Source organism: Sorex fumeus, unplaced genomic scaffold (genome assembly GCF_029834395.1).
Source record: "Sorex fumeus unplaced genomic scaffold, SorFum_2.1 ptg000098l, whole genome shotgun sequence".
In the NCBI taxonomy this organism is placed as follows: Eukaryota; Metazoa; Chordata; class Mammalia; order Eulipotyphla; family Soricidae; genus Sorex; species Sorex fumeus.
In genome coordinates this window covers 35,334,513-35,478,691 of record NW_026606155.1, presented here as the reverse complement: position 1 = coordinate 35,478,691, position 144,179 = coordinate 35,334,513, and the positions used below count along the sequence as shown (strand labels likewise).

Sequence of the window (144,179 nt, the reverse complement as noted above, 5' to 3'; positions counted from 1 at the left end):
GGAGTCTGACCAAAGGCACAGCAGCAATTTTGGGGTATCTGAAGGCCTGACAGTGCCATCAGGCTGCTGATGCACTAGCCTCACAGGTACAGATTGACCTGCTGGCCGCACCATACCCTCTGAAACAGTCTTTCTTCAGGGTCTGAAGTATAGAATGGCTGCAGAGCTCAAGGATTGTTTCAGAAGCCAGTGCCATCATGGTGTACTTCCTGCTGCCATTCCCTTTTTTTATGCTCATTGTCATAACACTTCAGTTTGCAATGTGAAGGACCATAGGTAGTGGCTCATGGCAGAGGTTCTGTAATTATTTGTACTGGGTCAGATGCTGCTTCTTTCTCCACTACTTAGGAGTTGTTTATAGAGCAAGTTGCATAACTGGTCTGAGTCTCATTTTCCACTTAAAGGTGGAAAACAAGGGGCTGGAGCGATAGCACAGTGGATAGGGCATTTGCCTTGCACACAGCCGACCGGGGTTCGATTCCCAGCCTCCCATATAGTCTTCCAAGAACCGCCAGGAGTAATTCCTGAGTGCAGAGCCAGGAGTAGCACCTGTACAATGCCGGGTGTGACCCAAAAAGCAAAAAAAAAAAGTGGGAAAATAATAGCACTTACCTAATAGTGTTAGTGTTGGTGATAGGATTAAATAAAATAATACAACTCAAGTGCTATTTCTGAATTCTGAGAAATGCTAAATAAGTGCAGCTGTCATTATTATCACTCCTTCTTTAGACTATCACAGCAGTCAACCAATTGTATCACCCAATTGTATTATCATATCTGTTTTCAATTCCACTGATATACTGTCACTGTCCTCCTGTTGTTCATCGGTTTGCTTGAGCAGGCCCAGTAATGTCTTCATGGTGAGACTTGTTACTGTGTTTGGCATATCAAATATGTCACGGAGAGCTTGCCAGGCTTTGCCATGTGGGCGAGATACTCTCGGAAGCTTGCCGGGCTCTCCGAGAGGGGCAGAGAAATCGAACTCTGGTCGGCCATGTCAGCGGCATGCAAGGCAAGTGCCCTGCCGCTGTGCTATTGCTCCAGCCCACTGATATTCTATTAAACCTAATTTAATAAAGTTTTATAACTTTAAAGTTCTTTTTTTTTTTTTTTGCTTGCGGGCCACATCCGATGATGTTCAGGGCTTACTCCTGGCTCTGCAAGGGATTACTACTGAAGGTGCTCAGAGGACCATATGTGGTAACAGAATCAAACCAGGTTGGCGGTATGTAAGACAAATGCCCTACCTGCTGTACTATCTCTCTGGAACTACACTCTGCACTACACTCTCCACTTTCACAATTATTTATCCTAATGGAGTTCAAGAGCTTCCCACAGAAGGTCAGTGACTCATCATGAGTAAAGCAAGATGGCTCTTCTTCGTAGTGGAAACATACAACTCCACTCTTCAGTCCAGCCCTTGACACTAATCTGAACCTCACACTGCAGATGCCTTCCCTTCTCTATAGCATGCTAAAAGCCTTTCAATGCTGATAGCAGCTGCTATTGCCCTTGGCACTTTCATAATTCATAATAGCCCAAGAGAAATGTCAAAGAAAGACAAAACATTGAGCTCTGACCCATGAGCCTAAAACAAAGAAATGGAAAAGCGTAACCTTAGTCTTCACTTTACTGCTGACCAAACCAAAACTGTGTGGTTTCTTGGTGAGTTTACAAGAGAAGCTGGTGACTGGGTGGAAAGAGAGAGAGAGAGAGAGAGAGAGAGAGAGAGAGAGAGAGAGAGAGAGAGAGAGAGAGAGAGAGGGAGAGGGAGAGGGAGGGAAAGGGAGGGAAGGACAGAAGGAGGGAGGGAAGGAGGAAGGGAGCAAGGGAGGGAAGCAAAGAGAGCAGGATTTTCTATCTTAGCTACTCATTAGAATCACTTGGGCAGCAAAAAAAAAAAAAAATCCTCATGCCCAAGCTGTGTCTCAGACCAATTAAATCAGAATCTCTGGTGGTGGGAGTAGTTTTTAACAACTTCACAGTCATTTCTCTGTGCAGGCAACTTGAAAATCCTCTACTCAAGGGAAAGTTAATGTATTAGTTAGCCCATAGGAATGAACAACCTCCACCCACTGCTATCTCACTATCTGGTGGGTGCCTTGCTGGCTTATGCCAAAGTACTTACCAATAGGAAGGACCAGGGCGAAATTATGACATGGTTGAATCTGAACAGCTTGGTCAGTCTAGGTAAAACATTTCACCAATTAAATCCTAATTCTGTTAGATAATTAGAATTTATAACCAGTGCCCTGAACAGCTGACTCCTTTGTGAAATAAAAAAAAATCTTCTTACATAGAAAATGCATGAATAGCTGTAGGGATTCCCCACTTTGCCTATGTATTTACCCGTGTGTGTGTGTGTGTGTGTGTGTGTGTGTGTGTGTGTGTTTGTGTGTAGGAGGGTGTTTTCATATCTTTTCTTATTTCTTTATTGTTTGTTTTGGTTTGGGAGGGCCACACCCAGCTGTGTTCAGTGACTCCATAGGGGTCTGTGCTCCTGGGTCATGCCTAGAAGTACTCAGGGGACCATGTGTGGTACCAGGGATCAAACTAAGATTGCATTCATGGCCACATGCTAGGCAAGCACCTTAACTACTATACTATTTTTCAGTCCCTCTCTTTTCAAGTGATTTTAACTGAGTTTGGTAGTAAGGAAGACAAGAAAGAAGTGACAGGATAATGCCATATAGACTAACCTTAGTGATTTTTAATGCATTATGTAATTTAGTGATACAGTATCAATAAGCAGTCTATCAATATTATATTGCTCAAATTTAACAACTTTGTGTTGAAAGGTAGTCTCCCAATGTACAAACGAAGAAATTAAAGGGAGTAGAAATTAAGCTTGCCGAAGTTCCTTTGAATTCAAGTGTGGCTTCGAAGGGCAGGTTCTTAGTCATATTACAAAAGCCTCTTAGAGCACTTATATGACCATGTGCTGTAGCCAAATCTTAATAAAATGTGGTTTTCTACTTTAAGAAATATCAAGAATTATATTTACCCACCAGGCAATTATAGTTATGTATATCTAGATTTATAATGGTCAAAGTTTCTAAGGCAGTGTTGGACCGAGATTGGGCAGTTACTAAATGTTTGCTGACAGGATGGACAGAGAAGAGACACAAAAGAAAAAGTGTGGAAAAATCAGCAAATAAATGAGTTATCTAATAACAATCTAGATTGGCCTTCTTATTAGATTATCTGCTCAAGGAGTAGAACTATGTTATGTTCATGAATCCATTCCTAGTCTAGTGCTGTCATCCACCCAATGTTCATGTGGGCACAGGAAGAAGTAGGTACAGGTTTAAATCCAAACTTATTTTGTTGGCAGGATTTGAAGAAAATTAATTCATATGTATTTTTATAGAATGAGAAAAACTGTGTGTTGTGGGACGGAGGGGGCCCAAACTTCTTAGGTTTGGAAAACAGAAGTGTTTTCTTTCTTGCTTCTTTGAGAACCACTTTGATACCATTTTGTATGATCCAATGGTCATAGGAAAACTTCTTGGGATTCCACTCTAGCATCTATAGAATGTTCTGCCTGCATCTTGGAATAAGATTTGCCAATCTTACTCCCACTCACACTGACAAAAGGACCTTGTTTCCAGCCCACCTCTCCATAGGTCTCCTGTCTTTAACATTATGAATGTAAGCATGGAGAAACAGGCCCCAACAATATCCCCATCTCTTAATTCCTTAAACTCCTAATTCTAAAGATCTCTATTTTTGAAGAGTCACCTTCAAAAATGGCCTGTAATGATAGCTCCCTGTTACCCCAGAAAAAGTATCACTTCAAAAATCACTATTTTAGGAGATCAAAGAGATAGTACAGGGTTAAGGCACTTGCCTCATATTTGAACAATCCTGATTTAAATTCTGGCACCCCATATGGTCTCCCAAGTCCTGCCAGGAATGATCCCTGAGCACAGAGCCAGAAGTAAGCCCTGAGAACTGCTGGGTATAACCCAAAACAAACAAATCACTACTTTAGAATATCCCATTTCTTACCCCTAACTACCATCTTCCAGTTTTCCTGCTTGGCTTCACTGAGTTTTTTTGTTTGTTTGAGCCATACCTGGCAGTTCAGAGTTTACTCCTGGCTCTGTGCTCAGGGATTCTTCCTGGCAGTCCTCAAGGGACCGTATGTGGTGCTGTGAACTAAAAACAGGTCACAGCATGCCAGGAAAATGCCTTAGCAGCTGTACTATCTCTTTAGCCCTCATTGAACTTCTTAAACCTCAAATCCTTTCACCTTCTTATTGTTTTTATCATACCTTCTGCCTTTCATTTCTCTATAACAGCTTAGATTTGGGGGGCCCATTATCACAATTGTACTACTGCAAAATGTGGGTCTTATTAGCCTTTTCTTTCACAGCATCTGCCTATAGAACCCCGGTCTCAGATAAATTCCACCATCCATCTCCCCTGAGCTAGTGAATCAACAACAGAATGTTGTAAAAATCATAACATTGATCCAGATTGAGATCAAAATGAAAATATTAATTACAAATTTCAGCAGGTGATCTCCAAGACCCAATAATATTACCCTTGTTTTCTGGGAAGGCTTAAGTCCCCATTCTCTGCACTATTAATTTTTCTGATCCCTTTGGCCCCTCAATCTTAGTAGACTACATCTTATAAGGCAAAGATTTACTGTACTTACAAAATTCTAATATTAGTTCAATAACATGGAATCATGTTGAGCTAAGCCAACAGTTTCTAAACTGCTTTATGTGACCTGTCACAGGAACACAAATATTTTCCAAAAGAAAATGTATGCAGATCCTTAACTATCTTTTGTAAATTTTTTTTTCCTGAACTATCCATCTGAAAATTTCCTACTGGTCCTCTGTTTTCACCACCACTCTTCCCATTATCCTTCATTGACTTTATGGGAAAGAATTAATACTAGTCAAGGCAGGGAGATGGCTCAGATGGCTGGAGACCCCGTTCTGCATATGAGAACTCCGTGTTCAATCCCCAACACCACATGGCTCCCCAAGCACCACTGGGAGTAACCTTCAAACACTATACTATGATTAACCCCAAACATTGCTGTATAATGCATAGCACTGTAACACTGTTGTCCCATGTTTCATCAATTTGCTTGAGTGGGCATCAGTAAGTCTCCATTGTGAGATTGGTTGCTGTGTTTGACATATCAAATATACCACGGGTAGCTTGCCAGGCTCTCCCGTGTGGGCGGGATACTCTCGGTATCTTACAAGACTCTCAGAGAGGGACAGAGGAATCGAACCTGAGTCGGCCGCGTGCAAGGCAAACACTCTCTACATCAAATCATACTTTTAAGATATACTATGGGCTGGAGGGATAGCACAGCGGGTAGGGCGTTCGCCTTACAAGCGGCCAACATGGCCGACCCGAGTTCGATTCCTCCGCCCCTCTCAGAGAGCCCGGCAAGCTACCGAGAGTATTCGATATGCCAGACACAGTAACAACAAAAGTCTCCAATGGAGACGTTACTGGGCCCGCTCGAGCAAATCGACGATCAACGGGAGGGCCTTTACCTTTACCTTTTTTAAGATATACTATATATATATGCATATATATTTACCTGTAAAAAGTACTTAAAAATTATATACAAACAGAAAAGTATTAGGGGAGAGATAGTAGTGGATGTGGTGCTTGCTTTTGTCATGTAACTCAGAAAGAATTAAGAGTTGAATAATAGTATGTGCTAAAATCCCTTCACTACTTATTTGCAAATTTGCATAAGGAAGATTTTTCCCCCAGCATTTTGCATATTTATCCACAGATAACTGACATAATTTTAAATATTATCTTTCATTTTAAAAGTGCACTGTGATACAGTTCCCTATTTATGCTTTAAAAGTTTTTAAATATATATTTTTACTATTTTGGTCTATTATACTGATGATGATTATAATGATAATGCAAGTCAGAAAATGTTTTAACAGTTGTAACCAACCTTTTGAATTCTTAAAATAGTAGAATTTAATGCACACAAGCAATAGTTCTATAAGGACACATGATAAGAGTAGTCAGTATAAGATTTTAAAGCATAAACATCAGGCTAAGTTTCTGTGATAGAACTCAAATAAAAACACAAATTCAGGGGCCCAAGAGATGGTACAATGGATAAAGCTCTTGCCTTGCTTGCACCCAACCTGAGTTTGATTCCTGACACCACATATGGTCCCTCAAGCCTTGAGTGATCCTTGAGCCGAGTGTGGTCCAAAAACAAGCAAACAAAAGAATGAAAACCCCCCGCAAATTCAAAAGAACAATTATCAAGATGTTTAATTGCTAATATAGAGTTTCTTTCATTTTTAATGGCTAACAGTCATTATCAAATTATTACAGTATTTTTGTTTCATTAGACACATTTGTTTATTAGCAACTTCACAATATAAAATAAATTAATTTTAATTAAGCGCTGAAATAGTTAAAATGTTCAGATGTCATCCACTTAAAATATATGGGAATAGGTACTTAATTTTCCAAATTCCCCTAGAGAATAACCAAGCAAAGAGTTTGAATATTAGTCATGTCGATCACCTATTCCTATTTCCATTTGCCAGTGATTGCCTAGAAATAATCCAGTGATGAAGTCATAGCCAGTGAAGCCTAAGAAGAAGTTGGCCCTGTTGTACTTCTGGGAAGTTTCCTTGGATGGGAACTTTTTCCTCTTTTTAAGTCTTAGTGCTTTCTTTTACATACACAACTCTCCAACTTTAGAATGAGTGGTAGAATAAAATGAAGGAAAAAATTGGGTCTTTAATGATGTTGCTGAGCTGCTGAATCATTCCTGAAAAGCTCAGTCCAGACATTACATTAATAGATAAAACTTTATTGGTTAATGTTTCTGTTGCCTACAGCCAAAACATATAAACCAACTTTCCTCTATGTCACCTCTCACAAAGAATATTACATTTATCGACAAAAGCTTCTTATCCTCAAGCTCATACAATTTCCTATAACCGCACAAACTCTGTTTCACCTTTTGTGATACCTGGTCTGCCTTCCATTCATCCATCAGATGGGTGGGGCCTGGTAACTATCCATTTTGTAATTTTACCTTCTCAGCCTCCACCCAATCTTTCCAAACATAAACATAAAGTTCTTTTTTTTTCTTTCTCTTTCAAAAAGTAACAAACAAAAGGAGCTCTTGGCCATGTATTTTTTTCTGCTTGCATTCCCATTGCTTTTTTAAAATCTCTCCTTTACAGCCAAGATTCACAAATATTCTTACACTCACTTTTTCTACTTCCTCTTCTTCTTTCCCTTCCATTTCTATCAATTTCCTCCCTTCCTTTTATACCTATCAAAAAAAGCCCTTGCTGAGATCACTGTGACTTTCCTATTACTAGACCCAAAGACACTTGTCAATCACTTCATAATTAACTTCTTAGTGGCATTTGAACAGTTGACTATTAACCAGTTCTTAAACCATTCTCTTCAATTGTCTGCTATGAGAACATAAACATTCTGGCTTACTACCTGATTCCTCTGTGACTGTAGCTTCTCAGCCTGTGATTCTAAGGACTCTTACTTAAGCTGCTTCCAAATGCCAGGATGCAGATGAATGCTTCTGAATGTCCACTCTAATCCTCTTGTCAAAATTCAGGTTTGCATAGGTAATTGCTAACTTCTCTATCTAAATAGCTCACAGACATTTGGTCTAAGACTTACAAAGCCAAATTCTTAATCCTTACCCATGCTTTGAGCTTTTAAATCAATAAGTGACCTCTTCATCTACTTAGGTGGTCCTGTTAAAATAGTGGGGGCATCATTCTTGACATTTATCTTCTATCACACCTTCTTTCAACCCAACCTCAAATAAACTGTCATCAAGACCTATGGATTTTACCACTAAAATATTCCCTGTATCAGTCTGCTTATTCTTTGTTTCCACTTTAACTATAAGCCAATCTTTTCTAATAGCTTCTTAGCTGGTTTTCTTCCATCCTTTTTCCAATCTATTCTTCACACAAGAGCCAGAACAATGAATGAAAATATAAACCTGGTCATTGCATTTGGATTTAAAAATCCATTTTTAGGACGAGAGAGATAGTACAGAGTTAAGGCATTTGTCTTGCTTACAGCTGCAGATATAACAATGGTTCAAATTCTGGCACCACACACACACACACACACACACTCATACACAAAAATTGGTACCATCCAGAGCACTGAACCAGGAGTAGACCCTGAGCATCACTGTGTCCCTCCCCCAAATCTATCTTCAATACTATCTTCAAGGTATGGTATAATTTACCTCCCTCCTACAATACAATTTGACCACATATCTCTGTTTTAGTTTCTCTATGACCCAACCACATTAACCTCCTTCAGTTTCTTGATAAAACCAAGATATTTACTTTTTTTAAGGCCTGCTCTTTGTATAGTACCCTGTCAGGTCTTGCCTTGCAGTTTAAGTGTCATTTACTCAGAATGTCCTTATCTCATATCCCAATTCAGTAGTAAATAATGTTTACACAATGCTTACTATTGACCATATACATTTTTCTGCTTTTATTTTCTATTTCAAATAGTTCAGCTACGAAAATTTTATATGTAAGTGCAAAGGTTCTTTAAAGGCAGCATTTTATGAACATTGAGTCCCAATTTTCTGGTGGGTAATACTGTTTAATTTTTTAAAAAAGAAAGAAAATAGAAGACAGTAGAATGAAAAACATTAGAGTACATGGCAGGTAACAAATAACTTTGTTTTATGAAGCTTTTAACGGTATGTGTGTGTGTGTGTGTGTGTGTGTGTGTGTATGAATCATAAGGCTAAAATAGATTGATTACTGTAGGTCAAAGTCAATAAAAGGGTGGGAAATCACTAATCCAAGATATATATTAGGGATGGATATCTTGAGTCGTAGAGTTCAATTTTAATTTTAAGCCCAAATATAAAAAACTAATCTATCAGTGAGGAATATGTATCATATATATATAATATATAACATATTATCTTTTTATACTTTGCCCTTTGTTTATTCCTGCTAATTTTCACAAATATTTGTTCATATTAGTAGTGCTTTTTGAAAAAAAAAGGTGAAGAAACTTAGAGTCAAATATCTTACAAAAATTAAGAGGTGAGTTATTTATGTAGAAACCAGTATTGTGTAAGCCCAGGGACCAGTGACAGAAACCAGGAGGTCTGAAGTTTCAGCACGCTTTCTCTTTTCATAACTATCCACATCACCAATTTACATTTTGGCTAGAAATAAATCCTCCATGTTTATTTAAACACTGAAAGTGCAGAACACATTAATTTTATTGTATAAAAACTCAACTGGAAAAATTCTGGCTGCTTGGGCTAGTAATCCCCAATCCATGGACCAAATGCCATCTCCATGTGCTGTTTTCTATTCTCGGTTCCATGTGGTGCTCTGCTGCCCTTTAACCTACCTTTACTGCAGAGCAACAATCTGTAACTGTGCCAGTCCTACCAAGCCAGAGAAGACAGCTGCCTCTGTGCAAGAATGGAAGGAACTGAAGGACAGTTTCCCTGGAAAGATCTCTCCAACCTTCTGACTTCCCACCATTAGAGTGACTTGTTTGGTTTTGGCCAGAAACCCCTCGTTAAAATACAAATACTTTATGTAGGAGGAAGTCAAATGTTTAAAATATTATCCATCAGCTTGTGAGTTGGTTTATTGGATTAGTCTTAAAAGCAGAAGCTGGCCCTTGAATGATCCTGAATGAATGGGATAGAAATAACTTTGATCCTACTTGTGCAGGTTTAAGTGGGAAGCAGCAAAATTTACTTTGGCATCGGGGAGAAAGTTAGTCCCCAGCCAGAGGTGGCAAAGAGGGCCTGTATATAAATATTGTCCCTGATGCTGGCAACACCAGGACCACAGTCGGCATTTCTGTGCTATTTTATTCAACCTCAGTTACTTGCTTCATCTATTGTGGTGTTTCAGGCATTGCCCTTTGTCCCCATTCAAACACTGTTTCTCTGATACCAGTATTTGAAATATACAATCAAACAGGTTTGGACACCCATCCGGTATATGCGTCTTCTTTTATTTCTGCTGTAATTACCTTTGGTATTAACCTGATCCTTCTTTTCAGTCATCTTTGTTTTTTTCCATCAACTCCAAATAGATATTCCACTTGAGTAAAACCAGTACTGCCCTGTCGCCTAAGTCATCGGCAACAACAACAAAAAAAAGAGGAATGTTGAATTTCAACAGAGTCAAAGGAAACAAAACCGGACAGAGAACAGGTCTCTTTCTTGGGACACATCAACCTTACACCATCCTGCTGGAGTCTCTTCACTGAAGATGACAATCATACATCCCTCCATGGCTGAGGTAAGAAAGAAGTCTTTTGGTAAGAAGAACAGTAGAGAGAGTTAACAGCCAGGCTGAGAAGGCTGAGCCAAGATTCATTTGTGCGGGTTGAATTGTGAAGAGCCTTTCTGCCTAAGATGTACAAGACTTGACTTGACTTTGCTCCCAGGGCCTCTGGCTTTGGGAGCAGGCTGGAGACAGACAAAGTGCCTTAACCTCAGGGGCCACAACTTGTAGCCCCCGATCATTCATTCCCTGGCCAAGCTGAGACAGAATCCATTCATAGTGAGGTATAAATGGTCCCCACAGGTGTGGAAGCCAGCAAGGCCAGGGTCAGACTCAGACTCTTCAACTGAATTTAGAAGGCCGGTATCATCTGGTTACAAAACACAGTCTCTCAGCTACTGAGCTGAGTGCCAACTACTCATATTTTCTCTGCAATGACCTTGGAAAGGTCATCATATTATGACATCTTATTATCTCATTCCTACTTGGACAAACTGGCAGGCTATCGAATGTATCCTGCCCACACGGCAGAGTCTGGCAAACTCCCCGTGGCATACCCAATATGCCAAATACCAGTAACAATGATGGGTCTCATTCTCCTAAAGAGCCTTGAATATAATCTCAGGGCTAGGATGAAGGAGACATCACTGGGGTCTGCTTGAGGCAATCGACGACTAACAGGATGATTTGTGATTTGTGATTTTGTGACCTTGGAAAGCTGCAGTTTTTTTTGTTCACTTTTCCCCCTTCCCTTCCTCTGGCCACTGTAGTGGTGGTCAGTGGTACACCAGGGGCCACACACACACACACACACACACACACACACACACACACTTAGTTGCGGTCCTTGCACGTGAAAGTACTAATTCATGTCCCACCCCCTTATAGATGGAGAAATTGAGTTCAGAAAGCCAAGATGACTTGGTCTGCTTAAAAATGAAAAGAGAAGCTCCTTTTTCATTTTGACCCTTAACACACATAATCATAGTTTTTTAAGTAAAAGTAGATTTTATTTGGAAGTTTTGGGGGAAGGACGGAGAGGAAAAGAGAAAGTCATGTGCTCAAGAGAGAACGTGGACTTTTCCAAAGGCAGGGAAAGCCCCAGTACGCATCCCAGCAATAAAATATGAAGGTATGAAAGTAAACATCTCAAGAGGGGAGATGTGGATGGCACATTTGCTCGGGCATCACATGCACTCAGCAGCAACACATGTGCTTGGGCAACATTTGCATCACACATAGTCACATGTTAAGGAGTCAAGAAGCTCCACAGAAAAGGAGCCTGACTAACTGTTTAATCCCAAATGTCCAAACTTGTTTGATCATAGGCTTCTTTTTGTATCCTCAGCATAACAACTTTCTGCAGGACACAAAGCATTGTGAGAAACAGGTTCCTTTAAGTGAGAGGAATGCATCTCTTAGTCACTCATTTTTTGGACAAATAGTTATTGAAGCTCAGTAGGTGGCAGGCACTGGGGAGTAAAACAAACATTTCCACAAAGCCAGCATTATTTAATCAATGTCTGTGCCTGCTGTGTAATTAATAAACACTAATAAAATAATCACAAAAGCAAGGACATTGGGAAGCCAGAGCAATCCTGAAAGGCTCTCCTGGATGACAGAAATCTGGAGGAGTCAGGCACTCACCCGATGAGCAGGGAGGTGGTCCAAGGGGAAGAACATTCGAGGCAGAGGGCACACAGGGACAAATGGCCTGTAGTCAGGACAATCCTGATGCTATTCTAGGAGAAGGAACGTGGGTGTTCTTCCTGGTGGAGGTTGAGGAGGAGGCTAGAGCCTGATCATGCAAGGAAGTTGGTTGGGGAAGGATTTGTTGTGACTCAAGGACCCTTCTAAAAGTACCTGTGAAATCACATACCAGGGCCTGGGCACAGGCACATCGCTGGATCACTGCTCTGCAGACTCATGCTTCATGGTAGCACACCCAATATAGCACATTTGGTTGTGGTGCCAGAGATTTCAAACAGCAGTGCCACTGGTGCACATGGAGTGGTGTTAGGGACCAAACTCCAGGTCTTACACTTGACAAGCAAGTGCTCTCTACCTTGGAGCCATGCCTCGACCCCTCCTACAGCTTTTGTGTTCCATGTATTTCATTTTGGTATGCATGAGTATATTTTCTTGCACTGCCTTTTTTTTTTTCAATTTTACAAAGTATACCACAAAGTACCTCTTGGGAGATAAGGAACTCCTGGAAAAAAAGGGATTCTGTCCTGTGCAAACTGATATAGAATTTGTGGTCTTTGGCAGGAACACATCAAATACTTGATGAAATAATAAATAATGTGGTTACTTTATGCTGCTAAATTTGAGTTCAAGATCACTAGTCCTGGAAATTCCAACAGGCATCTTTGGTTAGACTCTGAAGACACATCCCTGGAAAGCCCCAGAAGTTCCCTGACTGTTTTTGCTACTACCATTACCTGAGACTCAAGAGACCAGGCCCATAGAATTCACCTTCTTTTCCCTTTGTCTTTACAGTACAGCACTGTTGGTGAAGCATACAGGCTTTTCACAAAGGATAAGTTAAGAGAGACACTATATCCATGGCTTGGTGCACTGAGCAGAGTTTTGAGCCAAAGCAATCTCTTAACTACTACCTTGTGTGGGCACATTCTTAGCTCAATTCCTTGAGTCCCAATCTGCATTTACCCCTTTTTTCTAATTTTTATTGTGATATACTAAACATATAGCTAGGATACAACACTTATTAGCATGAAGCTAATGTTACTTTTAGGTGTATAATTTGATTCAACATTTGTAGATATTGCAAAAATTGTCACCACAGCATGATTATTAACATCCTTCCCCATACATAGCTAGAATTTTTCTTGAAAAAGAACTTTTAAGATCTACACTCTAGGCAACTTTCAAATACACAGTAAAATATACATACCAAAGAGCATAAAACAGTGCAGACAATGCATATTGTTAACTATAGTCACCAGATTGACACATGACACCCCAGAAATCACTAGAAATGTGTCTTATGACCCATTTAGGATCTCCTAAAAGAACTCCTGTCCCTCTTCTGACCTGTTTTGATATTTATTTTATTCAGCCTTTGGGATGTGAATCTTTCATTTCTGAAGGAGCAAAGGAAGTTTTGTCTATGGCCCAAGTTTTCTTCTGGAATTTCTCACCATCACCCACTTTTTTTTTTTTACGTGCAGTTCTGGTGTCAGGCTTCGTCATATGCATGTGCAGACTCAGTGTATAAAGACCAGAGGTCCTCCAAGGGCCTAACTTCAAGTTCCCCTACCCACTCTGCTCTTACAGATAAGGTCTCTTCGCCAAACAGCCCTCCTTATCAAGGGCACCAGGCACAGTGCCTCCTCCCGGGTTAGCAAGGTTCCGTCCCCTGCTGGCTCACAGAATTATTCAAACAAGCCCAGCCCATCCTTCTCTGAGAATCAGAGGGCACCATACCCTCTTGATATCCTAAACTCTGCCTTCCACAGTCCCTGCTGGCTCATTCTGTCCCCAAGGGCAAGCCCTGTCTGGCCCTGCATGGCCCGTATTAGCTCTTCCCTTGAGCTGTAAGTATATATGACTAAGAAACTGTCCAGTGTCAGGTGTCTGGTGTTCAGTCATCCCTCCTAATCCTAGGGCAGGACTCCATCCCTCAGTGACAGTGTGAAGAGGAGGCAATGTGGACAACTCTGCCCACAGCCTTCCTCAAATGAAGCCTGTGGGCATCAGTTCCTGTGCCCCCTTTCCCAGCATTCCTGACTGCACCTGTTCCTGCAGGTTTTTCGCTTCTTTGCAGTCCCTTCCTGAGTGTTATGAGGCCACCTTCCTATATCTACCCACCCTCACTTGTTCATACTCCAGAATTTACCAACTCTTATTCTATAATAGCATGAGAGAGATTCAGAAGTCACTTTCTCCAGGTTCATTTAAAAAAAATCACAAGCATTTCTCTTTCTTGGGCAACTTTAATGTTCTCCTAGTCCTTTTAATACTACTCTATCCACGGCACCCCTCAGAGGGGCAGCTGCACATATCCTGAGAAAATAGGGACTTTTTCTTCTACGAAGACTCAACTGTCAGTTAGGGGCCTTCCCCAAAACTCACTGCTGTGAGAAGCTAGCTACTGTGTTTGTTCACTTCCTTGTCCTGCTGAGCCAGTCTAAGGCAAGGTCATAGAACTCCTTAGCAAGGGAATTAGTAAGGATTAAGGAAATTTCTTTGATGACCCTAAGCAGTCGTGAAGGGGAAAGAGTTCCTTTCCTGGGTTTGCTCTGCTGAAATCTGGTGAATTCTTCCTGCAAGGGGAAAAGGTGAGAAACATTATAAAATACATAAACCTCTTCAGCTGAAATGAAAAATCCCTCAATAAAGTAAAAGATCACGTGGGGGAAGAAGATGAAACATGCATGTTTGTCTACCTATTCCTTGTCTTTCTGTTAAATTTAGGGAATAGTCAGATATGCTTCAATAGGAAAGGAGCATTCCCAATGGAAAAGTTACCCAAAGATAGGATTAGGCAGTAAACTAAATAAAGAATCACAAACTACCAAAAAAAAAAAATTCTACCCTAAACATATCCACTTTCTCTAGCAAACACAATTTAGCAAATTAAAGAGGAAGATACTATTTTTGGCCTATCAAACTGGCAGCCTATGGTCTCTCCTGCCTCGTGAGTCTTGATGGAAGCCAGGACCTCTCTTTCTCTCTCTCCTCAGACAGTGAGTGCCAACACTGGAGTCTCTCAGCCCAGCGCCCAGCCGTGGGCACGCCCATAGCATGACCTGAGACTGTGTCTGTAGCTTCTCATTGCAGAGAAACAAGGAAGGAGCAGAACCCTTGCTAGCAGCAGCATCAGATTCCAAGAGCTGCCAGGGCACTGGTGCCAGCAGGGTGTCTGCTTATCCTGTACGTCAAGTCCAGGCCTGATGCCAGAAGGGATAGCTATGAGTGTGGGTTCTCTGTGAGCCTCCATGGCTCTAGTGGAGGAGTCCTCACCATGGGCCCCAATTCTGACCACACAGCCTTCCTGCCTTTTGTCTCAGCTCTATGTTCTGGCTTTTAACTCAACACCTTGTAAATTCCTGTGGTGGTTTTTTGCTGCTTGACTGACAGAGTAATGTAGAGACAAAGCTCTCCAACCTCATCATTTCACTTCTCAGGACACAATTTTAGTAATAATTCAGAATACGCACATTAAAGAAAAAACACTATCTCGGAAGTCCTGTTTAGAATAGCAAAGTTAGAAGCCTACACATGTGGTTAGTGGTAAAGTCCTGCTCCCCAGCGCTGCCTGCATCCCCAGTATAGCCACTTCTACCACCACAATGAACAAATAAAATTTAGAGTACCAAAAACAATCCGAATGTTCTACTTTAGGGAACTGATTCAAAGGATTATAATAAGTCTATGGTGTAAAATGTATAGTAATTAGAAGTTGTATTCTTAAAGAATATTAAAACAAAAATAAAATATATTAATTTTTTATAAATAGGTGTTTTGGGGTTTTTTTTTTATTTCAGGGCCTACCAGTGCTCAGGGATGACCTTGTTCTGTGTTTGGGAGATGATATGCTACTGAGAAGCAAGCTTGGAGTCCCCACATGCAAAGCTTATATTACAGTCCTTTGAGCTATCTCCCTGGCCCCCCAAATCTAATTTTAGAAGTTATTTATTTTGGCTTGGGGCCCACAACTAGCTGTGCTCTGGACTAACTCCTCCTGGCTCTACACTCATGGATTACTCCTGGTGGGCTCTGGGGACCATATGTGTTGCCAGAGATCGAATCTAGATCAGCCATGCCTTACCTGCCTTACCAACTATCTCTCCAGTCCCCCAACCCAAATTTTTTATAATAAAATTATTGGGTTTTTTTGGAGGCATATGGGATTAGTAATTGCTAATGAGGTTGATTTTATCTATTTTGCGATGCACAGTGGCTGTTGTTGGCTCTGTACTTGGGGGACCAAATATAGCTCCAGGGACCAAACCAGGGTCAGCTGCATGCAAGGAAAGAGCCGTAAGTCCTATGCTCTCTCTGAACCTTAATAATCTTGTGAAAAAAATCAATACCCCATTTTCTGTGTACTATATACTGTGCCCTACCCAAATGCACATGTTGCAACCCTGAGCCCAAGAGGGATCACCTTAGGAAGTGAGGACTTTTGTGGGTGGTAGGTGATAAGTGTGAAAAGCTTATGAGCAGGATGTGTACCCTTACAGGAGAGACCTTGAAGAATTTACTCAGAAATAGCCGAGGCCATGCAGAGAGGGTGTCCAGTTTTGGTTTTTTTTTTTTTTTTGCTTTTTTTGGGTCACACCCAGCGATGCACAGGAATTACTCCTGGTTCATGCACTCAGGAATTACTTCTGGCGGTGCTTGGGGGACCATATGGGATGCTGGGAATCGAACCTAGGTCGGCTGCGTGCAAGGTAAACGCCCTACCCACTGTGCTATTGCTCCAGCCCTGGGTGTCCAGTTTTGATCCAGGAAGCAGTTTCTACCAGACACTCAAAAAGTGCCACCAATCTTCCAGCAACTTGATCTTGGACTTAACAGCATCCAGAGCCACAAGAGATACCTTTCTGTTGTTTTCAAGCCATCATGGTCTATGGAGCTTTGTTAGAGTAGCTGGAACATTTATTTTCTAGCCACTACCTAAAGAAATACCTCAATAAAACAATGGTTTTAACTTACAGAACTTGGCTAAAACAACAACAACAACAACTAAAGTAGTCTGAACTGGAACCATAGTTCCATGGGCTGAGTGCAGGCTTTGCATATGCAGGAGACCTGAATTTGATCTCCCACCAGGAGTGACCCCTGAGCACAGAGCCTAGGATAGCTCCTGAGCACTACCAGGTGTGCTCTGCTCGAGTAAATTAAATAAATATACAAAGAAATAGTCTGGAATTCACTTACCAACTTAAAGCTGGATTTTTGATAGGTATATAAACCCATCAACAGGGAAGTTGAAGGATCATAGAGGTCACACAAACAAAAACCCAGGAAACACAAATAGATCATTCTTTTCCACTGAGAACATGTTAATTATCTCTGCTTTATGCCGATGCTGCTCTTGATAGCACTTATCACAATGGCAGGATGCTTTAGAGTTTTTGAACTACTTATACTTTGCATATATTATTATTAGGTTCATATTCCTGGAGAGAAAATTAATCCCAGGAGAAATTAAATGATTTATTAAATGTCTCAGGCTTATTATGTGGCAGAACTAGGCCTAGAAACCAGGTCTTCTTCTCTTTTGATTATCACTAGAGCTAGAATAATGATGAAATTTGGGTTTTGGAGTCAGACAATTCTGGGTTTGTAACCCCGCTCCAGCCCTATCTAACCAGAGAAACGATCTGATTCCTCTCGGTATCCTCAGCACTAAGATAGAAAGAAAAGCACCTACCTTGGAGAATCCCTGCGACAATAGAAAGCGTTTATTATAATATTAAAGCTTATATTACCACTGACTCCTTTTATTGTAACCTTTCCCATCACCTTGACAAGCCTTCTTTTTAGTTTTCTGGAACTGGATGCCCTTCAAGATTCAATTGTGTCACCAAGAATTTTGTTTGTTTTGTTTTATTTTGGAGGCCACACCAAGCAGTGCTCAGGGGTTACTCCTGGCTCTGCACTCAGGAATCACTCCTGGTTGTACTTAGGGACCATATGGGATACTGGGGATCAAACCTGTGTCAGCCATTTGCAAGCGAACGCCCTATCGCCCTAGGCCTAAGAATGTATATGTTGAGGTCCTAACCCCAAGTGCTCCAGATGATGATTCAATTAGGATCTTCCGTGAGATAATCAGTTTCTAAAGTGGTCACTGGAATAGACCCTGACCCACATGACAGGTGTCCTCATAAAATAACAAAAAGGGGCCAGAGAGATAGTTCAGGAGGTAAAGCAGTTATCTTGGATTCAGCTAACCCTTTTTGATCCCTAGCATACTTTGTCCCCTGAGCACTGCCAGAAGTAACTGCCAAGCAAAAAAGTCAGGAGTAGCCCCAGGAACCATTGAGTATGACTAGAAAACTCCAAATACTCCCTTATTCACAAAAATACAGGAAAGGAAGGCGCTTAGATGCCATGGAGCACATGGAGCTAGAGTGCATACCTTGGATGCTCAGGCCCTGAGTTTGATATCGTCTACCACATGGCCCTGCACCCATCTGGTGTAACCCTCAGTGGTCCCCGATCCGGTATCACTGAGCCAAGCAGCACCATACTGCCAAGTTAATCACTGAACCATGAACTCTGTACTGCTAGTCCTTGAATAACCAGGACTTTCCCTTAACCCCTGAGCACCACGGTGGGCACACAAAAGTGGGAAATTTAGGGCAGATACAAACACAGGAAGAACACCATGTAAAAATGTTAATTAGGGGTTAAAGATATAAGGTTGACCCCTGTTCAATCTCTGGCTCCCTGTGGTCCTGTGAGTTCCACATAGTGTGTCAAGCATTACAAGGGACCCCTAAGCACAGAGCTGGGAGTAGCAGCAAAGCACCACTGGGTATGGCATAAAAACAAAAAAGTAATGTATTTTCAAACTCCAGGGATTCAATATGAACATTTTGTCAGCAGCTTTATTTGCTTACCCCAGTGTAAAAGGATAAGTTTTGTTATTTCTTCCCAAAATTTTTAATTAAAAAGTCATTATCATAATATTCTAACAATCTGCACATTCTCTCCATATAATTTTGAACTCTTTAGGCCTATGGTAATTTGCAGAGTGTCTTCTCTACTTTCTTACTTTCAATTAAGAACTGGCATTTTATAAGTAGCAACTTGGAATAGATTTGCTAATATTTGAGGTCTATAGAAAAAAAGAAAGCTTAATCTCTTTTAGTTAATTTGTTTTTCAAAATCATAAACTGTGGGTTCTCTGTATCAAAGTATGTTGTAAACTTTTCAAAAATATATTAAGATAAAATTACTTCTATTTATCTTAATTTTGATTTTAAAAATGTACCAAATATGTCTTGGGGTAGAAAAAAACTGTCGTAAAAACATTATTAAGCGTCAATAAAGCATTATAACTTCTGGGAGGGAGCTGGGTCATTCAACTGTACTGAGGAATTACTTCTGACTCAATGCTCAAGGGTCACTCCTGACAGTGACACTCAAGAACCCACATATGGTGTCATGGACTGAACCAGATTTGGGGTCATGGATTGAACCAGAATTGGTCATATGTAAGGCATGTTCCTTAACTCCTTTCGATCTCTCCGGCCCTAATACACTATAAAATTGCTAGGGTGAGAGAGAAAGAAATCATGGACTTAGATGCCATTTTATTTATTTATGGCTGCTTTAAAATTACCCAAATTTTGTGGCTCACAGCAACAAGAATTTCTTATCTTGTAGTTTCTGGTCAATTATCTGGATAGAATTTTGCTAGGTCCTTGGACTAATCGTCTCTCATGAGCTGCAATCAAGAGATTGGCCAGGGCTACATCACCTCATGGCTCAACTGGAGATGAATCCCCTCCCGGGTTCATTTACATGGTTATTGGCAAAGTTCAGTTTTCCCCAGCTGTTGGTCCAAGAGCCTCAGTTGTTCACTTGCAGTTGTTAGAAAGAAGGCTGTCCCTAGTTCTTTGCCAGAAGGACTTTTCTATGGAGAAGACAGCATATGTCATGCCAGCTTGCTTCATAAGCACAAAGAACAGAGGGTAAGAGAGAGTTCTAGCAAGACAGACACTAAACCTTTTGCAACCTAATCTTGGAAGTAAATTTTATCACTTTTGCCACATGATGTTTATTTTAAAATTTTTTTTAAAGTCACCAGGTCCAGGTCATACTCAGAAGCAAGGTCCTAAACTAGGATTGAGTACCAGGAGGTGGGTGTGATGGTCATTTTAGGCTCTCTGATCTAAGCACCATGCATAGAGAGGGGAATCTACTTTAAATGGCTTCTTTATGACTTCTGGGTTTGTTGTTGTTGTTGTTTTCACATTTTTGTGTTCTGTCTTTTAAGATTCTAGCTGTCTGTCACAGTGGGTTGTCATTATCACTGTAGGAAGGAGGCAATGAGCTTTTTGACCCTGTCATTTTCAATGTGTTTTTAGATGCTGATAAAGTCTTTGATGACTCCCAACTGTGTGTATAATGTCCTGTCTCCCTGATTGCTGTCTTCCAGTCTGAATTCTATAGTTTCATCAGTGCAATCTTTCCAAAAATGCTTCTCTAATCCTATCATTTTCTTGCTTACTCTTGCCATGGCTCATCAATGTTCTTCAGTAAAACTGACTTGGACTGCCAGGACCTCAGTTCCTAAGCAAAGACCTACCTTACCCTCATGATTACTTACTACTTTACCCACCCCCCACCCCCCCAAAATAATTCAATAATTCTATTGAATTATTTGAAGTAACTCAAAACCTTCATAGTTTCTTATTCAATTGTATAAAATGCTATTTCTGCTCAAAATTTTGCCTCCCTTCCCACCCCTTTATTCCATCATCAATTTCTTTCTCACTGTAATTTGTAGTCATAATTTGTAGACAATTTCTGTCATGAGACTTTGTATCATAATTGTAAGCTTATGTGATAGACTGGTCTGTTCTCAGAAGAATCTGCACATTTACTTTTATAGTTAATGCTTCCAAAGTAACTTGCTCTTCTCCATCTTACCGCACTGTATTATATTTGTTCATTTGTTTATTAGTTACTCCTCTGCAGCAGTGTGATGAACTTAATTGTAAAAATGAAATTAGAATGTTAGATGCAACTTTTTTTTTTTAAAGAATGAAAAATAAAACATCAGAGTCAGGATCTGGAGATTTGATTCCTGGCACCACATGGTTCCCTGAGCATTTCCCTGGAGGGCCCCAGCCTCACCAGAGTGCTCCCAGCATCCTTGGGCCCTTGATCGAATCACGGGCATGGTTGACTGAGAATTGCTTGCAAGGTCCTCCTACCTTCTGAGTATCTCTCAGGAAGTCCCCAAAACAAAACAAAAACAAAAAAACAAATCAGAGTGCATCCATCTAAAAAGGATGTTGACAAGCTTCATTCTCTTTTAATTTATATATTGACAGCTAGAGAGGTAGAGTATATGAAATAACTTCTGGATTAAGAATAAAATGTACTTATGGGTAAAATGAAATAATTATCCCTTCTCTCAATTTTCCTTACCCTCTTACTCTCTACACGTGTGCATACATGTTTGTATTAGAGTATGATGGGGAAAAGTCTGAAAAACACTGCACTACAGCATAAACTCTGTTGGTCTGGGACCATTATCTGTCTTGTTCTTCATTATATCTTGGCCTTAGTATAGAGTAATAGTAAATATTCGTAACCATCTCATTGTACAAACAAAAGAATAAAAACTACATGTAGGAGACTAATCCTTGCAATTTTACATTTCCATTTGAATTTAAAATTTTCCATATGTCTGGTTGGAGAGATAGTATAGCGGGTAGGGTACTTGTCTTGCATACAGCTGATCTGAGTTTGATACCTGGCACCACATAGCACCACCAGAAATGATCCCTGAGCACAGAGCCGAGAGTAAACACTAAGTGCAACCAGGTGCAGCCCCAAAACAAACAAAAAATATTTTTTATAGGTAGCCCGCTTGAGCAAATCAATAAACAATGGGAGGACAGTGCTTCAGTGCTACAGTGCTTCTAATAGATAGAACAGACTGTATCATTTGCTGAACCCAAGGTAAAATGAAAATGTGGGGTTCGTGTTGAAAAGTTTTTCAGTACAGCATTAAACTTTGTAGAGTGTCTTTCTAGGCATGAGGGCAGCATTGCAGTTTGTATGTCCATGATACACAACTACTTAAGCTAGATTTGAAAGCCAAAATGTCTAATTTAGTTGGGATATGAAGATGCTGATAGATTGATACATATAATGACAAGCAGTGATTGCAAATGTAACCTCCTGGCCTTCATAATGGTGCCAGGGAATCAGATTTGGCTCTGTGCTCCACCTCTTCAAGACAAGACCCTGACCCCAACTGTCACCTTCTCTTACTCCTAACTGTTCACTTTAAATGCACAGAGCTAAGAACAAGTGACAATAAATGGGCTTCTTTCCGCTATTAATGTTGTCTTGATTGGGGGCTATACTCATGGTTGGCTCAAGCACTTGAAGAAGCTTCCCACTTGCAAGCAAGTGTTTTATGTTTATTGGGGAGAGGTGGGTTTGTGGTTTACTCCAAGTGGTACCAAGGATCAAAGCTGGGTCAGCTACATGCAAGCACCTTAAGCCCTGTACCCTCTCTGTGACCTTGGAAGCTTTGGGGAAGGCTCAATGAGACCTGGCATTAAGATGCTTAGAAGGACTTTTGACTGTTTGAAAGGGGGTAAGGGGCCTAAATCTCTGTGACATCTCAACAAAAGGTTTAAAGAAACACTTCTTACTTCTTTTTTATACTTTGTTTTCCTCAATATCCTTGTTCTATTGAAGGAAATCATTTTTTAGTTTTCGCTGTCTAGAGAAACTGGGAATACATATTTTTTATTTTAAATCCAGAAGGTCCCTTAGGGTCTTTTAAATTTCACATACTTTAAAAACAAATATCTTTCCTCTCTCCTTTGACATTTTGTTAAGGCACCTTAAACTGGAAATTCTTGCCCACAACAGACTTCAAACAAATATTAAGTGATCAAGAAGAGTCTGTATAATCCAAATTAGATCAAATAACAAGGAGCATTTCATAGGCATTTAAATATCCTTGTGTGACATTGCCTTCAGGAATCTCAGTGCAGAGCAACAGTTTTATATGTGGTCAGTCCCATGTGTTTCCGTATTTTTACTTTTGCTTTTGAATTGAGACAGGGCTGACATGTGATGATGAGTTTAGTGATGACAATCTAAATAGTCTGACCGCCTTTAAGCCAATGTTTATTGGTGGTACATAACCCAGATATGATACACATGACTCACCAGGCCTTATAAATCACTTGTATTTTGTATCAGGCCAAGATTTTTCTTTTGACATTATATGTTTCAAGTACCCACATTGTTCCCTTTAACCTTTCCATGCATTTTGTTGTAATTGACACCACAAAGAGTTTTGTATATCCTGCTTACTGGACAAAGGTCAAGTAATTCTACTGCTCCCGTAATTAGATTCGACTGTAATTGTAATTAGATGCACATATGATTCTTTGAAAATTCATATGCATATATTTTACTAGCTATTTCTTTCAATAATTTAAGATTGTAACTAATGCAATTTGAACACAAATTATTTCTAAGAGACATTTTAAATAAAATTGATATGGACTATATTAGGGTCTGATAAATAGATGATTTACAAGTTATTTACATCCATTTCTAGGTTAACTGTCTCTGACACACAGTGGGATCCTTTTTTTTCTGATTTGGTTTTGGGCCACTCCTGGCAATGCTGGTGGGGTGCACAGGACTAAATCCAAGACAGCCACATGCAAGACAAGCAGCCTACCTGCTGTACTATCACTCTGGTCCCTGACACATGGTAGGTTCTTTATCAGTACTTGGCATAATATCTGCTGAATGTGGAACTCTGCGTAGAAATTACGTTCAGCACATGAATGAATAAATCTAAATTCTCAGTTAAAATATAACAGACATAATAATTTAATTATAAATTTTTGTTGTCATCTATGATACACTAGTGATAAGATTAAATATAAACTCTGTCATTGTCCTTTTCCAAAGGTCTATTCTAGGTTTACTTTGAAGATACCAATTTATGACTATTAACTTGGGTTGATAAAAATGCTGTGGCAACTAAGAAACTGAAAATGAAATATGCAGCTACATATTTCTTTCCATGAGCAAAATTGAACCAAGGCACAATTGTAGAAATAGAATTTATCTTTAGGGGCTAATGTGACAGTGCAGTGGGTAGGGCTCTTACCTTACATATAGTCAACCTGGGTGCAATGTGATATACCTTGTATGGTTCCCCAAGCCCTGCTAGGAGTCACCCCTGAGCACAGAGCCAGGAGTTCACCCGGAGTACAGCTGTGTGTGGGCCAGAAACAAAAACATATAAAAAAAAAAGTAGAATCCATCTTCAGTGTTATTGAATTTTTTTTCTAAATTCCTTCTCTCTCTCTCTCTAATTTTTTCACCATCCTTAGCAATACTCAGGACCTACTCCTGGTTCTGTGCTCTGGGATCATTCTTGACAGTACTTGGGGGGCCATATGTGGTATTGGGAATTAAACTACAGTCAGATGCATGCGAAGAAAGACTCTTAATCCCCAGGGCCAGAGATGTAGTACAGTGGGTAGGGTGTTATTCAGTTATTCAGTTCAATCCCCACCAGGAGTGCATAAGCCAGAATTAAACCCCAAACACTGCTGGGTAGTCTCCCAAACAAACAAACTCATACAATATTTGGGGCCTGAGTGATAGTCCAGCATGTAGATGCTTGCCTTGCATACAGCTAACCTGAGTTTGATCCCTGGCACCCCATATGGTTTCCCAATCCCCTCCAGGAGTAATTCCTGAGCACAGAGCCAGATGTAAGCCCCGAGCACACCACCCGGGTGTGGTCCCAAAACTGAAAAGAAAAGAAAATAATTTTAACCCATGCATTATCATCTCTCAGCCCTCAAAAAATTTTTTTGAACTTATTTAACTATCTCATCAGTGCAGGTCCAGGCAATTTCACTGTGTGAGTGAGATGTCAATGTCTGCTGTTAGTAAGAATGCCCTAATGATTATCCTGCCTGGCTAGCAAAAGGCAGAGATTCAGGTTTCAGCTTTCAGTTGTATATTAGAGAGACATCACATTGGGGATGGAGATAGTAATGATAGTAATGATGTTCTTGGAGAATATTTTTGAGATCAAGTATTCACCTGAAATTGAACTATTTACATGAGCTACATCTTACCTACTCTTAACTTTTTACTGTATTTTACTAAACTTGTGGAGAAAGGTTACTTGAGATCTTTACGAAAATATCTAAGGGTGGGTCTTAGAGAGCTCCAGTAATAAGAGCTCTCTAAAAGACAACATTCCTACCACTAAAATGCAGTCACTTAATGCCATTTAAATCTGAAGGTTAATTTTGATTCCTCTTTAAGGATTTATGAAACTAACATGAAAGGATTTGTCTACTTCCACTTTTATTTTGCTAAAATCTCTTCTCCATATTGCTGTAAGCACAAAACATAAATAAGATTACGTCACTCCCCTACATAAAAACCTCCAGTGGTTTTCCCCAAATAGAAATAGAATTCCAAATCTCTGCTGCAACCTATAGGCAGCTTACCTTCACAGCACTTCCCGCCCGCAATATGCCCAGGTCATCTTTTTTTTGGAGGAAGTAGGAGATCTGCAGGAGGAGGGGTCACATCTGGTAATGCTCAGAACGTACTCCAGACTTGGTGCTCTAGGGTCACTCCTGCTGGGTCTCAGAGAACCATGCGATACTGGGGATCAAACCAGGACCTATGTGCATTCAGCTCATTGATTTATCTCTCAAACTTAGAATGGCCATTTCCCAATATGCTATACTCATTCCTATCCCAAAATCTATGATCTGGCTTGAGATTTTGCCCCCCTCAAAGCCCTCTTCATCATCACTTGGTGGGTTTTCTCCTATCATTGATGTCTGCCCAGCTACCACTTTTTTTAAGAGTTGTTCTTTGACCCTGATCTAAAGCAACGTCGCTCCTCTCCTCTCTCCTCTTCCCTCCCACACTCCCTGCCTGATCATGTTATATTTTTCTCTAGAGTCTTTCCAGTTTTAGTCTCTCTCTCTCTCTTTCTCTCTCTCTCTCTTCCTCTCTCTCTCCTTCTCCCTCTCCCTCTCTCCCTCCCCATTCTCTCCCTCCATTCTCTCTAACCCCTCTCTCTCTCCACCTCTCTCTCCCCCCTTTTCTAATGGCCTCGTTTTATTTTCTTGGACTCCAAATCTCCAAATAAACTGGTGAAAACTGTTACTTTTTACTGTAAAACCTCCAGCATGGAGAACGGTGCCTACACCATGGTGCCTGGCAGATTCCTGGTGCTCTATACTTACTTATTGAATAAAATACATGGTGACTTGAGTCTATTATATATAAAACATATGATTTAAATAAATAATATGTAGAATTTAAATATAAATGTACATAAATTTTACATGTAAATTTATATAATATATATAAATTACAAACAGACATCTAAAGCATAGTCTTTGTGAAGCACCATCTGAAGAACCATCTCAAATTTAGGATCAGAACTAAATTGTCACTTTGGATTACAGATGACAAGAAAGAGAAATTCACCAAAAAAAGAAAGGGATTAGGATGGGTTAGTAGGTGAGAGGCAGAGCACTGCAGAAGCAGATTCTTGTCAGAGTTGCACATACATTCCACAGGTTCTTACTAAACCAAGGACTGATGTTAAGACAAGTTTTAAAGGCACAATTTTTGTCCTGTTGTTGGCAACTCAATTGTGAACTTATACCTGTTCATGAGAGACAAAATATCAGTTTGATGGTATAATTCTCTTATAAAGTGTTTTTATACTTAAAAATGTTGGCATAATCTGCTTTAAAAAATAGAGGGTCATGAGATAGTCAGGGTTAAGGTGGTTCATAGTCAGGGTTAAGTTGGTTCAAGTTCTGTACCATATGACCTTTAGTGCATTGCTGTGTGTGAACCTGGAAGTTTCTGACCATCACTGGGGTGACTCAGGTGGTTCCCAAACCTCAGGGCCCTGGTATTGAACTGACAAGCATTGCTGGGAAAGAGGGCCTCAGAACCTCCTAGAACAATGCTTCAGAGGCCCTTTCTCAAAAAAAAAAATACATTTTCTTGTGCATCTACACACTGAAATATCAAGCAATGTAATAGGTGTTTTATATACAGGATCATCAGTCTCTGCAGGGTGATAATTATCACATTCCAGAAGAGAAAAACGAAGGCTAGAGAGGTTCACCAGTACATCTACAGCTAGGTAAATGAGAGATGTGCTTTGAACTCAAATCAATTACTGAGGTCAAAGGATGCCTTCTTTGGCTTTATTTATCTTCTTTAGGGAGGAGGTTTGGGCCACACTCAACTGAGGTCAGGGCTTACTCCTGGCTCAGGGTTCAGAAATAACTCCAAGTGGTGCTGGGGGAGCATATGAGATACCAGAAATGAATCCATGTGCAAAACAAGCACCTTAACTCCTACACTATTTCTCCAACCCATGCTCTAATGGCTCAACATTTTAAAATGATCATTGTTCTGAATATCTTCAGATGAGACCAATATGATCTTCACATTCCCATCACTTTCTAATTGCACTATCCCTAATCCCATTATAATACCTTCCTCAGCCTTACAAAGACACTTGGATTTTCAGTTCCTGATGCAAAACTGAATTCTTCTCACTCACTGCCTGCTGCTATTTATAGAGAGACCTCAGCCATATTTGGATTCATGGCAGGATGACAGGCCATTTGAGGATCCATGGGGTCAGAATCCATGGATGTTGTGTTATTGTCTTGCTATGTGCACTCTTTTTAAAGGAGTGTGCCAAAAGAATGAAGAGTGTGTAAGGAGAAGGGAAGAAAGAAGTTTTTCTTGTTTAAGAGAGCAGGAGAATGGAGGAGAAACCCATTGAAAGCAAAACTCTAGGTTCATGGAGGTTGCAAAACAGTTTCCTGTATAGCATTCAGTTTAATTCCTCTCTCATCCTACCAAGACACCAGAGTGAGGACATGATAGTCAAAACTTTTCTTTTTCTCTTTGATGGGCAGATGCAGTGGAAAAGCAGAGTAAAAACAGAGTAAAAACTGCCTAGGCAGTTTCTGAAACACATAAAGTGGAAACTTTGCAATGAGTAGGTGTGCCAAAAAGATTCTCACCCTACCCACCCCATCCCCTGGCCTCAGTTTCTTTGTTTGCAAAATGGAAAAATACTATCTTCTTGTAAATTAATTGAGAGAATGAAGTAATGCCCAGAAGTGGCCTGGTATGGAGGCTGGATAATTTTATAATAAGTTTTTTCACTTCTCTTTAAATTAAACACAAACTACCTTCTCTGTAATTCCTATGAACCATTTCTAGTTCTACTCTGCAGAATACAAAGAGATTCTATCACCTTTTTTATGTGATAAAACTCGTCTAAACTCAAGAAAATATATATTCACATCTCTGTATTTATTGCTTTCAAGTCTAAAATAACTTTGTTTTTCAGTTATTGCTTTTACTATACATCTGAGAAAGAATTAACATTCTAAGTGCCAAATAAATTCCTCACATACTTAAAAAATAAGATCAGTACGTTTCTGATGGGCAGTTTTTCTATAGGCAAATGATCTCATTTGGTGATTAATGAGCCTTACTGGATACTCACTAAGTGACAGGGATGTCCCAGCTCTTCAGCTATATTTGGGGCTTTTAGCTACAAATATCTGAACGCAAAGAGAAAAGTGGTTTAAACAATTAGGAACATTAATTGTCTGCTTCTAAATATAAGACTGCAAGCTGGGCAATTGCAGGGATGGCTCAGAGGTTCAGTAATGTGAAGGGCTTGGTTTCTTGTTCTCATCCTCCTTCTGCAAAAGATGGCCCAGAAGTGCTAGCCTCGCATACAGATGTACCAACATAACACTGAAGAAGGTGGGTTTTATTCCACTTTTGATCAGGCAGGGAACTTTTCCCAGATCTCCACTGTCCCCTACACCAACCCCAAGATTTTTCCTCAGGTCTCAATGGTCAGAATTATATCACCTGAGCCACTGGCTTCCCAACTGATCACATCATGATACAAATAGATGTTTTTAATGACACAGAGGAACCTGAGTGAGGTTGCTTATAGCCAGACAGAACCATCCCAGGATTTCAGAAGACACTGATACTGTCTCTAGAGCTTAATGAATCAATACATTGTGACGTCTGTTACCCTTTTGAGACATGCTAGTATGTACTGGCACAAAGATCTGGACAGTCTGATCTGCTCTAAAAGGAAAACAGCATAGGTCCACATTCAAACTCTGGTGAGATGGGCCTGTGGCACCTCATTTTGGCCACAAGCAAGGCAGGCAACTTACCCACTGTATTATCACACCAGCCCCCTGAGGCTAATGATTTAAATGCGTAGCTTAAGGTCACAGAGTCAGTAAGTGGCCACACACACAAGTGTGTTAGTCAATGCTTAACAACCAGCTCTCTAAAGGCAGTTCTGCTATGCCTGCTGGCTAATATTTTCACATAAGATAAAAGTGAAACAGCAGATATGTAGAGGGGAACTTCCTCATGAATAATGATAGGGACTTTGCTAAATTGGGAATTTTTGTGCTATTCATCATGTTTCTGCTATAGACAAAATTTACATAGAAAGATATAGTAGTGAAATATTTGGAAGTGATGAGTTTTCACTGTACATTATCTTTAGCGCTTATTTAATTGAATGGTTTTATAATTTTATTCTTTTAATAACAACGGTATCTAATAGCTGCCAAGAGTCCTGAAAATGTCAAGAGACTTTTTATAAGCTAGTACTAGCCAACTACACACACCACCGTTGATTTGAAGTTCTTTCCACTCATGACTTTCCTTGCTGCCTTTCCAACTGGCTTGTAAAAACTAGTGATGATCTGTACAACATAGGGCAAATCTGGGTGTTAGTCGTGGCCCAGTAGCCCTGGGAGTTGCTGCCTCTCTGTTACTGCCTCTCTGTTACTTGGTTTCCATCACAGTCACAGTCACGGTCCTCCCGTTCATCGATTTGCTTGAGCGGACCCAGTAACATCTCCATTGTGACACTTGTTACTGTGTTTGGCATGTCGAATATGTCACGGGTAGCTTGCCAGGCTTTGCCTTGCGGGTGAGATACTCTCGGTAGCTTGCCGGGCTGTCTGAGAGGGGCGGAGGAATCGAACTCGGGTCGGCCATGTTGGCTGCGTGCAAGGCAAACGCCCTACCGCTGTGCTATCACTCCAGCCCATAAAGGGTTATTGTCCTTTACCTAGCAGTAGGGTAGTTTAGGATTAAATTGGTTGGTCTAAGCAACAGTGCTTTGTAAACTACAAGACCAGGTGCGAATAAAAACCTATATTATGATGGTCATTTCCCAATTGGTGTTCAACCAGGTTACTATTAAAGATGCAAAATGTGCCACAGCTCTCAAAGGTATGGTTTAATTTGAGATCTCAAATAGACAAGTAAGCACTCAAAAATAATTAAATAAAACCCCATTGTTCTCAAGAAGTTCATATTTTTACTAACCTTTATTCATTAAAACATCTTAAAATATTTGGGACTGGAGCAATAGTATAGTGGGTAGAGCACTTGCCTCGCATAGGGTGGACCCAGGTTCTACCCCTGGCACCCCATATGGTCCCCCAAGCCTGCCTGGAGTGATTCCTGAGCCCAGAGCCAGAAGTCAGTCCTGACTACTATTGGGTGTGACCCAAAAACAAAACAAAGCAACCCCCTCCCCAAATATTAAAATGTCTTTAAAAAATAACTTTCAGGGCAGGAGTGATTGTACAGTAGAATGTGTGCCTTGTGTATTCTCAAACTGTGTTCCAATTCCCTGTACCCATTATGGTTTTTGAAGCATTGCCAGGAGTGATCCCTGAAAGTAGAACCAAAAATAAACCATGAGCACTGTCAGGTGTGGCCCAACAACCTCTCCCTCCCCCCCAAAAAAGAAAATAACAGCTGTTTTGAGAGAAATATAGGTATAAATGTAACTTTTTCAAAGCTTATTGTTTACCCCCTTTTTGCTGCTATTGGATTATTTGAAGGGAACTCTCTTCCTGAGTTTGTGGAATGTCAATTTTTTTTCTTTTTGGGTCACACCCAGCGATGCACAGGGGTTACTCCTGGCTCTGCACTCAGGAATTACTCCTGGCGGTGCTCGGGGGACCATGTGGGATGCTGGGAATCGAACCTGGGTCAGCTGCATGCAAGGCAAACACCCTACCCATTGTGCTATCGCTCCAGCCCCAGAATGTCAACTTTTGAATATAAATCCTTTGATTTTTTTTCTTTTGAGTTTTGAAGTTGCTTTTGCTCTTTGGGCCAGACCAATTCACTGTTGTAGTAGTTGTAACCCCAGATAGTTTCACATCATAAATTGAATCAAGTGCCCCAAATATTCAAAATTGAAACTCTCGTGACTATATTTTAGCTTGTTTGCTGACCTTTTTGGTCTGTAAATAACTCTCTTTTTGTTCTGTTTTGTTTTGTTTGGGGCAATCCCCACTGATGCTCATGGTTGACTCCTGGCCCTGCACTTAGGAATTACTCCTTGGCACGCTTGGGGAACTACATGGGGTGCTGGAATTGAACACATATTGGCTGTGTACAAGGCAAGCACCCTACTGTCTTTACTATCACTCTGGCCCCTGTGAATAATTCTTCTTTGAAAACTTTCCTGCATCAGACCTTTTTGCCAGGCTAATCCTTCGACCTAGAATCGGCCTTAATTCCTGGCAAAATTGATTTATCTGCTCAGATGTTGTTTCTTAGAAAGGTCATTTCTGAATACTCATTTCAAGTCCTTTCCCATGTCCATTTCCTTCAGAGCACTAACCACAATCTGTGATCTCCTTATTTCTTTGTCAGTCTTCTTCATTATGTAAACAACTTGGGGTTTGGGACCTTATCCGTGAATATCATATGCCCCCAGCATCCAACAGTGTCTACTACAGAACTTTTTGGACAAACTCATCTGGCAACAGCCACACCAGTGACTAGGATTGTGGCCCTATATAGTTCTCAGTAGGCAACAGTCTAAAGTCTTCTCAAGGTCTGTCTGACCTGTGTTTCAGGGACCCATACATCTCAGGATGCCTCTGGGGTCAGGAGGAGTCACAATAGCAACCCTAGACTGCTGGCTCTCCTCTGCCCCACCCCACCCCACCCCACTCAGTGATGTCACACAGGCCAGTGTTCTCTGATCCTTCTCATTCTGTGACTGTCCTGAAAACAGCTAAGTTTTCATGACCCACTATGGAGGGTAGGAGGAGGGAGGGTACACCTCCCACCCCACCAAAATTAGTTTAGGGACACTGTATATGTGCTCATAAGTACGGCTTCAGGAGAAAGTAAGTAGCAGAAGCTGTAATTTGGACTAAGCTAAGGAAAGAAGAAGAAAAAAATGGGGAAAAGAAGGGTAAAGGAATTAAAAAGACAACAGAAGAAAGGGAGAAGAGTGATAAGAAAAGGCAAAGAGAGAAGAGGAGGATACGCGAAGATGTTTTCTATGAGAAAAAAACATGGACCAGGTAGTGAAGGAGGAGATGGAGTCGCATTTATTTTCTGTTTGGATTTGTAACTTTTGGGGTAGTAACTGGTTTCTTTGTGAAAGGATGGAGGACCTCAGGTGACAGGGATTCTCAAGTATTCCCCCCAAGGGGTCACTGAAGTGACTGAGATTGATTTTGGGGGGCCCAGGTGAGGCTATCTCCAGGGAGGCTCCCTTGAATAGACTTACAAACATAGCTTGGGAACAAGGTCCGTGAATCTCTAAACCATGATTGTGGAATGAAAAGGGGGGAAGCATACTGCTGACCAGATTGTTTTCCTGTTAACCCCAAGCATCCCTATTAGGCAAATAGCATACAAAATTAGGACTTCAATGCCATGCTTTTAGAAAACCTTGCTCTTTTGTAACTAAAATGAAAACAAAACTCCAGAGTAGAGCAGAAGGGAATACCCCATAGAAAGTTCACAAACGTAATGGCCTGTACCAAAAGGAAGGAAAATGTTCGACCCTCTTTCTTCAAATGTCCTTTTCTACCTTCTAAATATTTGTGTTTTCCCCATGGGATGGACTGGAGCGATAGCCCAACAGGTAGGGTGTTTGCCTTGCCTACAGCCAACCTGAGTTCAATTCCTCCGCCTCGCACGGCAAAGCCTGGCAAGCTACCTGTGACAAAATTGATATGCCAAAAACAGTAACAAGAAGTCTCACAATTTGTTGTGAGATGTTACTGGTATCTGCTCAAGCAAATCAATGAACAATGGGAGGACAGTGCTACAGTGCCCCTTGGAATAATGTTTTGGAAGAATCTGGTTTGATATGTAGTGGACAAAATATTTAGTAAATAAGAGACAATTAAGACTTTTTATTTTGTTTTGTTTTGTTTTTGTTTTGGACTCACACCCAGTGATGCCCAGGGCTTCTGGCTGTGCTCAGGGATTACTCCTGGCAAGGATCAATTCCTGGTTGGCCACCTGTAAGGGAAACAACCTTCCCACTATACTCTTTCTCCAGCCCCTAGACATGATCTGTGTTTAAACTTTAAAATGTGAATCTTCAAATCTGGGAGTTTCCTAGTGCAAGCTGTGCTCAGAAATAAATAGAAACGTGTGCAGCTTCATCAGCACTGTGAAAACTCCTTAGATATTCTTTGTGCCCATAGTTTCTAATCTTCTGCCTTTGCTATTACAATCCAGATTCTCCTAAAAGTATAGAGCCAAGAACAAGGTGTGGAAGCCTAAAGAAAGTAGACAGGCAGAAAGACAGGCAAGACCACACTCTCTGGGTCTATTCTTGCCCTCTGTGGCCTAGGATGGGCCTTGTGAATCAGGAAATTTGCTATGTGAGGGAGCTCCAAATAGTGGTTGCCACATGGCTTTTTATTTCAGAATAGTTTTGAGTCCACTAGCATGCCAATCATGCTGTTACTTGTCTGAAGTATTAAGGATTCCCATAAGGCTGAGTTTCAAAGATCTTTGATCTAATTTCTTTTTTCTTTTTGGCAAGTGTGTATAAAGTAATTAGAAAATGTGCCCTCTGTTGATACAAGAACCAAGTGCATAGTGAATTTTATTTTTACTTTGTTCACCTGGAAACGATCCATCCTGTTCTTACTCTAAGAAATTCTAACTCCATAGACAATTGAGTTGTGATTTTTTTGATTCCTTGAAGAATCGCCTGCTAGCGATCATTTGGGAATACTCTTTGATCCAGTTTTTGGGACCCAGGCCTAAAAGCAAAGGGAAACAGACCCTTTCCTAAGTCTTGTTGGAAAAAAAAATGGATATCACTTTTACTTTTAAAATGTTACGAAGTGTCAGAAAAAAATAGGTTGGTTTTGATCTAAGAGTTCCGGTAACAAAGTAGCTTTAGGAGATACAAAGTAGCAGGATATAAGTTGCTACAATAAGTTTCAGATAAAACAGAGAGGCCTCAAGACAAATTTACCTTTTTATCAGACAGAACACAATTTAAGTAATATTTGCAGGTGTTTAAAAAGTTTCTGCCGCCTCCAATGAAATATTTGGGTTTCTTTCTTTTTTATATGCCAGAATATCTTTTCTAAACAGGGGAATTGTCTTTTAACCTGTGACTGAGAATGTGTTGTAGGTCAAATCCATGAATAGGTTAAGTTTCTGACAAGAGAGCAAAGACACCCCAGCCAATGGGAGCCCGTGCTGGTGATGTACTGTTCCCCGGTTCTGATTCATTGGACGCCGAGGGTTTGTCATTTTATCCCGGCGTCTGCAAACAGCGTGGGTCGAGTTTTCCGTAGTCTAGCTAGCTAAACTGGATTTTGACCGCCTGCACGTGCAGTTTCAATTAGAGTTAGCTGATCCCTAACTCTTAATAGAAGCAGCTGTTCTGTTTCTGATTATCCTCCAGTTTTTTTGGACAAAAATTTCTGCCTTCTTTTAACTTCACTGGAGGTCAGTGGAGGTCCCCAGTGACAGAATCACGTGACTCTAACACGTCCAAATAAATACAATGTAGAATTCCTTGAGTTCCTGTCTTGAAAGCCTGGTAGAAACCCAAAAGCTCGAGCCCTGCTCGTGTCTAAGTTGAACTCGTGTGTGGGTGGGTGGTGTAGAGAGTTGCTGACCCTTGGGGCATGAGATGTGTAGCTGGGGCTTCTGCGTGGGCCTCACGGTCACTTCTGGAGGATGAGGGGATGGCGGGGGGGGGGGGGGGGGGAGAATCTAGCATCTTGAGGATCCACTGAGCTTTGAACCCTAGCAGCCAGGCCGCGATAGAGCTAGGGCTGGCCTGACAGAGGTCAGACATTCGGGATGGTCCTTTGGGTTCTGTGCTGTGTCTCCGCAGAAGAGTGTGCACATAGGTGGAAGTGTCAGGGAGGAGGCCTGAGGGGCGGGGAGCTTCTGCCTTTTCGGCGGACTGTAGCTCTCCGAGGGGCCTTCAATTTTCAGGGCTCCTAACAGTCGAACATTTGGTCTAGACGCCGGCGCCGGGGACAGCAGACCCGGGTCTGGTTCCGAGCCGGCATTTGGATGTTCCCTTTGGCCACGGTCTAGGGCCCTCCCCCCACCCCGTCCCCCATCCCCCGCCCCGGGCCGCGAGGCAACTGCGGCAAGAGTAGCAGGGCAGGGCAGTGACGTCATCCGCGGCCGCCCCTCCCCCGCCCTCCCACCCTCGCCGCAGTTCCTGTTCAGCGACATCCGGGTCTCTCCAGCTGCTTCTCGGCGCCGCAGCTGTAGCGGCGGCAGAGCCGGCCCGGCCGGGCGGGGCGGGGCGGGCCGCGCGGCGGGGGGAGGGGCGGCCGAGCGCCCTCGTGAGCGCGCCTGCGCGGGGCCGCGCTCGAGGCGGCGGTGGCGCTAGGGGCGGGAGCGCGCGCCGGGGAGCGAGGGAGCAAGTGGTCTCGGCGGCGGCCCGGCCCGCGGCTTTGGGTGGCTCGGGCGGCTGGGGCGGGGGGGTGGGGGGGGCCGCCAGGCAGGTGGGGCGCGAAAGCGATGAATCTTCGGCTCTTCCTCCTCCTCCTCCGGGACCCGCTCTCCGCCTCCCGCTCCAACGCCCGGATGATCTGAGCCGCGAGGGCGCCGAGAGCCGGGGGCCCGGACGCAGCCCGGCTCCTCCCCTCCTCCGCCCCCTCCCCGACCTGACCGGGTCGGCCGCCGCGGTGCTGACCCCCCACCCCCCCCTTCCCGCCCCTTCCCCGGCCGCCGTCGCCTCCGCTGCCTCGGCCGACCAGGGACCTGCCAGCCCGCGGCTGCTCCGGGTAAGCGCGACGCTCGGGCCGGGGCGGGCGGGCGGGCGGGCGCGGGCCTGCGCGGCGGCGGCGTCGGCGGCGGCGGCGGCCTGGCCTGGGGCCTGGGGCCTGTAAACAAGCCGGGCGTCTGCCCGGGCGCTCCCGGGAGGAGACGCGACAACTCCACCCCCTTGGCCCGGCCTCCTCCCCGGAGCCGGGCGGCGGGCGGCGAGGGGTTAACGCGCCGCGAGGGCGGCGGGGGCGGGGTGTCGGTGGCCGCGACGCGGGGAGGGGGCGCGACCCTCGGCGCCCCGGCGGCGTCCGGGCGGGGTGTCGGTGGCGGCGGCGACGCGGCCGAAGGCCTGGCGGGGCCCGAAAGGGCCCGGCGGAACTTTTCCCCGGCGGGGAGGGGGCGTCGCGGAGGCCCGTTTGCCCTCCCCACCACCACCACCACCCGCCGGGCCGCGCCGCCTGGGCCGCCGCGGGCTCCGACCTCTGAAGGAGGAGGAGCCCCCTGGGGTGGGGGGGTGGGGGGGGAGAGGCCGCCTGCGAAACGAGCTTCGCCTCCAAAGCACCCCCCCCCCACACACACACCTCAATTCTTAGAGAATCTGCCTCGGGTGTTGGGGGTGTGGGCGGCTGGGGTGTGGGGGTGCAGCGCTGAGAGGCGCCTGGGAAACTCAGGACGCGAAGCCTCCAGTTCATTCATTAATTAAGGCACGGAAGAAGGAGCCTCGAAGTAAATTACACGGATTTCTTCTCGTCTTTTGAACCGAGCCAGTGGTTTGGGGTGAAAGTTCTCAATGTTGAGTTGGACTGAGGTCTGAATGTGTTCTGGTAGGGGTGTGTGTGTGTGTGCGCGTGCGCGCGCGTGTGTGTGTGTGCGTGTGCGCTCGTTGTTAGAGTTAGACTGAGGTCTGAATGTGTTCTAGAAGGGGTGTGTGTGTGTGTGTTCTTGATGTTAGAGTTGGACTGAATGTGTTCTGGTAGGGGTGTGTGTGTGTGTGCGCGTGTGCGCGCTCGTTGTTAGAGTTGGACTGAGGTCTGAATGTGTTCTGGTAGGGGTGTGTGTGTGTGTGTGTGTTCTCGATGTTAGAGTTGGACTGAATGTGTACTGGTAGGGATGTGTGTGTGTGTGTGTGTGTGCTCGTTGTTAGAGTTGGACTGAGGTCTGAATGTGTTCTGGTAGGGGTGTGTGTGTGTGTGTGTGTGTGTGTGTGTGTGTGTTTTAAAGACAGCCTTCTACCTACCGCAGTTTTAGATACCTGGTGAAGATTAAATCCCCCAAGGTAGTTTCCCCTTCTCTTTCCTAAAGCCCTGCAGCATGAGACTTAAAAATACAAAAAGGTCACACTGGAGTCGTCCGGCTCAGAAATATTTGCCGGCTGCCACCCCCCCCCCACCCCCCTTGCCGAGTTTTCTGCTCATTGGAATAATGAGTCGAATGTGTTCTAAAAAAGTCTTTGGAAGGGTATGGGGGGGGGGGGGTGTTGAAATCTTTAGAAGATAAGTATTTTGCTCCCCAGGGTCAATAATTTTGACCCTGAAAGAAAATTAGAAATGCAAAAAATAATTTCTGAAGGAAAGGACCTAAGTAGCACTTTGGGATTTTAAACAGGAACTACCCCCCTCCCCCAACATGCAAAGAATTCTGGTGTCAAAAGATTTACTTAAAAATAATAATACTGAGCCTGAGGCTTTCCAGAATTTGTTGGAGTCTAGCAGAGCTGTAGAGCTATCCCCTCCCCATTTAAAATGGAACAATTTCACTTTCATGCATTTATCGTGAAGACTTTCCCAAAAAATATCCTTCTGTAGCTCTTAATGGAGTAGAAAACTGACTAGGAAGACACCCCATATCACCCTCTTCTAGTCGTCAATGTTAACTTTTATTGATGAAGTGGTTCCTTGGCCAATAAATAATTTCAAGTACAGAGTAACGTTCCTTGCCTGATTTATAATTCTTACGCATAACTCACATATATCTAATTAAACATTCAGTCCTGTAGGGATGATTGCTTTTAACTTGCAAATTGAAACTAATGAACTGTAGCTCAAAGTTGCTTATGCTTGATATTTTTCATTTTAAATCATTAAACCTTTTTCAGATCAGCGAAGTAATTATGGAAGAGGTATATTAATTCTGGTAGAGTTTTTGCTAGCATCCTCAAGTATATATGTGAGAAATAAAGTTGAATGCCGTATTCGTCACAATTTATTTTTACACGCACATAGTGCATCCATATACATAATAAACAATGAAGGTAACATTATATTTTGGTTTCAAGGACTGAAATGATGACTGTAATCACAGAATAACCTGTTGAGAACATTGCTCTAAGAGACAAGAATTGTTTAGTCATGGCTCTACTCCAAAATACCTGTGATCAAAAACTAGTCTTTGAACCCGAGTTTCACTTTACAAATCAGTAAAGCCAAAAGAGTAGATCACATTCTCAAATTACTGTCCTGTTGTGTTTTTTCGAGTCACTTTTACTATCTATTCAGTGTGCTCTGACTAAATGCCCTGTACATGCTAGAATACTTGTTTCATTATTCTGTAATTTATTTTTCTAAATTGATAACTACAAATATTTCTATCAGTAGATTAGTATTTTCTTCTTTTGTTTGTTTTTGGGGCCACCTTTACAGTGCTCAGGGTTTACTCTTCTCACTTTGTGTTCAGGACTTACTCTTGTCTCTGTGCTCAGGGCTCACTCCTTGCAGTGCTGGGGGATCTAACCACAGTCTAGCATCCTAACCTCTAAACTCTCACTATGGTCTTTTCTTTTGAGTTTGGGAAATCTAGGCAAACTCTTGGGAGGAAGAAGGATGGAGATTCCACCGGAGACAGAGTGATTGAGACTACAGGTTTGAACAAGCTCACGACCCTTGGTAGTTTGTGAAAGGCATTATATGAACATATTATGAAAGTTTTTCTGTTCAAGCTGGGTCTTGCTTGTGAAAGGCATTATACGAATATATTAGGAACTTTTTTTTTCTTGTCATTTCAAGCTGGGTCTTGTTTATCTTAATAAATGTTCATTTGAAAATCAGTTCCCTAATATCTTTATAAAGAATATATATAGCAACGTGTCGTCACATGGTAAATATTGCTGTACTTAGCCAAAATTCTATGCTTTGAATTGTCCACCTAGACTATTTATTAAAATGGCTAATAGAATGTGTAGCCGATTTAACTATGAATTCTTATTTAATCGTTTAAGGCTAAAGACTGACATGCCCACAGGGAGCTTGTTATTCCTGAAATATTTCCCCTTGAGAACTGGATTAATTTCTTAAGGTGTAAGTCTGTGATGATGTAGAAATAATTACATGGTGATATTTTGATGATCCCTTCAAATGTTTATCTAACTCTTAACTGGGTACCTGATTCTGAGTGGTACTCTTGATTACTTTTCATCCTTAATCAAATCAGAGAAAGCAGGCAGTTCTGTTAGAAAATTGGCTCAAGTAAAGTTCTGGGCTGGGGAGATAGCACAAAGGTGAGATGGAATGCATGTTTTACCTGCAGGAGCCCTGAATTGGATCCCTGCTGCATCTCACTCATGGTCTCCTGAGCATTTTCAGGAGACATCCCCAGCACCAAGCTGGAGCAGCCCCTGCATACAGCCAATTGTGCACCTTCCTCCCAAGTTGAATAATAAGCAAGTTGTGACCCTCTGAAATATATGGATCTTAGAGGGGTGTGGGGGTGATATTGTGAGGCAACTAAGGCAAAGTTTCTATCTTAAACCTTGGGTGGTAACTTCAGGCCAGAATATGTTGTCTTCTCAAAAAATCATGCCAAAATTTCGTTTTTGTTTTGGGCCCACACTTTGCGATACTCAAGGACAACTTGCAGTTGATGCCAGGGCATCGGTCTGAGGGTCAGTCCTAAGTGCTCAGGAGATTAAGGGGAGGGGATCATGTGGTTTTGGGGGCTTGAACCAGGGCTTCCTGCATACAAAACATTCCCTGAACCTGTTGAGCTATCTCACTGGTCTCTTGACAATTTTTTAATTTAACAGCGTTTATTATTAGAATTTAGGGTGTGTAAATTCTAAGAAGCTTTACTTAACTGGTATCAGAATTAAAAAGGTTGAATTATATATTCTTATTTTACTCTGCTTTCTAATGTTTCCCATTGCACAATTAAAGTGACAGTTTTATTATGAGTCTTCAGAAAATGTTGATTTTGACTCTTACATATCCTAACTATAGATATATACTGCCCAGATAATCTCTTTATCTTGCTTTTTTTCACCTGTGTTAGGTAGGTAGAAGCAAAATAATATAAAGATTAAGAAAGGTGAGCTTTTATATGGCTTTATGTAACAGGCCAAGGCTTTAAAATTTTTATATGAAACTGAGGGGAAGGGGAAGGATATTAATATATTAGACTATTGATGACTCCAGATTCTGTCTTCTGCACCACATATGATCCTCTGAGCCTACCAGGAGTGATCCCTGAGCACTGCCGGTGGTGACCCCAAAATCAAAAATAAATATAACCTAAAGGGACAGTATTACTCCGGACAAGAAGCTGAATAATAAAAGTCATAGTGTATCAACTTTTAATTTATCCACAACCCTCAAAATTATATGTTGATTGCTGGAGGTAGCTTAGAGAGCTGAAGTACATGTTTTGAGTGCAGAAGTCCTTGTTCAGTCACCAGGAGGACCTCATGTTCCCCAAGCAGGGGGAGCCTCTGAGTACTGCTGGGTGTGACCTAAAAACTAAAATAAAAAACTTGACTCTCTTCCACAAATAAAATAGTCTCAAAGAATCTTATCAAAGAATTTTATTATGCCAAGATCATAAATTTGCATACAAAACTATTACTGTTGTTATTGTTGATTTTGTTTGAGTTTTGGGGCCATACCTGGTGGTCCTTGGAGGCTGTTTCTGCTCGCCCCTCAGGGGACCATGTGGTACCAGGAATTGGTTCCAGGTCTCCAACATACAATGCCTATTGTGTTGTCTTTCTGACCCTCAACATTATTTTAAAAATATTCCTAATTGGACTGGGGTTATAACCCAGAGGCTTGGAGCCTGTGCTTTGCATTTAGGAGATTGGGGTTTGTTCCCTGGCACCACATAATTCCCTGAACACTGAGCCAGAAGTATCTCTAAGGGCTAAGATAGCTCAAAAACAGAAAAAAAAAAATCCTGAGTGGATATTTCCCAATTTAAATGAGTCTTCCTGTTTATAAGGATAAAATTTTCTGAAGCTGGGTGTTCACATAACTGATTTAGAATCCTAGAAGTTAGAGACCTTATCCATTTTTGTAATTGTCTTCCAGTATAAATCTTTTCTAAGACATTCACAAAAGACTTGTGAAGTTTTGTTGGTGTTTTGTTTTGTTTTGGGCCACGTACAGTGGTGCAGTGCTGGGGGCTTGAACAAAGCATGCACTCAGTCCATTGAGCTCTCTCTGCAGCCTTCTGAGTTTATTTTTTCCCAAAGTTTCAGAAGTCAGCAGAGGCAAAAGATTGTGTCTTTAGTGACCATTATCCAGATTGAGGAATGAAATCAGTATTCTCAATTGATATTCTTAAACGCAGGATAGAGGAATTGTTTCTGTGTGTTTTTAATCAGTAGAGCTACATTGAAAGCTCCAGAGGAGAAAAGGTGGTAGGATAATCTTAGGCAAGCAACTTCATTTCTCTGAACCTATTTTGTCTGTTAAAATGGAAAAATCCTTGTCCAATGGAAAAGTCAAGATAGTTTTTTTTTTAAATTGTTTTGGGTCACACCTGGTGGTGCTCTGGGCTTACTCCTGCCTCTGCTCAGACATCATTTCTGGTAAGGTTTGGGAAACCATATCGGGTGCCTATATGCAACCCAGGTTGGCTATATGCAAGATGAGCGCTCTACCAACTGTGCTACTGCTCCAGTCATCTTAGGATAGTTTTGAAGAATAAATGAGGTAATTTGTTATCTTATGTGATTTACTATGTCATATATATAATGTACTTGGTGTTTTCTACTTTGAGAAATAAGTGGTAATTGCTATTATTAAGTACTGTGTATGAAATCTTACAATACTTAGGGGAATAGAGATTATTAGAGGGGATGAAAAGTTTTGTTGTTGTTTTTGAGAAAGTTGTTTTTGAGTATAGTTTTAGGAATAAACCTGGAAGCCAAACTATGAGTTGGTAAGTATAGAAGGAAGAGAAAGTTAAATATGAGTAGACTTGACTATAAAACTGGAAAGAAGTCATGTGTTTGGAGTTAATGATTAGGTGGGAGTAGATGGGTAAATAGAGGATAAAGAGTAAAAGTAATAAAGCAAAGGTGAATGTTCAGACTAGAATGATCTGTAAGTGAGAAAGGACAAGGGTTGGTGTTTTGAAGAGGACTTATAGTTCGTGGTTAGAATGGGTGAGAAGGTACTGCAACAGGAAAAGATACAAGAGTAAGGAAGCTAAATTATTCTAATGAATGCTTTCTGTAAAAAAAAAGTCTTTATAAAAGGCAGTAAGGGTAGGTCTGGATTATTTAAGGTGGTTTCATATATGAGTTTGGGTAATTTAAGTTATAAAATTATATTGGAATTTGTCAGTAATTATTATCTTAATGTTACTACCACTTGAGCTAGTCTTCCCACTTGAATCTTACACTCTTTTTCCCTCCCATTCTATAAACAATCTCAAATTTCTTAATATACTGTTTTCATTATCATTAATCTGCCTAGTCTGGATATGGATTTCCTTTTGTGTCCAAAGTTTAGAAATTTTGGTTTGGCTTTTGATAGTTTCCAGTGTTGGACTTCATTACTGATCTATTTTAACCAAACTGGTACACTTTCCATCTTTGGAACACACCCTGTACTTTTCTCTCTTGGATGTTTGTTCATGCTAATTTACAGCTTGGAATTCTTGCCCTTTCCGTTGCCAGCTTTTGTTTTTACTTTATCAAAGCTGGTTGCTAATATTTCCTCCTCCAAAGCCTTCCCTGATCATCAGTGTTTAATTTCTCTATTCTCTGTAGTTTGTAACAGTATCTATTGTATCTGTATGACTTTAATCATATACTTTACTTCTAGGTATTTGTTTTAATTATGATTGTGTATTTGACTTAATTATAAATCTTTGAAGGGGGAATACAATAACTTTTTATTTTACCCAAAGCCTAGCATAGAGTCTTGTGGCTAATAGGCATTCAGATTTTTTTTTGTAAGTTTTAGGCAAAAATCTACCCAGCAGTGGGAGTGCTGTGGGAGGTGGTGATAGACATTAAGAATTTGGTAGTAAACATTTCTGACTTCCTATATTCTATTTTGACTGAAACTGGATGTTTCAGTGTGAGGTTCATACAAATTTGAAATGTGGTAGACTTATTATGTTGGTATAGGAAATTAGGCTGACTCTTTGATTTTAAACCTAAAGATTTCATTTTAATTCACTATGTTTTGGCTTTGAGGGATGACAGAATATTCTTAATCATGTATCTCTTTCTATAGTTTTTATGTAAATCTCTATGCCTGACTTTATTTTGGGTTATCTCCTAGCAGTGCTTGGGAAACTGTGGTGCCAGGGCTTGACCCAAGGGCTCTCTCATGCAGAGCATGTGCTCCAACCCTATGAGATCTCCCTGGCCCCAAATTTCATGAAGGAGAAGGGTAGTGGCGGAAATCAAATTCAGGGCCTTGCACATTCAAGGCAGATTATCAACTAAGCTATACTCCTGGTCCCAAAATTTTATTTCTATATTTAAATTGTTTTCCATTGGCTTACAATATGAAATTCCAGGGATTTAGCTTTATACCTGAATAGGTATAGAACTAACTCCTATCACCAAAATTTCAGTGCTGTCATATCATTAAAACCTTTCTATTCCTTCCATTCCCCTCCTCTCTTCCTCTGGTAATGCTCATCCTTTCCTTTGAGTCTAGGACTTGGCTTTGTTTTTTGTTTCGTTTTTGAGATGGGGTGGGCAGTTATATGCTGTAGTTATTCATAGCCCACGTTTAAGAAACCACATTTAAGAATAATTGTCTTTCGCTTCCTTATTTAGTATAATCACCTCTGGATCCAACCACTTTGTTCTTAAGGGCATAGTTTCATCTTTTGTTTTAGGGACTCATCTGGCAGTACTCAGGGGATCCTGCAGTGCTAGGGATTGAATCTGGACCTCTTGCATGCAGAGCATATGCTCCATGATCTCTCTGGCCCCAAAATTTTCTGAGTTTTTAAATTCATCTTTACTAAGTAGCAACCCAGGGGCATATATCATTTCATCAGTGTTTTATTCAAATGAAAGTCATTTTTAAGAAGTTAATCTTGTAATAGAGGTTATACTTTAAAATATTTCAGTAATATTTATTGGAAGTAAGTTATTGAAAGCTAGAGCCAGATTTTCTTTTAAACCAGTATTCAGCATATGATTGCTTAATCTTCTGCTCATTTTCTAATGAACATGCAACAAACAGAACCAAAGGTTAATCAGAAATAAAGCAGAATTTGAAAGCAGATAGGTCATGTATAATCCAGTTTAAATTTAGTTTGGTGCATTATATTTATTTGTAATATGCCTCACACGGGGATGTAGAGAAATGGATTTTTGTTTTACTTTGAGTAAATTTTTGAGTCATGCTATATGTGGCCCAATTTTATTTAAACACTGGACTGGAGAGATAGTACAACAGGTAAGGTGCTTGCCTTTCATGCAGCTGACCTGGGTTTAATTCAACCCAGCATCCCATATGGTCCACCAAGCCTGCCAGGAGTGATCCGTGAACACAGAGCTAGGAGTAAGCCTAAGAACGTCCAGGTGTGGCCCCCAAATCAAGGCCTCCTCCAAAGAAGAATGAAAACATTATTTGAGAACTATCTTTTTTCGGTGGGAGGACATAAGGAAGGGGGACACAACTGGCCATGTTCAAGGCTTTCTTCTGGCTCTATGCTCAGATACCACTGTTGGCAGACTCTGGGGACTATATAGGGTGTTAAGGATCAAACCTGGGGTGGCTGTGTGTACCTTGCCCACTGCACTCTCTCCAGTTCTGTGTCCCAGCCCTAGAATATTGTTTTAAGTTAAGGGAAGAGTTGGAGGGAGGAGGGTCAAAAAATTGAAGACTGTGACTTCTGAGAATGTTTTTCTAAAATAGTAAGTTTTCTTTATAAAGATAAATATCAGGTAGCTGAAGGAAGAGTGCTGCTTTAAAATTTAAAATGCCAGAAATTAGTGCATATTTTTAAACAAGAAAGTATAAAGTATGAAAACATGTAGGACTATTAGTTCTCTGGAACAGTAACCTTGAATTGATAGAGGAAATTAAATTGGAGGGTGGGGGTGGATCAGGACACTGACCTTATATGTGGCTGACCCAAGTTTAATTCAGGGTACTACATGTCGTCCCCTGAGCACTGCCAGTAGTCACTCCTGAGCCCAGAGCCAGGAATAGCCCCTGAGTTCTCCCAAGTGTATCCCATCCCGCCCCCCAACCCCTGCCAAAACAAAACAAAACAAAACCAACCTGAGAATGAGATCTAGTACCTAGTGAAAGAGATTGCCTTACCAGGAAGCATAGACAATCTAAAAATAAAAGCAACTATTGTATGGCTTCAAAGTACAGAATATAAGGTTTTACCACATTTAAATGAGTGTTTTGACTTGTTTGCGCTAGTCATTTTCTTTAACATAATGGGTTAAAAATTGTGCCAAATTTGGTACTAGGGTGTTGAGATGCAACTTACCTTTGTCACCAAATTCAATAAATGAAAATATTAAGCAAGGAGTAGCTGTATTTTGTTAGTTTTGCAAACAGTTGCAAAATTTACCAGGGTTTAGAAAGACATTTTCCCAATATGCTGTCATGCTTTAGAATGTAAATAGGTACTAAGTAAAATCTTACAAAGCATTTTTTGACCTTGAAGTATTGATCTTCAAATTGATAGCTTTTTTCTGTGACCAACCCACTGCTTAACCATGTGTTATTCCTTATCTGTCATCTTCATTTATTCTGTCTGCTTGAGATACTTTCTGATACTGTAAACAAATAGTTCAAATAACTATTCAACAATCTATTGTGATCTTATGCTGTTTTGTTGCAATTACTAGAAGAAGGAGCAAATGTATAACTCATTTTACATAGTAAACTCCATATATAACGTCATAAATTGATTTCCTAACACTTAAAAATTATTCTTAGTAGCTGAGATCAACACCAGGAGGATTACTCCATAGCTTAGAGGCCAGCCGGGTATTCTAGGGGAAAGGGCAGTTCAGATAGAGAAGGGAGCACCAAATAAAGGGTGTTTGGAGGATCCTCCCAGGAGGGGAGCTGCATGTTGAAAGTAGACTATGGACTGAACGTGTTTGCCATTCAGTGCCTCTTTTGCAGACCACAACACCCAAAAGGAGAGAGAGAACAAAAGGGAATGCCCTGCCACAGTGGCAGGGTAGGATGGGGGGGGGGGGGGGATATTATCCATGGTGGTGGAAAATGGGCACTGGTGGAGGGATGGGTATTTGATCATGGTATAACCGAAACCCAAGCACAAAAATTTGTAAATCTACAACTGTACCTCATGGTGTTTCACTAATAAAAAAATTTTTTTAAAAATTATTCTTAGATGTCTAGATTACGTTATACTTTGTTCCTCACATAGAAATGACTTTAAAAATCGACTTAGTTATGAAAGTTGAATGAAGAAATAAGTAGCTCAGGTAAACAATTTATGGCATTTAATCTAGTCAAAGCTACATCTTTTTTCTTTTATGCCTTTCAGTATATCTTATGTGGCACTTTTCAGAATGAGAGTATATATTTAATGATATTTAAAGTCTTAGACAGTAATCTGAAAATCAAGTATTTGGTTGCTGAATTGCAGATTTGCTTTAAAGTCCAATATTTTATTTAAAGAAATTGGTGGCAGGTGGGGGCCATACTCTTGACACTGCTCAGAGATCACTCCTGGTAGCACTTTGGGGGCAATATGTGTTTCTGGGAATCAGACAATTTGCAGCATTGAAGGCAGACACTTTAACCTTGGTACTATCTACATGGCCCAGGATTCAATATTTATTAAAAATCAATCATATTTGTATAGAGTCCTATAAAAAAAAAAGACTATTTGGCCAGAGAGAGAGCCCAATAGGCGGAATGCGAAGCATTGTACACTGGATCCTGGGTCCAATTTCCAGCACCCTTTGTTCTCCAAGCACTGAGCTGGGAGTAGCCCCTTGTACGTACCCCCATAATGTAATCACCCCCTTAATGCAAGATATGGCCCCCAAACCAAACAGAACATGAGAACTATGAAGTTTATAGAATAACAAAGTGAAAATGACTGGATAGTTTACAGTTCACCTTCTATGGAACTTTTTCTCCTGTTGAAAATAATTCCTAACTGAAAAGGGAGAAGTGAAAATGATGGCTACATATTATTCAAGTGTTAAATACTGTGTACTAAAATAAATGACATGATTCTTTCCCTGGTGGGTAAAAATGAAAAATACCAAATACATGCATGAGAAGAGAAATACAGGATTCTGTGAGTTTATGACTAATGGTTTCCTGAATCAGTGAACTACTGGGTAAGAAGAGAAATGATAGAGACTTAAGAAATTCACTTTGAGTCATGTCATTTGAGGTGCGGGTAATCCAATAATGGGGAGTGATCACTGAGCACAGAACCAGATATGGCCCAGCCCCTCTCTACCTTCTCTCTCTCTCTCTCACACACACACACACACACACACACACACACACACACACACACAGAGTTTAGCAATCTCAGCAATGTTTTAGTCCAATCACAGAATTGTGAAGTTACTGCCATAGTTTAATTTAACTTTCTTCCTTCCTCCCTCCCACCCTCCTTCTTTTTCTCCCTCCCTCCCTCCCACCCTCCTTTTTTTCCTCCCTCCCTCCCTTTGTTCTTCCCCAAAGAATCTAGTGGGGGGGCTGGAGCAATAGCACAGCGGGTAGGGCGTTTGCCTTGCACGCAGCCAACCCGGGTTCAATTCCCAGCATCCCATGTGGTCCCCTGAGCACTGCCAGGAGTAACTCCTGAGTGCAGAGCCAGGAGTAACCCCTTTGCATCGCCAGGTATGACCCAAAAAGAAAAAAAAAAAAGAATCTAGTGGGGCTGTAGCAATAATAGAGCATTTTTCGATCCCCAGCACCCCTGAATACTGCCAGGAGTAATCCTTGAGCATCACCCCCCTCCCAGAAAAAAAAAAAATCCCACAAATAATCTAATGCTCCTTAGCTGTGATTCCCCTACCTCTTCTTCCATAGCCCTTGCCAACTATGCATCTACTTCATCTCTATAGATTTAACTTTTGGATATTGTATATAAATGGAATCCATAAAAATTTTGATCAGTGGTTTATAAACATAAACTATTGAGTCTCTCCAAATACTTCATACATGTCATGAGATAGGTGGCTATGAATACTTTAGCCTTTTTTTTTTTTAGCTTAAATAATGATTGTTCATTCCTTCTCTGATGAGGAAAAGTTAGTTATTCAGTAATTGGAAGACTGTTCAAATTTAAATAAGTATGGGAGTCTTGCTGATTTACAAATTCAAAGAATTGTATCATCAATCCTAAACTCCAGTAGTGTTTAGAAGAACTACAAATTGCTCGGTCTCCCAGCCTTTCCCTAAAATGTAGCTATTTCTTGATACCTCTTAATCTTATATAAATTCACCTAATACTTCTTTTTGCAGCTTATTTAACTGAACTCTGTCTTCTTCATTCCCCTAAACCCAAGAATGAGGCAGAGGTCAAAGCAAGAAAAGGGCAGTAGAAGAAGGAAATGCTTAGGCAGGGGACATTGTAAGTGGTATAAAATTTGTAATCCAACTTATTTGTGGGCAGAATAAATATAATGTGAAAACTGTTTCGGAGTGACTTAAGACCAGGAAAAGAAACAGAAGGCAAATATGTTATAATGTAATAGAAGATGCGAAGGTAGTTGACACGTATTTTTTTAAGTTCTAATTCTAAGTCTTGCATTTTTTATTTTACCATTCATGTCAATGAAGCACAAATGGTAATTTCATTTTCTGATTCAGGTTTGACCCAGTGCAAATTTGGAAATCTGTTTTTTTTTTTTTTGAGATTATGCTTCAGAGAAATATCAGTATTAAATGGCATAGTTCCTAAGTGGAGGGACAGAGTTTGATTATAGTGCCTCCATACTGCTTGAGATCAAGCATTAGACTGATTGAGAAGATGACACTGTCCAGGAGTCTTGCTTGATTCCTTTTGATAGCTTAAGGACCTTATGGTTGGATGGGAATTATTAGTGACATTTTAGGGATAGTCACTGAAAGTGCTGCAGAGAGCCATGGTGCCCCAAAGGGCCAGAATTTCATATAGCTTTAAAGTCAGTAAATTCCTATTATAACAGCAAATTGGAGATTTGAAAGGAGGGAAGCACAAACTAATGGGAACTACTGCATTTGAGTACATGGCGATATATTTAAAACCTTATAATCAGTTTCTTACCAGAAACACTGCCTCTGCTATATCTTACATAAAAGGAACCAGGAGATGTAGATTACATTTTTTACAGAATAGTTGAGGTATTAAAGGTTATTATGAAATAATTATATTTGTGTTAATCTGTTACAGTTACCCATTAAAAATTTGATTTAAATGAATGTTAGGAATCCAGATTTACACATTTACAAAATGTTACACATTTACAAAACCCACATTTACACATATACAACATGTATAATTTTTTGATCTTTATAGATACAAGGCCTTATAGAAGAAAAATTTAAATATGTTGATTTAACTGCTTGATCACAGGATTGAACTTTATTAAAAGAATATTTAGGGCCAGAGAAGTAGTACCAGTGTTAAGTTGCTTGCCTTTCACATGGTAGACCATGGTTCATCCTCTGCAATATATGTTCTCCTGAACACTGTTAGGAGTGATCCCTGAGCCTAGAGCCAGGAGTAAGCCCTGAGTTACCCCAACAAGTGTGGCACAAACAAACAAGCAAAAAGAAACTCCCCACCAATTTAACCAGGGCTGGAGAGAGAATTCCAGGGCTAAGGGGCTTGCCTTGCATGCAACAACCTCAGTTTGATCCGTGGCACTATATATGGTCCTCTAAAACTGCCAGGAATGGCATGTAAAAACAAAAAATTTTTTTTTTAATTTAAAAATGAGAACATTTAACCAGAGAAATCTGTGAAAATATTTTTATAACTCCTTGGGGGGAGTTAAAACAATATTCTAGAGATTTTGACCCTGTGAACTGCAAACTAAAGAACAGGCTCTGTAAGAAACTTTTACCTCTAATGGAAATGTGAGAATTTAAATATTTCTATCACTATCACTATCACCCCATTGTTCATCAGTTTGCTCGAGCGGACACCAGTAACGTCTCCATTCGTCCCTGTCATGTGCTAGTGTAGCCAGATGGCATGTTGGGGCCTCTCTCAGAGTCAGGGGAATGAGGACCATCATTGTTACTGTTTTTGGCATATCGTACGCCACGGCTAGCTGTGTGGGCAGGATACTCTTGGTAGCTTGCCAGTCAGGCTCTCCGAGAGGGATGGAGGCTTTTGGGGCAGCCTCCAATCACCTTTACAGGTGTTCCCAGTTAGGCATATATGCGGGCAAGATACTCTCGGTAGCCTGCCGGGTTCTCTGAGAGCAAGAACTAGACAATAAGCTTCCGAGAGGTTGGTTTTATAGTCTCTGGATCTTGGCCGTTGATGGGGTTACACGGCAGTTGGTGGGTGTAACTGTCTAGCTACTGGAAGATGGGGGGATCTTGGTGGAGGAGGCCCAGTCCCGATTCGAGCAGGCTTGGAGATCTCAGCCCCAGGTCCCACATACCTGGGTTCCTCTGCCAGTTCCTTCATGCATAAGGCCCTTCCTAGCATGGCTGTGGCTGAGTCCCAGAGGTCTTCAGCTATTTCTAGATTATAAATATATTTAGAGATATCAGAGAAACATTTGTTAAATGTAAGCTCCATTTTGCTATGGAGTAAATTGCGATTATTTTACTGGTGTCCAGTTTTCTCAGTTGGAATGAAAGTTGGTATTAGCCTAGAAAACACTGTTGTGTTCCATGGAGCTTGACATATATAGATCTTACATAATAGTTCCTAAGGTTCAAGGGATACTACTTAAAAATGTTTTTTCTGAGTAGGAGGGCACACCTGTGCTCAGTGCTCCTGGCTCAGTGCTTGGGGATCAGTCCTAGCAGTTCCCAGGAGGGGACCATATGGGCAAGTGCCCTATGGGCAACTGCCCTCTATCACATCTCTCCAGTTCCACTACTTAAAATTTTATGAGGCTATATCACTTGGTCTGTTAGAGAATTTGATTTTCTTCTTTCCATTGTTCTTTTTTTTAAAGTATTGTAGGATTCTGAAGTGAACACAATTTTATTTTTATTTCTTCAACACCAGCAAATTTACTTACTGTGTTTGTTTCCAGTCTGTTGATTAAGTCATCCTTGAGGTTTTTCTTTTTTTCTTTTTGGGTCATACCCGGCAATGCACAGGGGCATGCACTTAAGTTGAGGTACTTTTCACACGTGACTGCAATGTGTCTAGAAATCACTGTGGCACCACAGATCACCAACAGCAGAAACACTAGGTTTGCCCTTGGTGTATGTAAGACATTGAGAATTTGAACTCTTGACCAGGCACTTACAAGACAGATATTGTAAGCCCCTGTACTATTCCTCTGGGCCCTCTGGCAGTTTTTAAAAAGATCCCTTTTGGGAGCTGGAGAGAGTACAGTGGGTAGGCTGCTTGCCTTACCCGGGTTCAATCCTTGGCACCACATATGGTCCTCCAGGCTACCAGAAATGATCACTGATTGTAGAGCCAGGAGTAGGCTCTGACCACTGTCATGTGTAGCCCAAAATCCAAAATAAAATATAATTTAAAACATTTTCAAATAAAAGGTTCCCTTTTATGTTTCCTGTTATCGTTGTTCACTGTGTAACCACAGGCAAGTTCTAAACAGAACTGAATGATAGTCTGTTGTAAGGTTGTAGTGATAGTTATTCTGTATTCTAACATCTTAGAGCTTAGATATTTTAAGTGTGGTACAAATGTTAGTATTGTTTTACCATTTTAATCTTCTGAGTACATTTCTCTGGTATGCCTAGGCATATATATGTATATGATATTACTATAAGTGCTTACTGAAATATATTGTATCAATCTGGAAACTAATCTTCAGTTTCAGAAAATTCCTTAACCCTTACATCTTTTTTTGTTTTTGTTTTCCATTTTTTTTTATTTGCTTTTTGGGTCACACCCGGCGATACTCAGGGCTGACTCCTGGTTCTGCACTCAGGAATCACTCCTGGCGGTGCTCAGGGGACCATATGGGATGCTGGGAATTGAACCCAGGTTGGCCGCATGCAAGGCAAATGCCCTCCCCGCTGTGCTATCGCTCCAGCCCCAACCCTTACATCTTTGAATGCTGATTTTCCAATATTCCTTCTTAATCTCTGTTAAATTATAGACACTTCACCATCATTTTCTATTTTACAAATTTACTTTGAATTTAATTTCATAGTAGTGGATATTTTTCTCATTCTCAAGTTCTCTCATGTACATTCTAATAGCCATCTATCTTGGTTTAGTTTCTGTTTTAAATTTCCCGCTTTGATGTCTTTTAATTTTATTAAAATTTTTTTCTCATTTAGATATCATGGTTAACAAAGTTGTACATGATGCATTTGTTACGCCCATTCAATATTCCATCTCAAATCCCACGAGCACTGTCACCTTCCCTCCATCATTGTCCTCATTTCCCTAATCATCTCACAAGCAGACCCAAATTAATTTATTTTATTTTGCTTGTTACTTAAATGTCTAATGGAATTATCAAAAAAAAGTACTTGAGCAAAAGAAAATTTGTGAAAATTGTTATATCTCACCTTGGGAACATTAAGTCTTTGTCAGAGGGTTTACTAAGTTGTTGTTGCTAGTTTAGCATTCCGTGTTAATGTTTTTATTAATCAAGTTTAGTTGGATTCTATCTGATCTGGTGTCCTCCTACTGGGATTTTAGTATTGTAGAGTTTTGAAGGTGTTGCAAGTGGAAGTGGCATGCTTCAGAAAATCCAGAAGATTTAACTGGGCAGTGAGCTAGCCTGGTGGCAGTTGTGGGATGTGAGTGTGGCTGCCAGGGTTTCCAGGATTATGGGGAATGGGAAAGCTGCTCATCCCTACTCCAGAAAGTCCCCAGATTTCTCAGTCAAAACGCCAGAGTACCTGAAAATTTTAGCAGTTTGGCATCTCTGAGGAGCTCAGTCATTAGGTAGAGTCCAGCTGTAGGCAAAGCAGCAGCTATTGGGGTGTGAGTGTGACATTTGGCACTTTGCAGGGCAGGGGCATGGCCCACCCACCTTTCAAAAGTGCCCCAGCATTCTCACCTCGGGACCTGGATATCCAAGAAATTTTTGTTATGAATTGATCTCTTCCAAGATTTAATAGTGAGTCTGTAAAGCTGGGCCAGTAGGTGAGCTTACATGGTGGTGGTTCTGGGATGTTGGTGTCATCTTTCCTTTTTAACTTTAGGAGGATCCTAAATGTACACATTTTGAATTGTTTCCAAGATACATTTTTTTCTAGATAGAATAACAATTCTTGATCTTGTTTGCCATCTATTCTTCAGTGTTTTGAAATTTAGTTTTCTAGTCTCATATTAAATAGGTTTTTTGTTTTTGTTTTCTTTTTTTATCCTTACCAGTGTTTTAACTTTTGCCTACATCTTGACCCTGGACCCTTTTGCCTACATTTCAGACTCCAGTCTGAAACCATGTCTTACTGAACCCTCATGCTTGAAAACATGACTGTCTTTCCAAGTATGAGACACAAAGATCTATAGTTCTGTTCTGCTCAGCTGTAGTCCAAGGCATTAACTTGTTAGTAACTAGTTATTCCTTGCTCCTCTTACAGGCATTGAGTCCCAGTGGGTACCGTTCTATCCCAGCCTTGGCATGGGGGCATTTTTATTCTCTAATAGTGCTATTTTATTCTCTAATAGTGCTATTCTCTAATAGTGCTATTAAATGTGAATCTCTGTGCATCTGTTTCTTTAGCTTAGGAGGCTTCACAGTTTTGTTTCACAATTATTTTGCTTTTTTTGGGGGGGTGGGTCACACCCTGTGATGCACAGGGGTTAATCCTGGCTCATACACTCAGGAATTACTCCTGGCGGTGCTCGGGGGACCATATGGGATGTTGGGAATTGAACCCGGGTCGGCCTCATGCAAGGCAAACACACTACCCCCTGTGCTATCATTCCAGCCCCTCAAATATTATTTTGTATTTCAAGAATTTTTATCTTTAGCACATGACTTAGTTTTAATTTTGTTTTGTAATTCTATTTTTTAATACAACAAAGACATTTCAAATTATTAATACATTTAACACTTTGGAAATCAACATTTAAAATTAATGTGTTGTACATATCTATCATTTTACTCTTTTCCTACAATTACATATTTTTTCTCTTTTACTAATTGTGAACTCTAATTTCTGATAAAGTAATGTCAAAAAATTGTTTTGCTCACTGACACTCATGATTGCTTTATTTATATTCTTTTGTAAGTTGAATTATCCATGGTGTGTGTGTGTGTGTGTGTGTGTGTGCATTTGTCTGCCCTGTTGAGTCATCGCTCCAGTCCAATGCATTTAGATTTATAGCTAACTTGACTTTCAAGTCTTAGACATTTTTCTCAATTTGACTACTAGAGTATACCTATTAGATTCATTTTCTTTCATATAACATTGGGGACTGAGTGGGCCACACCCTGAGGGCTCAGGGGCTGTTCCTGACTCCGCTCCCTGAAAGTGCTTGGGAGACCATTTGTAGCCAAAGAGACTCAAGCCTGGGTTAGCCACATACAAGGCAAGAGCCTTAAACCTCTGTATTAATCTCTCTGGCCTCTCAAATAACATTTTACCTTAATCTGTCATGATACGTTTATTCAGTTCTTGGATTTTCTCTTTGTGTTTGACTGTTCATTGTAGTTCTTGAATTAAATATTCTGACTTTATTTATAGGGTCATTGGAAATATTTAGGTCACACTTGACAGTGCTCAGGGCCGACTCTAGGTTTTGTGCTCAGGTGTAACTCCTGGTGATGCTCAGGGGACTATAGGTGGTGCTAGAATTTGAACTGGTTAGGTCACATGCAGAGAAAGTGTCTTAATTCCTATACTTTCTCTAACCCCTGGTTTTTACTTTTTCACTGAGAGGGACTTTTCCTGAGTAATGTTGGACAAATCTAGATTTTTGATGAGGTTTTTTCATCATTTATTTTGTTTCTAACTATTCTATAATTATGAACCTACAAACTTCATAAAGTTGTTTGAAACATTTTATAGCAATTTCCAGATGATCTGTTGTTAGCATATTACAATCAGATAATAAGTTTTCCCTATTTTTCCCTCTGGAGTGGGTGGAAGTGTATTAGGTAACGCTAGGGGTTTCATTTTACAGTATTATCCAGTAAATGCTAGACATTAAAATAAAGTGTTTTAATCTTATTATTTTTCAAAATTAGTTTAGCACAGACCTTTCTGTAGTGGAACACTTAGCAGTATCTTAATATCTTAACATCTCTTAATATTTCACAATCATTGATATTTTCATGTTATAATTGGGAAACAGTGCTTGATTTGGGTTGCAGATTGATATGAGGCAGTGGACATCCTTCAGTTGGATATTCTAGTTCTGTGAAAATGTGTTGATTTATCATTGGTTAATATTGGGGAACTTCAGAAATTTACCTTCATATCCTCTCTAGGTGTATACTTTTCACAGTTCTAACCACCAACATTCCAATGCCATCTCAACATCCCAAAACCTTTCAGCCCTTTTCTTGCGCTCCCCTCTCCTTTCACTTCCTTATTTCGTTCAGCATAGTTGCATCAAGATCCATCCATTTTGTCCTAAAAGGGGCAATTTTACTTTATAAATGAGAGTAATGTTCTATTCAGTATATATACATTATAGCTTTTTTATCAATTTGTCTAAGGGCATTTAGGTAGAGTACATGTTTTGCCTATAAATATAGGAGTACAAATACCCTTTTAAATTTGTATTTTTGTATCCTGTGAATAATTACCAGCTAGTCAGTTTGCTGGATCATATGGAGAATCCTTTTTTTAAAAAAAAAAAACAGTTTTTTTGTTTGGGGATCTCACCTGGCTCTGCTCAGGGATCATTTGGGGTACTCTGGGGACCATATATGGTGTGAGGGATCAAACCGGTTGGCTGTGTACAAGGCAAGCACCTTAACTCTCAGGTACTGTCTCTCCAGTCATGGAATTCCCCTTAAGGAATCAACATACAATTTTTTATATAGTCTTCTCCAGTTGTGCATTCCCACCAGTAGTATATCAGAGTTCTCTTTTTTTTTGGTATCCTGGCCAATAGTTGTTGTGTCTGATTTTTGGATATAGACCATTCTCATGGTGTGAGATGATACTTCATTATGTTTTTTTTTTGACTTGTACTTCTCTAATAATAACCAACTTAAGCATTTAAAAATATGTCTGTGGATCACCTGTTTCTCATTTGAAGAATTGTCTATTTATGTCTTGTCCTTTTTTTTTTTATTGAATTGCAACATTTTTGTTGTGTGAATTCTCTATTAACCCATTGTTGGTTATATGGTATATAAATATCTTCCACAAAAAAATAGGCACCCTGTTTGTTACTGTGATAGTTTCATGTCCTGTGTTAAAACTCTTCAACTTGATGTAATATGAGTTTTGTTTTTACTTGCTATTGGGGTTGGATATTCAGATATATCCCTTATATTAAAGTCCTGGAGTGTATCACCTATATTTTTTCTAATCTAGTATTGATAAAGCTTTAAAAACATTTTGTAATTGGCTTATATAGTGATCATGTTTTAATTAAGTCTGATTTGGGCACTGCAATTTGTTTTATAATATTTTTATACTGTATTATACTTTTATATAATTATGTTTTGTTGCTATATTGAACATTAAGTCACGGTCATGGTCCTCCTGTTGTTCATCGATTTGCTCGAGCGGGCCCAGTAACGTCTCCATCATGAGACTTGTTGTTACTGTGCTTGGCATATCGAATACGTCACGGGTAGCTTGCCAGGCTCTGCCATGCGGGCGAGATACTCTCGGTAGCTTGCAGGGCTCTCCGAGAGGGGCGGAGGAATCGAACTCGGGTCGGCCATGTTGGCCGCGTGTAAGGCAAACGCCCTGCCGCTGTGCTATCACAAATAGCAGCCATTAGCATTGAAAACTTTGTACCCATTAGAATATAGGTAACATTGATATTGAGATAGGTGATTCATCTGATGAATCTTTAATTGCAAGCTAAGGAGGATTTAAGATTAGTGATACTCTCCTTTTCAGATGAAAATTTTATTAATATATATTGATTATAAAGTGAATCTCATAAATATACCATTGAGGAAGAATGTTTCAAATCTGATTCAGATACTGCTCACAGTGAAGAATAGCAGCAAATAAGAAAAAGGACAGTGATTAGCCGGAGAGATAGTACAGAGTGTAAGGAGCTTAACATTACCCATAGCAAACACGAATTCAATCCCCATCACCCTACATGGTACCTCCTAAATCCACCAGAAGTCTCCCTGAATGAAAGCAAGGAGGAAACCCTGAGCACAGCAGAATGTGGCCTAAAAGTAAAAATCACTTAATCACTTAACTTCCCGTTAGTCGTCGATTTGCTCGAGCGGGCGCCAGTAACGTCTCCATTTGTCCCTGTCGCGTGCTAGTGTAGCCCAATGGCATCTCTTCACTCCGGGAACATGGAGGGCCTCAAACCGATCGTTCATGACCTTGACAAAGAAGTCTGACCATCTGGTAGGTGGGCGGCCACGCGGTCTCTTGACATCCCGTGGAATCCAATCAGTAACAGCTCTAGTCCAACGGTCGTCTTTAAATCTCATTACGTGACCAGCCCATCTGATTTTCGACACCTTGGCAAATGAGACAGCGTCCCTGATCCTTGATCGTCGACGGATGTCAGAACTCCGGATTCGTTCTCTCATTTGAGTGAAACGTGATATTCCAAGCATAGCTCTTTCTATTCTTCTTTGGGAGACCTGAATGGCGTTCTCATCTTGTTTGCGTAGGGCCCAGGTCTCTGAGGCATATGTTAATGCAGGAAGAACAGTGGAATCAAAGAGATGTGCCCGGAGCCGGAGGTTCAAGCAAAAAAATAAGAGGAAAAATAGAGGAGTTTCGGGGACTTGTTTTTGTGGGGAGAAGTACCCAATGATGATTAGGGGTTATTCCTGGGTCTGTGCTCAGGGATCATTCCTGGTGGTGCTCTGGGGATTATATGGGATGCCAGGGATTGACGTAGGGCCAGCCACATGCATTGCTTCCTTTGTACTTCCTCTCTGGCCCGATATGGAGAAGTATTTTTTTTTTTTTTTTTTTTTTTGCCTTTTGGGTCTTATCCGGCGATGCTCAGGGGTTATTCCTGGCTCTACACGCAGGAATTACTCCTGGCGGTGCTCGGGGAACCATATGGGATGCTGGGAATTGAACCCGAGTGAGCCGCGTGCAAGGCAAGCACCCTACTGGCTGTGCTATCGCTCCAGGCCCTGGAGAAGTTTTTGATGGAAAATACTGACAGAAATAGCTTTTTTTCTTTTTCATTGAATCACCGTGAGATACAGTTACAAAGCTTTCGTGATTGAGTTTCAGTCATACAATGATTAAATATCCATCTCTCTATTGGTGCACATTTTCCACCACCAATGTCCCCAATATCCCTTCCACCTCCCTCACCCCATTCAACCCCCTGCCTCCTTCTCACTCTACTTTCGGGCATTATGGTTTGCAACACAGATACTGAGATCATGTTTGGTCCTTAGTCTGCTTTCAGCACACATCTCCCATCCCTAGAGATCCCTCCAACCATCATTGATTTAGTAGTCCCTTCTTCATCCCAACTGCCTTCTCCCCCAGCTCATGAGGCAGGCTTCCAAACCATGGAGCCATCCTCCTGGCCCTTGTCTCTACTGTCCTTGGGTGTTAGTCTCATATTATTTTATATTCCACAAATGAATGCAATCATTCTATGTCTGTCCCTCTCTTTCTAACTCATTTCACTTAGCATGATACTCTCCATGTCCACTTAAAAGCAAATTTCATGACTTCATCTTTTCTAATAGAAAAAGAGCCCTTTTTCATTGTACAAATTATTCTTGACAAAGTATGTACTACAAATGATCATTGCTGTCTCCAGCAGTCCTGGGAACCTGTTACAATGGGAGAAATGAACACTTTCATTGTCATATTACAAGATTAAAAATTAAGTTATTGGCCTGAAAAAGAAATGTATATAAACATAGGCATAAAAGTGCCCTAAATTCTCGTTGCTTTTTGTCTACTCTTAAGTACTTCTTAGTTGTTTTTTATTTTGTTTTGTTTTTGCCTGTATTATAGCTAGAACCCAAGATTGACTGATACATTTCAAGCAATTGTTGATATATTTCAAAATGCTGTTGAATCTGGTAGAAACATTATAGTGGATCAGAGAATGGTGCCATGGACAGGGTGGTCTGTTTTTGCCAAGACATTCCAGGCATGACATAAATAGAGAATAAAAATTTATAAATTGTGTTTGCCCGGAAGTTATACCTACAAGCTTGATATTTATGCTGAAAAGAATACAGCAGTTACAAAGAAAACATGTTTCTTTATATTTGACATTGTAAAGAAATTGATGGGTGACTTTTTATTTAAGGAGTGTGCAGTATTGATAGGCAGCTATTATATGAGTGTCCCTATAGAGAACTTTTGCAGAAAATATTATTTGTGGTTCTGAAGAAGTAAATATTTTACGACAAGAAACAAAATATGGAAACTGTTACAATTGGAGAAGCTAGCATGCTAATAACTTTGAAAAGTCATATATTTGCCACTATTGAAGAAAAAAAAAGGGAAGCTAAAGCCTGATGCTGCCCTATAAAATTGCAAAGAAAAAGTTATTGACATTATCAGATCAAATGGCATCATACTATAATTATTTACAAAAGCCTGTTAAGTGGTACAGAAAAGTTATGATACGGTTATATAAATGTGTCATAGACACCCCCCCCCCCAAAAAAAATACTGGGGCAGCGGGCCCGAGAAGATAGTACATTGAGTAACTGCTTGCACTGTATGCTGTTGACCCAGGTTCAATCCCCACATCCTTTATGGTCCCCTTTGCATCACCAATGATCCCAGAGTGCAGAGCTAGGGATAACTTAAGTCTTGAACACTGCTGAGTATAGCCCAAAACCAAAAAGGTGCTGGGTGGGGAGTTTGCGGGAGAAAGAATGAGAAAGAATAAGTTGATATTTTAAAATTTCAAGAAAATTACTGATCAGTTCCTGATTAGTAATCTCTGTATTAAAGCAGTTGCTCCTGGAGAACAAAAACCTGAAAAAGGACTCATTTTCATTTTTTTGTTTGTTTTGTTTTTGTTTTTGGGCCACACCCAGCTTTGCTCAGGGCTAACTTGTGGCTCTCTGCATTCAAGGATCACTGCTGGTGGTGTGTGGGGGACCACATTGGGTACCAGGGTCCAAATTTGGGTTGGCTACATGCAAGGTTAAAAGTCCTACCCACTGTACTGTTTCTCCAGCTTCACATAATCATTTTCTTGATTCATTTAGTGAATCTGTAAGAATATCACAAAAATGGGGGCAGAGCTAGTACAATGGGTAAGGTTTAAGGTTTTAGGTTAGTATATTTTGCCCATATTAAAGCTCCTTATACAGTGGCATCTTTATTACTGAATTTTTATTTTGATTAATCTCTTGATTGTGTATTTGTGTTGAAGTTTTTAGTAATTCTACATGGATGATGTGCTCTTCTTAGTGCTGGAAAATGTTATAATAACTTTCTGTTGTTTACTATTACACATTAATGTCAATTTTATTAGAATATAATACTTTAGCTATCTACAGTTTAAGGTAAAGGTAAAGGTAAAGGCCCTCCCGTTGATCGTCGATTTGCTCGAGCGGGCCCAGTAACGTCTCCATTGGAGACTTTGTTGTTACTGTGTCTGGCATATCAAATACTCTCGGTAGCTTGCCGGGCTCTCCGAGAGGGGCGGAGGAATCGAACTCGGGTCGGCCATGTTGGCCGCGTGTAAGGCGAACGCCCTACCCGCTGTGCTATCGCTCCAGCCCTATCTACAGTTTAGATATTCATTATTGCCTATCACCTGTGGCTGAGTTTTTACTTTTATGGTTTTTTTTTTATTTTTTTTACTACTTAAGTTGTATTTTATTCACCAAAATTGTGCTTTAGTATTGGTTGCCAGTTTCTAGTTAAATTTTAATCAAGTTAAAATGTTCCTTTTGTTTAGAATTAAATTATTTGTCTTCCATTATTTTCTTTTTATTATCTACTTGAATCTGCATTGTTGTTTGTTGTGTTTATTTTCTTCATCTGCTCACTTTTGGGAACTGGAGATGTGGCTCAATAATAGAGCATGTTCTTTGTATGTTAGAGACATTACAGTCTCCATACTGCATAGTCTTGAGCCCACCAGAAATGGTTCCAGTCGAAAACATAAAACCCAAAAATCCACCCACTGTTTTCTTTTTTTATTATCTATACCAAACCATTTTTTCCTCTTATTTTCTTTTATCCCTTATAGATTGTTTTCTGTAGGGTTTTTTTTTTTAACTCGTTGTTATTCATGCTATTTTATTATTTTTTTTTCTTGGTTTGGGGACCACATCTGGCAGTGCTCAGGGGTTACTCCTGGCTCTGCAATCAGAAATCACTCCGGGTGGTGCTCTTGGACCATATTAGATGCTGGACCTCAGGTAGCCTTGTGCAAAACAACCACCCTACCCACTGTACTTATCTTTCCGGCCCCTCATGCTACTTTAAATAAGAGCTGTTTTTTTTCCCTTTTAATTTTCTTTTTTTGGCTCTTAATATTTTTAATGTTCTTATTTCATGGTTTTTTATGCATTTATTCTTTTACAGTTCAGAAGGTCACAGGTCTAAAATCAGTACCACAACTGTATCAAGGTATCAGTAGTAATGTGTTCTCTCTGTAACCTCAAGGGAAGAATACATTCCTTGCTTTTTTCAGCTCTGGTTGCTAATGACAATTCTTAGATTATAGCCACATCATTCTCATCATTAAGGTTCGCCTCTTCAAATCTATTCTGTCTTCACATCACCTTCTCTTAAGCCTGCCACATCTTTTCCTTTTCTCTTATTAAAACAATTAGTTTTTATTTTTTTGTTTTTTGTTTTTTGGTTTTTTTGATTTTTGGGTCACACCCAGCCGATGCTCAGGGGTTACTCCTGGCTCTGCACTGAGGAATCACTCCTGGCAGTGTTTGGGGACCATATAGGATGCTCGGAATCGAACCCGGGTCGGCCGCGTGCAAGGCAAATGCCCTACCCTCTCTGCTATTGCTCCAGCCCCAAACAATTAGTTTTTAGAGGCCTGAATACCAGATTCAGAATCATCATTCCACAAGATTCTTAATTTAATCACATTTGTTACCCCTTTCCAAATAGGGGTAACATAGGATTGGGGATCTCTGAAGCTCTTGTTCAGCTTAATTTATAACTTGTTAAGCTTTTGTTACTTTGGGCTAAGTTGATCAGTTAGTGGAAAATTTGATAGAGTAAATACTTTGGAGTTGTATGTTGTCACTATCACAAATATTGGTCTTTTTACTAAATGATGTAAATATTTTTACTCTATCTACCCCACCTCTGCCAATTTTGTTCTTAATAGTTGGAGTTTGTGTTTTGCTTTTTCATTAATTTATCCTCCACGTGAGTGACATCATACAGTTGTCTTCATTGTACTTCACTTAGCATAATATCCTTTAGGCCCATGCATGTTGCAAATGGCAGGATTTCATCCTTTTTTATTGCAGAATTGTATTAGTTACATGTGTATGCTACATTCTCTCCAGCCAGCCATCTGATAATGGGCACTGCAGTTCTTTCCAGCATATAGCTATTATGAATAATGCTCTGATGGAAATGAGGGTGATGATGCAAATCTCTCTTCAGAATAGTGCTTTATATACTTTGGTTATAAGAAGTAAGCTAACTATAGTATAGAATATTTCATTTTCGCTTAAGAATTTTTCCAGGCATTTGCCTTGCGCGCAGCCAGCCCGGCCGAGCTGGGTTCGATTCCTCCGCCCCTCTCAGAGAGCCCGGCAAGCTACCGAGAGTATCTCGCCCGCACGGCAAAGCCTGGCAAGCTCCCTGTGACATATTCAATATGCCAAACACAGTAACAACAAGTCTCAAAATGGAGACACTACTGGGCCCGCTCCAGCAAATCAATGAACAACCTACAGTGTGCTGTGTGTGTGACTGTTACAACTTACGTTCCTACCAAAAGTACTTCTCTCCACATCCTCTCCAGCACATTGTATTCGATTTTGGAATAATTGCCATTTTCATAGGCAGGTGATGACATCTCATTGTTGTGATTTACATTTATATTATAATCATAATGAATATCTTTAATGTAACTATTGACCATCTTTGCATCATCTTTGCAGAAATTCTATTCAGATTGATCATTTTTATTCTTTTTCTTGGTTTGTTGTTGATGTATAAACTCTTTATAGTTTTTGGATATTAATCACTGGATATTTGATTTGTAAATATATTCTCCAATTCATTGGGCTGCCTTTTTGGGGTGTTTGGTAGATATTGGTTTAGGGGTCATATTTGGCCACACAGTGTGCAAGGGCCAGCTGGTTATAGAAAGGAACTTTTTGCTTTGTTTTGTAACTTGTAGAGGCCTGGATACCAGGACAGTGCTACAGAATTTATAAGTACTTTGTTACTGTACTTGCCTTGTGTATTGTTTCTATGTTTTGTGTTTTCTTTGACAGCACATATTCTTAAAAGCTTATGTTTTCAGATTTCCATTATTTTATTTACAAATGTACAGGAGAACTTGAAACCTAGTTTTGGTTCTTAGCCTTATAATTATATTTCTCTTTCTTATTATAAAACAGGTTTAGAGAGATTGCTTCTCTCTTTTTGGTTCTGATTAATTCTACAAATTATCAAAATAAAATTTGTATAAATGAATGTTTATTTAAGAAATAAAATTTTCATACCCAAATGGGAGAAAAATTACCCAGAGAAACATTTTTTCCTTCAAATTAAAGTTTTGTTCACCTGCTTGTTTATCATTACATAGATATGCCTTGAATTACAAATATAAAATTTGTGACTCACTCTGTTTCCTAGCTTGGGAAGTTAAAAAGCAGCAAAATTGGGGACCAGAAACCTGCTAGCATAGGGGCTAAGACTCTTGCCTTGCACTTAACCACTCCCAGTTTGATCCCTGGCACTGTATATGGTCCCCTGAGCAACACCAAGTATGGCCCAAACCACTTTTCACCCAAAAAAAGGTAACTGTATTATCCTTTGAATCTAAAGAGTTCTTTTTTTTTTTTTTACCGGAGGTGGATGAAAGAGCAGATAGGCGACACCCAGTGTTCTCAAAGTTTACTCCTCACCCTGTTGTGTTCAGGAGTCATTTCTGGCCATTTTCTGGAAATCATATGCAGTTACTTGCAAGACAAGTGCTTTATCTTTGGTACTATTTCTCACTATCTCTCCAGCTCTAAGTGGGTTCCCCGCCCTTTTTTTTTTTTTTTTTTTTTTGCTAACCCCCAGCTATGCAATACATTGCTTAACATCCTGTCATTCAGTAAATGTGTAGTCCTGAGGTCAACCAGCCATTTGTTTTCATTTTTGGCTAAGTATATTTATATGAAAGCATTAGTGGACAGTGTGGGATATATTAAAGATTTGGTAGTAGTAGAAAGTTTATGTTCCACATCCTGCTACATATAACTTAAGTGCTGCCATGGTTCATGCTCCTATCTAGTGTTCCATTTTTTTTCCTTTGAATTTTCCCCCAGCCTTTGGATTTCTTTTCTTTCTCAGATCTACTATGTATTTCCCTCCACAGTTTTTATAGCCAAAATTTTCTTTGTGCTTACCAAAACCAGCTTCCATTCTCCAAACAGCTGTTTAGCAGTTTTCTTTGAGTAGATCTTTTGATCCTTTTGTGTCTAGTTGGTATTTCTCAGTGAAAGAGGGGTTAACATTAAGAAGACTCGACATCTATTGCTAATTTTTTTTTACATTGTCTACATGTGTCCGTTTTGCTCTATGTATCTAGAGCCTAGAGTTATTCTAATCAGATTGTGTTTTCATAAATAGTGAAAATTTTGTATGGGTTTCTTTTCTTTTTTGCTAAAGGACTCTGCCTGATTATCAATTAAGCCATTTTCCATGCTTTCATGTATCTCAAAGGAATATAGAGAAGAGTGGCTTTTTGTTTTGGTTGTTTTTGTGGTGGGGGTGGAGATGAGTGGATAGATAGGATAATTCTGAGCTTATTAAACCAAATGATCAAGTTCAAGATTTTTTGATATGATTGTATTATCCATTGGCTTAGGCAATGAAACTTTACTGACTTCCTTGCCTTTAGAAGTTATTGATTTAGAAATTGTTTTTTTTTTTTAAAGAAAAAAGTTTGCCAAATTTTCTGATTATATCAGAAGTGAATTGAGTCTTGTGATCGTCATGGTACTTTGTTTTGAAAAGGTCAGCTGATAATGCTAGTGGGGGCTTAACAGGCTCAGTTTAGATTAAGAAATCTTTTTTATTTTTTTTTCGGTCACACCCCGTGATGCACAGGAGTTACTCCTGGTTCATGCACTCAGGAGTTGCTCCTGGCGGTGCTCGAGGGACCATATGGGATGCCGGGGAATCGAACCTAGGTCAGCTGCGTGCAATGCAAATGCCCTACCTGCTGTGCTATTGCTCCAGCCCCTAGATTAGGAGATTTTAACTGAGGTGAATTTTTAGAAAACTAACTTAAATTCATGAACAAGTTAAATCCCCCTACATTTACTATTTAATTTATATAACATTTAATATAATTTGACTAAAATACCATGTAATGGGAAATTAGTTAGCTTAGTATATATAAAAATAATAGCATTTATAAGGGCTGGAGCAATAGCACAGTGGGTAGGTGTTTGCCTTGCACGCAGCTGACTGGGGTTGATTCTCCCGTTCCTCTCGGAGATGAGAGTATCCCACCCGCACGTCAGAGCCTGGAAAGTTCCCCATGGTATATTCGATATGCCAAAAACAGTAACAACAAGTCTCACAGTGGAGACATTACTGGTGCCTGCTCGAGCAAATCGATGAACAACCGTAGGACAGTGCTACATTATTTATAAGTAATTTCTGATTGATACTATATTTACGTATCTACTTGATTATGTACTCATAGTTGACTTTACCAAGACTGTATACAAAGGTAAGATTTTTTTGTTTTTTAAACCACACCTGGCAGTACTCAGGAGTTATTCCTGTCTCAGTGTTTAGGAATGACCCCTGGCAGTGCTCAGGGGACCATATGCTGCCAGCAGGGCAAGAGTCTTACCTTTCTCCACTCCTGAGGTAAGATTTCTGAATTTTCAAAAATAGATTTCCTATTTTCAGAAAGTGAAAGTCCAAGTACAAATTTATTAATTCACCTTTGACTGCATTTTTACACTTAAGAAGTTGAGCTTAAATTTTTACCATAAGGTTGGCTTGGTTTATTACATTTTTACTTTTCTAATATATATTTTCCAAACATTTTGAATTTGTTTTTAGAACCATGCCCCTTTTGTCTTTAAATAATTATATATTTGGTAGTTTTACATATACACCTTGGGCTGGACCAGTAGCACAGCTGGTAGGGCATTTTTCTTGCATGTGGCCAACCCGGGTTCAATTCCTCCGCCCCTCTCAGAGAGCCCAGCAAGCTACCGAGAGTATCCCACCTGCACAGCAGAGCCTGGCAAGCTTCCCGTGGTGTATTGATATGCCAAAAACAGTAACAACAAGTCTCACAATGCAGACGTTACTGGTGCCCGCTCGAGCAAATGGATGAACAATGGGAGGACAGTGCTATAGCGACAGTGCTACATATACACCTGGAAAATGAGTCCTGGATTTTTCTCTAGGAGAATAAAATTCTAGGCCAATACCAGAATCTGTATATGACAAAATCTGGAAACTTAGTTTTCATTTGCTTGGTGCTTAATTTTTACCATTCTATGTAACTACTTTGCATCCATTTTTTCCATTTAAGCCTTGCAGCAACATTCAGTGCTAAGTATTATATGCCCATTATGCAGATCAGGAATGCTAGATGAATATGTGTCTGTTAAGTATAATACTCTTTTCCCCTCTAGCGTAGCTAAAGGAATTAAGATACAGAGATAATGCAGCTTGTTTTTAATCTTCAGCAAAGTTACTTACCCTCACTATGGCTCAATCACGTTCTTCCTATGTAGGCATACCAGCTCATCTTTTTCATAAGATAGACTTATGCCTGGTTTCAACCTTGTCCTGGAAATCTGATGTATTAATCTTTTTTTTTAAATATTCTAAAGATAATTCTTTTGTAACAAACATCATGGGACTGTTTCCTTGATGTGGTTAATGGTGCTTTAAAGTCAGGCAGCTTTGAGTTACAGAGTTCTGATTCCTGTAAACTTACCAGTTGAGTGACTTTAGCCAAGTTCTTTAGGTTCTCTAAGGTTCTATAAATTGGAGATAAGACTGTTACATACTTTAGAGGATTGTTGAGGAGAATAAGTGAGGTGATGCTTGTAAAACACTTATCAGAATGATTTGTAATTATCCAATTACCATTTGATTTTAGTGTCACTGTCATACTTTGTCCAATAAAAACTGCTCAATGGTAATGTGTATTATTGTGGTGTTAAAACTAATCTGGCGTGTACTGTCATAAATAAATAATTTTCATTACCTTCTATTTGTAATTTAATAGGGGCAGAGTTGAAGGCAGGATTTTGTTTAATTATGCTAATTAGCCAGGTCTCTCCTTGTATATTAGTTTGTAATAGGAAAAAGAAGGAGAGTAGGGAGTTTGTTGGCAAGTTCTTTGTTAGTATTTTTTCTTCTACTTGCTCTGAGCTGCTTCTCAGAATTTTTAGTATCTCTAGAGTTGTCTATCCCCTAGACTCAGATCTGCATCTTGATTTACCTAAATATTTATTCCTAATCTATATCTTCTTCACGTCCATAAAATCTAATTTCTGGTTGCTTTTAGTTAATTTGATAATGTGGGGTTCTCTCTGCATTCTTAGGTTACTACTTGAGTAGAAATCAACATAACTCTTAATCTCCTAACTGGTTTGGACTTTTTCCAGGCCAAAATTTTTACCTTCTTTTTATAAGGAAAGATAAGATTAGTTTTCCACAAGACTGTCCCTATACCCTTGTTCCCTTTATTATTTAAACCAAGTGATCATAGGGTATAATATTGATACATGTTATTGCCATTAGAGTAATAGAATAGCAGTAGATTAATTTTATTATATTAATAGTGAACTTTGCTAAACACATATAGTTTCCTGGACAGTTGAAAATCAGTCTAGATCACATATAAGACATGTGAATGACATGTCTTATGACAGCCAGAATATAGAAAATCTAGAAACAACCCGAGTGCCCAAGAACAGATGACTGGTTAAAGAAAATTTTGGTATATCTACAAAATGGAGTATTATGCGGCTGTTAGGAAAGGTCTAGTCATGAAATTTGCTTATAAGTGGATAGTCATAGAGAGTATCATGCTAAGTGAAATGAGTCAGAGAGGGACAGACATAGAAGAACTGCACTCATTTGTGGAATGTAAAATAATATGAGACTGACACCCCAGGACAGTAGATACAAGGGCCAGGAATATTGCCCCATAGTTGGAAGCCTGTCTCATGAGCTGGGGGAGAAGGCAGCTGAAATAGAGAAGGGATCACTAAGTCAGTGATGGTTGGAAGGATCTTTCGGGATGGGAGAAGTATGCTGAAAGAAGGTAAAGGACCAAATGTGATAACCTCTCAGTATCCGTATTGCAAATAATAATGCCCCAAAGTAGAAAGTGTGGGGGAAGTTGCCTGCCATAGAAGCAGGGGGAGGGTTGAAAAGAGGGGGGACAATGGGGACATTGGGGGTAGAAAATGTGCACTGGTGGAGAGATGGGTGATTGATCATAATATGACTGAAACTCAAACATGAAAGCTTTGTGACTATATCTCACGGTGATTCAATAAAACAAAAAAAAGACGTGAATGATACTGAGAGCAGACAGTGTTTGGATAATTATAAATCATTGTGGTAACCAATTTAGTAATTTACTGAATTTATCAAGTACTGAAAGCCTTGTGACAAGGTAGAATTTGAACTGGATTTTTTTTCTTTTTGGGTCACACCCGGCATTGCACAGGGGTTACTCCTGGCTCATGCACTCAGGAATTACTCCTGGCGGTGCTTGGGGGACCATATGGAATGCTGGGAATCAAACCCGGGTTGGACGCCGCGTGCAAGGCAAATGCCCTACCTGCTGTGCTATTGCTCCAGCCCCGAATTTGAACTAGATTTTAAAAGATGGGAGTACTTTTCTTCTGGAAAGAGTAGAGGCACGGTATTGAATCCTGTTAAGAGAGCTGGGTCATAGGCTTAAAAATAAAAACAAAGACTTGAAGAAGTATTTGGATATATTTTGAATTTTTTCAGAGGTTTGAAGTTATAATTTAGAAATTTGGGATTTGAATGTTTGTTAAAATATTTGAGTTGGACCGAAAAAATAGTTTAAAGGGCTGAAAGCATGCTTTGCATGCAGAAATCATGGATTTGGTCCCCAACACATGTTCCCTGGAATACTGAGCCTGAGAATAGTTGAAAGACAATAGTAGTGGTAGTAATAATAATAATAATAGAGTTGGTAGACTTTTCACATGTCTTATGAATGTATTTAGTCTTTTTAAATGCTATATATGTACAACTTACTTTGAGATTACCTAAAAGAGCCATGTGTTTGATATCTCCTTAAATGCTTTGCAAAGCTCATGTAAAACACTTTCAAGTTTCCTTTCTACTGCAAGTTGTATGGTGTGTTGGGTAGTGTAGAGTGTCACTCAGCCACCTTTATTCTTATGCTTTAGGTTTCTTTGCTCATTGTCTGTTCTGAGGTAAAGCTCTTCAGCCTTCTTCTCCCTACCCCAGTTCTTCCTTCTTAATATCCAGGTTCCAAGTCAGCAATAAATGTCTGCTTATCACAAGAGTTGTAAATTTGTAAAGATTTTGTTGTATTCTTAATTTTTAAAAGATTTTTGGATATATTTTGTTTATATGAGAGTTATTAACTTTCCTGTTTCTCTTTCTTTGCAGGTGGAGAGGTACAAGACATAATGGGAGCATTTTTAGACAAGCCAAAGATGGAAAAGCATAATGCCCAGGGGCAGGGTAATGGGTTGCGTTATGGGCTAAGCAGCATGCAAGGCTGGCGAGTTGAAATGGAGGATGCACATACAGCTGTGATCGGTTTGCCAAGTGGACTTGAAACATGGTCGTTCTTTGCTGTATATGATGGGCATGCTGGTTCTCAGGTTGCCAAATACTGCTGTGAGCATTTGTTAGATCACATCACCAATAACCAGGATTTTAAAGGATCTGCAGGAGCTCCTTCTGTGGAAAATGTAAAGAATGGAATCAGAACAGGTTTTCTGGAGATTGATGAACACATGAGAGTTATGTCAGAGAAGAAACATGGTGCAGATAGAAGTGGGTCAACGGCAGTGGGTGTCTTAATTTCTCCTCATCATACTTACTTCATTAATTGTGGAGACTCAAGAGGTTTACTCTGTAGGAACAGGAAAGTTCATTTCTTCACACAAGATCACAAACCAAGTAATCCGCTGGAAAAAGAACGAATTCAGAATGCAGGTGGTTCTGTAATGATTCAGCGTGTAAATGGCTCTCTGGCTGTCTCACGGGCTCTTGGGGACTTTGATTACAAATGTGTTCATGGAAAAGGTCCTACAGAGCAGCTTGTCTCGCCAGAGCCTGAAGTCTATGATATTGAAAGATCTGAAGAAGATGATCAGTTCATTATCCTGGCATGTGATGGTATTTGGGATGTTATGGGAAATGAAGAGCTCTGTGATTTTGTAAGATCCAGACTTGAAGTCACTGATGACCTTGAAAAAGTTTGCAATGAAGTAGTCGACACTTGTTTGTATAAGGTAGCTAAACCTCTTATTTTTTTATTTTTTTTGATGATTTTATTATCCTAATGACTATTCTAGTATTTAATTATAGAACCTGTAGTTCTTAGAAGTAAATTTTTGGCACAATCACAAGACACTTTTACAGTATTTATGAAAATATAGGAACACATTTTAAGAAATGAACTGCCCACGTACCAAATATTCAGGAATTATTTGAATGTTTAGTATTTTAGTAGTCATGGCTACATGAATTTTTTAATATTGCAGACTAAATATTGTAGATTATCAAAGGTAAAAAGATAATCAGTAAAATGATACAGTAGATTAATAAAGGAAAAGTCGGCATAATGAATACTATTTCAGTATTTTACCATATGATATCACTAAATGTATGGAAGTACTTTGAGACTCTGATCAAATAAATATGTAGCACTGTGTGTATGCCTACCTGACCCCCCCCCAAAAAAAGAATAATGATTTGGTATAATATAATAGAATCTGGATATGGAATCAGAAGAATTCTGTATGATACCATAAGTGACTTAAGGTAAGCCATCTAAACTCTGGAAAATTAGTTTCTTTAATAGTTACCAAAAAAAAAAAAGTAAGTGATTCTATTACTCTTTCTCATGGTGGTGTTGGAATGATCAAATGGTTCATGTATAAAGGTAGGTGAACTAGCTCAACCCTTTTTTTTTTTAAATTAATGAGGAAGATGAAGCAAAAAAAAAGTTCAGTCAATTTGAGTGAGATCTACAATCCAAATTTACTTGTATCACTTTTGCACTTTAAAAAATGAATTCTTCAACTTCTCCCAGCAATTGTAAGGTTACAGTTTTTGGGTGGGAGGTGGGGGTCACACCCTTCTGTGCTCAGGGCTCTGAGCTCAGGAATCACTCCTGGCAGTGCTCACAAGACCTTAATGGGTGCTGGGGGATCAAACCTGAGTCAGCTGCATGCAAGACAAGCTGTGCTACCCACTGTACTATCTCTCCTGTCCCTGAAAGAATATACTTTTATAAGGTTAACATTGTCATCAAGAAATGGGGTCAGGTATGTTGCTCAGCAAATGGGATAAGGGCAAGCAGGGACATGAAGAAAACAGGTCAGGAGGATTATTGAAGAGCACTCCACAAGTGTGTTTTCCTTCACTCTGGGGCCATGTTGAATCTGCTGTTAACTGAGGCTTCCTGGTATGGTTGTACTGCTGAGTTATTTGGGACAGGTTATAATGTTAAGAGAATTAGAATTGCAAAAGACTGGGTTGGAGCCACAGTACAACAGGTAGTGCATTTACCTTGCATATGGCCAACTTGGGCTCTATCTCTGGTTCCACAACAAAGCTCCCTGAGCCTGCCAGGAGTGATCCCTGAGCACAGAGCCAGGAATAATTCCTGAGCACTGCTGGGTGTGGCCCCAAAATGGAAAAATGGGCAGGGTGTGTGGGTGAGGGGGGATGTAAAAGACTTGAGGGAAATGCCTGTGAAAAGATAAGCCTTCAGTAGCAGCACTAAGACAAATTCTAAAATTAAAGCTCTTGACCTAGTGTTAGTGTTCTTCCCCTTTTTTTTCCTGGTGGGCACAGTCTCTCTGACCTCTGGTTAGCGTTCTTTCTACAACATTGTTCTGTTTTGTCAGTAATGCTCATTTAACTTTTTTTAAAACAAAAGTTGATTTTCTAATACTTTAATAAGCTATCTGGTTTTTTTTAACATGTAAAAATAGAAAGTCTAAGCTGTTTTTTATAGTTTTATATTTGGTTTATTAACTTAAAATCTTTTCCTGCCCAAGGGCTACTCATGGTGTGGTGCTTGGGATCCTCTCCTTGTAGGTCTCAGGAGACCTTGAGTTGCCAGGGATCAAATACAGGCCTCCCGCATCCAAAGCATGTACTCCAGCCCATTAAACTATCTTCCTGCCCTTTACTTAAATCTTAAGTTCTGGTCATGTTTGGAAGCTAGGTTAATAATCCAACCTAGCTTAGCAACATCCTAGCAACATCCAACACAAATAATTTAATGTAACATCCAGCACATTTTTAAAGTCAATATAAGGGCCAGTAGATAGTACAGAGATAGATAGAGTGCTTGCCGTGCATGTGGTCAACTAGGGTTCCCTGCCACACCAGCTGGTCCCCCAGCCTCTGCTGGGAGTGATCCCTGAGCTCAGAGCTGGAAATAAACCCTGAGCACTGCCAGGTATAGTCCAAAACAAACCCCAAAAGTCACTATAGCAATAACTTAATAGTAGCACTGTAGCACTCTCTTCCCATTCATTGATTTGTTCAAGCGAGCACCAGTAACGTCTCCATTGTGAGACTTGTTACTGTTTCTTGGCATATCAAGTATGTCACGGGTAGCTTGCCAGGCTTTGCTGTGCAGGCGGAATACTCTCTGTAGCTTAATAGTGCATACCATAAATTTCTGAATTTGGAGAATGCTGAACAATGATGTATATGCTTATAGTCTCTTGGCATGCATGAAAATAACATCAGTTTATTAGATTTATTCTACAGCAATTGGCAAGTATGGTTACTGAAACTAAAAGCCATTTTCTTGTCAGATTTATATTTTAGTAATTACGGTTTAAATTTTGCTTTATCTTTTTTGTATTCTGCTCTTTTACCATTTATTCAATACATTACTTGCCATATTTTACAGATTTTCCTCAGATATTGTAGCGCTAGCACAGGAGTAGGGCGTTTGCCTTGTGCGCAGCCGGCCCGGTCGACCCGAGTTCGATTTCTCCGCCCCTCTCGGAGAGCCCGGCAAGCTACCGAGAGTATCTTGCCCACACGGCAAAGCCTGGCAAGCTCCCAGTGGCATATTCAATATGCCAAACACAGTAACAACCAAGTCTCACAATGGAGATGTTACTGGGCCCGCTTGAAAAAATCGATGAACAACGGGAGGATATTGACAGTGACAGTGATTGTTACATTAAATTCTTTAGGTTATTTTAAAAAGAATGATGTATGGTTCTGGGTTAAATAATAGGGTTAAAGCACTTGTCTTGCATTCTGTGCTGATTCTAGTTGAAACTTCAAGCACTACCCATAGGGTCCCCTTGAGCACAGAACTAGGACTAGCTCTGAGTGCTGCCTGGTGTGTTACCAATTCCCCACCTCCCAAATAAATAATGATATTGGGATTGGAGAGATAGTACAGCAGGTAGTAATCTTTCCTAGCTCACACCTGACCATGACTTGATCCCAGGCTTCCCATGTGGTTCCTCACCCTGCCAGGATTAAGCTGTGAGCACATCTGGGTGTGCCTCTCCCCACCACTCCCACTCCTCCCCAAAAAAGTAAATGATATAATGAATAGTTTTTTTCTCATTGGCAGAAAATGCTTTTGTTGTAAACAGTAAGTAATGGGAGAGTATGGGGCAGACAGTGCCAATCAAATATTTTAAATTGCATCAATTTGAATACCTAGGTATCTTTTTAAAAAATCAACATAATGACTGGAAAAATAGCTTTGTCAGTTGAGTTCATACAGAAAAGTTCAGGTTTAATCTCCAGGAGTGCTTTCCCACACCCCAGCACAACGCTGGAAGTAGCTCCAAACACCAACAGATGCAGCCAAAGGTGATGTACTAGGGCGGGAGGCCTGGATTTGAACACCACTTCTGAGACTGATCTGCCCAAACCCAACAGGGAATAGCCCCATCCCCCTATCCCAGCATCTCCAGGTGTGACCTGAAAACCAACCAAACAAAAATCTGTTATGCCTAATAATTATTTCACTATAATAAAGATAAAAGCTGTTTTATGAACTGTATAGTTTTTTATTTCTAATTTCATACTTATAGGGAACAAATCGACTTATAATACTTACAGATTTGCCAAGTAATAATGTAACTGCTTTAAAGCCTGTCCTAAGAAATACCACTAACATTTTCTATTTTGTAAATGAAGATGTATATATAAGTATCACTTCAAGTTAAGTAGGTGAATAGTAAATGTATAGAAATAAGTTGTTCTGTAAAATTTTGAAAAATGCTTGTTAGCAGTGTTATTTAAACTGTGATGTTTCTCTTCCTGTCTTTGGAATGATGGTTTCATTTTTGCACTGTATTTTTCCCCTTTAAAATCAATGCATATTTTCATGGGGTGCAGGATAGGTTTTCAAGTCTTACAGAGCAAAATAAAACCTAAAATATTTTCTCAAACTTTTTTCTTCCCAGGGAAGTCGAGACAACATGAGTGTGATATTGATCTGTTTTCCAAATGCTCCTAAAGTATCACCGGAAGCAGTGAAGAAGGAGGCAGAGTTGGACAAGTACCTGGAAAGCAGAGTAGAAGGTGGATCATTTAACAAAAAATAAGTAGCTTTATTAAAGCCAAACCTCAACACAATCAAACTTTAACATTCTAGCTTTAGTTTTTTACATGCCTTTGACATTTAGTATTTAGTGTGCAAAAGTGTGCAAAAGGGTATTTCTGTAGTAGCTGTTTAGATGTATGTGATTGTCTTATACATTAGAACTAGTGCAGTCCTGTACTTTCTGTTCAGGATATGTTTGTTTAAAAAAGCTAAAAGTGTCTGTATGCTTTAAAATCCTTGATGAATTCATTTCATTAGCTTGAGTAATTTTATGCCAGGAAAACTTGACCTGTGGTTTAATTACAAGAAGATTATTTATGATGGTGATAATTTGAATACCATCTTTCTATGTAAAGAAAGATATATGTGTGTATAAATTTAAAACACTTTTTTGAAAAATATCTTTCAGATCACTGTCTGGTTATTAAGAATTTTCATGTGCCACAACTTTTAAAAATATATTTTAAACTCAAGTCTCTTGCCTTAGCATAAATTTTCTCACCTACCCAACCTAGACATGAATAGAAGCTATACTTGGTTTCTACCTGGCAGGAATGTTAAAGCTGAAAAAGATCAAGAAGTTAGCAATTCAGAAGTATATTTGTCTTAATTTGCAAATTATTTTAAGAAAAATAGATATTTGTAACTTCTGTATAATGCTTTCAGATACTTCACAAAATTTAAGTGATCTTTGCTACAGCTACTATTTGGTTTGAATATTCATCCTCTCCAGAAAATTTGAGCTTACTGAGTATATGCAGTGAGCATGTAGATTACACAGTTTCTTTAAGCAGAGAAACTTGACATGCCTATTTAGTGTTAAAATGTATTTGGGACTCCTAATGTCATTAATATGCACATTAAAGACCTCTAATAACGTGTAAGCACTGTACATTATTGTATTTGCTGTGCTTGCATTATAAAATTAGTATGCACTTTAATTTTACTTTCTCTTTTCTGCTATTTGTTATTTAAATTAGTCTAATATTAGAATCATGATTTGTTTTTATTTTTATTTTTAGTGCTATCTATAGCTGCTATTTTGTTTTTATTACTTTCCCTCACTGGTTAGTGATATCTACATAGGATGTATACGTACTGTTTAATTATTTCAATCTTTGAACATATTACTCAATGTGTCTCCTTCCTATTACCAAAGGACTTGGAATTTTCCTATTTTAATAAATCGTTTCAGTCTGAGTTACAAGTATATAAAACATTTTTAATTCTATCAAGTTATATCACATTGGATCAGACTGTTGGCTAATGGAACAATAGGAAACAAAAGATTCTATATTGGGACAGGCTGATATTTTTAATTTATTGGTACTTAAAAGTTACTTGGGCATAAATGTTTTAATGATTTAAAGAAATAAAGAGTAAGTAGATGAATTTTATTTACTTGGAAGTGGAATCAAATTTTAGAAATGCTATTTTCCTCTTTAATGTGCACTCTTTAAAATAAGTTTTTAAAGCAATTCTAAATAATGACTTTAAGATACATAATCTTATGTTACAATATTGAGTTTTACATTTACTATTATAAAGCAGGAATTGCCTATTGAACAGTTTACATCAATACTCAGTATTTTTGATATGTTGTTGTTAAATGCTTGTTCTATCCAGTTGGAAATTTGTCATAAATTTGATACTTTTTGAGGTAGGTTTGATGAGACTGAAATCACAATAGATATTACATTAATTAAAAATTGCTGCTATATTTAAAAATAGAAAGAATGTAACTATCTGTATTGTGAAATTGTTACATGTCTTAAACAGTAAAAATACTACATTCAGCTTCTTAAACAAGTACCAAATACCTTTTTCTTCTTTTTCTTGTGTAAATACATGCCTACACTAAATTGATGTGATCTACTAAACCACATTTTATTTGCTTTAAATGCTATTTGATTTCACTCAGTACAAAAAGCCTGGCTGTGTAGCTCTGCTCTTTTGTTCTGTGCCCTTCTAATATTTGACTCTCTAGGATTGTGAAAAGCTTATACTTTAAACCATATCACTTAAAGTTGTGGTCCTTCTAAGCCAATTTAATATTACACTTTTGGTTATGTATTAAAATATTTGCTAGTTGCTGCCCAAACTAACTTTGCTACTTTGGAAGTAGAATCTTTTATATTTTATGCAGAGGAGTGAAGAAGAGCAGAATGTGTGTAACGAATGTCTAACAAATTAAAAGACTGCATCCTATAGATGTATTTCTTTATGGCTAGAGAGATAGTACAGAGGGTAAGGCACTTGCGTTGCACATGCTGACCCTGATTCAATCCTTGGCACCTCATCTAGTTCCCTGAGCACAGCCAAGTATGGCCCAAACTGCCTCCAGCATCTCCAAAAGATAGTAATGATAAAGGGTTAGGCACATATGGCTCAAAGGGATGGGACACATGCCTGGTGCGTGCAAGGCCTGAGGCTCATCTCGAGCATATTGTAGCCCTGCCCAGAAGCCTACCAAAGGCAGTATTAACCAGAGTGTACTTGTCTCTCTTCAGCACTGCTCCACTGCCCAGCACTGCCCAGCACTGCAGTGGGTAGCCTCTCTACAAATAAATAAAATTAAGCAAGACTAGTATAGTGTTTATGATCATCTTCCCATGTGGAACAGGAGATGTTGTTTATAAAGCTTTATATTATTTTTCTTAAAGAATTTGTCTTCCTGTAATTTTCACAGTTAAAATATCCTAATTTATATTTTAACAAAAGAGATGTAAAAAAAACATCAAATATAGAGGATTCAAAGTAATGTTTTTTAGACCTGAAACTATCATTGAATGAATTTATCATCAGTGTTTATTTCTATTGTATCTAGTTACTTATCTAGTTATTGTATTGGCTTAGCAGAGACTGTATGTTAAGTGTATTACAAGTTTAGATTGTGAAATTGTGCAGTTTAGGTAAACATCGAATCCCTTTATTTTTGTACAGCAGATTTCCAGCTTTAGAATCATGTAGAATAAATATACTAGATGTTAAAAATTAAACAATAAAGGAACTTGGCAAACTAAATCTGAGATCCTTGCTTTTTGTTCAGATTTAAAACTGGTTTTGTTTTTGTTTTTGTTTCCAAAGGGCAAAGAAAAGATGGTAAAATTTAACTAATTCTGAAAGATCAGTTTAAGCCATTTACAGAAATATGGGTAGCAATCTCTATTTTTTAGTATGTGGCTTTAATGATGAATTAATATTTTTATACTTTTAAAGAAAAAAGTTCTTTGTATGCATTGTTATTTTTAAAGGTATTTACAAAGTGAGAACTAAAATGATAAAAGTTTTCTTGTCCCAATGATGATAAAATTTTTTACTAATATTTAAACTAAAACTGGAATATTTAAATACCTTTGGCATGATCTTGCTTTTTAGAATAAATATTCTAAACTTCAAGTAAAAACTTCTAGTACTTAAAATGAGTAGTTGAATGTTCTTTAAGTTGTTTATATTTGTTGGTATTTATGCTGTGACATAGCAGTATACATCTGCATAGCAAATCTGCAGATCATATTATGCCCACTTAATAACTGGATATTTTGAAATTAATGATTTTAAATGTAGTTGTATGGTTTATCATGAAACTTACACCTTTTTCTATCCCTTAGGCCTTGTTCTAGTAATCCATTAAGAAAATGGCATTATGTATCTATTTAGATGAGAATCGTGTTCAAGTACATTATCTAATCTGTACATTAACTTAAGTATCATTTTACAATATTAAAATAGCTGTAAAAATTACTTGGGTTGGTCAGTGATCAATTACTTCCCTATATTCAAAGGTTTTTCTTTTTTTCACATCTTGAAATTATTTCTCTTTCAAAATTTTGTGAAGTGTATTTTTAGGAAAGGTTCAGAAAATGTGTTCCCAGTCTTAAGAAAAGAGTTGACCTCTCTCTGAAATAACTAGTTGGCATCTTAGAGAATACTGTCATTTGTACACAAATATTCTTGATTGATAGAATGTAATGGTTTTTCCACACTTTTGTTTCATTGATTTTTATTCTTTGAAATTAATTTGGAAAATATCTCATTTTTATGTCATTTTATGCACTTGTTTATTATAAATTTTCAAATGTCAACTAGTTTTTCTTAAACTTAGAAAGATCTCTGTGTGATAAATGCCATCTTTAAAAATCTAAGCTATCTTTGTTTCAGTATTTTTTAAATTTAAGTTTTGATAGCACTTACAAAAAAAGTACTTCTGATTCCCAGAAATCATAAAGAAGCAGGGGGAAGGCGTCCCTGACTTAGTCCATGTGATGCGCACATTAGCCAGTGAGAACATCCCCAGCCTCCCACCAGGGGGTGAATTGGCAAGCAAGTAAGTTACACTTTGCATACTCTTATCTTATAGGTGTCCTTTAGTTACATGTTTGTTTGTGTACTTTATAAAATGATGCAGTATTCTGTGTATTTCTAATGTTTAACCTGTTTGTGTTTTTCAGTATTTTGTTTCAAATAGGTATCAGATTATGATTTTAATTAATTATACAATTGTACAGTCTTTTTGTATACCAAAGACTGTCTTATAGGAGGAGGCTTGGATAACACTGATTTCCTCATACTATAAACGAGAAAATCAAGTGGGAAAAAAAATTTTTTTTAACTGATCTACCTAGTGCTACAAAATTCTATGTCATACTTGTTTTCATCGTTACTATTTAATCTGATCAATTCTTGGATAACCTACACTCAGAGACAAACATCTTCCTCTTTCTCCATCTGGAAATTTTCTACCTCTCTGATTTCCCAGTTTTCTTGTTTGGTAACCCCTGCTTTGTTAGTTTGGAATGTGAGAGAAGATAGGAATATTCATTTACTTTTGCCCCTTTACTGTTTAATTCATAGAATTGTTTTTTAAATTATCAAAATTTTTAAACTAAAGTGGATGCTTTAAACCATTTTATGTACAAGGCTTAAAACATTTTTTGTCTCAGATAACTATAATTGATCTACAAAGATATTGTCTGATGTTGTTGATTCTTTACTGTGTTCTAAAAATGTAATCATATTTTTTTATTATGAATGGCTAAGGATGGTTAAAAAAAGCTTTTCTAGTATGACCTTCTATGAAATGATGTCACTTCAAATTAATTTTGGAAGCAGTAAGACTCACTTAAAATTTCACTGTGGGGCCCAGAAATAGAATATAGGAATTAAAAGGCATTTGTATTCAGCCCAGGTTGGTTTGAATGCCCCACACCATGCATGAATCCCTGAGCACCTCCAGGAGTGGCTCACATTTAAAAATAAATAAAATTTTTGCTGTGGATTTGTTTAAATATCATGCAAAAAATAATTCCTAACTTGTAAATATCATACTTTACATGTCACTTTTAATAGAGCTTTTTAAAAGAAACATTATGAAAAGTAAAAATTTAAATGATGAATATCATAAATTGTTTTACCATAATATATTGAATTTACTTAGCCTTAAAATTAATCGTGAATTCTTAACTAGAAAGTGTTAGTATTTTGTCTTAAGAAGTGCGCCATTGAGCCAAAAAGATACCACAGGGGTTTAAGGCATTTGTCTTGCATGCTGCTGACCTCAGTTTACTTTTCAGCATTGCATAATCCCCAGAGCACAAAGCAGGTAGTAGCCCCTAAGTACTGGCAGCTATAACCCAAACCGTCCACCACCAAAAAATAAATACATGAACAATTGTTGCTGATTCATAACCCATGTACATCACTTCAAGTAAAAGCACATAATAGACAGGAAAAATCAAAAACCAGCCCAGAGAGTACTTTGGATAAGGTGCTTGCATTGCATATGGCCAACCCAGGTATAATCAATCTCTAGGACTTAGTTTGGTCCCCAGAGCCTCACCAGAAGTGATCCCTGAGCACAGAGCCAGGAGGAAGCCCTAAGCACCACCAGGTGTAGCCCAAGAAAGTCCATGTAGGCCAGAAAAGGTCCATGTAGACCAGAGAGTACAGGAAATAAAAGGTGCTTCCCTTGCATGCAGCTGGGTTGTGAATCTGGTTTGAAATCCTGGCACCTCCATGCACTTCTGTATGTGACTCCCAGGAAAACAAAAACAAAATAAATAACTTTACATCTTCTACTAATTGGGTTAGTGGAGTATTACATTTTAGTGTAAATTCACTTCTACTTTCACATTGGGGTCCAAAATCTCATCGTTCAATTTGCTTATTGACAGAAAAAGAACTTTTAAAAGTGTAAGAAAATCTTTGGTGCTTAATGAATACTTGACTATGAATTATAAGTTTTGTGCTCTGAAGAATTAACTTTCTGTATTTTCTGTTAAATTTAGGCGGAATGTAATTGAAGCCGTTTATAATAGACTGAATCCTTATAAAAATGATGACACTGTAAGTAGTATTTTAGTTCCTCTTGATTTCCCATCCCCTCCACTCTAAATGCGTATCCTTCCTACCTGTTTTTGCAGAGCTGTTTACTGCACCCACTCTTTTACACAAACCCTTGGTTGATTGCTCTGAACTCTGCACCACAGTTCTAGTGATTGAGGACATAATCATCGTGAGTGGCCACCTCTCAAAAAGAAGAAAGTTCTTTGAATTAATTCTGATTTTTAAAGCCTCTACAAGCAATCAACTTCAGAAGGTTTGCTTTTTGAAGTTAGGAAGAATAACTGAATTTTGTAAGCAGCTGCAACAATTTCAGTATGCCTATTTCCACTAAATAGTTTTTATGGTTGGAAACATTTTTCCCAAGATCCCCGAAGTGAATACTTCATTTAAATGAGAGAATTCTATTTATATAAAAAGTTATTTGAATAGTGTTATATACTTAAGTTTCCTATTGTAGCTGGATAACTTAAAATCATTTGGGCATAGCTCTTTCATATACATTTTTCATATTGTATTATAAATCTTCCTCAAATTTTATATTGAGGTCTTGATCTTGTCTTAGATCATAAAAGTTTTTTTGTGAAATTTGAGGTTTCTTGAAGAAAATTCTTTCCTGTAGTTTTATTGATTTAGAAGTATATTTTGTTACCTCATGATTTTGTATTTCTATATTTTATTCTGAAACAAAGCATGATTAAAAATTCTTTGAATAGATTATTGATACTTTATATACATGAACACACACATTGCATATTTTATAAAACATTCCAAAAGTCAACTCTAAAAAAAAATATAATTCTACATTATCCAAAAAGTTATGTATTTTGACACCTCTGAGCTTTAACTTAGTTCCTTGTTTTATTTTGTTTATTTTTATAAAGGACTCTGCATCAGCCGATGACATGTGGTAAAACTGCTCATCTAGCCATGGAGTTTGCCTTCACCTCCAAAGGAGTGTACAGCTCAGCTTCATTGAACCTTTTAAATATCCATTCTCAACTTTAAAGAAGGGCATGTGACCGGTGAGAGTGATCACACCAGAGAACTTCAGCTTCCCAGAACTGATTTTTTTTTTTTTGTAAATTTGAGACTTATGTAAACGTGATTTCAAACCATAATTCATGTTGTAAATCAGACTCCAGCAATTTTTGTTGTATGATTTTGTTTTTTTTGTAAAGTGTAATTGTCCTTGTACAAAATGCTCATATTTAATTATGAACTGCTTTAAATCACTGTCAAAGTTACAAGAACTATTTGGCTTGTCGTGTGATGCAACAGATAAATAGCCCTTCAAGTCATGTGTTCGGACTTGGGTGGGACAGGGAGAGCAGCAGCCATGTATGTCAGCAAGACACTCAAATGTATTGGTGATGATGGAGAATAATTCCAAATATTTACAAAGCTGAATATCCAGAGTTACTAAAAACTATTTAATGTTCATGGCAGTGGGATTGGCATTGTTAATAAAGCTGATCCCTTCATTTAACTGTCTTTTAGGTTGTTCTCTCCTTGTTTGCCGTGAGTATTGCAGGTAATACAGTATATTCATAAGAATATCAATCTTGGGGCTAGAATGCCTTGATACCCTACACCTCCTTTACGAGTTCTTACATTTAATTACTAATTGATAAGCAGCAGCTTCCTACAGTCTAGTAGGAGACTGCCACATTTTTGCTATCATGATTGGCTGGGCCTGCTGCTGTTCCTAGTAAGATATTCTGAATTCCATTTTATCAATAAAGCTTGATTTAACAAACAAGATATTTAATCATGTATGTGTAATTCCTCCTTTTACCCTCCTCCCTTTCAGACACCATGCCATTGTAAATGAGAAGTTTCTCATGGGGAAAGATGTTAGTCTCTTTTAATTGGAAAGTACTGTTATTCAAGGCATAGATGAAAAACTGTTTCCTTCCATTCATTACACTGAAAGATTCAAGTCTCTGTTGTTCTTAATATATATTTTTTAAATTGGTTACTTGCTGTTTTTTCATTAAGATGTGTATCAGCTTGAATTTGCCTACTGTTTACTTAAAATAGTTGTCAAAGTTGTGACAATCTAAAACAATGGTAAGGGTGTATGTGTGTGTTTTGAGTGTGTGTTTTCCTATGATTTTTTAATTGGCTCATGTCTTTAGAATTCAAGTAATTAAGATGTATTTGTGATTTGAAACGGCATGTTGATAATATTTAGCTGTTGGCCTTTAAAATAACTTTCAAAGCTTAAGGAATTGTAGATATAAAAGAACCTAATTTAATTTAGGCATAAATTCCTCTGAATAAGCATGTGAAAGTAAGCTTTTTAAGTCTGTCACATTGAAAAGACTACTGTTCTGTGCCCATCTGTATTTTTTTGTCTTTTTTAGGTTAAATATTGTATTTACCATCATGTAATTTAATTATTCACTAGACAGATTGCCCTCTAGAAAATTAAGTGTAAGATTAAATACAACATTGAATACAGAATCAAAGTTTTGTGTATAAAAGGTAATGTAATCAATTTTGTTATATTTGTTTCTTCCCTAACTTAGAAATACACATATTTGTATATATAGCCTTAAATCTCATGTAAAGTTAGGGAAGTAGTAGAAAAAAGTAATGTGAAATGTCTCAGATTTAAGTAGTTACCAGCAAAATTTTCCATTATCCCCTTTATTTGTGAGGTGACTAAATGTAACATAATTGTATTTAATTTATATCTTAATCCAGCATGAATGAAGAAAAAACGAGTACTATTTATATTTAGAAATCCATAACAGTTGGAATTACAGAGCTAATTCCGTATTTGCAAATAAATGCTTAATGTCTAAACTGTGGTAGAGTGCAAAGTATGATAATGTTCTAAGTTATAGACAAGCATCTGAACATGTATTTAGTGAATACCAGTGCTTTTTTAGTAGATTTATTACAGAGGTAATAGTACTGAAAACTAAATCCCTACTATAATAAGCAGGTCCTTAATTTTTAAGTTGACTGAAATTTTTAGCCTGGAAGTTTCAAAACCTCGAATTAGATTTTGAAAATCTTGAATTACAAAACTTAAATCACAAGTGAAAAATGTAATATGTAATGGAAAGCTATATTTCAAACTATAACAGCATATTTGAAGCCTTTTTTTAAAACTTTTTTAAAGAGATTAAAATATTCCTGTTATTCATTCATACTGAATTTAGGCTTGGAAATTAAAGAAAACTGTTAACAGTATGATTTAAAAAGACTAAACTTTTTCCACATGAGTCAGCATTGCCATAGTAGGTACAACTTTTCATTGTAAAAAAAAAAATAATAATACAGCAAGGCAAGTCTTTATAACCAATAAAACTCTGTGTTCTTGATCCTAGGGGTAATGGTGGTGGTGGGGAACCAGTCACACTGTTAAAAGGCACTTTTGCACTTCTATTGTGCACTTCATTTTATACCACTTAAATTGTTGACCTCACCCCCTTTTGTGTGCTACTTAGCATCTCAGGGCAATGCCTCAACATTTTTTGATGTTTGTTATTTGGAGGGAAGAGTTCTTGTATGATGATACTATACTATTCAAAATATACATTCATTTCAATGTTTTAATAGGGAGAAGCTAATTTGCTGCTTTTAATAGGAAATTCAGTTTGTATAGCAGATTCTTGTTACCCTAATATTAAAATTTTTCACCAATCTTATTTTAGCAAGGTCAGAGATCTCTTTAGTTTCTACTTTCTTAGGCATATGCTTTTAAGATAACTGAAGCAGTTTTCAACATTAGCATTAACTTAAAAAATCAAAGTGGTAATCTTATTTATCTTTAGAACTATTTCAAACATTTTTAATGATAATGCATTAACTTGCTTATAGAGTACTATGCAATTACTGTACTGCTCCAGCCACTTAATTTTTTTTACTAACTTTATAATATTAAGATTAAAGAATAAGTTATATAATTTAGATAATCTGATTTATAGTAGTACTTTTAGTGATTTCACTATATATATTAATCCAGATAATTTCTCTACTTTTCCATATCTGCAAAACAGTGTTCTGGGCAAGGCACCTTGAAACTAAAATGGCTAGGTTCTTACTCTCAAGTTTACATTTCAAGTTGAACTTATGATCCAGTTTATGTCGTTATAACTGAATTACTTATCAAAAATATTTTTATTGCTCACCTGTTTACTGTTTGCCCGATACTTTACTGTGCAAAGCAGGTCTGTGCCCTAAAAGCACTCATGTAATTACTTTATTCACTTTGAAAATTGTTTTCCTCTATTCTCCCCAGTTAAAACTATTATTCAAATAAAACTTTGCTCCATGTAAGAATAAAATTGAACTGATGCAACTTAGGTCTATTCAGTATGCTCAAATTGCCTATTACAAATGACCTTTACTCTAACTTCTGACAGCATCAGTCAATGAAATAGGTAATGAATAACTTCAAATTCTCAGCCCTGGATACATTATGTGGAGTTTAGATATAGGTATTTAAACTAGCTCTGTGTGTGTGTGCGTGCGTGCGTGTGTGTGTGTGTGTGTGTATGAAAAATAATTTTCAAAAAGGTGGGAGTGTGACCATTATGTGAAGCTTTTGTAAAAATTTTAAAAAGCGTGTTATTAAAAACAGGATACAATGATTATATGATGAAATAAGGTGTATATATAAGACATTTAGAAGTTCTTTTCTTGAAAATACTGCCAGTGTTTCTATCCAGTTTTAGCCATATAATTATGTTTTACTTTTTTAAAAGTAAGCTCACTGCCCATCTTTACTGGACAAATCTGTGTGGGAATTCAATTTGCGTTTTCTAGAAGAATTGATAAAATTGGGTACTAGTTCTCTTTTTCCAGTTTGGCATTTCATGGCATATTAAAAAGTTGAAAGACTTATGCCTTTAATGCTTTGATTGATATTTATATTATGTTAGGATTTGGCATTATTATGTAAATGTGTCAGTATATAAATGTTTCTGAGGTCTTTCTTTGAAGGAACCTTAGATTTTCATCTGCTTTTGCTTGCAGATACTGTGGAATGACCATTTTTAATTGAGTGATTGAGTCTTCCTACTCATTTTTCTTTTAGGCATTAGGAAGATGGTATTGTTCAACTTTTTATAAAATTAACCTTATTCTCTATTAATGTGCCATGTATTTGGGGGTTTTAATTTGTTTTAAATTATACATTACCTAAGTATATGCTTGAAATATTTATAAGAATACAATTTTTAAATATTATACAATACTGTATTGTATTGGCAGAATTATCTCAGTTAAATCTTAATTATTACTGACAGAGTACTATATGGAAATGTTGAAAAGAATTTGGTTATGTTTAACTGTCAAATGAACATTTCTACTTTCATCCACCCACATACAAATTCTCTCTTACCTGCATTTTTATTAAGCAACTGGCTTCTGCTATCATATTTTATTACCAGCAGGTAGGAATTACCAATTTTTAAAACTAGGTGTAATTTACACTTTTATTAGATGGGGAGAGGGGCTTTGTCTAAATTGGTAATGGCAAAGGTAACAAAGTGACTTTTATTTTCTAGTTTTCGATCTCCCAGTTCTGTGGTCAGAGGTCTTAAACCAGCAGTGCCAGGGGTTGAACCTGGGCTTTTTATATGTGAGGCATGTACTGATCTCTCTCCAAACCCTCAAATAATATTTTTTTCTTTTATTCTGCACAAAATGTTTCATTCTCCATACTGTCTTCTTGGTGCTCTCCCTCCCTCCTCCCCCTCCCCCCCTCTACCTCTCTCTCTCTCTCTCTCTCTCTCTCTCTCTCTCTCTCTCTCTCTCTCTCACACACACACACACACACACACACACACACACACACACACAGGCCAATTCCATTTTCTCGAGTAAGAACGCTTACTGCATAACCTCACCAAAGCCAACTTAGTACTGTGTAAAACTGGGCAACAACTTAGATTTGAAGTGGTGGAAGGGGGGCCAGTATGGAGGACTGCTGATTGTTCTTAATTATTTAGAACATTGTAAAGATTTTTAAAGACCCTGCTGTATATGGTTAAGTGTCGATGTATCATGTAAGCCAGCAGGAACTAACATTTTCTTGTGATAATCTGAACTTTTTCTAGCGAAGGGGATGATAAAACTACTGCCTTTCTTCAAAACAGAAACAGTTAAGAAAAATAAATGCAGTGTTTCTTCACAAAATTCAAACTTTCATTTTCTTTGTTACTCCAAAATCTAGTTTCCTCCTAATAGCTTTATCATTGAACTAAATGTTCAGGAAATTATTTTATAGAATTTTTCCTTTCTTTTTAGATAATCCTCTAGATACAATAAAGGACTAGTTAGGGCATCTGTATGTTACTGTTAAGTAAGATTTGTAGAGAGATTGGGTAGCCATAAAATAAAACAGTACACAGTTTGATGAAAGGCATAACTTCATTTTAGCAATGATTCTTAACCTTTTAGAATCACAGACCCTTTGAGACCAATAAATCCTAGGAACTCCATACCCAGGAAAATACACGTATTATACATAACTCACCAGAGTTTACAATATTGCAACGATTTGTGGAACCCCCTGGCTTGTCTCATACTATAATTGTGTAATAAGGTATCAGCCTATACCATACAAAGCCCATCAAGTATTTCAAAGAAGTTATAATAATTTAAGTCTTTTAAGAAATTATTTTACTTTTTAAAAGAAAATGTTGACTGGGCTGGAATCTGACATTAAAAGTCTTTAATAAAAAGTATTTTAAGGAAAAAGAATTGATTAAAAGTAAAAATATACAGTATTTGAATTAATTTTAAAAGGTATTCTTTAAGTTAACCACTATTGAAATCCAACGAAATAGGTACGGTTTTTGCAACAAATATGACCTGAATTTAAGATTCTCAGGATCCTGGTGTTAGATTCCATTAAATGTTTGATTCACATCAAATTGTTATACTAATAGAAGATGTTAAAATGGCATGTCACATACTGTCTCCAATGTACAGGGTTGATGGAATTTTTACTAAGATACAACTGATAAAAAATTATCTTGTTACATTTGTTACCAGAATTGAATATTCAAATGCAGTTATTACCATTTCTGAGAAATTTTGAAATACAGAAACCATTTTTTTTTAAATCCTGGTTAACCCATAGCTAAGTCAAATCTGAAGAATTGTGTGATTCTATGCCTCAGTGCTGCTTGTTTTCGTTCTTAAAATGATTTCTTTCATTCAATTTGTATAAATGTTGAGTGGAGCGTGTACACATTAGAAGCATGTTGCATTATATATAGACTCATTAACATCTATTATAGATGGAAAAATATAACTGCAGAAATATTTTTCATAAATAGTACATAGCAAAATTCTCCGCAGTAACTCATTGCAGTTTATGTGATCCAAACTTCGTAAACTTCCATGTGTATATTTTGTATTATGTACCATTTACTGGTCCAAAGAAAAAAATATGTGAATTCAGTTCTAACCTTAAGAATGTATTTTTTGTTGTTGTTGAAAAATTGCATTCAGGCTGTGAATGGTTGCAGATTATATGTGAGATGAAAAGTAGAAATAGCTTCTAGTTTGCAAAACTGGTGCCACTAAATAAACAGGCAATTGCATAATATGTGTGTATGATTGATTGATACTGCAAGATGCACTTCTGTAATACCTAAGAAATAGGAATTAAATATAAAATCAATTATTAGGAGATCTTAAGAGTTTTTTTTTTTATGGACAGGTTAATTTGCTTTAAAAGATAGCTGTTGGGGGTAGAGAGAATGAGTACAGGGGTCAAGACACATGCCTTGCATGTGGCTGACTGCTAGTTTGATTCCCCGGAACACATGATCTCCCAAATAGCACCATGTTCAGCCCTGAAGTCAGTAAGAATCACCTGGGTGTCCTGGATAATTCTCAGGACCTCACATTACAACTTCTAGTCTAGTTGGCCAGGAATTGCAGGGTGGGCCTCCAAAAACAAACCAAAAACTTGGTAAAATTTGAACTATCCCATCTTGATTTTAGGAAGATTACTGAAAGCCACTAAGTTTATATTGATGGCTATTTTCATAAAAACATTCCAGACAAAAAGCAGATGTACCTTTGTCAAGAATTTGCATCTCTTTGGAGTGTCTATTTCTTACTTCCTGTGCTGATTCTGGGAATTGTGAGGAGTCCAGGAAAGGACTTTTCCCATCTAATATCCCTGGTGTATGCCCACTTAGAGAATAAGTAAACACCTGTGTATGTTTAAGCTTCTTTTTTCTCAGCTAATCTTGATAATTGATTTACTACCTCTATTCTATGTTCATATATATTTTAAAATGTGAATTATAGTCTTGCATAACTTAGATTTTAGAATACATTGAACTGATAAGATAAACGAAGTTCTAGAGGCTGGACAGATAGTTCAGGGCTTATGTCCTATGTGGCCAAGCCTGGTTCTATCCCCAGTACCACGGGGTCCTCCTAAGCTTCCTGGGTGAAGCCCTTTAAAGCCCCCAAGCATCACCAGGATTGCCTGGGTAATCCCCAGCACCACAGGTCCTGAGTAGTACTGCATCCTTGGGTTCTCAAACTGCTGACCTGGTAGGCCAAGAATCACTGGAGATGCTCCTGATAACCTGAGCACTTGCTTGAGAGAACTTCCTTCCCCAAAAATGAAGTTACACGAACTGTGAGAGTTTCATCTAAAGTCTGTAATGAAAATGAGGTAACTTGATAACTGGTCATGTTCAAGTTGTAATTTTGGTTTTAGAGCCACACCTGCTCATTCTCAGGGACTCAGTATTTGGGGATTGCTTCTGACTGTGCTCAGGACCAGGCCATGTGGGGCCAGGGATTGAACCCAGGGGTCCAGCATGCAGAGCATGCACTCCTGCTCTTTGTGCCATGTTATGTCCCATGTGGGCTTTTTGTAGTTAATTTGAACATTGAAGCATGGGGTTGTTTTGGGGAGCAGTGAGGGAGTGACTGGCAGCAAGGGGTTTGAACCACACCTGAGGGTGTCCAGGAGTAACCCCTTACAGTGGTCAGGGAACCATAAGTGGTGCTGGGAAATCAAACCAGTTTTCTTTGTTGCCTCCCACTGAAATTCCTATTAAATCACACACAAAAAATTATTCTAGCAGAAACATCTGTTGTTTGATGAAATATCCCAGAATTAAGCCAGAAAAACTTTAATGATTTCAAGAAAACATTTGACAATCAGAATTGGTTTGACAAAACCAGCTACTTGCCAGAGATTAGTAAAAAATTTGTGCTCTGGTGCTACTGCTTGTTTGTCCACTTGTTCTGATTCTTTACAGGATGACTTAGGAAATTAAACAACTTTCTTTTAAGATGTGTTTTATGTTAATAATTGTACTGTTTTAAATAGCTAACAATTCTGCATGTGTGTCTTTGTCCTCTGTAGTTTTCACATGGCTCCAAGCACTTTTTAAAAGCACTTTAATGACTTTCCTGTAACTCCACAGAAATATTTTAGATGTTAATTTAAATCAGCAAAATTTCTAATACTTTCAAATACAGTCTTGGTTAAAGGTGGAACAGCTATACATTTAGGTTTTAGTTATTGATTTTTTTAAATTACATTTATTTATTTGAAATTGAGCCACAATTGACTAAAAATGTCTAGTATTCTTAAAAGCACAGGGTTTTCCAGAAGAGTTTGTTACTTGTAGGTCAAGGAGTTACATGTGCCTTATATTAGCATACTGAAACCATTCAGGTATTACCTTAAATTCTCAGTATTACTATCTTGAGCATCTGCCATTCAATTTAATGAGAAAATATTTTTTAGAGTTGTACTATATTGCATATAATGTTAAGAGCAAAGTTGTATTTTATTAGCCATTGGACTTCTAGCTTCTCACTAGCAAAACAAAAGTTAAAAAATCTCCAGAGCGCTCCTTACAAAACAACTAAAATTTTCTGGTTATTGTATGTCTTGGAGTTCTCTCGGAAGTGACTTTTTAAAACTATCGTTAGGCAAATAAAAGTTTTCATGTAACTGATATAAATTCAACTGTCATTACTGCTCTGCTCCTTAGTGTATTTTAATAAGCACTTGATTGCAGTGATCCCAAATAAAATAAGCAAACCTATTAGGATGTGAAAAAAAAAAATGGGACTGCTGTTGTGCTTAGATCATAGAAAGGAATATTACTTGTCCTTAGTATTTTCAAGTCTGAAACCAGAATACTTGCCTTTATTTTTTTACTTTGGTTTTGTTTTAGATATTCATTTCTTGGCTACATTCTGCTATAGGATGTTTGCATAATAACTTTTAGAAAAGTCCAAGGTCATTAAATTCTGTATTTTTGAGTGTCTAAAGAATTTATTTGCTGTGTGCTGTCCTGATTTTTATAACATAGATAGGCTGAACTGTCTAATGACAGTATGGTTATAAATGTGTACATTTGCATATATGAAATATCCTTGTTCAAAATTAACTCCACAGTACCCGTCATTAGTGTTACTTGTCCAACTTGACCTTCAAAGGTTTACCTGCTTCACAAACCAGATGGATTTGGCATCTCACTGGACCAAAAGCTCTGTAAAAGCTTCATCTCAGGAGGAACAAGGTCCAAAAAGGAAGCTTCCTGGAGGGCCTATCTCCCAGGTTTAAAGTAAGGAAGAGTGGCTGCAGTGAAGACCATTAGCTGGTTCTCTTATCTCTCCTGCAATTTTCTTGGACAGAAAGTCACTTGTTCACTTCTATTCACAAATCACTTGTTCAGGTATAAAATTTTTTAATGCTTTCTGTGAAAATTATTGTAATTTTTAATTGTAGAATTGTTTTTTTTAGACAAAGTTATTAAATAAAGTTGGTATTCTTTTTAGTAATGGAGGAAGAGGAAAAAAATATGGAGGAGGGAAACCAGGAGATAAATACAAAGGGCAAGAAGAGGTATTTAAATGAAAAACCAAGGTACAGTTCTTGGGTTGTTTTTTTGGTTTTGTTTTGGGTTATATTTTGGTGTGTAGTTCTTAGTTTATATTTTGTTATTGATATGGCACTAAGGGCTATGGGCACGGAGGTATAGTTTATGTGTTGTTTTTTTCTTTGAGGTGCCAGGATTAAATAGAGACCAGATAACCTGCATGGCTTGCACTCGACAATGAACTACATCCCTGGCCTGTATTTTATTTTTAATTTTAGAAAACTCTTGTTTTTCTGAAGTTTGAAATGGAATTAATTAGCCCATCAAATGTTTTGCAGTTCAGTGATGTGTCATTGGTTGATAAGTTTATCAAGTCTCTTAGTTCTCCCTCCATTATTCCCCTTCAAAGGCCCTTTATTGAGGGACTGATCTAGCTTCATCTGTCAACTGTGACTTGTAATTCAGTTAAGAAAGCAATTAAAATGGTGGTTAAGGATTTTAAGGAAGATAATTTAGGTCTAGTGTGCATGCTTGCATGCAGGAGACCTGTGTTTGATCCCTGGCACTGCATGGTCTCCTGAATAGCAGTCCAGTGACAGGAACCCCTGTTATGGTTCCTGTTGGACTCAAAAGCAAAGTTCTTATAGTGACCTACAAAGCTCCTTATGTGATTTGATCCCTGTGACCTCTGTGAGTCACTTCCCTCATTCTGCTTTAGCCAGTCAAGTTTCTTGTCTATCCCCAGAATAGTCAGGCCTGTCTCATTCAAACCCCAAGGTTGTACAGGTACCTTAGCTGTCCTTTGAGCTGAATTACTTCCTTGATCAAAACACGTCACATCCAATTTCATGGAGAACCTGAAAAGAACAAACTAGAGGGCTCTGAAGAAATAGTACAGCAGACAGAGTGCTTGTCTTGCACGCAGTGAAATATGTTCCATTCTAAGTACCCCAGATGGTACCCCGAGCCCTCCAGGAATGATCCCTGAACATGGAGCCAGGGGTAAGCCCTGAGCACAGCTGGGTGTAACAAAAACAAACAAAACAGAGGAGAATATTTGTGAATAATCCAAAATCACTTTCATAGGAACCAAATGTATTCATTTATTGGCTAAATAAGTGTGCTGTGTTCCTGTAGAAAACTGCAGTTAATGTCATATATATGCTCTAAAGTCATATTTGAACTTATTTAAGATAAATGCTGGTAGCAGAGAGATTGGGACCTGTTGGATGGTCTTATTGTTATAGTTCATAACTATTAGAAAGGAGTTAGGCCTTCGCATCTCTGGAGAGAAACCTGAGAACTTGGTATTGACTAAGATTAGGTTTGTATAGACAGTCAGTTTTTTCCAAGCAGAGAACATAGTTTAAGCAAGCAAAAGTATCCATAGGGAAGGCAACTGAGGCCAGTGAGTATGTTGATCTTAGCAGGAATTTTCCACACTCAGATCCTCCAGGCAACTGACCATTTCAGATAAGGGTACCACCCTAAGATGTACCTGATTTTTACATTCTTTGTTTCTTGGAAAGAGCTTCCACCTTTGTACACTCCTGATTATGAAAATGTTTTCATATGGAGTAAAGCTCCTGTAGTGTTCAGCCCACTAGCTTTTCTCTAACTTACTGGAGAGGTCATCTTCCCCCTCATACCACCCAATGCCCAGTGCAGTGCTATCCCAAAATTAAGTCTAAGTCATCTTGACTGATTTTTCTGGTCAGAAAAAAAAAAAGTATGTTTTGTCCTCCACACAAATGGAACATTCTTAAAGAAATTCTCAGAATCTGGCTATGTCTGTACAAGTCTCTCAAAGATATATGGCCTGTAGAAATCACCGGTCATGATTCTGGATCACATAGTTCCTTATTGACCTTAGTTGAGCCCCACCTAACTGGTCTAGGTACCACATGGACAGTGTGAGCTAGAAGCCTTTGTCTAATTTGAACTGTGCACTGTGAGGCAAGTGTGTGGGAGCAGAGAGGCCGGACCACATGAAATACTGTTTGAGGTTTCCTGTTTGCTCTCCCTCTGCTGCTGCTACCCTCTGCCGCCACCCTCAAAGCCAGAACAACAGAACCTTGACGTTCACAAGCTAGAGTTAAAACAAAAAGCAGTTAAGTGTTTGATAAAGTCATTTTCCAAATTTTTACACTGAACTGCATATATTTCACAATTTTAAAAGTATACATATAACAACATCTAATTTATCAGAAATACTCATCTTATTTCTCTAACTGTCCTAAGATGTATAAACAATATTTTTAGCTTCTTTGAGGGCTACTCTCCGTGTCTGTTGATGGTAAATATGCATATAAAGACCCTTTGTTTTATCAGAAAGCTTCCCTTCAACCCATTGTGTGTCCTGCTTCCATTCATTCTAAAGCATAACCTGTATCATTTATGGACAGGATAAAGGGAATACAATATGCTTTTCTTAGTCAATATTCTTCAGAGAAGTATCTCTGAATAAAGAGGGGAACCAAAAAACCAAAAGGAAACCCAGTACCATGAGTTCTGCTCACTCATCTTCCTGTTGCTTCTGTTGCCCAGTGTTGCTGGGAACAATTATTAACCAATAAGCATTCACTGTCACTAATCTTTTAATATGCTGCCCCTCTCAGGCCTCTCCATTGCCATCCAAAACCTGCAATTGGAGTTCTGCTTGTTTTGTTTGGGGGGGGGGGGGGGGGAGGGAGGAGGGGTCTGGAGAAGGCCACACCCACTGGTGCTCAGGGCTTGCTCCTGCCTCTTTGCACAAGGATCACATCTGGTGATGCTTAGAGGATCATATGTGGTCCTGGGGATCAAACCATCTTGGCTGTATACAAGGCAAGCAAGCCCCTTAACCACTCTAGCATCTGCCTTTGGGACAGGTGGGGGCTCATGTGGCAGCCACGTGCTGTCCTTCTTGCATACCCCTCCACTGGCAGAGCTTCAGCAGCTTCAGCAGCATCTCTTGGCAGTGATTCCTCATCTCTCTCAATACAAGTAGTGCTTTCTTTTTCATTTTTATTGATATACCGTTGGTTGGGCTGGAGTGATAGCACAGCAGTAGGGCGTTTGCCTTGCATGCAGGATTCAATTCCTCCACCCCTCTCGGAGAGCCCAGCAAGCTACCGAGAGTATCTCGTCTGCACAGCAAAGCCTGGCAAGCTACCCATGGCGTATTCAATATGCCAAAACACAGTAACAAGTTTCACAATGGAGACGTTACTGGGCCCGCTGGAGCAAATCAATGAACAATGGGAGGGCCATAATCGTGACCGTAACCATTGCTTTACAGTACTATTTAAATCTCAGGAATACCTCTTCACACCACCAAATATATATGCCAGGAGTTTCCAAATACCCATGACCTAGTGCTTGTTTCACTGGTATAAAAAGGTTGAAAGCCACTGTTACATACTATACTGCATCTACCCACAAAATTCTAGTACATTCAGTACTATCTAACTGATGCCCCTTACACGTTCCTCCCACCCGTATACTCATTCACCTCTGGTAATGATCATTTATCATGAAAGTTTGAGGGTTTTTTTGTCAAATTGCCTTTTTTCTTTACATAAGTGAAACCATGCTATACTTTATTTTTCTGAAACCTTGCTTAACACAAGAACTTAGAACTTCCTCAAGTTCTGTTAATGTAGGCAACATTTTTTTTATAAAGCTAAGTAGTTTTCAGTGTGTTTTTTTATTCCATCATGTATCAGTGGAAATGTGTGTGAATGTGTGTGTGTGTGTGTGTGTGTGTGTGTGTGTGTGTGTGTGTGTGTGTAGCACAGCGGGTAAGGCATTTGCCTTGCATGCAGCCAACATGGCCGACCCGAGTTTGATTCCTCCACCTCTCTCAGAGAGCCCGGCAAGCTACCGAGAGTATCGCGCCTGCCTGGCAAAGCCTGGCAAGCTCCCCGTGACGTATTCGATATGCCAAAACACAGTAACAACAAAGTATCACAATGGAGAGGTTACTGTGCCTGCGCAAGAAAATCGATGAACAACGGGAGGATAATGACAGTGACAGGGAAAAAGTCACTAATATTATATATATATATATTGCATCTTTATCTAATCATGTTTCAGTGGGCATAACTGTGTCCATGAATTGGCTATTGTGAGCAGTGCTGATGAGGGTGGGAATATAAATGATATAACTTTTGGAAAATTGTGGGCATTCCTCTAAAAATTAACAGCAAAAACAACCTTATGATCCAGCGATTGTACCTCTACGTACCTATGCAAAGAATATGAAAACACTAATTTGAAAGAATTTATGCATCTCTGTACTCATCTTTTTTTTTTCTTTTTGGCTCACACCCGACAATGCACAGGGGTCACTCCTGGCTCATGCACTCAGGATTACTCAAACGCCCTACCTGCTGTGCTATCGCTCTAGCCCCTGTACTCATCTTCTTGAGACACTTCTAGGAGAACTAAAATTAAGTTTGTTTGCTACCAATCCTATTGTTTAAGTTATACAACTTAAACCTCCAAATTTAGTGAAAATCTTGCTGGTCCTGCTGGTCATATCTTTGTGTAACAGATGAAAAGACTCCCCAAAAATAACAGAATAAAATATAATGAATATGGATATTGTATTTTTGAAGAATATTCTTGAAATATGCTAGATTTATCTCCCACCATAATTTATTTATTTTTTTAATTTTTATCAGTGAAACACCATGAGGTACAGTTGTAGACTTACAAATTTTTGTGCTTGGGTTTCAATTATACAATGATCAAATGTCCATCCCTCTACCAGTACCCATTTTCCACCACCACGGGTCCAAGTATCCTTCCCACCCCCCATCCCCTCCATCCCACCCTGCCTCTGTGGCAGGGCATTCCCTTTTGTTCTTGCCATAATTTAAATATATTACAGAAATCCTTAAGCTGAAAGAAAAAACAAGTATTGTAAAAATATCTTTGGTCCAAAATGAACTAAACTTTTCAAGAAAGATCCCAGATTTCCAGCTTTATCTTTTGGCAATTTTTTTGGTAGGGGCTGGAGTTCAAGGTAGGGTGCTTGCCTTGAACATGCCAAACTCTGCCAAGAATGATTCCTGAGCACAGAATTGGAGTAAGCCCTAAGTACTGCTGGGTGTGGACCAAAAATTTTAAAAACTTAAATTTTATAATAAAGTACATGCAGATTTACTATTTTAACCATGAAACTGACATTTAGTACCTTTACAATATTATTTAAAAGCATCAGTATTTCAAGAGCTTTTTCATTCTCTCTAACAGACCTTACAGCAATAACTTCCCTTTTTGTCCCCCTCAATTTCTGATAACTTTTATACTACTTTCTAAGAATGTGACTATCGTATATTTTTCATTATAAATGAGTCATATGCAGTCCCCTTATGTTAATTTATTTTGCTTAGCATGATATTTTTAAGGTTGATTCATTGTATCTATCAGAATTTCACTTTTTTTTTTTTAAGGAGGGGGGAGTTTTTCTTTTTGGACCACACTGAGCAGTCCTCAGGGTTTACACCTGGTACTCAGGGGTTTCAATGCTTAGGATTTTCATTATATAGTACCGTGTGCCCTTTAGACAGTGATAATTGACTTCTATCTTTCCTATTTGGATCCCTTTGATATCTTTTTTCTTGTCTGATTGCTGTGTGGTGAGAACTTCTAAAACTATGTGGAACAGGACTAGTGTCAATGGAAATCCTTGCCCTGGAGAACCCCTTTAAGCTTATCCTGGATCTGATCTTCAGTAGACTAATGCATTCTATAAATCTATATGCTTCTGTGCAGTAAAGTCAGCAAACCACAGGGCGTAATACCATTTCCTTGTTTTTCTTTAAAGCAAGAGCAGGCAATTTGCAAAGAGGGCACACTCTTGCTGCAAATCGCCCCCTCTCCCCCAAACCACTTCACCCTGCTGAAATCCTGAGCACTCAGTGGCAATGTTCACCACCGACAAATGACAGCCAGTTGGGATGCTGTCTCGTATTCTGATTCCCACTCACTCAAAGCTGGACGTTTGAGTTCTTGGAAAGAAAACACATACACACACACACACACACACACACACACACACACATATATATGTATGTATGTATATATATACATGTGTATGTGTGTATATAAAAGATTCATAATATAACACTTTATATAATTTATATGCAGTTTTGCTGTACCAATATTCTATTTTTTTAACCTCTGAACATTTCCATGTACTTACAGAGAACAAAGGTGTTTTATGGGTTTGTTGGTTTTTGTTTGTTTGTTTTGGTTTGGGAGGGTTTACACCTGTCTGTGCTCAGGGATCACTGCTGTCTCTGCTCAAGGATCACTCCCGACAAGACTTAGGGAACTATATGTATTGTCAGGTATCAAACTTGGGTCAGCCATATAAGCGCCTTACCCACTGGACTATCTTTGCATCCCCATGGATGTTTTCGTACATAATCATAATACAGTGATCACTATCAGGAAATCTAACATTGATAGAAGTTACATAATTCAGAGCCCATGCTTAAATTTCATCAGTTACCTCCCCAAATATAGTATGCCCATTTTCCTACACCACGGTTCTGTCCTGGATCATGCATTGCATTCACTGATCATGTGTCTAGTTTCTCTCTTCTGGAAAGGTTTCCAGTTCTCAGTCTGCCTTTATCTTGAATAACTGCCCTTTTTGTGGAGTTAAGGCCAGTGATTCTGAAAATCTCAGCTTTGGGTTTTCTTTTTTCTCTCCTCTTTTTTTTTTTTTTTTTGAGGGGAGGTAATTGTGCCCCTTTGTTCTTCTAAGCTCATTGCTCAGGAGTAAGGCCCAGCGGTGCTTGGGGGACCATGTAGTACCAGGGATCAGACCTAGGCCTCTTGCTTGCAAACTTGGCACTCAGCCAGTTGAGCTCTCTTTCTGGCGGGCACCCTTGGTTTTTCCAGGGTTTTCTCATGCTTATTATTGCACCATTTTGTCAGAACTGCTACAGAACGTCCTGTCCTTAGAGCATTGCAGCAGGAAGCATGTGATAAGTATCTGTCCCACTGCTGTGATTTTAGTTTCCAGCATTCAGGTAAGGTGACTATTTGTCTCTCTGCATTTCCCATTGTGTGTGATTTGTAGGGCAACTATTCAAGATGATGTCTATTGGTCTATTTCTTATAAGATTTGCACCCACTAGTTTTAGTGCTAGTTCTTCAAATTTTTTTCTTTTTATCTTCTACTTTAAGAGCTTTGCTTTTTCTTTGCAACTTTTAGCTCTTTAGCACCAAATACGCCCCAAATATTCTTATCTCATGCCTTTCATGAACTTTAATTCCCTTTCGTTGCCCATACCAATCCTGAACTCGCCTTTGATGGCCACCCTGACTCCTCATTATGTCCACCTTCTCTTGTACCCAACTTTCCTGTCTCTCTTACACACTCTGGCCCTCAGTCTGGTCATTGTGTCCTTGAATCTGTCTTCTGAATCTGTGGCTTACAGCCTCACATGGGCTCCCATAAATTTTCAGACACATTTTAAAAGGGATTTTTTTATGTTCTATTATTAGTAAATTATTTTATACTTAAATATATGAATATATAATATGTTATATGCATATACATAAAATAGATGTGTATATATACATAAAATAGATGTATATATACCTTGGGTTATATAAAAAAAATTGGGGGGCAAAATAGGGATCATGCACCAAAGTTTAAGGAGCCTGCCCTAGAGAATAAAGTGGACATTGATAATGTTATACAAAGCATTTATCTCCAGGGAAAGCACACTGATTTTCCCTCCTTTCAAATACTTTCTTACGAGGTCAGAGAGTTGGCTAGCTTTTTACCATGTGAAGATATAAGAAATTTGAGACCCAGAAGAAGGTTCTTATCAAAACTAGACCTGGCCATCTGACATTTTGATTTTGGACTTCTAGCCTACAGAACTCTGAGCAATGATTCTGTGTTTAAGTGTCACCTAATCAGTGGGTACTTTTTTATTTTATAGCATCCAAAAATGACTGAAACAGGAATGCGAGAATAGGAAAAGTTTAAGTCTTTAGTAACATAGTCTGTTGTAGGGCTCCTTTTTCCATGGTGAGTCTATAAAATGCGTATCTTGTGACTCAGGTTTGAGACTTCCTAGCAGCCAATGTAAAAGTAGTTTCGGTATGAACTAATTATACTTATTCATCAAAAAGATGGATTGTGGTAGGAAAGGGGCTACACCCTACTGTGCTCAGGGCTTGCTTCTGACACTGTGCTCAGGGGATCACTCCTGAAAGTGATAGGGGAACCCTATGTGGTACCAAAGATTGAACCTGGGTCAGCCATGTGCAAGGCAAACGCCTTATCCACACTATCTTTCTGGCCCAAGGGTGATACTTTTTTAATTCCCAAACTAAAGTCATAAAGTTTGCAACTGAATATGTGAAATATTGGTACCTTTATCCAGATCTGAATTTCCTCTGTCCCTTACCTTACAAACTTTCCTTACACACATGTGCTGATGAAAACTCAGCTGAAGAATTCTGTGGCACACTCCTCTTCAGTTTCCTTAGAGTCCAAACAAATAAAATGTGACATTTTATTTTAATTATATCCAGGTTGGATATTCAATCCACAGTGATTAAATTTTATATAAGCAGTTGTGGTATTTGCTGGACCCAAGACAATTTTTATTGTCTGTAACGTCATCATTGTTCTTGATGGAATATCATGTCACATTTTTGGGTAGTTCCCATCATGTAAAAATGTTTATAGCTTGTATGAATATGTGTGGATAAGTGTTATTTAGTGTGTACAGGGACAAGTAACTATAGTGAAGATAGAAAAAATTCATTTTGAGGGAAAATTAAATAGGGATCAACAAATTTACAAAGCACCTATATAATGAAAACATTGTTTGGTGTTGTGTGGTGACTCAACTACACAATGGAATACTTCACACTGGTCAGGCAGAGCTGCAAGTTACCCAAGATAAAGCTTGATTTCTTAATAGTCCCACTAGAAAAAAAAGGCATGAACCCTATAAATTAGTCTAGTGGCCTACATAGCTAGAGATCCCATTGTAGCCAGCTAGGTGAGACCATGGAGTTAGGTGAGGAAAAGGTGAGAGGAGGGTAGGAACAGTGCAGAACACCAGACATACCCTGAATGTCACTACAGTGAGCTCAGCCAAACTACCTGTTTAGCTATTTTAAATGTGGTTTGTGTTCCCAAACAGAATTTATACATTTGGACAGTGACTATGGCATGTGCATATAATTTAGCTAGACAAATAAAACCTTAGGACATCAGTCAAGGATAAAATCACTTCCGGCTCTTCCTTGTGGCAACTGTGGACGTATTTGTGAATACTTGTTTCTGCCACCTTGGGTGTCACCAATGGATAGTCTGTCTCCAGAGGTATTTAATCCAAATTCCCTGAAAGAATCTGGTTGGCTGACCAGTTAGCATTCATTCTAAAGTCTTCTTGGGGAGAGGGCCTTCTGAAAGTCTTTACCTGAGCTATGTCCTGTCCATGGACAGTTCTTTCACTTGTGCCAACCTTGGAACTTTGATGGCAAAGTTATGCTAGATAGACAAGATCATTTATGCCAGTCAGCAAAATAATAGGCTGTGAGTTTGGCATTAATTCAGAAGGTCATATCCAGTAAATGGGCAGTTTTCTTTTGCATTTTCAACAGTATGAGGAAGGCCCTGAGCTCATTTTTTAGGCGATAAAGATGTGAGAAAGACTTGGTTCCTGTCATTGAGGAACAGTGATAGATACTATATACTGTTACGGTACAAGTCAGTGACTGAACAAGGAAGAGGAAAAATGGGAATATCCATCTGATGTCAGATGTTAGCTCTGCCCTGAGAGAAGCATGCAGGTTATACAGTTAAGCATAAGAGTCAGTAAACTGGGGGTATGGTGCTGCCAGCAGGTCAATCTGTACCTGTAAGGTGAGTGCATCAGCAGCCTGATGGCACCGTCAGACTTTCAGATACCCCAAAATTGCTGCTGTGCCTTTGGCCAGACCCCAAAAACGTGGGGCAAAGTTTACCAAGAAACTAACCAGCCAAAAGTTAGGTATGTGGGAGACACACCCACAAACCACCTCCAGCTCAGCTATGTAATTGGAGGCATGGCCTCTCTGGTTCCTGATCCAACTGCTTAACGGCCATGATCCCAGAGACTCAGAAACCAATCTCAGAACCTAAAGGCATTTGGCAGAAATGTGTCCTGTTCCTGCAGTAGGTTACTGGGGCTGGGCCACTCCAGGTGGAAATAGGTATCATGGCTTGGCCTGTTCCCCCTGGTGGCCTGGTGACCGCCATCCTCCAGAGGTGACTGGACAGTCAGGTTTGGGCCTGCAGTGACGAGACACACAGGGCCTCACCAGATGGGGGTGGAACCGGCCCTTTCCTCCCCATCCCAGTAAGACCCTGAGTCGCGGCCTACAAACGGCCTCTCTGGCTCCTGATCAAGCTGATTAATAGCCATGATCCCAGAAACTCAGAAACAAATCTCGAAACCCAGCGACTTTTTGCAGAAATGCATCTGCACCGCATACAAGGTGGCAGCCACCTCAGAGCTTATTGGAAAGCCAGGTATGAGCTGGTGGTGACAGGGCAACTGCAGTCTCATGGTAAGGGGGACGGTATGGGCTCATCCTTCATGCCCTACCGAGGTCATGAGTTGCTCCCCCCACAAGCATCTCTCCAGCACGGCCAAGGCTCCAGAGGCAAAAGGAATTAATCCAGAGCCCGGCAACTTGCAGCAGAAAAATGAATGGACCATGCATTAAACTGCAGCACCATGCCTCCCCGGGAGGCAAAGGGTGTTGCTCTCTTCCGCTTCCCCCTCACCCCCAGCAGAAAGGTGGCCACCACCTAGTTCCATCTGACACCTCCAGAGCACTACCAGGAGTGAGCCTTAAGTATAAAGCAGGTGTAAACCATGTGCATCCTGGGTGTGGCCCAAAAACTTTTAAAAAAATGATTTTTTTAATCATCTTTATATTTAGGCAGATAGCCTTTGGGAAACACAGATATCAACTCTGTATGCTCCAGTCCTAATGGGGTGAAGAACAAGGGCAGAGAATGGAGATGCTGCCCTCACTCACTGTCTTCATGGCCTGGGGGCTTTTTTCAAGAGTTTTGGATAAGAATTGGCTTTCTTTAAAGCTGACCTAATTACTTGTTCCCTGCTGACTTTTTTAGGTAAATGGTGTGAGGCTCAGTTGTCCAGGGCATAAAACAAAGACTCTGCAGAGGAGTTAAGGAAAAGAAGGTGTGGCTGATTGTGGTACTTTTCATCCTAGGACCAGGGTCTGTCTGATCCCTCATAGTCACTCTCCTTCCCAGGTGCCATTCATCCCCTTCCACTTTATTCCTAAATCTCTGAAGGAGAGAGAAGGTCAGGGAATTGGCATTCCCACGAGCCCTTCAAAGGCCACTCTTGCAGAGGGATGATGGGAAATCTCATCTGAAATGGAATTGTGTGATCCAGCTGGCACCTAGAAGCACTGATCTCAGAGGAAGTGGAACCATTCAGCTAGGGACTTGTGATTTGCAGCTAGCTGACTCCTGCACCTCATCATCCGAGAATCCCCAAAGCGAGATACACACCACTGGATGCACAGAGCTGGAGTCCCCAGTATCTGAGTCTCAATATATAATTTGCATATCTAGGGCTGGAGCGATAGCACAGCTTGATGGGGCGTTTGCGGCCAGCTGACCCAGCTGAACTGGGTTCAATTCCCTCTCTTCTCTTGGAGAGCCCGGCAAGCTACTGAGAGTATCTCGCCCACACGGCAAAGCCTGGCAAGCTACCCAGGACATGTTTGATATGCCAAACACTTAACAACCAAGTCTCACGATGGAGACATTACTGGGCCTGCTCGAGCAAATCAATGAACAACGGAAGGACAGTGCTACAGTGCTATCTAAAGATATGCATGCTTTACTGAGGTTAGAGGAACGTGCTTCCCTGGTGAGCCTGCAATGCTAACTATTTACAGGAGGCCAGGTCCTGAGAAGTATGCCCTCAACTGCAGGCCCCCAGCCCAGCTGGTGTCCTCACCCAAGACTCAGGAAGTGGAGGAACTCCTGTGGTTCCTTGTCTTAACCTCCATTTGACATTGGAGTAGACACACCTTTTGGAGTTGCTAAGCACTGACCCCATTAGCTTCTGCAACCAGTTTCAGTCCCTGTTCTGGGCACAGACTGTTCCCCTCCCCCTTCCCTCTACAGTTGATTCCACACAGCACTTGCTCAAGAGAAGTGAGCTACAGACCCTTTTATTCCCTCAGTAAATTCCATTTCCTTTCCTATTGTCTAAGGAGTCTTAGTGATGTAACATTACACCCAGCGTATCCTGCTTTTTAAAAAGCAGCTCCCATGGAGGTTGGCAAATTACCACTCACAGATCCGTGAATGATCAAGTCAGGAGATGAGTGGAAGCGGGCACCTGGTGTCAGTAATTACAGGCTTGGCCAGGAGGGAAGAAGGGATGAAGACAAGCCAAATACAGCTGAATGTGGAAGCTGCCCAGGAGGGGGGTGAGAGAGCTGGGGATGGAAGGTATGCTGCAGCTTGATGGGGTGACATCACCCCCCAGCTCTCCACCTCCTATCACCACATCCTCCATTTTGCTGCTTACCTTGAATTTCTTGAAACCCAAATCTCTTGTTCTTTGCACATCAGCACCAGATGGCCTATGGGGATCAAAGTGAAAGCTCTTGAGGCATCTTCATGTCAAACCATCTGTGTGTTGCTTCTTCAGTTGGATTCTCTGATCTGTATTATGTGAGATCTTGCCTGGACGACTCCAGGAATTACTCCAGAGACTAGGTTGAGAGCATTAGAAAATAGGCAGTGATGCCCATTCCCCTTTATCCTGGACTCATGCACTTAATCCTTTTCCCTTTAAAGTGATTTGGGTACATTTTGTACATGACAACTCATCTATTCTCCTAGACTTGCACTTTAATTATAATTAAAGACCAAATCAAAGAAATTCAGTTCTTCAGTTACACAACCAAACTAAAAGGGCTCAGTACATGGCATATGGGCAGTGCAGCCACAGAATGGTCTAGTGTCCACAGGAAGTTTCTCAGGATAATGCTGTCGTAAATACAAATACAACTGTCCAAATGCTGATGACATTTCCTTGGGGCAGAGAATGAATTAAAAGTTCCTTGGGAAAAGTCTACATCCCAAGCTGCCCCTCAGCATGGCTTTTTAGAAACGAGTGGATTGATTCTGGAGTGATAGTAAAGCGGGTAGGTCATTTGCCTTGCACGCAGCTGATCCAGGTTTTAATCCCAGCATCCCATATGGTCGCCCGAGCACCGCCAGGAGTGATTCCTGAGTGCAGAGCCAGGAGTAACCCCTGTGCATCGCCGGGTATGACCAAAAAAGTAAACCAAAAAAAATACTTAAAATATATACGCGGCTGACCCAGGTTCGATTCCCAGCATCCCATAAGGCCCCCTGAGCACTGCCAGGAGTGACTCCTGAGTGCAAAGCCAGGAGTAAACCCTTGAGCATCGCCAGGTGTGACCCAAAAAATCAAAATAAAAATAAATGAGTGGATCAATGATCCCTCCTGATCCCCTTTCCAGGGTTCATTCAAATGCTGAGGTGAAACTGCTTTCAATAATTGTCCTAGCATTTAGGAGGGATAGCCAGGGCAGGCAGTACCCTCCTTCCTTAGTTGCCTGTTGCTGCTAGCTGTGTCTCTGCTGATGCTTTGGTGCTGCTGGATCTCCAAGATGCCAGTTCCTACCATGGCATTTTCATGTCATACCACTCATCAGCCAGGCTGCCAGTCACCACCAGTCTCCTTTTAGTGGGGATAGGACACTTCCCAGCGAAACATCATCAGCCCCCCAATGCCACCTTCAGACAAAGGAACTTGTGCTCCAGTTCTCTCCAACTCAATCTGTAGATTGAATATTTCACTCTTGGACATAAGTTAAGATGATGGACTCTGTGTCCCTAGTCCAGGGCCAGAAATCTTTTCAGCTTGTCACTATCCTTAAATTTCTCCCCCTTTGGGGCTGGAGAGATAGTACAACAGGTAGGACGCTTGCCTTGCACACAACTGATGCAGGTTTGATAGCTGGCACTCCATATGGTTGCCTAAGCACTGCCAGGAATAAGCCCTGACCACCACTGGATGTGGCCCAAAACAAAAGACATGAAAGTTCTTCCTCCCTCCTACATGTCAATCCTCATCTTTGGGGTTGAGGAAGGTGGGGGGGAAATATCTCCTCTTTTTTCTTTTTATGGTTTATTTTATTCGGGGCCCCCTAATCATGGCTCAGAAGGCTTGGTTCCTCCATCCAGCAATTTTCTTTCTTTTTTCTCGGGGGAGGGGGGGGAATCACACCTGGTGATGCACAGGGATTACTCCTGGCAGTGCTCAGGGGACCATCTAGGATGCTGGGAATTGAACCCTGGTCAGCCACGTGCAAGGCAAATGCCCTACCCACTGTGTATTGCTCCAACCCCCACCCAGCAATTTTCAATCAGTCAGGCTGGTAGTTCAGTGCAAGGGCTGGTGGTTACATTGCTATTCAATCACTGTGGTGCTGCAAATTACCCAGGTCTCTCCTGTAGTGCTCAGGGACTTCCAGGGCTGCACCCAGCAAAGCTCAGGGAAACATGGGCAAAAAATTATTTTATAAAACGTTGCCCCCGCAATATGGTGGTGGCACGAATGCAGGGCCCAGGACCAGTGGAGTAGTAGCGGCTCTCAGAACTCTGAACTGCAAGAGATGCCTCCAGACCCCATGCCAGGCTGAATTTCAGATCCAGGGTACCCCGGAGGGGGGTGGGTGAGCCCCCACACCCACCTTACCAGAGCCCTGGCAGACAAAAACCTCTAGAACCCAATTGCCGCCATACTCTCAGCCAGACCCCCCAGGCTAAGTGAGCCACTTGTATGAATGCATTTGCTGAAAAGCTCAGTTATGTAGGTTTTGTGACCAAATCTCCAGGCTCTCACAGAGTTGGGGATGGGTGACCTCCCCCCATTTCCCTGCTCTCCTGGGAGCCTGGCAGTCACACCCATGAACCGCCTCTGGCACTAACCAAATAAGCTCATTAACTGACCATGATCCAGAAACTCATAAATAAATCTCAAAAGAGATCAGTGAGCTACAGAGATGCTTCCAGAGTCCAAAGTCACCATCCAGTTGTATCACCCTATCAAAATTTTAGAATTTCTGGAGCGTCTCATACTCCACATCACTGATATACCAGGAGTAACAGACCACATTGGATGAAATGTAAAGTAGAAGGCAACCACAAGGCTTAACCTGTAAAGTACATGATAGTAATCTTTTATATAAGAGTTTAATGGTTCCAGGTTGAGATACAACAATCTTCACTGTTTTAAGGAAATCTGGTTTGATCATTTTTAGGGAATTAATCATAATAAGCAATACAAAATAAGTCATTTAGGGCCTGCTATTGGGGCAGGCTTGGGTGGTGGTTCGGAAAATAGGAAATAATGGTAGTGGGAAGGTATAATGGTGGGGCGGAATTGATTTATTACACATTGATTTATTACACTAAATATTCCAACAATATTTAGTGTAATAAATCAATGTGAACAATTTTATAAAAATAAATGTTAAATGTTAAAAAGAAAAGAAAAAACTTTGCCCCCACAAGCTCACAGAAACAAGCATTAGAATTTTAAAGAGAAAAATTATTCAAGTGCCTGATTCTTAAAAGTCTTGAAAGTCAGAGGAATCTGCTAGAGATCTTGTAAGTCTACATTTGAACTCAAAAGACCAAGAATTTCCTTTCTTCTAGGCATATTCATTCTACCCTTGTTCACTCAAAGTAAACATGGGTGTTTAGATAGTAACAAAAAGGATATGGATGACGGATTAGAAAATGGTTAAAATCATAGTATTTTTCAACTATATTACAGAATGGACTAAAAACTCATGTTATAGTGATTATAATGTTTAATGAGAAAAGATTTCATGAAATGTGCTGCACATATTTTTCAGGCACATGGTGAAGTTTCCATAAAAGCTCATCCCTTTCCATTACTAAATCTAGTGACACTGGCATATCATGTGACTAGTTTCTCTAAAAGAACCGCACACCAGCTTGGAGAGAAGAAATGCATTCCTTTTTTCATTATTTTTTTCTTTTCTTTTTCCATTCTTGAAATTAGACTTTTCCCATAAAAGAAAACTTGAAATTATGAGTTATTTTTTAAATCAAGGGCAGTGAGAAAGGATGGGGGGGGGGGAGAGAGAGAGAGAGAGAGAGAGAGAGAGAGAGCCTGCCACAGCAGGAGGGAAACCAGAGACATTGATGGTAGGAAATGTACATCGGTGAAGGGATGGGTGTTGGAATATTATATAACTCAGTTATATAATGAACCCAATAATGAACAGTCTTGTAACTGTGAATCACACTGTGATTCAATGAAAAAATTTTTAAAAGAAAGGCAGAAAGCTGGGGATTGGATCCGTTGAGAAGGCTACCTCAGCTGGCTAATGTAGTAATGGGGAGAAAAGAGAAACTACTACTACTTGTCCATTTAGGAGAGGACACTGAAAAGGAAGTGAGGGGATAAAAGCACATTCCACACACTTTCTCTATATGAATCAGGATTTTCTTGAGAAGTGAGAGAAGCTTGATGAAACTAAGTTACACAAAGGGGGATTTGTTAGCTCACAGTATCTGTGACTGTGCAAATAATTTTTGCTGGTTGGGTTTGGAGCAGGACCCCCAAGAGTTTGCCATGATCTGCCAGATGGGAAATCAAATAGTGAATGATAATGCCTGTGCCTCGGTCTACCTACCATGGCTGCTGGGGAGGCAGGAAATACTTTTACATCCAGTTCTTTAAGTCCCAGGGAAGGACTCCTTGGCCCAATGTAAACCATACATCTATTTAGTCAGGCTGGGCCCAGATATCACTGTTCCAGTTGAGCCACTTGATCAGGGGAGGTGGCAGGTCTCTGGCTGGGTCAGCATGTCCCAGCACGTTCCTACTACAGGCTCCAAACAGCTGGCCTTTGCTATGTTGGTCGCATTTGAAGTTTGTCACCGTGACCAGTAATGTTTTTGTTGTACTCTGGTAGATTCTGCACTTCAGGTTGATATCTTGGAAACCCTGACTGTCCTTAGGAAAGAGTCCAGTGAACAGGTTGGGGCTGGGGGGGTGGGGAGCACTTTTGCTCTCTTGTTGCCTGTTGGGTTGGGAAGAGAAAGCAGGACACTGATTATGTGGTGAGTTAAAGTGTTTGCCCTTCCTGGCATGGTAACTCGGCTCCTGTCACACTCTGTTTCTCCTCTAGGTCATTGAGTTGGGCCTTATGCAGCCCTTCAACGGCCAACATGGTGCCTGCTCCCTGGCGCTGAAGATCTAATGTCAGTAGGACACAATTCAATTCATGCTGAAGATGGATACTGAGTCCTTTTACTCAGAGTCTTGTCAAGAAAAACAAATCTGCCTGTCTGCTATCAGAAGCAGAGAAAAAGACCCTTCCCCTAAGGACAGCTGTGCAGGGTTATACTGGGGCTTGTCTGTCCCCAGACTCTGAGACTGTTTTGTCAAGGTCAGTTTGGCTGATCTTTTTCAGTGATAACCCAAAGAGGATTAGGTTAACATCTGACCTTTAAAGAGCTTTATCTTTAGAGAACCAGGCTAATTAAAAAACTAGAAGATTGCTTTAAAAAAAATTAAGAACACAGTTTAGGAAACATGAACACAATGCATAGAATAGATGAAATCTCCATAGAAAAGTCTGAATAACAGGGTGCATCTGTTCAATCCTGAACTTCTGTCAGGATTCTGGAGTCCAGCAGAAGTGAGCCCAGTCTGGATTCTGACTCTTTCTAGTTGTGTGGCCTCAGGCAAGTGCCTCACCTTTTTTTAGCTCCCTTGTCTCATTTGTAAAATAGGGATAATAATAATCTCCCCACAACACTTGGCAGGATTAAATGAGAGTGTATGAAAAGCCCTGTCATGTAGGTTAGCTATTAATATCCCTGTGCCCATTCACGTTTTTATTTATTTATTTATTTATTTCATTAGTGAAACACCATGAGGTACAGTGACAGACTTACAAATTTTTGTGCTTGGGTTTCAGTTATACAATGATCGAGTACCCATCCCTCCACCAGTGCCCATTTTTCACCACCATGGGTCCCAGTGTCCCTCCCATCCCCATCCCCCCCATTCCATCCTGCCTCTGTAGCAGAGCATTCCCTTTTGTTCTCTTTCTCTCTTGAGGGCATTCACATTTTTAAATTTTGCTTAGTTGTCCCTTCAGATTGGTGGTCGATGGGATTTCTAGGTGGAGCATCTAGTTCTGTGCCTGGCACGCAGAGAAACATCTAGGTTTAGCATTGACTCTGCTTTCCACCAGATGTTACCAGCTCAAGTGCAGCAATTTCAGCTTCCTGTCTGCCCTGACCTTGATGGAATACCATAATAAGAATTCTGCTAAAGAGAGCTTGAAGAAACACTGATAGGAATATAGGGATGGTAATATAGTCTTGAAAAGCTGACCTGTCTTTTAAATCCTGTAAATGCTTTTCCATGCAGGGAGGATTGTTCATTCATAACTTTTACAAAATCATTTTGTTTGTGAATTTATTTAATGAATGAATTACTAAATATAATCACTAAGGAAGCAATAGATGTAGAATAATACATGCAGATACAATTAAGATCAAAAGCAACATTGATAAGACTAATTGTATAAAGTAATAAAGATATATTCACTGTATAAATTAGGTGTAAACATGTTAGCATGATCATGTTGATACAGTAATATCATTAATGCTAAAATTATTAATAGAAATATCACAGGATTAATTTTCAAATGTAATATAATTAGAAATGACAGTTATTAAATATTTGTATCTGAGCATTGTTACTAAAACTGGTTTTTCTTTTATTGGTTTATAGATGGTTTGTAAGATTCTTTTGTACATTGGCAAATGCCATAAAGCCAGACCATAAGATCTTCCTGGGAGAGACAGTGTTCTGGTTTTGGAGGTGGAAGACAAGGTGGGTGGCAACTGGGGAGGGGAGTCTCCTACTCGAAGCCAGGTGGTCCAGGCCAGAGCTTTTACTTTACCCAAATCAGAACTGTTCCTGCTCTGCTTCTCCCCCCACCCCACCAGAATCTGCATTTATTTTAAATGTATTTATGTAGGGGGGCGGAATCTCCCAAGCTGAGGAGACCTAGGGGGTCCTTCTAGCAAAATTTGGACCTGGCTAGTGATTCATTCACTGCTGGGGCCCAGGGCCATGTGCTGGGGCCAGGAAAGAGCCCGGTCACTCTGGCTGTCTCAGGGTCCTCCAGGGATACATGCAGTGATGTTCCTGGGAACTTGTGGTGTCGGGAACCAAACCAGGGTAAGCAGCAGGCAAGGCAAGCACCTGAACTCCTGTACCAGCTCTCCCGTCCTGAGACACTGCTCGCACCACACATGAGTAGCACGCTAGGACATTCATCTGGCACTGGAAGTTTAGACATCTCTTTTGTGCCTGGAATAAGGAAAAGTTCAACTCTGCTTCATTGTGTAAAAGTAGTTCAGGGTGTGTCGGTTGGTAGTGGAGAGGGACGCACAGACTGATGTAAGGGTGTGAGTGCAGGACCGGCTGTGGAAATCAATTCACTCATGGTTTGCTAATAGGAGAGTGGACTCTCCTTTGTTCCATCATCTAGTTGCCAAGTTCACGGGCAAACGCAAAAGCAGAAGCATTGATCACTTTAAATAATTTGATTTTAGCTGATGTATCTGGAGCATGATGATAAATTAATCATGACGTGTGGTCTGGTTCACAACCATGTTCCAGCCCAATTTACACTTCGCAATTGGCAGGACTGAAAGGCGATGCATTCAAACGGTGCACACAGCACGTATTTTTCTCTTCACTGAGCTCTGGAAAGGAGATGCCTCCTCCACCTTTCCGTCTAAGCACCTGTCTGGAGGCCCAGGCCCACGGTCCTGCTCAGGCCAGGCACGAGTGGGCGCGGGAAAGACTCAGCCGCTGCCTAGTGTGCAGAGCCCGCATGCGAGTGAAAGCGGGAGTCGCTAAAAACAAACAAACAAACAAAACACTTCCTGGCTGCAAGACCCAGGCAGGCTTCTTCACAGGGAACGGGAGCGGCGTGGGGTTGTACTAAACATAACAGATGGCAGCTGTCTGCGGCTATATAGGGCGCACTGACAAATCCCCGGGACGGCCCCGGGCGCTCAGGATGCGGGCGGCGGGCTGCCGCTGCGGCTGCGGCTGCGTCTCCCGGCGCGGGGACAGCTGCTCGCCGGCTCCCGGGCGCCGGGTGCGGAGGATCCGGGCGGGGGCCGCCGCCTGCCAGACCCGGGAGAGCGCGACCCGCCGCAGCCCACGCTCCGGCCCACGCTCCTGGCCGGACGCTGAGCTAGGACCCCCCCCCCACCCACCCACCCACCCGCCCCCTAACGCCCGGCCCGCGCTGAGCACTCCAGGCCGTGTCCCTACGGGGCTCCTCCGCCCTCCACATCTGCCGTGTCCGGGAGGCTCGAACCCGGGTTCCCAGGAAGGGAGAGGTTAAAACATGCAAAGTATTTACCTTTGGGCGGTGCTCGGCGCCCAGCAAGGACGCGCCCCACATGCCAGCCCTAAAGCGGCCGTCGGGGCTGGCTGGGGCGCGCCCAGGACTCTGCCTCAGTCTCTCTCGGCTACCATCTTTCGCTGTCAAAGATTCCCCTGTTGGTTTTGAGTTGTCTTTAGTTGCGGGAAACCTAGAAATGTTTAGTCGCTTTCAGGGATACTTTTTTTTTTTAAACATCTTTCATTGAAAATTTTAACATTGAATGAAAGTATTGGCAGCAACCAGATGGCCATTAGGTTTTCCCCAGCTGGGCTAGAGACTGGGACCAAAGGGGGTGTGTGTGTGTGTGTGTGTGTGTGTGTGTGTGTGTGTGTGTGTGTGTGTGTAGTTCTGCAGATGGAATAACCATGCTGTACTGTAATTTTTAATTTGCAAAGTCTCATCAAGAATAAAGAGCAGGTTTGGGTGTTTGCCTTGCACGAGGTCGACCTGGGTTCAATTCCTGACATCCCATATGGTCCCCCAGCACCACTAGGAGTAATTCCTGAGTGCAGAACCAGGAGTAAAACCCCTGAGCATCGCTGGGTGTGACCACTCCTCCCTGCCTCCCCCCCCCCCCCCCTGAAAAAACAAGAATAAAGGGAAGACGAATTGTACTTTGGGCAGTTTTTCTCTAAATCAGTAGGAAGGATCCAGGAAAGGACGCTGGGAGCAGTCTTGCCTCCAGGTGGAGATCCGGAGTCTCTGAAATGAACTGCAAGAACCGCCTCACTTCAGACTGCATGCCTGCGCTTCACTGTGTGAGGGGTTCCTGCAGAAACCTCTCCTCCCACTATCCTCACTGGCTTCTTGACTGCCCTGTCAAAACAAAACAAAAACCAAAAGAAACAGTTGAACCTGGCTGCCTTTCTCCAAGGCTTATTCATCCACTCAACAAATGTTTCTTAAAAGTACTGATTAGAATTGATGTTATTGTATCTGTCAATCCTAGGTGCTTGGACTCTGAACAAAGCGGGTGAAAATCCTTATCCTAAGGGAGCCTGCAAGAGGCAAGATGAATAAACAGCATCTATGGCCAGTGGCACCTGATGATGAGCCAGTGCCAGTTGCGAACACAGAAGCCTTCCCTGGACTCAGTGAGAATTCTGAGGGTTCTCCACTCATGAGAGGCTACTGTGATTATTCAGTTTAAAGAAAAGGGCAGAGTTGATGGAGGAACCTATGTGTTCAAAACAGTAGAAGAAAGTTCTGATTCTTATGAATTTACTTGGTGAGCGATTTTGGCCACATGCACATCTCTCCTAGCACTATGTCTCTGGGGAGGGAGGAGTTTGGCTCTGGGACATTCAAGAGCCTGGACTTCCTATCCCTATTCTGTTGCTACTGTTTCTTGTGGAATTCAGGACCCCTGGTACTGGGACTGACCCAGTGTTCCATCACATGCAAAGCATGTGTTCTACCACTCAAGCCACATGTCCACATCTCAGGAACTCTCAGGTCAGACGGAAAACAGAGAGTGCTTGTATCTAACTCACTGAGATCACAGTCTGTTAAGTCATTGGAATCCTCCCTCACCTCACTTCTTCTCTGCCTCACCTTCAATTCTGTGGCCCTTCAGTTCTGGGTCCAGCATCATTAATTATTCCCTTGTCTCCACCACATGATCTGTCTCAATGGTTTCTAAGGCCTAAAAGAAATTGTATATTCACCCCAGGAAAGCCAGAAATCCTACAGCCCAATACCAGAATTTGACTATAGCAATAGTAATTCATTCTTTTACAGATTGAAAATTTTACCAGCAGCTTATTAAAGAGTATTTGGAAGTTAATACCAGAATGCAAAAATGCTGCAGTGAACATTAGATACAATCAATTTTGCACACACTATACATTTGCACTCATGTTTAAGTCAACTCTATGCACCCATCTTATAAGCATGGGTTTTATTTAATCTCTTTTAAACTCTTAACTTTATATATAGGATCCAGACTTCAAAAAATTGGGGGCTGAAGAGATAGCACAGCGGGTAGGGCGTTTGCCTTGCATGCAGCTGACCCGGGTTTGATTCCCAGCATCCCATATGGTTCCCTGAGCACCTCCAGGAGTGATTCCTGAGTGCAGACCCAGGAATAACCCCTGTGCATCGCTAGGTGTGACCCAAAAAAAGCAAAAAAAAAAAAATTTTTTTTGTATTGCTATAGGTTATGATGACACTTCCTTAAGATAATTTAAGGTATTAAGTAGATGAACAGTAAACATTTTGATAGTTATACATCTATTGTTAAGTACATTTGAACAATTTAAATTGCTTATCAATTCATAATTTCACAGAAATCGCTTTAGATGTGAACACATTTTTTAAAAAGTGACTTGACAAAAAATAGTAAGTATAACAAACATTGTACTTATGATAAAAAGAACAGGCAGTAAGGAATGCCTACAAGTTAGTCATTGTATTTAAGTTAATGAGGCCGCTGCAGTGGGCCCCATAGGAAGGGGCTGACACTTGGGATCTTTTCCCTCTGGAGAAGCCCCTACTCTTTCTTTGAAGCATTACTCTCTCCCTCCTCAAATTTCCTAAGTAAGCCTTGTTAGGAGAAAAGGAAGGAAGGAAGGAAGGAAGGAAGGAAGGAAGGAAGGAAGGAAGGAAGGAAGGAAGGAGGAAGAAAAAAGGGGAAGGAAAAAAGGGAAGGGGGGAGGGAGGGAGGAAGGGAAGGAGGAAGGGAGGGAGGAAGGAAGGGAGGAAGGAAGAGGAAAGAGGGAAGGAAGGAAGGAAAAAAAGAAAGAAGGAAGTAAAAAAAGAGGGAGGGAAGAAGGGGGGGGAGAAGTGCCTTACAAAGCATGGCCCACTCCATCTCTCCTAGCAGACAACTAAAACCAGGTACTACTGACGTGAGAAAAAAATTGTTCTTCAGCTCAAGAAAATTCTGTCATGCAGTTTCATCCGCAGAACCCCTTCCCGAAAGCAGAACATCTGTGTTTAATGTGATAATGACTTCAGATCTTTAGGACTTACAGGCATTAGAAACACTGCCAGAGACCCTCGGGTCATAGCAAAGCTGTTTTCTTTAGAAAAATCTCCCAGTATTTAAAAATCCGTTTCCAAAAGCTCCATATAAATCATGAGCTCCCTCCCTTTTAACATTTAATTGTAAAAAGCGCATTTAACAGAGCTTCAGAACTGAAAGTGGATTTGTTGATATTTTTATAAGAAGAAACAACTGTAGAGACTCGGCCAGTATGCCCCAGCGCCCTACTAAAGGCAGGGGTACTCATTAGCATTCCTGATTCCTGGGTGCTCCAGGTCAGCTGCAGCACCTCCCCACCCCCCCACCCCCCAAGTCTTTGTGTCAATCAAAATGCCCCCTCCCCCACCGAGCACACATTCCAGCTGCCTCGTGGGGCAGCATCACCCCGGCTTTAGAACCACCACTGCCCTACTTCCTGAAAAGAAACCGGAGCCCCAGAAAGGAGGTGGGATTTGCCCACGGACCTGTCCTGAATAGGTATTGTGAGGCTTTCAGGCTGAAAGAAGAGCTCGTCGGACCACCTCAGAGCCCGGGGACGGCTGAAAGAGTAAACCGGAGGTTAGGAAAAACGAGGAGCCGTGCCCCGGAGTCGCCCCGACAGCCGTAATGGAGAAGCAGAACGCGGTTCGCCCCTGCCACGGACTCAGCGGAGACCCGAGGGCCCCCGCGGCCCATCTCGCCAGCCAGAGCATCACGTTTGGCCTCCCCGCCCCCCCTTCTCCCCTCCCCCCACCCCCCCACTGCTTTGCTTCCGCACAGACTGGTTCCTTACTGCCTTTGCCCTTGTCTCCTCTGCGATGGTCTTAAATTCACAATTCCCTCATGAAAACACGAGTGAGATCATTGCACTGCATCATCACCAATATAAAACATGCCTTTGTGCTGAGTTGTCTTGCCTGGCTTCCCACAGGCCTGCAAGTTGTGAGGTAGAAGCTGGTTCCTTTGGTTTAGGGCCAACAGGCTGTTTCTCCAGCAGGGGGCAGCATTGCTCACTGGCGTTTGGAGAGCCTGTGCCTTTTGAAACTTCTCTGGATTTGAAAACCGACCCCACCCGATAGCCCTCATGTCACTTCAGCTATCTGTGTCTCAATCTCTCATCAGAAAATCAACACTTAAAATTTTTCTTATATTATTAGCAGTATTAGTATTATTTTAGTTGGGGGACCACAGCCAGCAAATCTCAGGGTTTACTCCTGGGTCTGCACTCAAGGATCACTCCTGGGGAGTAGACTTTAGACCGAACATGATTGCCACTCAATGCCTCTTTTGCAAACCACAGCACCCAAAAGGAGAGAGAGAACAAGGGGGAATGCCCTGTCATAAAGGCAGGGTGGGATGGGAGGGAACGGGGGGGAGGGGGGGGGGCGGTGGGAGGGATACTGGGATTAGTGGTGGTGGAGAATGGGCACTGGTGGAGTGATGGTATTCGATCATTGTATAACTGAAACCCAAGCACAAAAATTTGTAAATCTACAACTGTACCTCATGGTGTTTCACTAATAAAAATAAAAAAAAAATCACTCCTGGGCGTACTCAGGGATCATACAGGATGCTGAGAATCAAACCCGGGCCGGCCATATGCAAGGCAAACACCCTACCTCAGTGAACAGCCACGTCAAGTGTGTGAGCCCCACAACCTGATGTAGGAGCTCCATAGAACAACAATGAAAATGTGTGAGCACCACAACCCAAAATCGAGTCACTGCAAATATGGAAAATTAATAAACTCATTTTAGGAAGAAATAGGCTATTATTTTGTAAAATAGAAAGAACTTGTATCACTTATCACTTTCCCCCTCTGTCCCCCCCACACTAATATTTTTCAGACACTTCTACTAAGTTCTCTGGACTAAAGGCAGTGAAAGTACAAACTCAGGAAGAGAGAAGAGAGGGGAAGAGTCTAAGTGTCCTAACACAAGCCTGAAATTTCTTTGTAATCACTTCTTTTATATTGAATATAAAAGTGATATGTGTTTCACTTGTATATGGTATTTCTTAATGTACTCATGCCTAGTCTAATACAAAATGTTCAAATTACAAGGCTGCAGAGATAATACAGTGGGTAAGGTGCTTGTCTTACATGGGGTCAAACCAAGTTCGACCCCTAGCATTCCATATGGGTCCCTGTACACTGCCAGGAATAATTCCTGATTGCAGAACCAGGAGAAACTGCTGAACATCTCAAGATGTGGCCCCAAAACAACAACAAAAAGAAGTAAATTGCTTACAAGTTCAAATAATATTTGTTTAAGGAATCTTCAAGAAAAATTGATGAGTGTCGCTGATGTGGCTCACAGCAGCAAAATGTGGCAAGAAAGCAGTAAAATGGGTACTTCACTTGTCTGAGTTTGATCCCCAGAAGCAAAAAAAAAAAAAAACAAATGAAAATTTGAGCACGTGTGAGTGCAGTCATTCTATGTCTGTCCCTCTATTTCTGACTCATTTCACTTAGCATGATACTCTCCGTGTCCATCCACTTAGAAGCAAATTTCATGGCTTCATCCTATCGCTGGAGCGATAGCACAGCGGTAGGGTGTTCACCTTACAAGTGGCCAACATGGCCGACCCGACCCCTCTCGGAGAGCCCAGCAAGCTACCGAGAGTATTCGATATGCCAAACACAGTAACAACAAAGTCTCCAATGGAGACGTTACTGGGCCCGCTCGAGCAAATCGACGATCAACGGGAGGGCCTTTACCTTTACCTTTACCTTTACCTTTACCATCCTTCTTAAAAGCTGCATAGTGTTTCATTGTGAAGATGTACCAAAGTTTCTTTAGCCAGTCATCTGTTCTCGAGCACTTGGGTTGTTTCCAGACTCTGGCTACTGTGAACAGTACTGCAATGAAATAAGGTGAAGATGTAATTTCTACTGTGCTTTTTTGCACTCTTGGGATATATTCCCAGAAGTCGTATTGGTATATACCCATATTTTGTGGAACATGTAGAAAGCAATGCAGAGGGTTCAACCACACTCGCTGTCACACTGCATGTGCCGGTTGCACTGAGCTATGCAGGTTCTGTCTTCTGATGTAACCTGCATTGCTCTGTCTTTCCCGGATGATAAGGAGGGATATGAATTCATTTGTACTAGAGTTTCAGTGTTTCCCGCATGGTTTTTCTCTGCCTGGCCCAAGAGAAGTCCTTCTACATAGCACACACTTCTCCTGAAGTCTTTCCTGGAGCCCTGAGCTCCTCTTGGTAGCCTCTGTAGTACCTTACAGCTGGTCTGATCCTGACTCCTCGGTCTCAGGAGCCAACAAATCCCAGGAAACTTCCCCTTCAGCAGCATCTGCCCTCATTTTCCCCACAGTGTTAACAGGACTGAGGATGTGTTGAGCCCCCAATCAGCAGGCACCATTGCTCCCATATGGACAGGAGAATTTATTTTTAGTATACCGACTGTAAAAGAAAGTCCCACTGCAAGATTTTTTGCAGTTCCCACCGAAGGGCCTGCCTCTTTCAACCGAGTCAGGACTACCTCCAGCCTCTGGAGTTCCACAGAGGAGTTGACCAAATGTCCCCTCACTCTCACCTCTGCCACTATTGTCACCACTGATGTGAACAGAGCAGGAAACCCTCCTTGCCTCAAGGCAAGCAGAGCCGGACTGTGGCTTTCCCAAAGCAGAGAGATCTTGCATCCAGGACTGCCTCAGAAGGCCAGAGATACCAACTATCCTGGAAAATGTGGCAAGAAAGCAGCTTCTGGTGGATTCTCAGCTTGCAGGAGGAAGGATGGTGTTCCTCGCCCACATTACTCATACCCAGAGGTGTGAGCGCCTCTGTGGGCACACACAGAACCCCACAGTTCACTAGTGTGATGTAAACAGAGTTGACTCCCACCTCATTTCTTGCAAGTATCCAGTTGGGATAGTTTTAATTTTTGACTTTTGGATCACACCCAGAAGTGCTTGAATGCTGTTACCAGCTCAGTGGTCAGGGGTCATTCCAGGGTACTGCGTGGTGCTGGGAATCAAACCTGAGGCTCCTGGATGCAGTGCAGGTACTTAATCCTTTGAGACATTTGTTTTTGAGGATGATAGTGTCTGCAAACTTCCAGCTTGACAAAAATAAAATCTTCACAGGTGGCTTTTCGGTCCTTAAAGGTAAAGGCAGATAGCTCTGAGCTCTCTCCCCGAGGCTGGTCTCTCCAGTCTTCCTGTCATGCTCCTCAGTTTCTGCTTATTTGTCCCTGGGGTCTCACGGCTTTCTTCTAAGACAACTGCATGACTCCTGCCCTTCTAATTCTGAATTGGGAACCCCCTCCTCCTCTGTTCTCACAGAAAGTTCCCCACTTTCCCTTCTCATCATTATACTTTATTGTTCTTACTTGTCTAGTTGACAATGTTTAACTTGTTTGGTTGTCCTGGAATAGAGGTCAGGTGTGGCTTAGCACCACTCTCCAGAAATAATCTGTATCATCCTGTAAAGAGGAGATAAATAGTTACATACGGAGGATATTACCTGTCGGTTAATGTCATCATGCTCAGATGAACAAAATGCCCAAATTGTGGTCCTCAGACCATCTTAGTACATGATTCAACTCATCCTATTTCTAACAGTATATAAGGGAAATACCTGATGCTAAAAATTCATTCTCCAAACCAGGGTCTGCAGCTGCTTTGTTAACCACCCTGACTCACTCTTGCTGTGTGTGTGTGTGGGGGGGGGGGGGGTTGGTACCTCGGAAGTTCTTTCATTGCAACCATGATTCAAGTCACAGTTCCTCTCCCAGTTAGCCGTGAGTGTAGCTGCCAGGAAAGTGGGCAAGCGTGTCAAAAGCAGAGAGGCATGGATTGAGCAAGGAGGGGTGGAAAGGAGAGCAGGAGATGAGTCCCAGCTCCAAGGCAGCCCTTCTTTGTGTGTCCAGGCTCTGCCAAGAGAGCGGGATGGACCGAGCACTTCCTGCTCTGCACATATTTGGGGCAAAGGCCAGCATTTGGCAACCACTCACAGGTCACTGTACCCAGCCTTCTGGTTTTGGGGACATGTAACTGCACAGTGGTTAGGAGTTAGGGTGTTAGAGAATCAAACATGGGTTTGATCTCCTGCATGTACCTCTAACTCACCCAGACCTTGGACAATTCTCTCACTTGAGTCTCTGGTTCCTCATTCATAAACTGGTGACAAGAGCAGCTTCACCAGATTGTTGTGTTTCCTGAAGAGAATTTATTACATGCTCTCAGAACAGGGCCAGGTTAATGACATATTCTCAGCAAGCGTTTCCTGTTACTGGGAAATGTCCCTGGTTCGAAAGGCTTCAATATTCTCACAAGGTGTATGCATTTAAAAACTAAAGCAATACTCATGACTCCTTCCCTGGCGTCTTCCCCCTGGGCAGTGTGGTCTGCCACAATCCAGCCTCTAAGGCTCTGTTACCACGCGTGACAGGTGCTGATCACAGAATTGGGCTTCCTGCCTGGGTGGCAGGAAGGAGATTGTCGCCCCCACTTCCAACTCATGACAGCAGTTTTAAAAGTCAGGTGACTGCACAGCATTCTGAACTCTCATAAGCAGTGGGATTTGGTGGTAAAATAGACATACATGAAAATAGGTTATTTGAAAAGAAAAAGCCACAGAATTTATGCTTTGTAGCATCACAGTGCTTTGTGAAAAGTAAGAACAGTTTTTGAAACTCATTTCTAAGAAGAGATACTTTTCTTTGTCAGTGAAGCTATGAACTTAAATGATTGCAGACTTACTGGCATGTTTTCTAGAATTTATTGATGGGTGATGAATATTCCTTTGGAACTTCTATTAGTAACTCCCAGGAAATGAAAATAAGAAAGATTTGTACTTAACAAAATTTAATGTTTCAGATTTTCAAAATAAATTTATAGTTGATCAAAATAAGCAGCTTTTGAAAAAAATGTAGTCTGTAGAAATAGAATGCAAGAGAATTGGAGAGCTAGATCAGAGGTTAAGGTGTTTGGCTGGTGTGACCTTGATCCCTGGCACCACATATCCCTGAGCACTGCCAGGAATGAGCCCTGAGTGCAGAGCCAGGAGTAAGACCTGAGCACTGCTGGCTGTGGCAAGCAAGCAAGCAAGAAAGGAATGCAAGACAAATATTGGCCTTCTTGTGGGAAGATTTGCTCTTTCATAATTAATTTATAAATAGGTCATGTCATGTTGAATAATTTAACTCATTTTCCTTTTTTTCCCTAAAATTTTTATTAGTGAAACACCATGAGGTACAGTTGTAGACTTACAAATTTTTGTGCTTGGGTTTCAGTTATACAAGAATCGAATAACCATCCCTCCACCAGTGCCCATTCTCCACCACCACTAGTCCCAGTATCCCTCCCACCCCCCTTCCCTCCATCCTACCCTACCACTGTGGCAGAGCATTCCCTTTTGTTATCTCTCTTTTTTTGAGTGCTGTATTAACCCATCTTCTAAGTTTATTGATTGGTAACTTCAGTAGATCTTGAGCATTATTAGAAGAAAAAAGTCAGATATTTCATGTTTGAAAGTTGAAATTATCACTCCTACTTGCTCTACTATCACTTCAGTTCCAGATAAATGTCTTTTCTGCTTCAAGTTTTTGGGCCCTGGAGGTGATGCTCAGAAGTCAAATTGCTGAATCATATGGAAGCTCAATTCCTATTTTTTTGAGACACCCCCATATTGCTTTCTTTAAAAAGTTAGTCCAGTCGACATTCCCAACAGCAGTAAATGAGGAGCCCTTTTTTCCTCCTGGGACCATGCCAACACTGGTTGTTTTGTTCTTTGTGATGAAAGTGGGAAGATTTTTTAAAAAATTTATTTTAGGCACCATGGTTTAAAATACTATTAATGATGGAGTTTCATCATAGCACAGTCCCTCACCACACCCTCCAGGGTGTCCACTTCCCTCCACCACTGTCGCAATCCCCTCTACCCCTCCCATGAACGAACTCGGTTTCTGTTACCTTTAGGTATTTGTTATGGCTCTACTATGTCTCTTTATATAAGTGGAGAAGATTCTTAATTTTTTTTAAATTGTGGGGGTTACACCATACTTGGCCATGTTCAGGGTTTACTACTGACTCTGTGCTCAAGATCATTACCAGCAGGCTCAGGGTGTCAGGATCGAACCTGGGTTAGCCACATGCAATGCAAGCACCTTACCCACTGTATTACTGCTCCCCACTCAGTGGGGAGATTCTTAATCCAAATGAAGACTCTGGTGTGAGTAACATCTATTGTGGCAGTTCACTTAATCAAGCACGTTGAAATCAAGTGCAGAGTCTGTGGCGGGAGAACAAGGAAGTCTTTATTTATCCTGGTCTAGGGTAGACAAACAACTCAAACCTTGGACAAAACTCAGGGGTCCAAGAGCCTGATTTCATAGGACATTGCCACAAACTCATCATGACCATACATCACTGTAGGCAAGGGGGGCGTGCTTATATTACAGCGCCTTATCAGCATAGCTACAAGGAGTTTCCAACAATCAGCATTTTCTTTTTCTTTCTTTCTTTCTCTTTCTCTCTTTCACTCTTTCTTTTTTCTTTCTCTCTCTCCTTTCTTTCTTCTTTCTTTCTTTCTTTCTTTCTTTCTTTCTTTCTTTCTTTCTTTCTTTCTTTCTTTCTCTCCCTTCCTTCCTTCCTTCCTTCCTTCCTTCCTTCCTTCCTTCCTTCCTTCCTTCCTTTCTTTCTTTCTTTCATCACCGTGTCACCATGAAATAGTTACAAAGCTTTCATGATTGAATCTCAGTCATACAATGTTCCAACACCCATCCCTCCACCAGTGCATATTTCCAACCACCGATGTCGCCAGTATTTCTCCCTGCTGCCACCTGCCACCCACCACCTGCCTCCATGGCAAACAGATACTTTTCTTCTCTCTCTCTCTCTCCCTCTCTCTCTTCCTTTTTGGGCATTATCATTCAATCAGCATTTTCTTCACTTGAAACAGAGAATTTCATCTCAAGTGAGCCTCAAAAACTTTCCTCCCATAAACAAAATCATCTCCCAGTATACATGCTATGAAATCAACATGAAAATCAAAGCAACAGATACATAGCTTAAATTTCCATCCTAACATGATGAAATCAGAATATTTGGAAAAGAGCCTGAAAATTAGCATTTCAAATAGACCCTCCCCTTCCCTTTGGAAGATTCTGATGCCTTTCAAGAGCTAGGAATCACTGTCCAGTAGCTCTGCCTTTGGCCTTCAAGTCCTCCAGGTGCAGTGTGACTTTCTCCCCCAGAGAGCCTTTCCAGGTGCAAAGGATTGGAAAAGTGGGGGGAACCAGCACCTTGGCTGCAACTTTTCACGGTGTATGTGGCTTCTGCTCTGCTGGGGTCTCACTGCTGTAATTTGTTTTCTCAGCTGCCTGCACCCTCCCTCGAGCCAGAAAAGACAAGTTAAGGATACTCAGACCCAGAGGGACAGTGCGAACTCTTGGGTCCTTCTCCCCATCCTTGTTCTGTCCTGTTTGACCCCGGAGTGAGGACTGGAAACTGCCCTGAGTCGGGGATCCCCAGAAGAGCACACACAGGCATGCAGCAGGTCCTGATGTTAGACAGTCCTGCCTCTGGGCTGCCTCCTGAACCCCTGCTTTCTCCCTGGTTTGATGCTGATACTGTAACACACACAACTAATTTCCTGTGGGCTTGTGGGCAGCCTGACAGGGACAGCAGAGGCCATGGATCAGCAATCCAGCAGGGTCACCTGGATGCTGGTACTCACTTGTCCTTGTTCTTTTCCATCTTCTCCCACAGCAACCTGTCTTTCTTCTATCACCTACCAGCTGTCCTTGGCAAAACAGCCATCTCGCCACTTCATCAAATAACCAGTGACAGAGTATAGGGGGAAATGGGTGTGAGGTGGGAACAGCGGGACAGCAAGAAGTCTAACCACACACAAAAAGGAATTTTGGGGGAAAAGCCCCTTGTTGTTTTTAAATGCTGGTTCCTCCCAGGTTTATTCTTTTCTGCAGGGCATTTAGAGAGGAGCGGAAGGGCTTTGTTTTGGGGAGTCACGGAAGAGACAAACCCACCTTCATGCCCTGGATTCACCGCAGAGTCAGATTATCCTGGGCCCACCCTGTCTAAACCTGACTTGCTCCAAGCCACTCACCAGGAAGTCACACAGGGAACATATTTCATGCCATTTTTTTTCCTGATTATTTTTCCATCTTTGGCAGAGCCATCAAGAGACTAGGAGGCCAGAGCCAAGTGTGTGGGCTGGCAGGAGACGCTTTTGCTTTTGCAGTCCTGGGACTGCTAAGGGCTTTGGATTCTGCTCTAGGATGGTGCTGAGAGGCTGGGTGAGCTTTACTGCTTTCAAAGACATTCCAAAGGCTGAGAGGAGCTTCTTTACCCTTCAGGCTGAGCTGTCCATGCTTTTATTAGGGGACAACTATAATCTGTTACATGGTGACTATTTGCCTTGCTATTTCAAAAATAAAGCCAAGAAAGCAATTTTAGTTTTTAATTGAAAACAGCATCTGGTCCCTCTTTTAACACACACACACACACACACACACACACACACACACACACACACACACCCCTCTCAGAGCCTGAGTCTGTGAATCAAGAACCGGGTTTGGCTGAATTCATTCTCACAGCTCCTTGGTGAAAAATTCTCTTATATTGGCTTCTGCAGTTTAGCAAAATAAATAATCATCACTCACATTATTGGAAAATTTGGGGGTGACCTAGGGGCTACTCCATGTAATATTAAAAGGTTCAGTGCTCCAGGGACATACCCTGAGTGCCAAGGACGGGGCAAGGGTGGGCTAGAGCTTTTGCACCGGCCCTTCATTTGAGCAGTAAACCAGTGTTTCTTCAACCCTCCCACCTTGTTTTCTTCCTCTGATTCCCTGTTTAACTAGCAGCCCTTCCCCCACCCCCAGTCTCAAGTATGCTCCTTATTTACATGATTTTCACCTCTGGCCCTTGAAATATCCTGGAGGCTCACAGAGAGCCACATGGTCCCCTATATATACATTTCTCTTTACTCTGTATTAGGTTTCAAATACAAACATAAACATAATGGTATTGCCATTTCCAATCATTGATGGCATTATTTTCTGTAATGACAGTGTGCTTGTATTATAACCCAAACAGTAAAATTTTGCAATTTTTTTAGCTGTTTCCCTGCATCTATGTTCTTTTCATGGACTCTTGTGGAGGTAAGAATGATCCTACAGGTGAACTTGTGGGAGATTGTCACCCTAATAATAATCCCAAGGTTGTGATAGTATTTGGGAAAAACAATTTAGGTCTTTTAGAATAAAATCTGGGCAAGCAAAAAATGTACCCAGGAAAGAATAGAACAAAACAGTTTAGGGTCTTTTGCTCGAGCGGGCCCAGTAACGTCTCCATTGGAGACTTTGTTGTTACTGTGTCTGGCATATCGAATACTCTCGGTAGCTTGCCGGGCTCTCCGAGAGGGGCGGAGGAATCGAACTCGGGTCGGCCATGTTGGCCGCGTGTAAGGCGAACGCCCTACCCGCTGTGCTATCGCTCCAGGGTCTTTTATTTTTTTAATTTTTATTTATTTATTTATTTATTTTTTTATTAGTGAACCACCATGAGGTACAGTTATAGACTTATAAACGTTTGTGCTTGGGTTTCAGTTATACAATGATCAAGTACCCATCCCTCCACCAGTGCCCATCCTCCACCACCACGGGTCCCACCATCCCTCCCACCCCCCATCTCCCCATCCCACCCTGCCTCTGTGGCAGGGCATTCCCCCTTGTTCTCTCTCTCTTCTTTTGGGTACTATGTTTTGCAAGAGAGGCCTTGAGTGGCAATCATGTTTGGTCTATAGACTACTTTTAGCATGCTTCTCCCACCCTGGGAGGGTCTCACAATACCCTTTATTTGGTGCTGTCTTCTCTATCTGAGCTTCCTTTTCACCTAGCACATGTGGTTGGCCTTCGAGTCATGGAGCAAAATTCTTGGTACTAATCTCAGCCATTCCTGGGTGTTAGTCTTCCGTTTTGTTGCTTTATGTTCCCCAGATGAATGCAATCTTTCTATGTCTATCCCGCTCTTTCTGACTCATTTCACTTAACATGATACTTTCCATGTAGTACCACTTGTATGTAAATTTCATAACTTCATCTTTTCTAACAGCTGCATAGTACTCCATTGTGTAAATGTACCAAAGTTTCTTTAACCAGTCATCTGTTCTCGGGCACTCAGGTTTTTTCCAGATTCTGGCTATTGTAAAGAGTGCTGCAATGAACAAACAATTGCAGATGTCACTTTGACTATACCTTTTTGCCTCTCTGGGATATATTCCCAGGAGTGCTATAGCTGGGTCAAATGGGAGATCAAATTCTAATTTTTTGAGAATCGTCCATACTGTTTTCCTTAGGGTCTTTTAGATGGAAAAAGCAGCATAGGTAACACTGGAATAGGAAATGGCCCCTGTCTGATACTTAAGGGAGCCTGATGCTTGACTGTGTGCAAGACCTCAGCCTCTGCCCTCAGGCACCTGTTGACCTGTTGAGTTTTGATGAGCTTAATAACTGTCCTTAAAGTCTCTGCCAATTTAAACAATATTGGGAGCCAGGATGAGGGAGCGATATTGTACTGAGTAAATGGCCCGCTCATGAGAGCACTGATGATGCCTCAGGTGACCCTACGGCTTGGGCAGTCCTTGTGTTTGTTTGTCTCCTTGAGTGTTTGTTTGTCTCATGCCCGCTGAACCAAGGCCAAGGTAGGAAGTACCAATCCTTTGGCTTTAAGAGAAACTGGCTCTGTTCCTTTCCTCCAGGACTAAGCTAACACTCCCCAGAGGCAGCTTTCTTCTCTGAAACAGATCCTGGACCGTTCCCCCTCAATCTGGCCTCGTCTTGCTTCCACGCTGCCCTGCAAACACTTCTCTTCTCTTCTGTGGAACCCTAGTCATCCACAGTACCCATCACCCACTTCCCTCTGCTCATTATGTGTGAGCCTGGTCTTGAGTAAGCCAACAACCCAGGAAGGGGTACAGATTTGCTTTTTTTTTTTTCAAAAATTGAATCACCGTGAGATAGAGTTACAAAGCTGTTCATGGTCGGGTTTCAGTCATACAGTGTTCCAACACCCATCCCTCCACCAGTGTACATTTCCCACCATAATGTGGTCCATTTCCCTTCCACCACTCTCTGCCCAGCAAGTAATTATGGCAGACTTTCTTTCTTTCTCTTTCTTTCTTTCTCTTTCTTTCTTTCTATCTTTCTTTCTTTCTTTTTTTCTTTCCTTCCTTCCTTCCTTCCTTCCTTCCTTCCTTCCTTCCTTCCTTCTTCTCTCTCTTCTCTCTTTTCTTTCTTTCTATCCTTTTCTCTCTCTTCTTTCTCTGTCGCTATCTGTGCTGTCTGTCTGTCTCTTTCCCTCTCATTTTGGGCATTATGGTTTGCAATACATATACTGAGAGGCTATTATATTTATTCCTTTACCTGTTTTCAGCATGCAGATGTTTTTTTACAGATGGGTAAGCTGCAGCACAGTAGAGAACAAACCCTTGTTGGAGCCACACTGTTATGTGGGATGAACCACGACTAGAAGTTGGGCCTTGGAGTCGCTTCATCCCTGTCCACTCATCCCCCTAGTACTTTACTTCTTTCTCAAGAGCTGCCCCTCAGGTTTAGCGCTCGGACCAAATCTCTTCTCTGGTTTAGACTGATTTATAGGGACTATTTACAAGTACCCTGTGTGCCCCTTACAGGGAAGCAACCTGTTCAGCGCCTACTACTCAGGTCTGCTCACATGATGGGAACTCATTAAGTACCTTCCAGATTTACCTGAAGACCAAATTGACCACAAACGTTGACCCCAAATATCCTGCCTTCAGGGGCTGGAGAAATGGTACAGCGGGTTGCATTGCATGCAGTCAGCGGGGGGTTGAGTCCTGGGACCCCATGTACTTCCCCAAACCAACCAGGAGTGATCCCTGAACACTGCTGGGTGTGGCCCCAAATCAAACCAAAACAAAACAAAAAATGTCCTGACCACAAATAGCCCTGATCATAAATTCAATGAACATTCAGAAGAGAGTCATTGAGCCAATAATTCCAAAGACTCTGTGTGGGGATAGCATCCTCTGGGTAGCTGTGAGGTCTTTCTAAAACCAGACTTGATTCTGCGCAGAAAGCGGGGCTGGAGGATGAATCACAGCCTGCAGGAGGAGCTATGCAAAAGCAGTGCCTAGTGCATTTAATGATGTGCGACTGGACAGCTTTACATGGGTCTGATTATGGGCCAAAGAGTAACAGGTAGTGGACTTGATGCTTCCTGGTGCTCCATTTATTCTCTGGAACTGTATTCCTGTTGGGAATGGTTCTTTAGATCAGATCACATTGTTTTCCCAATTATTGTTTCTAATTCCCAAATTGCTATTTTCCAACACAGTGATTGGAACTATCTAAATTTCTACCAGCAGCATGTGAAATTTTTTCTTCCACATTCTTGCAAGTATTTGATTTGATCATGCTTTTAAATATTTTCCTTATTTGGAGGGTGTGAAATGTTATCTTTAATTTTCCCTTTATGGTATTTTGAGATAGGTCCTTTTTTATTGTTGGACTTTTCCTCCAAGATTCGTGCTTTTAGTTTCCTGTTTAAGATGTTCCCTACCGTAGGGGGTATGGTGCCGCCAGCAGGTCAATCTGTACCTGTGAGGCGAGTGCATCAGCAGCCTAATGGCACCGTCAGACTTTCAGATACCTCAAAATTGCTGCTGTGCCTTTGGCCAGACCCCAAAAACTTGGGGCAAAGTTTACCAAGAAACAAACCACCTCCGGCTCAGCTATATAATTGGAGGCATGGCCTCTCTGGTTCCTGATTGAACTGCTTAACGGCCATGATCCCAGAGACTCAGAAACGAATCTTGGAACCCAAAGGCTTTTGGCAGAAATGTGTCCTGTTCCTGCAGTAGGTTACTGGGGCTGGGCCACTCCAGGTAGGAATATATTTCATGCCTTGGCCTGTTCCCCCTGGTGGCCCAGTGACCGCCATCCTCCAGAGGCCACTGGACAGTCAGATTTGGGCCTGTAGTGATGAGACACGCAGGGCCTCACTAGATGGGTGTGGAGCCGGCCCTTTCCTCCCCATCCCAATGAGACCCTGAGTTGCCGCCTACAAACAACCTCTCTGGTTCCTGATCAAGCTGATTAATGGCCATGATCCCAGAGACTCAGAAACAAATCTTGAAACCCAGCAACTTTTGACAGAAATGCATCTGGACTGCAAACAAGGTTGCAACCACCTCAGAGCTTATTGGAAAGCCAGGTATGAGCCAGTGGTGACAGGGCAACTGCAGTCTCATGGGAAGCAGGACGATACCAGCCCGTCCTTCATGCCCTACGGAGGTCACGAGTTGCCCCCTCCCCACCCCACCTCCAGCATCTCTCCAGCACGGCCATGGCTCCAGAGGCAAAAGGAATTAATCCAGATCCCGGCAGCTTGTGGCAGAAAAGTGAATGGACCATGCGTCAAACTACAGCGCCATGTTTCCCCAGGAGGAAAAGGGTGTTGCTCCCTTCCGCCTCCCCCCCCCCCCCCCATCTCAGAGCTTATAGGAAAGCCAGGTATGAGCCGGTGGTGACAGGGCAACTGCAGTCTCATGGGAAGGGGGACGGTACAGGCTCGTCCTTCACGCCCTACCGACATTATGAGTTGCCCCCGACGGGCCGCTCTCTGGCACGGCCATAACACCAGACACACAGAAACCAATATTGTAATTATCTGGCTCTTTGCAGAAATCCAAAATCACGCAGCTGCTATTGCGGCCGCATGACATTATATGAATCTCATAATCAGCTATAGAAAACAAAGTATTTCACAATGCCTTTTCAGCAATTCTGATGGGGGGGGAATTTTAAACAATAGTGGTGCATCTTTTGTCGAAATAATGAATGTAATTAATGTAGAGAAGAGTTAAGTAGAAATCATCTGCCTCACAGGCATTGGGAGGGGTGGGAGGGGGATATATTGGGGTTCTTGGTGGTGAAAAATGAGTACTGGTGAAGGGAAAGGTTGTTTGATCATTGTATGACTGAAACTTAAGCCTGAAAGCTTTGTAACTTTTCCCACAGTGATTCATAAATAAATATAAGACGAAAAATAAATAAATAAATAAAATTATGGAAAAAAAAAGTAAGGTGGAGTTCATGCCCAATTCAATCAGCTAATCAGTGGCTGAATAAGTAGCAGTATTCCTACATAAAAAAAAGAAGTTCCCTACCATAAAGATATTAATTAATCTTCTAAAAGTTGAGTAATTTTGTTTTACATTTAGGTTTCCGATCTTGGAATTTCCATGTAAGAGAGTGTTTTCTATTCTCTCCACCCCCACCCCCCACCACTGCATCCACTTTTTGTGTTTGGTAAACTGAAAAGTGATGAACCTGTTGTTTAATCTCTGTGGAATTTTTAAATAATATAAATGTACTTTGTGGGGAGGAGGGCTTTGATTCACGCTGGGTGATACTCAGGGGCTACTCCTGGTTCTGTGCTCAGGGATCATACCTGGCTCTGGCACTGGCCCCCCGCTTTTTATTTTTTGGTTTGGTTCGGTTTGGGGGCCACACTAGGCTGTGCTCAGGGCTTATTCTTGGCTCTGTGCTCAGGGATCACTCCTAGTGGGCTTGGGGACCATATGGGATGCCAGGAATTGAACCTGGATCAGCTGCGTGCAAGGCAAGAGCCCTACCCACTGTACTATCACTCCAGCCCCCAGGACTTGCACATTTGCGGCTGTGGTGCTCAGTGTGTTGTCCATCAAGTTATGGTTCTTGCACAATCAGATGCAGAGCTCACCAAGATTTGGGGTGCTAGCAAAGTTATCACTAGGAAGGGTCACACTTTTTTTTTTTGCCGTACAACAGTGCTCAGAGGTTGTTTTTGGCAATGCCCAGGGGCACATGCAGGGCCAAGGATTGAACTCAGGAATCTCAAACACAAAGCATGTATGCCAGTCCTTGAGGCATCACCCAGGCCCAAGGGACAAACTCCTAGTTGAGTCACACAAATTTCTGGCTGTGGTGCTCACCAAGGGTTGCTGCGATGTTCACACATTTGCTCACCTGAGACCGCACATCCTAGCCGGGATACACCTTTTTAGTTTTGGATCTCACCAGGCGTTGTACCTCTTTTTGTGGAGCTCCCACACTCCTGGCTTCTGTTGACCATGAATTATAGCAGTTTCCAGAATCATGCTCTGTGCATAAGGGGCCCCAGGGTTTTGAATTCATGATCATAAGCGTACAAGGCCAGGACTGAACTATTCTGCTGGACCCTACTGCCTGAATTTGAATCTCTACTCAACCATTTGTTAACTGGCCTTGGAGAAGTTAATTATCTTCCAAATGCCTAAGCTTCCCCAGCTATAAAATGAGGAAATGTCTCAGAAGGTATATATATATTGAACAAGATAAAACATATCAACTGTGCCTGGTACATGATCAAACCTCAGTTATTATAAGCTGTGCTTATTAGTAAAGCATTTAAGTTGATATTAAATACTTACCTTGGTACATGGGTTATTATCAACATCTTCTATACATAAATTTCCCAGGTATTCTAGTGGGGAAAAAGATTATTCTTTGGTACTTAATTGTGGTAGATAATGTAACAGAGAGAGAATTCCAGAATCATTGACCCAGATTTTCTTTACCCAAATTTAGAATTGTGAAACGAAAATAACTAGGACAATAATAATTCCTGACTCTGCCTTTTGTCTTTGACCAACAGTAGGATTTTAAATCCTTACATTCAAAGTAATACCTGCCCATCTCCTTTTTCCTAATTAAATTTACCTGGATTTCATTTTAAAGAAAATAATTTGTTCCGTCAAAAGTGTCTGCATATGTATACTACAGTTTGTTAAGAAGTCCACAGAACCCACCTCCCCCCCACCCCCGTGCCTTCTAAAGAAAGAAGGCAGTTGAAGATTTCAGCAATTAAGCCCAGCAATGCAGGTGTTTGAAACACCTGTTTCCCCCTCCCTCTAAGGCCTACGGCCCTGCCACCTCTCCTCAGAAGGTTAAAATAATTAACTTGCCCTATTGGGAGAAAAGCCTAGAACTGCTAAGGGCAACAAGTCTCCTTTCTCCCCTTCCTCAGATTAAAAGAGAAAAATAAAAAGGTTCATGGGTGGTCTACAAACAGGAGAGAGGGAGCGAGAGAAAGAGAGAGAGAAAAAAGAAACAAAAAAACACTTTTCCTCTTCTAAAAAATAAAAATAAAGACAAAACCAAGTGACAAGGAAGATATTGCCTGCCTTGGGCAGATTTAGTGGCTTGCTTGGGTTCAGAATTCTGTGTTTTGTGAGAGTGATTACAGTGTTGTTCAGGAGAATGAAAAAGGCTATTTTAAGGGATATTTATGTGAAGAAATAAAACAGTTGGGAGGATGTGGTTTTGCCAGACCTGCCTTTTGTGAATACCTGCAAGTCTGTATTACAGTTCAAAAAGATAAATTTTATAGGGACTTTTAAAATCAAACTAGTCCATAGCTAGGGAATAAAGAAATGGTTAAAAAAGAAATAAATAAAAGGAAAAGAAATTTCAACGTGGCAATTTCAATCAATTCAATCTTGGTCTTTATTCTTTGTGTGTCTGTTTCGTCTTCCCGAGTTCCATTGAGGCTACCTTTGAATACTATTTGGCGTAACTGGAAGAAAAATCACAAGGGTTATTTTGCTTTGATGATTTTGTTCGCTATTCAAAGTACAAATTTTGGTAGATTTCTTCATTTTAAATGGAATACGTGTGTCGGGAAAATGAAGGGATGATGGGGCTGTTGGAAACTGGTCGGGCGCACACGCACTTATGCATAAGCAATCATATGCTTTCACGCTTCTCAAAATTATTTAAGGTGTTCCAGTTTGATTGTTTTGGACCTTTGTGTCATAGTTATGTGAAATACAGATTGCAGGAAGACACGAGATCACTGTCTGCTATTAATTCCACCTCTAAATTCTGACCAGTCTACGGTCCTTATACATACTTGTCAGGACTTAGGCAATTGGCCAGCCACGGAGGAAGTGATGAAACTGGGGGCTCCGACACCAGCCCTTCCCTTGCACAGGATCTGACCGTGTCAGACCTTGGACTGTATCACCTCCGTCCGGTCCAAGTGAATCCTTTCCCCTTCAGCCAAGGCCTTTTCATAGACCAAGACAGAGAAACAGGCGGTTCCTAGCACGGGCTCCGGAAAGCAGCATAATTGTTAAATGACCAGCAGGTGGCGCTATCAACACTATTCTCAAACCTAGTCCCGAGAAATTTAAGACCTTTGAAAACCGCGGACGTGGGGGTGGGGGGGCGGGAATCAGTATCAACTCAAATAAATCTAGCGTTGAAGACTTCATTAAATTCAGCAACAATAATAATAAGTACAAGTCCACTGTCAAGCTAAATGCCGACTGTAAACGCGCTGGCTTCCCTCTCCCCCTTGGCATTGTAACACAAGGACCAGGTTTTTGTTTAAATGATAATAAAATTCCTCGTCGCTTTTCTCCTCTCTCAGTGCTACTGAGTTGCAGAGAGTTGCTTTGGAGGTTGTGCTCGGAGTAAGGAAATTTGGGGCAGCTCGGGCGAGTCGCGCGTAGCGGGCAGCGCGGCTGGTCCAGGCGAGGGTCGTCTTGGTCCAGCGTTCACCGCGCCCTCTGGCTCTCCACGGGCCGCCCGGGCCGGCGCTGCGGGAAGCGGTTCTGAACTGCTGGAATTCCCCGGCTGCCTGCAGAGCAGTCCACGCCGAGGTGCATCCAAGGAGACTCCCTCCTCTGCAGAAGACCTCCCTGCCATCCCAGGGCCTGGGCTGATGAAAGGGTTTGCAAACCGCGAGCTTCCCCTGCCCGGCTCCTTTGTCAGTTGCTCCAGCCGCTTTCACGCATTCTTGGCAAAAGCACCAATAACGAGGAACAAGGGTCTCCACTCAGCCGCTGGCTGACATTTTTACTTCCAGCACAATCTTACATCTAAGTGACTTGACAAATGTGCCTTTAAGGATGTGAAGATTGAGACCCAGGACAGTTAAGAGTTTCTTTTTCTTTCTTTCTTTTTTTCCCCCTCCCCTTCCTCAAAAGCGTTTAGTTTACTAGGCATTGAAGAGGGTTTGGCATAGGAGGTGTTTGTCCAATGTTTGTGGATTAAATAGATGGAGAATAATTCAGTGAGGCTTTAAAGGATGCACCAGTGAATAGGTGAGCAGCTGTTCTGGGGATCAAGAAAGTGGAAAGGCTGTGGGGAAAGATGGAACCGCGTGTTTGGGGAGAGTCCTGTTCTACACCAGGTGGAAGTTGAATAGTTGCTGATTGTGGTGGCTTTTTCTAGGTATTTAAATCAGAGTTTGTCTTTGTTGGTTGGGAGCAAAGCTTTCACTTCTGGATCAATTTTGAAAACGAGAGCCTAATGAAAGTCTGGTCAAGAATCTATGAACCAACGGATAGTTGTAGCCAAGTGACTAACCTCCAACAGCTATTTAATTTATGTTTTAACTGTTTCAACTCATGAGCATATCTGCTAACACTTAATACATGTATTTATAATCAGCCCTTCTAGAATTATCTTATACCTTTAGGAGAGTCTCTGTATTTCAGCCAACCAAATAAAGGTAAATGTTAATAGTGAGCATTTAGCAGTGCATTCACTCTAAGTCACCCTATCGCCAGTTGAAAAATGAGGCTTATTTAGAACTCATTGTTGTAACACTGTCATAATACTGTTCTTTTAAAAATGAATTCACAGGACTCAGAAGTACAAAAGAATCCATCAGGAGCAAAATAAGTGTTCTGGTGGTAATTGTAGAAGTCATTTGCCTTTTCCTGAAACTGAAAATTGCATTTCGTAACCATGCCAGACTCCTGTGCCCCATTTTCCTGTGCCAAGTACATGCATAAACCCACACATACACACACTCTTCAGAAGGACTCTGAAACATTTTTCAGAATTATTTTTTAAATTATAGAACAATGTCAAACCTACATAAAATTTGCTTGAAAAACATGCTCTTTTTGTTTGCTTTTTTGTCATTATGAGTTTATTTTATAGATTGGGTTGAGAGCTGGAAGATTTTTTCCCCTTGTCATCCTAAAAGCCTAGGATCAATGTCAATTGCATACTTAGATATCAAGGCAACTTTTCCAGCTGTGCTCCAACTGTTTTCTATTGTGTATGCTACCATGTCCTTCGTGTCATTTTTCTGATTCCAGTAAAACCTATGCAAGGCATTAATTGTGTCTCATTACTGCTCCTTGCTCTTCTTTTCAATCTTGGCATGTATGAATGCTTGGGGGAAATATAACTAATAAACAAAACAGCAGTGCACTGCACTGTGCATTGCTTATGAAGCAGAGAGTATGTGGAAACACATTTGCTAGTGTGTTTGGGGACATTTTGGGGGGCCCTTTAAAAATAACTATTGCTCTATTTCTAACACAGTATCACTTCAGACCAGACGATTGGGGTAATTTGAATGAAAGGGTATTAATTATTAATGGTTTTTATTAAAATATTATCAATTTTATGTAGCATTGTCTAATAAGAACCTAATGAAAAGTATAGCTATTTAAAATGGGGATGTATAAATGAAAAATACAGATGTTGCTAGGATAATCTCTGGATAATTAACAAAGCAACATTTGCTGGGTTATCTACAATCTAAATTGAAAACAGTTGAGGTTTGATGTCTATAGTACTGATATCTGATAGGCATTTAAAGTATTTTATAAATCTATGGCCTAAAAATGACATTTACATTTAAAATTTAATAAATACTGGTCTATCATGAGATCATAGAGAGTATTAAAAAAAAGTCACCTATTAGGTCTGGAGAGAGAATACAGTGGGGAAGCACTTGCCTTTTACTCGGCTGACCTGTGTTCTATTCCTGGAATCCCATGTGGTCCCCCAAGCCCTGTCAGGAGTGATCCCTAAGCACCGAGCCAGGAGTAAGACCTGAGTACTGCAGAGTCTGGCCCAAAATCATAAACAAAAACAAAACAAAATGAAATAAAAATCACCTTCTCAGAGAATCTCCAGATGCAAATCAGGAATATCAGGACCAAAGCCTTCTACCACTACACAGCACTGCTCTAAAATGACCTTTTCCTTTGTTGAACCAGAGTTGCAACCCTCAGCCATTAACTTCAGTACCAACTAAATAAGAATTAATATAATCAAGGCACTTCTATTTGCAAGCATTTTTTTCTGGAATAAAATACGTATCACATAGCAAAACAAAGTTTTAGGGATTATAGAAACCATTAATTCAAAGCAGTGAAATTTTGAATTTTCAATGTAATCTTTTAAAATTCACATCTCTTTTCACATGCCCAATTAAGAATCTCACGTTGCTGAGTACACAAATGAAAAAGTACAGTACTAATTTGTCATTGTTGTGCCTTGACCTAATTTCAACACTGATTTTTTTTTTTTGCAGGTTAATTTATGTTTCCTATAATTTTACTCAGTGAGAAAGCAGACTATTTTGAGTGGAAATAAAATTTATCCTCAAAGATAACATCATTAAGTTGGGGAAGTCCTGATAATTAATAATTGATTTTGTAACACATTCATTGTACAAGGAAAAAGTGAGTATTTTGAGACGGATGGCCTGAAATTATACTTTCTTGTATTGAAAAAAAGGTTAATTAGGAATTGAGCTCAAAGTTAATTTTTCGAAGGTCAGTTGCTATGCTGTTGGGTCCTGTGACCCTGTCTCAAGCAATCACAGCATTAACATACAAGTTATAGCTTTCCTTTCACGAGATGACATAATCTCTTTAATTGGTGTCGGGAAGCCTCCATGTGAAAGAACCGTGGAAAACACCTAGAGACTATAATTTTACTCTCTCCATTCACAGAGCAAAAGAAACAAGCCTTAAGAATGTACTGGAGACTCATTACAACCCCTAGGCTGTCAACACAAAGCCCTCACATTTCAACCCAGAGTTTTAGGAATGATCAATTCTGTTTAGTTCTAACTTTGGCTGGTGAACTATTAACCTTTGCAGAAAAACTGGTGAATGCTAAATGTCAGATAATCTTCTATAAGAAAGCTAAGCGACTGGATAATGTGGTTTAACTAATTAAACGTAAATGTGAGAAGTTAATATTTGCGAAGTTATTAAGAATGCTCTCATGAAGAAAACACGAGCATGAAACTCCCTACTGCTTATTTTCCACGCACTTGTCATGAATGCCCCGCAGTTCCTCCTGCAGGCTTCACTGGGTCAACCCTCATTTGAGAATTTCAACTCACCTTTTGGAGGGAGCTGACTGGCATCATCGTGACCCTGTTTTCCCCAACGGATTCCACCTCATAAAGAAGAAAGCCACTATGGAGCAGTCCTTAAAGTACCTGCGGTGAAACTTTTGCAAGGATATGCTTTGGGGAAAGGAAAAAGGAATGCTGAAGTCAGCTAAGCCAATTAGCATCAGTTCAGCAACTATTCAGAGCCAAGGCGAGGAGAGGCGCCTGGGCTCTGCGGTGAAGGCAGCTCCTGCCCTGAGTGCCCTGATATTTCAATGTTGCCAACGTTTCATGACCTTTTGATGTCTTCAGATCTGGATTGCCTTTTAAATTTTTATTTTTTTTAAATAAAAATGATTGATTTGCTGTTGGTTTACAATACAAGTTTTCTAATGACAGACTTTTTCTTTTGTTGAACCGAAGGGTATCAAAATCTATAAGAATTGTGCACATCGGTGATTAACTTCAATCTTGCCTATTAAGTGTTTTATTCTAGCAAACAATTTCTAGGATGAAATACGCATCACATAGCAGATCAAAGTTTTTTGTTGTCTTTGTTTTGTTTTGTTTTGTTTTTGGGTCACACCTACTGTGCTTGGAGCTTTCTCCTGGTTCTGCACTCAGGTACCACTTCTGGCAGGGCTCAGGGTGACCATGTGGGGTGCCAAGGAACAAAGCCAGGTAGGCCAGTACAAAGCCCCAGGTACACCACCCACTGTGCTGTCACTCCAGCCCCAGAGTAAAGTTTTGAGGATTCCAGAAATTCAAAGTAACGAAATTTCTGGGTTCCAACATAAACTTCTAAAATCTAATCTATTTTCATATGTCCATATGATTAATAATCTTACCTTGCTGGGTACACAAGAGACAAAGTGCACTATTCATTTGTCATTGATTCCTTCTACATTTTTCTCCCATTCATTTCCCCCAGCACTTTCTAGTAACCACCTGATTCTTCTGGATGTGAGAGTTATTTTTGTCATGATCTGTTAGCTTGTGTGCTTTAGTTATTTATACACATAGGAAAGAAATTGCCTATTAATTATTTTTTGCTTCCCGTCTTGTTACATAAGCACCTCAAATTCCATCCCAGCTGTTGCAAAAGGCAGGATTTTATTATTTTAAGAAGCTGAATAGGTTTTTATTGGGTTAAAATCACAAATTCTTTATCCAGTCATATGTGAATGAACATTTAGCTGGTTTTCATGTCTTTGTTGTTATAATGTTGCTGTGAACAAAAGCGTTCATATAATCTTTTAGGCTTGGAGTTGTACTGCTGAATCTTGGAGTTTTTTTTTTAATTTAAAAGGAATTTCCAGAGACCACCAGCTTCATCTTCCCACTTGCAGTGTGTGCGTTCCTTTTTCTCTGCATCTTCCCCAAGCCTACTGAAGACTCCTGTCCTTCAGCCAGGCCAGTCTCACTTATGCAGGTGAGATTTCATTGTGGTTTTGATTTGCATGTCCCTGATAAGTTAAGTAGAGCATTATTTCAAGTGTCATTGGGTCATCTGCATTTCTCTTCCTTCCTTCCTTCCTTCCTTCCTTCCTTCCTTCCTTCCTTCCTTCTTTTCTTTCTTCCTTCCTTTCTTCCTTTCTTTCTTTCTTTCTTTCTTTCTTTCTTTCTTTCTTTCATTCTTTCTTTTTTTCTTTCTTTCTACCACACCCTGAGATGCCCAGGGATTACTCCTGGCTCTGCTGAAAAATTACTTCTGGCAGCGCTCAGGTGTAGGATGACATTGGTTTGTCTTTTCTGCCTTGCCACAGAGAACTTAGGTTTATTGGATTACTCCTATCACAGTGCTCCCATTCCTCTGATTTTACTTATAACTTCTTTCTTTGTGCTCTATTGACTTGTAAATATTGTTTTTCTCTTCTCCTTAAGTCCTTTGCGTAGTTAAATCAGAGCAATGTTCTTTTTGTATGGACACAAGAAGATAGTTAATGTTATGCTTTTGTAGCATGGGAATTAACTGACTCCAGATAATATTACCTCCGGGGCATCTGTTCTCTCGAACTAAGCCTCAGTTCCCCTTACTTCCTACCACCCCCAAAGCAGGGTCCCGATCAAGGATTGGATGAACCCAAGGCAAGCTGTGAGCTGTGTGCTACTCTGGCATTAAAATGGGCCTGGCCATACTGCCATAATGTTTAACTGTAAGTTAAGAGCATGGTCATGGACAAATGCTATCATGATCCAAAAAGCAATAACTTTGTCCTGTTCCCCCTGGCGGCCCAGTGGCCGCCATCCTCCAGAGGCCACTGGACAATCAGGTTTGGGCCCAGCAGTGACAAGACATGCAGGGTCTCATGGGGTGGCAACGGAACTGGCCCTTTTCTCCCTACCCCAACAAGACCCCCGAGTTACCACCCAAGAATGGCCTCTCTGGCTCTTGATCAAGCTGCATAATGGCCATGATCCCAGAGACTCAGAAACAAATCTCGGAACCCAGTGACTTTTGGCAGAAATGTGTCGGGACCCTGCAGTAGGTTACTGTCGCCAGGCCACACCAGGGACGGGAAAAGGTGCTGTCTCTCTGCCTGTTCCCCCTAGGCGGCTTGGTGGTTCCCATCCTCCAGAGGCCATTGGATAGTCAGGGTTGGGCCCTTAATGATGAGACACATGGGGGCCTCACAGGATGGGTGTGGAGCCAGCCCTTTCCTCCCTGTCCCAATGAGACCCCAAGTCACTGCCCATGAACAGCCTTTCTGGCTCCTGATCAAGCTGCTTAACGGCCATAATCCCAGAGACTCAGGAACAAATCTTGGAACCCAGCAGGTTTTGGCAGAAATCGCTCCAGATTTAAGTGTTAAAATTTTGGAATTTCAAACTCACGTGGCCACTACTGCAGCCACGTGACATCCTGTGTTATTCTTAACCAGCAATAGAAAACAAATTGTCTACTGTTGCCTTAAAAAAAAACCAATAACAATATTTGGACCCTGCTAGGATTAGGAATGATTAATCTGGCCTGAGCACTGTAGTCTGAGTCTGTGGTGAGATGTCTCCAGGAGAGCCACCCTACAGGTTCAATGTATTTCTTACTGTGTCCATAAGAAATAATTAATATTATTTTGTATGTAGAATTTTGAAGTAGAATTAAGATGTTAATTAAGTTATTGTACTAAAGAAAGGAGAAAACACCTTAAATGTTATTTTGCCCATGAGCAAAGGAAGGGCTTTCCCCCCCCCCTTTTTTGGTCACACCCAGCAATGCTCAGGAGTTACTCCTGGCTTTGCACTCATGAATTACTCCTGGCAGTGCTCAGAGGATCATATGAGATGCCAGGGATCGAACCCGGGTCGGCCGCGTGCAAGGCAAACGCCCTATCCACTGTGCTATCACTCTGGCCCAGGAAGGGCTCTCTTATGTTGATTTTGCTGCCTGATGGGATGTGGTGACTACCCCCAATACAGGGAGTTGGAGTTGGAGAAAGAAGAAAGAGACAGAGACAGAGACAAAGACAGAGAGACAGAGACAAGGAGAAAGAGAGAGAGAGAGAGAGAGAGAGAGAGAGAGAGAGAGAGAGAGCAGGGCAGCAAGGTAGAGTGCTGAGGGTCTAGCAATGGGGACTGAGGGAGAAGAATGTAGAGGAAGAATGCAGGAGCAGGCAAGTGGAGAGATGAGAGATGCAGCTGCAAGATAGAGCACTGAGAGATGAGTGGGAGAGACAGGAGGAGAAGGGATTGAGGGGCAATGTGAGACTAGAATGGGGAGCTTAGTGAGACTGGAACAGGCGCATGAGAAGAATGGAATAAATGGCAACTGATCATCAACCACCTTGGCCCTTGTTTTTTCCTCCTTCCACCTATGGCACGGGCTGCCCTGGCTGTGTTCACTGAATGTGGGTGGAAAAAGGGAGAGTCGCTGGGGCTTTCCCTAGCTGCCTGAGACTACACACTCGTGGGACTATGTGGGATACAGGGGATAAGACCTGGGTTGACCTCATACGAAGCAAGTGTCTCACCCATTGTATTATCACCCAGGCACCCATCTGTATGTCTTCTTTGGAGAAGTGTCTATTCAGATTTCTGCCCTCTTTTTATTGTTGTTGGGTGGTTTGGACTTTTTGTTGAGTTCCATGAATTCTTAATATACTTCAGCTAATAATTCCTTCGACTGGAGTGATAGCACAGTGGGTAGTGCGTTTGCCTTGCACGAAGCTGACCCTGGCAACCCATGTTGGATTCCTCTGCCCCTCTCAGAGAGCCCGGCAAGCTACCGAGAGTATCTCACCTGCAAGGCAAAGCCTGGCAAGCTACCCGTGATGTATTTGATATGCCGAACACAGTAACAACAAGTCTCACAATGGAGACGTTACTGGACCCGCTCAAGCAAATTGATAAACAATGGGAGGACAGTGACGATGACAGTGATTAACTCCTTATTTGATGTATAATGTACAAATGTCTGCTCCCAGTCAGTAGGTTACCTTACCTTTTCGTGTGTATGTGTGTGTGTGTGTGGGGGGATGTCAGAGAACCTTTTCATTTCTGTGCTAGCCCCTTCCTTTCTTATTGTACTTTATAAAAAGTACCACTAATGCTGTTTATTTAATTTTGCTTTTGTTTCCTTTGTTACTGGAGTCGTGTAGTGAGCGGGCTCTTGGGTACATAGCTTTCACAAGACATTGCCTATAAAATATTTACAGGGTTAAGAAAGGCATTTTACAACAACAGGATGGTTGGTAAATAGGAACTAAAAAGCAGTACCTGATATTCTTGATGTCAGCCTGTGATTTAACGAGTAGCCTTCTGAAGAGCCCCTGATAATCGGTTATCTCCCCCATCTGTCCCATGACTACCCTTATCTGCCTTTGTCCCAAAGCTTTGAGGAAAAAAGCTTAAGCTCAATGTATATACATGCCGTTGAATTTACAATACAGCAGCTTTCGGCTCACTATACTCTAATCCTGCTGCCTGTCTCTTTCTTTCACTCTCGCACCCTCTCCCTGTTACCCACGTTGACTAGTCCCACGGAACGGGACAGAGTGCTATCCAAATACATCAACATCATTTGTTAAAGAGGCTTTCTTTTCTCTCTCTTAGCTTCTTTGTTGTAACTTAACTATCCTTATAAGCATGGGTTCCTTTTTCTGGGCTTTTAATTCTATTTCATTTGTCTGTGTCTATTTTTGTGCCAATACCATACCGTTTTGATTATTATCACTTCAAAGATTAGTTTGAAATCAAGAGCAAGATATCTGGTTCCCACCCACTCACAGAATCTTTTGCCTATTGTGGGTTTTTAGTTGTATCACATACCTTTTAGACTTACCTATTCTATCTCCTTGAAGAATGTCATTGGAATTTTGATATGGTTTGCATTAAATCTCTGGATTGCTTTAAATTGCACTATATGACTTTTTAAAACTAGACAGTCACTGAGGAAGACATTTTCTAGACTTGTGCTTTGGGCTGGGTCTTATATTCCTTATTATGAGCAATGTGGCAAATACAGAAGCATATCAAGCAGATATTCCTGTAGAACAGATAGGAAATCATCACTTAGAGCTAATTTGTCTTTGATTTTAATAAATTGCACTCTCCCTCTATGTCTTGTCTAGACAAAACTATGCCTTGAATGTGTGGGAATAGGAGTGTGGGTAGAAAGAGCGTGCAGGTGCTCATGGCTGTACATACATCTGCC

The 144,179-nt window shown here is 40.6% G+C and overlaps 1 protein-coding gene across 2 annotated transcripts; it reads left to right on the top strand.

Annotated features, from left to right (window-relative positions):
- The first annotated feature begins 35,753 nt into the window (after window positions 1–35,753).
- PPM1A (protein phosphatase, Mg2+/Mn2+ dependent 1A) lies at window positions 35,754–86,801 on the top strand. 2 transcript variants are annotated; one of them, XM_056134196.1, is made up of 6 exons: window positions 35,754–36,196; window positions 70,433–71,286; window positions 75,460–75,577; window positions 79,818–79,926; window positions 81,887–81,944; window positions 82,826–86,801. In XM_056134196.1, exons 2-6 carry the CDS (start codon window positions 70,453–70,455, stop codon window positions 82,853–82,855), a joined length of 1,149 nt encoding a protein of 382 aa, XP_055990171.1. In that variant the 5' UTR covers window positions 35,754–36,196; window positions 70,433–70,452; the 3' UTR covers window positions 82,856–86,801. The 2 variants fall into 2 exon arrangements, with proteins under 2 accessions (XP_055990171.1, XP_055990172.1); XM_056134197.1 differs by lacking the exon at window positions 35,754–36,196 and adding an exon at window positions 42,461–42,589.
- The last annotated feature ends 57,378 nt before the right edge of the window (window positions 86,802–144,179 follow it).

Coding starts and splice junctions, on each gene's coding strand:
- PPM1A (XM_056134196.1), top strand. CDS start 70,453: ATGGGAGCATTTTTAGACAAGCCAAAGATGGAAAAGCATAATGCCCAG. Junction 79,927..81,886: donor GGGGGTGAATTGGCAAGCAA/GTAAGTTACACT, acceptor TGTTAAATTTAG/GCGGAATGTAATTGAAGCCG. Junction 81,945..82,825: donor CTTATAAAAATGATGACACT/GTAAGTAGTATT, acceptor ATTTTTATAAAG/GACTCTGCATCAGCCGATGA.